Raw genomic sequence first — 144,179 nt, 5'->3', positions numbered from 1 at the left:
TGGATCTCAGAATCTTATGGAAGTGAATGTTGAAAACTAAATATAAATGAATAATTTAAAAAATCTGCTGGAGAAGGAAATGGCAAAATACTCCAGCATCTTTGCCAAGAAAACCTCAAATAAGGTCACAAAAAGTCAGACATGACTGAAAAATGGCTAAACATATAACATTTACCCACCAAATTTAAAGTCCAAAATTCTTTTGAGTTGGCATCTGGTTTCTCAGGGTTTCCCTACTAGGCTGGTGGTAACAACTGGACTGAAATTGTGGTTCCAAAGTCACCAAGGCTTGGGCTCCTGGGTCCAGGGATCTTACTGATGACACCTAGACAAATGAAATAGACCCAAAGCCCAATTAATTGAGTGATTAATAGATGTTTGTCAAATTGAATTGCTCTGAGAGGCAGTCTCCAGAATGAAGTAGGTGATCATCCTGTTGTCTGCCTCATGAGGAAGTAGATTCCCTTTTCATTGGATGCTTTCAAGTGAAGGCTAGATGATCAGTGTTGGTGATGTTACAGAGCTAACTCCTGGTCAGATACAGTTTGGGCTAAATACCCTTCTAATAATGTTGGAAGGTCCCTTACAATAGTGTAATTCTATGAAATCTTCTAATCTACACTTTTCATTTTAATAATATCTTACATTTGCAGATAACTGGCTATGGTTTGTAGAATGCTTTGCATGCATAGATAGATGAAGAAATGGTGACTGACAGATGAAGAAGCTCGCCCAACTTGCTAGTTAGCCAATTCCTATTAGAACCACAACAGGACCCTCCCCAGGACATCCCATATGAGGATGACTTTTATTTATGCTCATACCTAGACAGGGAAACTCACTCAGTGTCCCCTCAGGGAACTCTCCAGCCTGACTTGAACGTAGTTTAGCACTCTAATTTAAGAAGATGAATGAAATTCTTCCTCCTGCCAATCTTTCTACTTGGCTAAGTTGTTTTTTATACAATCATGCTGCTATTTAGTCATTTTTTCTCCTAGTAATGAGCCATAACACTGACTGCAGAGAAAGGGGGCAGCTAGTTGGTGAAGTGGGTAGACTGAGGGACCTGATGTCAGGAAGACATCTTCATGAGATCAAATCTGGCCTCAGACACTTAACTAGCTATGTGACCCTAGGCAAGTCACTTCACCTTGTTTGCCTCAGTTACACATCGGTAAAATGAGATGGTGAAGCAAATGCCAAACCACTCCAGTATCTTTGCCAAGAAAACCCCAAATGGGATCATGAAGATTAGGATATGACTGAAATGACTGAAAAATAACAACATAGGGAAAGAAACTAAGAAGTGCCTTTAGAGAGTCAAATGTAAAGGACTGACCTAGCCTAGATGCCACAGTTTGAGTTTCCTCATTCTGTATTTCTATACAGCTTATCCTGCCCTTTAAACTGAATAGATTGATAAATTATTACCATGCTAGACTGTAAAAATGCATAGAATAAGGGAGGAAATAGATGCATAGAGCTGAGGTTTCCTAAGCAACTCTATGATAACTAATCACACCAGGAAGGGCTTTGGTTGATGAAGAAAAAACAATTTTAGGTTTCCAAGGGATAGCATAAAATTGCAAGGATAAAGCATTTAAAACTCATGGGAAAAATACTCTACTGGTGACATGATTTGGTTTTAATCTTTGGACCTGCAAGGATGTAATCGGCTAGGAAGATGAAAAAGCCAAGCCCTGGGAGACAGCATATATTCTTCAGAAACAAAATCTGATAATTGTCATGCATTTGCACACACCAATGTACCAGAGAAATTGAATGGTGAGTTCCTCTGGGGAAGATTTTTGTATATAATCAGTTGCTTTGATTCTTCCCAATGTACTAAAGAAGCTTATGAAATAGATCCCTAAAATCATCATTGTACCAGAGATCTTAATGGCTATTTTAAGACCGAAAGCATCCTGATATATGCAAAGAAATTTTGTCGTCTTAAAGCAAACAGAGGGGTGGAAAAATCCAGTGCTCAGAATTAGAGCCACCCACAGCCAGGTGTAGTAGAATAAGCATTGAACTAGCCTGAAGACCTGGACTACAGTGCTGGGCTCTGCCACTTTATTAGCTATATGACTTTGGGAAGTCATTTCACATATTCACATCTCAGTTTCCTTATCTAAGGAGTGTAGACAATAATCTGTTCTATGAAACATGAAGGGTTTTTCAAGCCAGTTTAGCTAAAATTTATTAAACAACTGCTTTGTGTAAAGTGTGCTAGGTGCCTTATAAAGACAGAGACACAAAACCTAGTCCCATCTCTCATCCCAAGAGCTCTCAGTATGCTGTGAGGATGGTCAGGAACAGCTGAAGGTCCACTTAGATGTATAGGACAACAAAAGGGTTAAGAGTGGGATTAACACATCTTGGGCCACAGTAAGTCTAGCTAAGCATTCTGGGTGGCAGAGTTGATTCTATAGACCCTAGACAGTGGAAACAAGGTCTTCAATGAGCATATGGAGCTGATGGGTCAGTCCTGCTGTACAGCTTTAAGAGATGACTCCATCATGATGTGCTGACAGTGTCCTTATAGTCAGTACTGGTGAAGGAGGAAGTTGAGAACAAGGGGCATTGTCTGGGATAGAGAGATGACCAATTGGTTCTGAAAATGGAATGGAGATCAATATTGCAGTATCTGACATCACTATTTTCTGGTTACATAAGGGTGGGCACTGGGACATTAATGTCTGTGTGACATTGTTGCTCATCAAATAAGCATTTATTAATCTCTTACTATGTGCAGGCACTGTGCTAAGAACTAGCTATGTAGATAAAACGTGATACACAGACAATACATAGACATGTAGAAAAATATATAGATAAAATGTGATAAATAGATAATACATAGATACACAGTTCTAATAGTTCTTTGCCTCCAGGAGCTTATACTCTAATGCTGGGAACAACATACACATAACTAAGTGTAATGTGTGATGTATGATGTGGTGTGTGTGTGTGTGTGTGTGTGTGTGTGTAAGGGGAGTGGCCACCTATACTGTAGTGCCTTAGTCCTCTTATATAGGATATGCGGACACACTTACTGGACTGTTTTGTTTTGTCTTTGTATTACCAGGGTCAAGCATAGTGTCTTGCACGTAGACATTTAACATGTGTTTGTTTGATGGGATTATCAGCTCCTTGAATTCCTTGACCATTTTTCTTTCATTCTTTGTTTGTTTGTTTGTTTGTTTGTTTGTTTGTTTGTTTCTTTCTTTCTTCTATTCTTTGCAACACTTAGCACTTGTTAAATAATACATGGTTTGGAATCAATGACTTCTTAGGTTCTCAACTCTGTGAATCTCTGATCCTACTCTATAGTAAGAATTCTAAAAATATTTTTTGATTGATTGTAATTGAAGAATCCATTCTATCCTGACCTGATTCCCAACTCTCCATCCCAACCCCATATTTTCAGGTGTACTAATTATTGGGAATCCTTTCCTTATGTCAAATCTAAATGTTCTGCCCTCTAGGGTCAAGCAGAACAAGTACAATTTCCTTTTCTACAAGATAGTTCTTTAAATACTTGAAAACAGGAATTCTTTACCTCCTAAATCTTCACCTCTCCAGATAAAAAACCCAGTTCCACCAACTAATTCTTATCTGACATGCAATCAAGTAGGGCTGTGTTGGAAGCACTTGAAACAACTCACAAAAGCTCATTTAACAACAACAAAAAAGGCTGATTGTTGAATTTTCAGTGTGAAAATTTATACCTCAGAAATTTGCAAATTTGTAATTCAGGGTTTGATTTATTATTTTGTTGATTGTCAAGTCTTGAGAAGATGATGAAGAAAATGTTAATAATGTAGATTAAATGTAAAAGTATGTCAAGTGTATATCTCCCCAATCCCCCAGAGTCAATAGTTAAAACATTTACTAGTGCGCTGCTATCTAAAGCTCTTTCATTATTCTGGTTGACCTCTTCTTGACTTTCTAATTCATCAATACCATTTTTGAATGGTGGTGCTCCAAACTGAACACAGTACAGCTAATGTCCAACGAGTATGGAGGGAAGATCACTTCTCTTTTCCTGGGCACAAGGCCTCTCTGACCACATTCACTTTCTTAGATGTTTTATCACATTTTTGACTCACATTGAACTTGTAGGCTATTAAAGCCCACACAACTCTGTGAAGTAAGTAGTGTGAATATCATTATCCCTATTCACAGATAAGGAAACAGGGTCAGAAGTGGAGTTCCTTGAATATCAAAGATTTTAGTCAGAGCCAGAAGCGAGCCACTGTTTCTTGACTTTAAGTACATAATTCAAATGAATAAATGGTATAAATGGCCTAGGGGTGCTGGGTATCATGCTGGGCCTAGTACTCTCTACTTCTAACAAATTGAAGATCACCGAATGCTAGACTTTGAAGGGACCTTATTGATCTAGTCTATCAACTTATTTTGCAATTGAGAAAACTGAGGCCCAGAGAGACTTACCCAAAGTCAAGTAGCATATTGAGTATGAGAGGAAGGGTTCTTTCACTGCAAAACTAATGCTTTTTTGGGAAGGATCTGATCAATTCATTTAAACTAAGAGATTAATAGCTGATTATCCACTTAAATAACTCCATGCAGACATCAGGAGGCATGGTATGGCTGAAATGTGTACTTATTCTATTCTATTGAGTCCACTGGGGCATTGAATTGAGGAGGAGTGCCCTGCTGATGGAGAACAAAGTCTGGAAAGAAGAGGAGCACCGAGGAAGACATATTCCTGGTGCTTAGCAAGAGTGACCTCCCCTCTGCTCCTCCTCCCTCCTGTGTTTTGGGGCTGTGGTAATGACTCTCATTCCTACCCCTAATAAATAACTGAACTCACTAGAAGAAACCGCCCCAAGAGGCTGTTTTAGGAAAAGTAGAGGAAAAAAAAATATAGGTCCTTGGTCTTGACCTAGTGAAAAATAGGGGAATTGGTGGTGGTTAACTATTTAAGTGTTCAACTAGACCAAACAACCCTCAGTTTGGGGCTAAGGCCATTATTAGGTTTGCAGGGGGAAATTCAAAGCTTAGGTTTCCTTTCTCCGTGTCATATTGCCCTGAGCAGAGAAAAATTATAAGACCTGTCATAGAGGGTAACTAGCCTGTGATAAAATTAAGGTAAAGGAAAAGGCAAGAACATTAAGATTGGGTTAAGATTTGGGTAATTTTTGCCCCTTTGCTTTGACTTGTCTACTCAGGGAAGAGAGAAAAGGAATAAGCATTTATTAAATGCTTACTATATGCCAGGCACTGGGCTCAGTGCTTTCTACCAATATTATTTCACTTGAGCCTCAGAACCCTATAAGACAAGTACTTTATTATTTCCATTTTTCAGTTGAGAAAATTAAGGCAAATAGAGATTAAATGATTTGCCCAGGGTCGCACAGATAGTAAGTGTCTGAGGCCGGATTTGGAGTAAGGTCTTCCTGATTCCAGAAGCAGTGCTCTATATATCTCGCAACCAGCTGCCTCTAGGGAAAAGGTGTGTAGGTGCAGGTGTGAGGGTGGTGGTAGTGGGTGGGGACAGCATAAAAAACTTCCATTGTTAATCTTGAATTTTATGGGTTGTTGCAAATTACAATGGGGGGAGAAATTGGGCTTCAATACACTGAATTTCATGTTTTTCCTTGTGGTAGATGTCTTGGATATAACCACCATGGATAATCAAACTGGAGATTGAAATATGGAATTATTTGGATTCTTGCTTCCAAAATGAACTCTCTTTTGCTGGCTGGTTTTGCATTTAAAATGTGGCTGAGCTTGGCTTTATGACAGAGCCTCTCTCACATTTTTAATGAGTATCTAAACAGCAGAGTCAAAACTGCAGGAATTTCTGAGATTTCTATCTGTGAGTTTTGGCCTTGAGAGCTTGGCAATGGGGAGCCTTCCCCATCTGCCTAACAATCTAGTCTTGGAATCCTGTAGTGTGTGTTAAGGAAGGAAATTGAACAGATTCAGAATTAAAATAAAAATTAATGAGGCAGGGATGTAGTGGAAAGGAGTGCTGGTTGGGGGCTCAGAGGAGACCTAGGTTCATGTTCTGTATCCAGTAGTTACTAGCAATGTGATTCCAAGCATGTTACTTGACCTCTTGAGCCTTGGTGTCCTCAACCATAGTTTGTAGTGCCTACTTCACAGAGTTATTGCAAGGAATGAGTGAGATCATATAGGCAAAGTGCCTTAAAGAACCTACGTCATTGAGTATGGTTTGCTTCCCACTTCTCCTACTTAGAGGGCTATTTCTGTAATTGTTAACATATCATCTGTAAGCCTGACTCAGTCCCCTGCTAACTGAGTCCACAAAATAGCAGAACTAAGACAAGGGGTAATGACCACCCCACATGAGAACATTACTTAATATTGTAGAACTGGGGAGACTTCAAATGATTTTCAAGTTTAATTTCAAATATGCTGGCATCCTTATGCAGATTTTGAGAAGGCAGTTGGTATCCTATTGGACTAGATACCTTGGGGAATTAGAAAGCATATCAGATTTCTCATTTTAACTCTGAATGTAACCTAAATGGAATGCCTTTCTCTCCACAATGTTTAGCACACTGTCTGGCATAGAGTATAACTTAATAACAATAAGAGTTAGTATTTATACAGAATTTTAAGGTGTGTAAAAGTACTTTCAGAATATTAATTCATTTTAGCCTCATTGCAACTCTGGGAGGTAAGTGCTATTATTATCCACATTTTACAAGTGAGGAAACTGAGGCAAACAGAGATTTAAGTGACTCATCCAGGGTCACACAGCTAATAAGTATCAGGTCAGATTTGAACTCAGGTCTTCCAGAATCCAGAGTATTTTGAGTGGGGCATGTCTAATGTTCAATCAGGTGGTTGAATAAGATCAGTGGGAAAGATTGGGAATGTGGTCTGATGAACGGAGCCTGAAAAGATGACAAGGATTCCAAGAGGTAGGTGTCAGGAGGGAGTATATCCTAGGCTTAGGAAATGGCTTGTGTGAGTGTGCAGAATGTGGAGAGGGAATGCAGAATTCAGGGAACTCAGCAGCAATTATAATATAGTCATTGGTTATAATATGTCAGCAGCAGATTTGAAAGATGTCCACTGGTTTAAGTAGAGCACAATATGAGGCAACAGTATGATATGGCACCCAAAAAACCTGCCAATTGGATATTGGACTGTGTTAAGAGACTTATAGCTTCTAGGAATAAGCAGGTGATAGTCCTGCTCTCCTCTGTCCTGGGGGATGATCTCAAGAGTATAGCGTTCAGTTCTGGGTGCCAAGTTTTGGGAGGGACGTCGATAAGCTGGGAGATCATCCAGAGGAAAGACAATCAAAATGATGAAGGGCCTTGACTCCATATACCATATGAGAATGGGTTTAAAGAACTGTGAAGATTTAATCCATAGAAAACAAGACTTGGGGGAGAAATGACAGCTGTCTTTAAGTATTTAAAAAACTGTCATGAGAAAAATGCATTAAACTTCTTTGTTTTGAACCGATAGAGACAAAAGTAGGAGCAGGGCATGAAGTTGTTAAGAAGGCAAATTCAGGCTGAAGTCAAGAAGAACATTCTAACAAGTAGAACTCCACCAAATGGAATGGGCTGCCATGGGAGGGTGTGGATTTTCCTTTATTGCAGGTCCTTAAGCAGAGACTGGATGACTTCCCATCAGGCATTTTGTGCTGAGGATTATTTTTCAGGTATCATTTGGGTTTGAAATTCCTTCCCACTGTAATGAAAACAAATGATTTGTTATAAGGGATGGTTCTCTGGGAGGGGAAAGAAGACAGGAAATTTAGAGGATGTAAAAACAAAATCTATTAATAAAAAATTAAAAAAGAAAAACAAATGCGACAATTGCTGCTGTTAAAGATTTTAGTAGAGGCAGCACTCAGTTTATGAATCAGATTGGGGAGTAAAAGAATAGCCTTAACATTCAAATCAATATAATAGCTTTTCTTCGTAAAGCTTATTGGATTGTCATATCAACACAATAAGGTAGACAAGGCTCAGTTTATCATTTATCTCCATTGTTACTGGGAAAGAAACTGAAGTACAATATCAACATAAGGCAGAGAGGACTCAGCTCTATTTCCATTTTTACTGGGAAAGAAACCGAGGCACAATAATAAGGCAGATAGGGCTCAGATATAATTTATCTCCATTTTTACTGGAAGGAAACTGAGGCATAAAAAGGCTAAATGACTTTCCCAAAGTTACATTGCTCATAAGCTTCAGAAGGAAGACTAAGGCCCAGCTCTTTAACTCTTCTTAGTCAAATGCCACTATTCCATCCTGATTCTCCATGACATCACACAGCTGAGCAAACAGGTGTTGGAAAAAAAAACCCAAAAGAAACCAGAACGGTGAGCCTCTGTTTGGCATATAGCATACAATGCATATGTATAACCGATTTACTCTTACTTACACTAATTAGCAGATTGTAACACAAATCAGACTTGGACTTCTCAGAGCATGCAATCAGATTTCATTAATCAAAGTGGGCAAACAATATACTCTAGGAGGAAGCTATCACCTTATGTTTTAGAGGTTCTGATAGGCTTCTTTCTTCCTGGATTCAACAAGACCATGTGTCTCCCTCAAGGTGGTCATCTGGCAAGACCCCAAAGTCTCCATCAATAAATGAATACTGACTGCTCTTGAGTTAACACAAACTTGCTCAAATCTCCAGTGTGGAGAACACAGGAGCTGGCCTTAGTTGAGCCCTAGGAAGAGACTGAAGGCTTGGGACCACAGAATGGCTTTTTATACTCTTAACCACAGGTGTTCCTAAATTGTTTGATGGGTAGTTTTCTTCAAAATTACTGACAAAGTTGTTAATAAGTTTTCATTAGTATGTCGAATCAAAGGGTCCGTATGTGTTTGTTAATTGTTTACACATTGTTGCTTACTACATCATACCATACAAGTATTTATCTTCTTTTTGAAAAACAACTTAAAGAAAAAGAATGTACTCAAAACAGATCAATTACAAAACGGAGGTTTTGAAACAAAACAGAATCAGTTACGCTAAGCTAACAAATTTATTCCTACTATCTTATTAAGGTACTACATTTAGGGCATTAAAGTGTGTTTGCTGCAGAGTAGACCTTGGATTCCTCCCCCAGTATTCATTCACTACTCCTAGTTGCACTGGAAGGTAAGGATCATTTGCCCTCTCATGTCTGAGATTCTGGGCATTAGTCAATCTCTTAATCCCTTTTTCATGTTAACTGGAAAGGAATATATGTCCACATTGCCACCCGAAGCAAGGCCTTTCTTGGTGCAGGCAGTAAATCAGGAATGGCAGGAGCATTGATCACCATAGCCTCCCCAGATAGAAACTAATTATTTGCTTCCAGTTCCAGCCTCAACAAAAATGGTTTGTTGGAGCCGATTACCTCTCAGGAAAATGAACAAATAAACAATGGGTATATGTGTGTAAGTACATGCACATGTCAATATTTGTCTCCAAGTGTACATGTGTAATCTCTGCATGTATATATAATCATATGTATATGTGTATATATTAGTGTATGTGTGTACTTGCCTTTGTGACTTTGTGCCTTTATGTCTTTGTGTGTTTTCCTTTTTTCCACCTCTATCTAAGCTTTATTGTCCCCCTGGTGGTAGTGCAATGCTCAAGCCCGAGTTACAAGACATGAGGTTAGGGACCTGTTCTGTCATTTTTCCTCTCCGTGTCTGAATTTCTGTACAATGGAGAGGGAGGTTTTGAATCAAATGATCTTTGCAGTCTCTTTCATCTTTAAACAGCCTTTCAGACAGTAGATATTTTCTCTGCACCATTTAGCTGGCAGTCTGCAGATGCTATCAAAGATGCTCTGGATGGCAAAAACTTAACAAAACACTTTATTACTGCAGGAAGTTAGCAAAACCACCTGCAGATTGTCATCATTCACTGCAGGTTTCTCAGCTCATTGGTAGAATATTTTTGCAACCTGGAAATGTGGTTCCAGGGCATAATAAAGCATAAATACATCAATCAATAAACATTGATTAAGTGCCTACTATGTGCCAGGCACTGAGCTAAGCTCTGGATATTTTTCCACATTAATGAGAATGTATAAAGCCACAATAATTAGCTCCCATCCCAATCACATTTTGTACTCTCCAGTGCCTGTGGAAGAATATCTTCTATTTGGATAGCATTGTGTAGTTTTCAAAATGCTTTTATAGCTTTGTGCTCACCCACGTGCTGTTATCTTCATTTTTCGGGTGAAGAAACCAAGGTTCAGAGAAGCAACCCTTATAACAACTGCTGGATAAACAGGTATTAAAAATAAGGAAAACAAACTCACACTTGCATTGTTAATGGAAATAATTTATTTTTAAAAAATAATATTTTATTTTCCCCAATTAAACACTAAAACAATTTTTAACATTCTTTAAGTTTTTTTTTTTGAGTTCCAAATTCTCTCCCTCCATACATCCCCTTTACCCTCCCTTAGATTGTAAGCAATCTGATACAGGTTATATATGTGCAACCATGTAAGACACATTTCCATATTAGCCATTTTGTGGAAGAAAACTCAAGTGAAAAATAGTATACTTCATCTGCATTGAGACTCCGTTGTAAGTTCTTTTTCTGGAGGTGGAGAGTATTTTTTATCATGAATCCTTTAGGATTGTCTTGGATCATTGTATTGCTGAGAATAGCTAAGTCATTCACAATCATTCATTGTACAGACTTGCTGTGACTGAGTACAATGTTCTCCTGGTTTTGCTCACTTCACTATCAGTTATGTAAGTCTTTCGGGTTTTTCTGAAATCATCCTGCTCATCAACTGAATGTAATTTCTGCATGGCTCAATTGTAGGAAATAACAAGAAATGAAATGTCACAACTTTCTGTTGTCTGCAGCTGTAGAAATTTTTTTTGGGGAAAGCCAGACAAAGAGCAGAGAATTTAGGAGGAGAGACAATGGAATATGATCTTTGTCTTGAAGTTTTAAGTCTTTAAATTAACACCCTCTGCTCAGGAGAAAACAACGATCCAGAGATAAAAGGGCAAGGGAGGGACACAGGGTACAGAGATAATCTCTCAATAAGCAGCTATTAAATGACTATTGTGTGCAAAACGCTGTGCTAGATAGTAAAGGAGATAGAAACTTTACACAAGATATAGTCTCTGACCTCTTGTTGCTTACAGTCTAGTTTGAAAATTAGACAATGACAAGAATTGCTACAATATAGTGATAATATAATTATATTTTGAATTATATGTATGGGACATTATAACAATATGGTGATTATATAATAATCACAATAATAATTGTGATTTTACACGATATATGTATATTGGAGAGTTTCAGTGTATGGTGGTAAGGTAGGGGTTAGTCTTACCAACCTTTTATCTAGGAAGGGGTAGGAAGTTAGAGAACAAAACCAACTACAGATTGTCATGATGTACCACAAGTTGTAGAGTCTACTCAGTAGTAGAGTCCTTATGAAACCTGGCAATGTGGCTCCAGGGCACAATAAATCATAAATCCATTAATCAATCAATAAACATTGAGTAAGTGTCTACAGCCAGGCATTGTGCTAAGTGCTAGATATTTCCTACACAAACAAGAAATAATAAAGCCAGGGTAATTAGCTCCATCCCAGTAACAGGGGAGTCGATGAAGACTTCCTAGGGGAGGTAGCATTTGACTGGGCTTTAAAGGATGGAAAGGAAGTCAATAGACCAAATTAGAAAGAAGGAGGCACAGCTAGTCAGCTAAGTGGATAGAGCATCAGTCCTGGAGTCAGGAGGACTTGAGTTCAAATCCTATCTCAGACACTTAATAGCTGTGTGGCCCTGGGCAAGTCACTTAACCCATCTGTGTCTAAAAACCCTCAGAAAACAAAATTAGGAAGAAGGATATGGCAGAGGGAACAAACACTGTGGTATGAAGAAAGAGTACAGTACATATATGGGGGCAGAAAGAGTTACCAGAGAAAGCTTAAATGGAACATGGAAGACTACTGAAATGACTCATATAGGTTGCAAAAGGGGACTGTACTAAGGTGTTGGTAGTGGGAATAGAGAAAAGAGGATGAATACAAGAAGGGTGCAAGAAATGGAATCAACAGAACTTATTAAACAGTTCGATTTTAGAAATGAAGTAAAGGAACAAGTCAAATTCTCCAGCAAATAGCTCCTATAATCATCCCTCCTCTCTAATTTTCAATCTTTTCCTCTCTACTGGTTCCTTCTCTATTGCCCACCAACATGTCAAAGTTTCTCCAATTTTTAAAAAGTCCTCCCTATGCCCAACCATTTCCTCAACTATCATCTTAAATATTTCTAGAAAAACTTGTCTTTATTTGTTGTCTCCACTTCCTCTCTTCTTTCTCCCGTTTAATTCCTTTGCAGTCTAGTTTCCAACCTAATCATTAAACTAAAATTACCCTCTCCAAAGTTATCAGTGATCTCCAAACTGCTAAATGTGATGATCTTTTAAAAAATTCTCATCCTTCTTTACCTATCAGCATTTGATTCTGAGGCCACCAACTTTGGGTTTTCATGACTCCGTGCTGTTTTTCTTCTTTTCTTACCTGGCTTGCCACACCTTCTTCATCCCCTTTGCTAGATCAAGATCCATAGTCTGCACCCTACTGGTGTGTGTCCCTCTGGGCTCTCTTTTGGGTCCTCTTCTCATTTCTCTTTGAAATCCCTCACTTGGAACTCTCATGGGTCAATTTTATCATCTCTATGAAGATAACTCTAAGACTTCTATGTCCAACTCTAGTTTCTCTCCTGAGCTCTAGTCCTACATTGTTAGAGGTGTCATGGTCTAGTGGGAACCTCACTAGCCCTTAAGGCAGAGGACCTGGGATTAAATCCCATCTCAGTCACTTACTCAGTCACTCAGACACTTAGCACCTGTATGACTTTGGGCAAGTGATGTCACCTCTCTGGTTCTCAGTTTCCTCCTATCTAGAATGAGGGGATTAGGCTTGATGACTTTGAAGGTCCCTTCTAGCTCTAAATCTTGGATACTATGATCACTTGCCTATTGGTCATTGTAAACTGGAGTGCCATAGCATCTCAGACTTAACAGTCTAAAACAGATATCATTATTCCCCTCCCACAACCAGCCTTATAATCTATTTTTCTTTTGGAGGTACCACCATTTTTCCAGTCATCCAAGTTTGCAACTTCAATATCACCTTTGACTTTTCCCTCTTCTTCACCTCATATATCAAAGACATTGTCAAGTCTTAATGATTCTACGCTGAAAACATCTCTTGCATCCACACCCTTTTCTCTACGTCCACAGCCATTATTCTAGTTTAAGCCTGCATATTATAGTGGACAGAGTGCTGGATTTGGAGTCAGGAAGAAGTGAGCTCAAATCTTGCCTCTGACACTTAAAAGTTGTGTAGTCCTGGAAAAGTCACTTAATATTTCAGCTCCAGTTTCCTTATCTATAAAATGGGAATTATAGTAGAATCTACCTCACAGGGTTATTTATATGGTTCCATGAGATAACAAGTGAAAAAGGGGTTTGCAAACCTGAAAGTGCATACAATGGTAGCTATTATTTAAGGCAGCTAGGTTACATGATGGATTAAAGTGGTGGATTAGGAATAAGGAAAATTGGGGTTCAAATCCTGTTCCAGAAACTTATTAGCTGTGTGACTTTGGGCAAATCATTTATTTAACTTCTCTCAGGCTCAGTTTCCTTGTAAGAGGAATACTAGTCATACCTATCTGACAGGGTTGTTGTGAGAAGCAAATGAGATAACAAATAAAAAAGTGATTCATAAACCCTAAAGGGCTATATAAATGCTAGTAATTATTATTACCTCTAACTTTTAGATTCCCTAGCTTCTTTTCACCCAAGTATCATCTTCTGTGTGAAGCCTTTTCTATTTGCAGCTCCTAGCAACATCTTCATTTACCTTGTATTTATATACATATGTATTTATACATAACATGTATGTAGTATATACACACATGTTTATATATGTATACTATACATACACACATACATCTATGTGCTTGTGTTTTTGTGTGTTGTGTCCCCTGATAAAATGTGAGGTCAGGAACTATTTCATTTTTTGTCTTTGTAGCACCCAGCACCCAGCATCCATCATAGTGTCTAACGTATAGCAGGCACTTAATAAATGTTTCTTGGTTGATTGATAACTCCAAAGCTTATCAGTATGGAATATGCAGTTAATTGTGGTACTACAGAGAGAAATGATGATGTTAGAAGGAGAAATACATTAAAGGAGAAAGAAAACAAGCTTAATTTCAGGTGCTGGTGGGACACTAGGTGGTAATGTTTTATAGGCAGTGGGATCTGGATCTCAGGAGAGATATGAAGGCTGAAATTCCAAATTATGAGAGCCATCCCCAAATAGAATGGCCTGTGTTTATATGCAATGGGATGCTTTTTACTGCAGGTTTTCAAACAAAGAGCAGTTGACCATTTTCTGGGGTACATGTTCCTGGGGATTTTTGTTCAGATATAGGCTGGATTAGATGGTCACCTCTGAGATTCCTTTTAATTTGGGGATTTTGCATTTCTAAAGTCTGTAGTCTCTCAGTCATCTGTCTCAACTCCAGAAAACAGAATTAGAACCCATGCATTGAAGTTTCATCATGAACCATTCTTCAGAGATGAAATCCATGTGAGCTCCTTAAGGGCAAGGATTTTTTGGGGGAACTTTCTTTGTATTCTCAGCACTTAGCACAGTGCCTGGCCCATAGTAGGCACTCAGTAAATGTTTTTTAATTGGCATTTTCATGTCATTTTATTAATAATGTTGCCTGATTTTTTTCAGCATGTTGTACAATTTAGTCTGTGTGTGTACGCACCTGTGACATAGTGGACAGAGGACCTTGCAGGCAGGAAGGCCTGGGTGTAAGTGTTGCTTCTGACACATAACAACTTAACTTCTCAGTTATAAGTTGTAGATGAGTTGCTTATTTGTATATATGGACAAAATTTCTACACCTGAATGAAATCACAGATTTCTGCTAAAATGCTGACTCTTGTACTAACTAATTTACATCTATTACTTGTGTTCTGATGGCAGTCTAAGCTCTTTAGCTATAGGGCCTGTGTTTGATCCACATTTTTTTTCCTATTATTTGATCTGTGCCTTTAGAAGATGCTCAGCAAATAGTCATTAATCATTTCATTTGAGGTAGAAAAGCATTGTGGATAAGAGCTTCTGAAATGTGAATTGTTAACTTTAGGGCATTAGATGGCACTGTAAGAGAGGTTTAAAGACATGAAGCTATGATTCCGTCCTCTACTCATGTGCAAGGCAAACAGGTCTTTTAAATTTAGCATCTAACTCCTCTCCCTGCCTCCTCCCAAAGTGTTGTTGAGCTTATTTTATGGGATTTGGTGGAATCTGCTAATTTGAGTAATAGAATGGAGGGATATTTGAATAAATAAGTCACAGTAAAGTCTATGCATTTCTCAGAATTATCTTCCTGAGATTAAAATAAGCTTTACTATTTACTGAAATGCCAACAGATCTTTCTGAAACCTTTCCAAGGGGAAAATAGGCAGGTCACTCTTATTTAACTGTGCAGGCAACACTTAATTACAGCATTTAGAAAGTGCCCCTAAATGATCCTATGATTCATGGGAACTATTGTTTAGTAGGAGAGAGGTCCACCTTCTTTCTGTCATCTGAGTATCAACAGAAGGAAATGGAAAATGTTTAACCTGGAGAAGAAGAGACTGGAGGTGAGAGAACTACTTATTGCTGTCTTCAGATGTCTGAAGGACTGCCATGTTTGTTCTATTTGGACCCAGAGGGCAAAATCAGAAGCAATAGGTGGAAGTCCCAAAGAGGCAAATTTAGGTTTGAAGTCAGGAAAAATTTACTAATGATTGGAATTGTCCAAAAAGGGAACATGCTGCCTCAGGAGGTGATGGTTTCTCTCTCAGTGGAAGTTTTCACAGAGATTCTAGATGATCACTTATTGTTGTGTGGAGATTCTTTTCCTGGTACAGGTTGGACTATAATGATGCTGAGGTCCCATCTAGGTCTGAGATTCTATAATTCTGTGCCCAGGGCTCAAACATGGAGTCCAGCAGCAAATCCTACCCTCCTTCCTCAAGGCTTCAGCCACTTTAAGAGAGTTGAAACTTTATCTTTGCAGGATCATAGAAGAAGCCCCATATCTTGCTAATTATTTTGCTGTTGGTCAATTCTCTGTCCACTTTTCTTTAGAGTATTTACTCTGGGAACACCTACTTTTAGCTTGTCTTTGTTGGATCTGGTCTTCTAACAATCTCAAATTCTGCAGTGTCTGGTGATTAGCCCCAGCATTTCAAATGTTATGCTTGTTTTAGGCTCTGGTCCATGGACCTGTGTACTTGTCCAAGTGAGACAAGTCCTACCTACCATATCCCCCCTAGAGAGGAGTTCCTGCTCTCTAGAGAGTGTGGGGTTCTACTGGTCTATATGATTTTGTGGGGATATGGATGAATCCCAGTGTCTTAGGAAATTAAGTGGAAAGAAATCCTAAAGGCCCAAATCAGGGAAATGACTTACTTGTCTAGGAATACATAGGCTTTGAGTAGAAGAACTGAGATTTAAACCTCAACTTCTGACTCCAAATGCAATGTTCTTTCTACCATATGTACAATGAGATGCAGATGGTGGCTCCTGAGGTGTTCAAGATACTAGAGTTGGAGGCCTTGATGAATATTGACCACAGGGGTTCTTAAACTGGGGTCCATGAACTCATTTTTATTGATGTATTTTTTTCAGTATCACCATAGTTTATCCTAACATCCTTCACCCTACACCTCCCAGAGAGCCATCTCACTTAGTCTTTTTTAAAGATTAAAAAAATAGAGGAAAAATCAATACAACTGATCAATATATTAAAAAAGTCTGAAAATACATGAGATGTGTAACATCTGTGGACCTCTCACTTCCATGAAGGGGTGTGTTGGGAGTGATCTCATATATTTTCTTAAGTCAAGCTTAGTCTTAACAATTTTGCTATATTCACTTCTGATCTGTATGTATGTGTGTGGGTAGTGGTGGCTGTCCCCATTTACATTGTCGTCGTCATTGTGTGTATAGTTTTCTTGGCTCTGCTTTACAACAGTTCATATAGGTCTTTCCATGCTTCTCTATATTTGTCACATTCATCCATGAACTTGTTTTAAAAATATGTTGATAATTGTATTTTAGTATAATTGTTTCCCTTTGAAATCCTATGTGTTTTATTTTATTCATTCAAACATATTATTCTGTGAAATCCATAGGCTACACCACACTGAAAAGGGGTCTCCTACCTGTCCAACTAACCCCTGCTCTTAGAGGTACTTACCTGAATCTCAAGATTCTGAGTTTTTTTTTTTCTCCAAATTTACCAGGAGAGCAATCAGTGCTGGTAAGTGAGGGGCCCTAAATTATTTATGACAGAATTTCATAATGCTATGAGGCTGACTAATTATTTCCTTTATCCCTGTGTCTCTGTGTAAATGCCTTACAAGCCACACTTTTATAAAAACCACTTTACCAGTTATTTGTATAAGAGGTATGAGTGTGCTGTCTTGTCTATGGAGTGTGTGTCCGCATAGGTTTGTCTAAATGTGGCTCTTAGCAGGGCATGAATAGATATTTCTAGAATCTCTTCCATCCACCCTTCTCCCTGAGAGACTTGGATTCCTTCCAGTAGAGGAGCAGGAAATTGAGTCAGAGGCTAGTCACTCTTCTCTACTCAGAGAGGAGGCACTGGGCAAGAGTCATACATATCTACCTCCTTAATTTTTTAATCTAGGGAAAATAATTCTTAGGTTCATGCTGTATTCCCTATCACTATTTTTTAATGGGGAAGGACTATCTCAAGCTGCACATCCAAGACTTGACTCCTTTCCCATCAAAAGCCAGTTTCACAATGAACACATGTAGGAATAAAACATTCATCCAAGCTGATAGCAACAAAAATCAGAGAAGACATAGAGGTGACTTATCAGCAGACAACCACAAAGTAAATGAGCCCTTCTATTGGGAGCAAAATATCTTAGCTCAACTAAGAGATATTTCAAATATCACTCAAGGGGAAATTTCCTGAAGTCTCTAGAGTGGTAAAGCAGGAGATAGAGACATGATTTAGGTGCCAACTCCTCTACATGTCAACTTCTTCCCAGATTCTTTCTCTCTGTTCTAGGACCCAAAAAGAGTCTGGAATGATGTGTCTTCTCTCTTAAAGCTGGTAGCCAGAAAAGGAGTATCTCTATTCTTCCAAACTATTATCAGCTCTGCCCACCCCTCACTCAGACATGGAGTGTTTAGTTGACATGTCTACTCAGTAACTCTTCTATTTTCCCTAGGTTGTGTTGATCAAGGCTGCCCATGTTGCCTGGGTGATATAATTTTTTTCTTAAGACACAGCTGAAAAATTACATCTGGAGTCCTCCTAATATTAGGAATCATCCTAACTCATAGTATAATTTGCTGTGGGTCCCACATTCTATTAGCTATGGAACTATGTTTCAAACCTGCTTTTGTTCCTTTATGTTTGACCCTCCTTTCAACTGACAACAGTAATGAAAGTGCTACTAGTGCTCCTCACGTCTTCTATTCTTGACCAGAACCACACGATTCCTAAAAATATATCACCAATTTCCTATTAGGTATTTCAAACTGGATATCCCAGAGACATCTTAAAACTTAATATTTCTACAACTTGACTCCTTATTCCCCTCCTCCCCAAACCCTTTCCTCTTTCAAATGTCCTTAATTTTGTTGGAAGTACTATCATCCTTCCAGGGTCCAAAGTTCATAACTTCAGTAGTATCCTTGACTTCCCATTCTCTCTCACTTCACATATCCAATTAGTTGCCAAATTTTGCTGTTTCTAACTTCATAACATCTCTCTTATCTAACCTTTTCTCTCCACTCACACAGTTACCACCTTAGTTCAAGTTCTCATCACCTCTTGCCTAGATTATTGTAGCAGCTTCCTAATTGATTGGACAGAAGTCTGTCACTGCTCAAATCCTTCCTACACACTGCTGCCAAAGTAATTTTCCTTAAGTGCAGATTTGACCTGTGATTCCCTTACTCAATCAACCCTAGTGGCTTCCTATCATCCTTAGGTAAAATATAAATGCATCTGTTTATCTTTCAAATTCCTAAACAACCTGGCCCCACCCAACCTCTTCAGACTCTTTGGAAAGAGGAGATGGCATGTCATTAGGGATGGAGTAACTAACATTCCTCCTTCCACACTCTTCCATTCAGCTAACTGTCCTTCTTTCCCTTTGATACTTCTTCCCACAACACTCCATCTCCCATAATTTTGCCTTTGCACTGACTATCTCTCGTGCCTGGAGTGCATTTATTCATTATCTGTGCCTTGCAGAGTCCCTCTCTTCTATAAGATCTGATGCAAAAACCACCTTCTGCATGAAGCCTTTCTGAATTCCTTACCTAACTGCTTGTTACCTCCTTTCCGTAATACCATATTTTATTACTCTCTGTGTGTGTATTATATGAACATATTTATTAACTTCATACTTATGCTGAACTTATTTTTATATGTGCTTTTTGTCCCTCCTAATGGAATGAAAGCTTATTGTAAGTAGGGATCATTTCATAGAACTTGAATCCCCAGTGTCTAGCATAATATCAGGCACATCATAGGTACTTCGTAAATACTTAATGATTGATTGATTGATTCTGCCTGTATTTTTGCATTGGCTGGAATTCATTCCCTCCTTACCTTCATCTATCAGAATCCTCAGACTCCTTCAAAACTATTCCTAAGTGTTGACTCCTACGTGAGGTCCTTTCTGATCTCTCATACTGTTGCAGCCTACTTCTCCTATCCAAATTACCTTGTATTTATTTAATATAGAATTTGTATCTACATATGGGGAAATATTGGTTACTGCAATTGACTATAAGCTTCTTGAGGTTAGAGAACCCTAGTATCCTATGACTCCAGTACCTAGCAAATAGTAAGCACTGATATATGTGTGTTGATTTATTGATAAGTAACTTCTGGCAGTATCACCTCTCCCAATATAAATCACCAAGAGTAGGAAGAAACTGTTAGGCTCGACAAGTCTGGTTTTTTTTTTTGCTTTTTTTGCTGATGCAGTCGGGGTTTAGTGACTCACCCAGGGTCACACAGCTAGTACATGTCAAGTGTCTGAGGCCAGATTTGAGCTCAGGTCCTCCTGACTCCAAGGCTGGAGCTCTATCCATTGTGCCACCTAGCTGCCTCTGGTTTGACAGGTCTTAAGAGGCTCTCCATACCCCTGAACAAGACTAGAATTACACTTTGATTAGTGCAACTTAAGATCAAGTTAGTTTTTGGCTTCAGTGTTATAGTATTGTCTAATATTGTTATATTGGCCTCAATGTTATAATATTAGCTAATGTTGAATTTGCAGTTCATTAAAATGTTGAGGTTTTTTTTTAACATACATTTTTTTTTTTAGCAGATGCTGATTTCCATTATTATTTTCACTGATGCTGGGATCTGAGAAGCTGAGTCCCTCTTCTTGTGACTTCATGACAGGCTGAAGGACCTCTTCAGTCACACTGGGCTATTTCTTTCTGAGTCTAATGATATAATGGTATTGGCAGCACTTTTGACAACACTTTGTGCTTTGGCTTGAAAAAGAACATCCAGATGCCATCACAATGAGTGTTTGTCCTTAAAAAGAGGATTGAATTAATAAAAATGCTTGAAGTAGAAAACATTATCTCTTAGGAGTGAGAGAAGAAACATCATGAAACAGGCTAGCAAGTTTATTGGAGCTTTGTCAAAATGACACTTTGTCAAAATGATGTGGATTTTTATTTCTCCATTCCTGGTTTGTCAGAAGCCATGTTTCAAACAAAAAACAGGGATATTAGTAGACTCAACAACAATAAGGGAAATAAAAAGGAAATACTATAAGCCAAAGAGGATATGGAGAAGTGGTTAAAGAGACAATTTCATTTGTTGAACTCAGTGGTGGTTTTCAATGTTGTCAGGGCTAATAAAATTAGTGTGGCATATTCTTACTACCTCTTCTTGTATAGGGCCAACTATTTCTTCTAGATCTGAAAGTCATGCATTTGTGGAATGGATTTTGGACAAAACTTTAATTTTCAGAGTTTTGGAAGTTGGAGTCAAGTCCTTTTACTTCTATAGCTAAAATGATGCTCGAATTTGTGTCTGCCTTCCTATTGTCATTGACATCACTAGTTCAGGCCCTTAGTCCTTTTTGCATGGATTATTGCAGTAGCATCTTAATTGATCTCCTTGACTATTCTCATTCCATTCTGTAGAGTACCAGATTAATTTTCCTAAAATAAAACTCTATTCATCTCATTCCCTTGTTTAAAAATCATTAATGTCTCCCTATTATATACTAAAGTCCAAATTTCTTTACCTTGTGTATCAAGGTTGAATTGGCTTATGGGAGCCATTCCATGGAAACTTCTCAGAGCTTCTAGGTTCAGTCTGATTAAGTGCATGGATCTGCTTCTAGCCATTAGTAACCCTGGGATGAAAGAAGTTGGCATAACATGGCAGATCCTGAGGGATCCCCTACTTGATCTCATGGCAGCAGGAGGAGGGGAATGGTGCTATGTCACTTAAAATAACAGACCACTTCTGGCTTGCTCTCTTGGCTTCAATTCTTTCATGTGGCAAGCAATATCTTTTTTGCTTTCATTCTCCAGTGCAAGGGGGTGAGGAGTGGTTGGGGAAGAAGCAGTGTTCTTTTCCCTATCCCAAGTCTGCTCCCATGTAGAACATAAACTTGACTAGAATAGTTTACCCTTGGAGTCCTATTAGCCTTTTCTGCTTTGTGTTTCCTTTCCTGAGCATTCTCAAGGTTTACTTGTCCAAGTTTGGAGGTAATCTTCTGAGTATGAGAAATCCAGAGGTCCTAGGTCCAGTGAGAAGAGGGTCCAATAGGAAGAGCAGTCGGCTATGTCAGGGACAAGAATGGAAAGACCTTCTGTATCAGAGAGGATGGACACTAATCACAGGACTGCCCAACTTGTCTCTCTTACCTGAAATTAGGACCTGGAGTTATTCAGACAGTGCTGAATCCAGATGAAATGAAAACAGTCAAGTTAGCAGTCCTACTAACTATTTTATGTTCTGATGAATTTTAAATTTTAAGCTCCAAATGGGTAGGTGAGCTAGAAATCATATAAGATCATTGCCTGTCCAAATAATTTGCATATCACTGTAGAAAGTATTGTTAATGGGATGATTTGAGAGTACTTAGAAAGGTAAACAGATGATTATTGAGAACTAATATGGCTTCATCAAGAACAGATAATGGCAGACCAACCTTACTTTCTCTTTATGTGTCTACAGCATCAGGGAAATGCCATAGAAACATAGAATATCTGAATCTGAGGAAAGTATTTGACGAAATGCCTCATGCTATCCTTGTGTATACAATGTTAAGATATGGACTAGATAATATCACAACTAAGTGGATTTAGAAGTGGCGAAATGACTGAACCCAAAGATTAGTTACTTGTGGGTCTATGTCAACTTAGAGTGAAGGCTAGAGTGGAGTCCCCCAAAGAGCTATCCTTGGCCTGGAGAGATTAGGGTTGTAGATGTTGAACTGGAGGGAATCTTGGAGTCCATTTTGTTCGTTCTCTAATTTTACTGATGAGATCTCTGATGCCATGGGATATTAAGTGACTTGGCCAAGAATACATAAGTAGCACAGCATTAAATAGCCTTTTTCTTTCCTCTAGCCAAATCTGCCTCTGTGGAATTTCTACCTTTTTTTTTTAAAAGTTTTGCCTCCTAAGGTAAGGTAAATTAAGTCTAATTCTCTTTTTTGACAGACCTTCAAATACCTAAATGTAGTTGCTTTGTTCCTTGAGAATCTTTTATTCTACAGGATTAACAACCCCAATTCCATCCTCCAGTCCTTTTATGGCATGGTTTTCAATTCCTTTAGCAACCTGGTTGCCTTCCTTTAAGCACTCTGGTTGTTTGGTTGATGCCTTTCCTAAAATGTGGCATCCATAACTAACTGAACGCAATTCACCATATGTGGCCTAACCAGGGATTAATCTTGCGGGACTATAAACTTCCTGTTCCTGGGCATTAAGCCTCTCTTAATGTGATCTAAGGTTACATTAGCTATCTTGGTTGCCATGTAACAACACACATGAACTGCTGTCTGAAAATGGCTCTTTTGGCCAACATATATAAAGTTGACTTTTAAGCCCACGTGTAGGATTTTACATTTATTCCTGTTAAATTTCACTCTATCAAATTTGACCTAGAATGCAATCCAGGGTCTTTTTGGATTCAGATGTTGTAGTACTAGATGTTAAATATCCCTCTCAGTTCTGTGGTATGTGCAACTATCAAAAATGGGCCAATTATATCTTCATGTAAATTACTGATAGATCCTGACTCTAGTGTGAGACAACTTTGTGTTCATATCCCACCTCTGATAATAATTGTGTTGATAATAGGTGTTGAATTGAATCAAACGTGTCACTACTGGAAGAACTATGTTTTCATTACTACCAGAAAGAAGCTGTAATTTCAAGAGTGGAATATCTAATAGCAATAAGTTGTCCTCAATTCCATTTTTCATATCTTTGGAGGCAGGGTTGAAAACAGCTGCCATTTTCCAATGTATTTTGGAATGGAGCTGTTTCTTTTTTTATTATTTTCTAAAGTAGATTCTGTTCTTTATAAAAATTGTTTTCACTTAAAGCTAGAGGTGAGAAAAGACTTCCTGAAATTGCTTACTTGAGGGCTATTTCCTGTTCAATGGCTGCTTTAAGTTATGTCAAAGGCCTTTAATTTGCAAAGCATATGTGAAAAGCAATAGAAGTTGATTTTTTGGGATAAAGATCAAAGGATTCACCCTACTGAAATAACGAATGAAAGAGGTGATTTTCTTTTTTCACTCATTTCTTCTCCTGCATACATTGATTTTTCTTAAGCTTAAGCCTGGAACAATTTTGTATGCTATAACTAATAATATTGTTTTAAGCAGATCTAATTAAATTTCCCCAAACAACCTAATTCTGAAAAAGAAGTTCAGAGATAATCACAAACATCATGTTTAATTGATATATAGTCCTTTACAAAGTACTTTCTCCATTAGCATCATCCCTTTTGTCTTTTGTTCCAGTCTTTGTCAACACTGAAGCCTCTAGTTGTACCCTTGTTCTCATTTCCTAGCTGAGAAAGGTATTATTATTTCCACTTTAAAGATAAAGAAGCACGTTCAGATAGATGAGGTCACTTGCCCAAGGTTGCACAGTTAGTTACTGGCCAGTCTAAGAATAGAAGTTAGATCTCCTAAACTTCTTAGTTTACAGCATTTTCATAGACTCATATAATTTTAGCTGGAAGGGACTTTTGAAATCATCAGTTTCAATCCTCTATTTTTACAAATGAAGAAAGTAAAGCCCATGATTAAACATCAAAATTAGTATGTTATATCACTGAATACATAATCATAGTAACTGACATCCTCCCCACAATGTTAGGTGATTATTTATTTTTCAAGTTAAAAGGTTTTAAAATACAAGATATACACAATGCATTATATTCACAGAATTATTCTACTGTAATAAACATAAATACACAAGGCCCCTTTTATAAGGGAAAAATCATTCCACTCTCATTAAAGACCAAGAAAAACATTCAAAAGGACAATATGTTCAGGAAGTCAAGGTGGTAGAGTAGAGGCAATAACCCAGGCAAATATTCCCAACATTCCCTTTCAAACAACTTTAAAATGATTCTTCATATGGAATTCTGGAGCGGCAGAGCCAACAAAAGGTCAAAGTAAGACATTTTTCCAACTAAGGCAATTAGGTGGTCAGTAGGAGAAGTTTGTGATAATAGCTTGAGGGCCAGTCTGGAGCACATGCAGCAGCAACACCACCAGTGGACTTTGAACGTGCCGTACCAGTGGCAACAGCAGCTTCAGGAGTTCTCAGCCCACAGATAGTAAAAGAGTCAGATAACTGGTCAGAAAGAGATTACAGGGGATACTTTGCTGGCACTGGGTGTAGGGCTTGGTGCTGTTTGGCCACTCTATTGCCCACATGAAATTCTGAGTTGCAGTACTGGGTCACAGTTACAGGGTGGAAAGGAGTGCTGGTGCTTGTGGTTGCAGGGGAACAGAGGTCCTTCCTGGCTAAAGACCAGAGCACAGTCCAACAGAGTAGTGACCACACCTCTCCCTGGATCACACCACCTTAGAATAACCAAAAAACTTGCAGGCTCGCAGAACTAGCTCTAAAAACAGCACCACAATTAAGTCTGAAGCTTAAGACAGTGCTTTTCCAACCCAAGACGAGCAGAGCCCAACTTTAACATAAAGTTCAAAGTCAAAAAATAAGCTGGAAAAAGGAGCAAACAACAACAACAAAAAGAACTTGACTATAAAAAGCTACTTGGGCAGAGAAGTGACAGAGAAGACCGAGACACAAACTCAGAAGACAACAATATAAAAACAGCTATGACCAAAGTCTCGAAGAAAAAGTGCTAATTGGACACAAGTCCAACAAGAGTTCCTGGAAGAGTTAAAGAAAGAGACAAGAGTGGTAGAGGAAAAATTGGGAAAAGAAATGAGAGTAAAGCAAGGAAATTATGAAAAGAAAATTAACAGCTTGTTAAAAGAGGCACAAAATGTGCTGAAGAAAATACTACCTGAAAAACATAACTAGCCTAATGGTAAAAGATGCATGAAAATTCACTGAAGAAAAAAAAAATTCCTTAAAAAGCAGAATTGGCCAAATGAAAAGGAGACACAAAACTTCACTGAAGAAAATAATTCCTTAAAAATTAGAATCAGGCAAATAGAAGCTTGAGGCACTAAGAAACAATCAAAGTTAAAAGAATGGAAAAAAATGGAAGAGAATGTGAAATATCTCATCAGAAAACTAGCTGATGTGGAAAATAGGTTGAGGAAAAATAAGGTAAGAATTGTTGATCTGGCTCAGAGTTTCCCAAATATATTTGGCCTACTGACCCCCTTTAAAAAATTACTCACTGCCCCCCCTAAAAAAACTACTTTCTTTAACCCTTTAACAGCTTTTTTTTTTAAATTGCATCATTTCAAAAATGAAATATTTTTTAAAGTGATGCATCTTAAATTTAATAATTTATTGTAAATTTGTGGATTTTTATCCTGCATTGAAATTTTGATGATGCAATATTGTGTCATGTAACCATATAGTATTATATCGTAAGCAAGTCATTACATGCACATATTCCTGCCAATGCATGCTGGACTTTCTGACCATGCACGACATGCTAGCCTGCCAGCACTTACTTGTTAAGATCTGTCAGCAGACTTGACCATTGATTAGTTATAACTTACATTTTGTGTATTTATTTGGAAAATAATATAATCACTATGACTTTAACTCTGTTATACAACAGGTGAAATATGTATGAATGGTTTTGCAAAATTTTCTTCTCTTCTTTCCTTATGCTTCCACCACCTCCTTATTTTCATTCAAAGTCCCCCAAATGCACAGGAGGTTACTACTATCCCTGTGGATAGTTCCAGCATCCGCTGGGCATGGTATCACTCACCTTGGGAACCTATGGACTCTAACTGAAAGCCATGATAAAAAAAAATAGCCTAAACATCATATACAGGAAAACTGCCCCAATTTCTTAGGTCCTGAGGGCAAATAGAAATTAAAAGAATCCACTGATGGCCTCTTTTTTATATTTATTTATTTATTTTTAGTTTTCAACATTCACTTTTGTAAGATTCTGAGTTTTAAATTTTCTTCACCTTCCTCTCTCCAAGATGGCATGCAATCTGATATAGGCCACACATGTACAATCATATTAAACATATTTCCACATTAGTTGTATTGTAAAGAAGAATTAGAACCAAAGGGAAAAACCATGAGAAAGGAAAAAACAAAAACAAAACAAAACAAAAAGGAAAAATAGTGTGTTTTGATCTGCATTCAGACTCCATAGTTCTTTCTCTGGATGTGGATAGCATTTTCCATCATGAGTCTTTTGGAACTGTCTTAGATCATTGCATTGCTGAGAAGAGCTAAATCTATCAAAGTTGGTCATTGCAAAATGTTGCTGTTACTGTGTACAATATTTTCTTTGTTTTACTCACTTCATTCATCACATTGATCACCTCTTGAAAGAGATCCCAATGTGAAAATCCAATATGAAAGCCAAATCCCAAAGCTCCTAGGATAAGGAGGAAATATTGCAAACAGCCAGAACAAAGCAATTCAAATATGGAATCACAGGATCACACAAAATTTAGGAGCTTCCATGTTAAAGGAGCAGAGGGCTTATAATAGATAATATTCCAGAAGGCAAGGGAATTGGATTATAACCAAAAATAGCTAGTCAGCAAAACTGAATATACTAATTCAGGGAGAAAAATGGATTTTAAATGAAATAGAGAACTTTCAAGCATTCCTGATGAAAAGGTCAAAGCTGAATAGAAAATTTGACATTCAAACACATGACTCAGAGAAGCATAGAAAGTAAACATGAAAGAGAAATCATAAAAAATGAAATGAAGTTAAATTGTTTATATTCCTATGTGGGAAGGTGAAATTCCTAAGAACCTTATCATTATTCAGGCAGTTAGAAGGATTCTAAATAGAGAACATGGGTGTTAGTTACATTGCATAGTTACAATTATGTTGGGATGATCTAAAAAAATGAGGTGAGAAGAGAAATGTACTAGAGAGAGGAAGGGAAAAGGAGAATGGGGAAAATTATCTCATCAATAAAAGGTACACAAGGAAGATTTTTACTGGGGAGGGGAAAATGGCAGGGGTGGCAGGCAATGCTTGAACCTTACGTTGAAATTGGTTCAAAGAGGGAAGAATACACATACATACATACACACATACACACATACACACATACACACAAACATACATTCAGTTGGGCATAGAAATCTGTCTTATCCAACAGGGAAATGGGAGAGGAAGGGGTTAAAAGAAAGGGGGGATGATAAAAAAAGAGGATGGATTAAGAAAGGCAGTGGTCAGAAGCAAAATATATATATATATATATAATATATATATATATATATATATATATATATATATATATATATAAAAGACAGGGTAAAAAGAGAGAGAAAACATAAGAAGAAAATAGGATGGAAGGAAATACACAGTAATCATAACTGTGAATGTGAATGGGATGAACTCAGCCATAAAATGGAAATGTATAGAGAATGAATTAGAAACCAGAATCCAAAAATATGTTGTTTATAAGAGACACGCTTGAAACAGAAAGCCCACACAAAGAGTTAAAATAAGGGGTTGGAGCAGACTTTGTTAGGCTTTAGCTAAAGCAAAAAAAAAAAGGGAGAGGTAGCAATCATGATCTCAGACAAAATAAAAGCAAAAATAGGCCCAAGTAATAGAGATAATCAAGAAAACTACACTTTGCTAAAATGTACAATAGACAATAAAGTAATAACAAAACATTTTACGGCAAATTTTCTGATAAGGATCTCATTTCTCATATATGTAGGGAACTGAGTAAAATTTATAAAAGATAAAAGTCATTCCCAATTGATAAATAGTCAAGGGATATGAATAGGCAGTTTTCAGAAGAAGAAATCAAAGCTGTCGATAGTCTTACGAAAAAGAGCTCTAAGTCACTATTGATTAGAGAAATGCAAATTAAAACAACTCTGAGGTATTACTTCATACCTATGAGAAATAACAAATGCTGCAGGTGACCAGGAACATAGGTGTGCTAATGATCTATTGGAGTCCTGAACTGGTCCAACCATTCTGGAGAATGATTTAGAACTATTCCCAAAGGGCTATGAAATGGCACATATCCTTTGACAAGGCAACACCGCTCCAAGGTCTGCACTCCAAGTAGATCAAAGAAACAGGAAAAGGACCTATATATACAAAATATTTATAGCAGCCCTTTTTGTATTGGCAAAGCATTGGAAATTGAAAGGTTGCTGATTGAATGGGAAATGGCTAAACAAGTTGTAGCGTATGATTGTGATGGAACACTATGATGCTATAAGAAATGATGAGAAGGATAGCTTCTGAAAAATGTGGGAAGATGTGTATGAACTGATGCAAAGTGAAATGAGCAAAACCAGGAGATCACTGTACAAAATGACAGCAATATCATAGTAATGATTGAATGTGAAAGAATTAGCTACTCTGGTCAATACAATGATTGAAGACAATTTGGAAAGATTTATAATGAAAATTGCTATCTACCTCTGAATAAATTACTGATTAACTCTAAGTGCAGATTGAATTACAATTTTTTTCACTTTTTCACTTTTCTTTTCTGTGACATGGCTAACACAGAAAGGTTTTGCATGATTTCACATATATAATAGTTATAATATTGCTTGTTTTCTCGGTGGGTAGGATAGAGACTGGTGGGAGGGAGAGAATTTGGATCTCAAAATTAAAAAAAACCGTCAAAAATAAATAAATAATAAACTAAAAAGACATTAACAAAAAAAAAAAAAGAAAAAAGAAAACCAACAAAAGGACTAGGCATGATTAGAACCCTTGGCAGAAGTAAGGAAGACCTGAGCTGAAATTGGCTCAGACACTCACCAGCTGTGTGACCTTGGGCAAGTCTCTTAACCACTGTCTGCTTCAGTTTCCTCATCTTTAAAATGAGGAAAATAATAGTTCCTACCTCTTAGGGTTGTTGGGAGGGAAAAAACAAAGAGACGGTATTTGTGAAGCATTTTGAAAATTTTAAAGCACTATATAAATGCTAGCTATTTTTATTACTGTTATGTATATGTCTACATGTACATCTATATATATATGCACATATATGTATATAGAGTTGTATATCTATATTTCATTTGATCCTTACAACAACTCTGTGAGGTAAGTACTGAGGGTACAGTATGGCACAGCAGAAAGAATACAGGACCTAAACTCAGGATTCCAGAATTCATTTGACAAAATTTCTCATACTGTCTTCACAGACAAGATAGAGAGGTGTGGGGTAGATGATAGCATAAATCAGTGGATTTAGAACTAGCTTAATGACTAGACTTAAAGAGATGGCATTAATGGCTTGAGATCAACTTAGAGGGGTGTCTCTAAGGGAAGGCCACAGACTCATCCTACTCCCTATGCTATTTAATATTCTCATCAGTGAATTAGATGATGCCATTGGAGATATGCTTATCATATTTGTAGGTGACAAGAAGTTAGAAGGAACAATTAATACAACATGAGGCTGTTGGTGGTAGAGAGAGTACTGAGGGTCCAATATTGCCTTTGATGCCTATTACCTCTGGGATTTGAGAATGGGGAGGGGGAGTCACTTAGCCATCCAGGCCCTCAGTCTTTTCATTTGCAAAATTAAAATGCTTGGACTAGATAAACTCTGAGGTTTCCTCCAGCTCTAGATCTAAGATGTTGTACTCCTATAGAATGGAAAAATCAGGATACAACTTGATCTTAGAGCATTGGACTGAATCAAATAAGATAAAATTTAATATACAAATGTAAATCTCAACACGTGGCTTGAGGAAATCAACTTCACAAGTACAAAATGGGAGAAAAACGGATAAGCAAATCTTCTACTGGAAGATAAAAAGCTGTGGGTTTAAGATTATAGTATCAATTGGAGTCAATAGGGTGCTTGGAAGCCAAAATGGATAACATGATCTTAGACTGCAATAAAAGAAGCAGAGTGTCCAAAATGAGTCAGATAATGGTTCTGTAATGCTCTTCCAGCTCAGACTACACCTGGCGTGTTGTGTTTACTTTTGGACATCATGTGAAGGAAATAGATATACTGGAATGGGTTCAAAGGGGAACCACTAGGGTGAATGAATTGGAGAATATAGACATATGAAAATCATGGAAAGGAGGTGAGGATGTTTAACTTGGAGAAGACTGTGGGGGCCATAAAAGCTACCTACAAATAATTTAAAAGTTACCATGTAGAAGAGTGTCTAGCCTTGTTCTGATTTGCCCCAGAGAGTAGAATCAGGAATAATGAGTAAAAGTTGCAGAGAGAAAGATTTTGGCTTGATGTCAGGACAAACTTTTTACAAACTTGCTACCAATGGGAACTACCCCTAATTGAATATTGGCAAGTATTGGGTTTCCCCTTTTCTAAAGAGTTGGAAGCAAGTTCTGATGACCGTTTGTTGACTATATTATAGAGGGGATTTTTGTTTGATATAGATAGACTAAATGTCCCTGACTTTCCTTTTACCTTTGAAGTTATATGATTTTGAGAAATTTGGGTTCTAATATTATGTGGTCTTAGAAAATCACATCTTGTCTCTGGTCCTCAGTTTTCTATAAAAGGAGGATGCAGCCTATGGCCAAGAACCAAGATCTGGATTTATACAGACCAGTTTTAATTTTGCTGAGACTTTCCACAAATCGCTCTTTGGGTCATGTCCCCATCAAATGGGTATCTTGATAAAAGAGACCAAGTGAGATGATAGATTAATTAAAAACAAAAGGAATTTAATGAAATGGAATAGCATGCCAATAACAGAGAAGTGAATCAGGTAATTAACATCCTTGGCATTCATTTCTAAATGACCTCTATCTCTCCAGCACCCCCCACCCCCAGTCTCCTGGAAATAATAGTCCCAGCTCTGAATTAACTTTACTATTTCTCCAATACAATAGTGACACATATAAATTCACTCATAGAAAACTGTTAAGGAAACCACCTTGTTCAAGTATGGGTTAGACTACGGGTGCTTCAACTTTTTGTTTGTTTGTTTTTGCTTTGCATTTTGGAGCCCTTTGGAAGTCTTATGAAAAGAGTGGACTCCTTAAGAAGAGTGTTTTTAAAAGCATAAAATAAATCATATAGGATCATAAGGGAAGCTAATTATATTGAAATATAACTATCAAAATATTAAAAACAAAAACAAATTCACACACCCCGAGTTATAGAATTCTGCTTAAGTCCATATGGCCACTGAGACCTCTTACATCTCTGGGATTCTGTGATTATTTGAAACGTAATGTAGATCTGTGAAGTTTAGGCTTCTTATTTCTGCTTAGATATCTCCCTTTTTCAACTGATCCTTCACACAGCTGCCAAATTAATTGACCTGAGGAAGAAGTCTGAACAGGGCATTGTTTTCTGAGTTGTTTTTCAGTCATGTCTGACTCTTTGTGACCCCACTTTGGATTTTCTTGGCAAAGATACTGGAGTAGTTTGCCATTTCCTCTTCCTTCACAGATAAGGAAACTGAGGCAAACAGAGTTAAGTGACTTGCCCAGGATGATACAGCTAGTAAGTGTCTGAGGCCAGGTTTGAACTCAGGAAGATGAGAGTTCCTGATTCCAGGCCAGTGCTTTATGCACTGTGCCACCTGGTTGTCCTGACTGTGACATTCCTTTACACAAAAGTCCACAGGGCACAACCAGCAATGAGTACAAGTTGGAAAGAGGCAGATTTTGGCTTATGGTAAAGAAAAGCCTCTTATTAATTAGAGCTGCCCCAAAGTAGAATCATCTGTTAAGGGAAGTAGTTAATTGGCCCTCACTGTATATCTTTTAAGTGGAGGCCATACTGTGTCAGGATACTAAAGAGTTTTAAGTGTTCTAGAATGGTCTCTGAATTCTCTTCCAGCACTGGCCTTTTTCATTGTTATAGTTCTAGGTTTGTAGTGGAAAAAAAGAGATGGTACATAGAATCAAGAGTTCAGAATCCAGTTCTACTACTAGCTTTGTAACTACAGGCAAATCAATCCACTCATCTCTGAAGCCTCATTATCCCCATCTGTAAAATGAGGAGAGTTGGACCAATAATCTCTAAGATCTTTCTAAGCTTTATGATTCTACATGTAGTTTTAAAAGCATTCCTGTTGTTTACTTTCATGTAGAATATTTAATAGCCTGAGAAAAAGTACTTTGTGATTTTTATGGCTCTAAACAAAAAGAAGAAAAAATAAACTTCTCAAAATTTGGCCGTGGAATGAAGTAACAAACATGAAAAATATGGAATTAGCTCAGAAAGCTAGGGAGTTTTGTAAGAACCTGATTTAATGAGCTCAAATGACTGGCTTCATCTCATAGTATTTTCCCCAAGATGCTAATGCTTTAGATCTCTCTGTAAATGTTATGCGTGGCTCTGTCACTAGCTGGATATTTGTGTTCAGATGATATACCAATATGTGTTTCCTCCCAAATTTAATGTGATTCTATTTTAGTTATGCTCTCCTTTGAGACAGGTATTGCCAAATATTCATAGGAATATGACATCTTGTTATGCAAGAAAAATAGTCAACGCATCAAAAGTATAGAAGAAGAAAAACAGTTAAGGGCCATTTCTCAGACTGTGACATTCATTAGGAATATTCTGAGTCTAGCAGCTAGGGAATTATGCCTCTGAAGAACCTGAGAAAAGGCAAGACTATTTAATGTTGTTTCCACCTTTGTCATTACCAGAAAGGTCAGAAATGAGCTCCAGTAACTCTCGGGACAGACAGCACCTGAAACAGGTGAACAAGAAATTGCGGCATAAGATAGAAGTATTCCAACATTGTTTGGAGAAACCATATGTGTTCCAGTCTGCTGGGTCTTTAAGGAACTTTGGGAATGAGGTAGAATTCTCATGGAGTCCCTAGTGAGGATCTTAGACCATTTGCAGAAGGCTATGCAGGTACCTCGAGTTTAGGTATTCTTGTGTATTCTTATGAAAGGGAGAAAAAGGATAAGCCCGTTTCCCAGAGAGACTTAAGATTTCAGTTATACCACAGAAGAAAGGACCAGATCATATCGACAAGAATCAATTTGCAAGTACTTAGGAGATCACAGGATATTGGGTAAAAAACAAAATGTTTAGGAGGAATCAATAACATCAGAGAAAGCTATTTTCCATCTTTGACAGGCCAGGGATAGAAATACAAGACATATTGCAACTAGATACACACACACACACACGCACACATGCACACACACACACATATATTTATATGGATTTAGTTTGTTTTTAATTTATGGAATAATATAAGCATTTCTATAACAATATAATAAAAATATGATAGCAATTCAATTTGGGCTCTGGTGAGTTTTTGATTCTTTTTTATTCAAGTTCTTCAAATGCTTGATTCAATATACACATACATCTGTATGTATGTATGTAAGTATGTCAAATATAATTTACACATGTGTGACTCATCATATTCACAAATATTTTACCTATATTATTTATTTTGAGGTTCATAATATGCTTTGTGAGGTAGCTGCTGTAAGTATCATTATTTCTATTTTATAAATGAGGAAATTGAGGTGCTGAGAGAAAAAGAGACTTTTCCAAGTTCATATAGCTAATAAGTAGCTGAGTTAGGATTGAAATTATAGCCCTAAATCTAGGGCTGTTTCTACTACATTAAATTAAATCTTCTTCTAGACTATCATGCTGCCTGAAATGTCTGACTATGGTGTCCAACTTATGTGTTTTCTGACTTTCCCTTACTTCTATATCTTGTGTTCCATTTGCTTAAGTCTCCCTGCTAGGTGTGTGAAAATTTAGTATGATGAACTTATTTGTGTCAGGGCTTTAGTAGCTGGTGATGACTTGATGAAGACATTGGAAAACATGGATCAAGAAAAGGAATGAGAAAGGCCAAAGACTGGTGGACCATACAAAGTCTCACACGGATATAAAATGAGTACTTTCTTTGAGAAAAGAATCATCAGTAGGAATTGAACATGATAAGTTCCAAATAACACCACAATAGATAAAATTGTATTTTAATGGACAAAAAATAATTCTTTACCAATATGGGAATCATTCCTGAGTCAGTGTATTATTGGACCACCAGCTTGTTAGAGCAAAGATCTAATTTTTACAAAACTAGAGGAAAGGATAAAAAAAGTGAGAAGATAAGACATACAATTTGAAACAACTCAATCCTGAGCTATTCAAACAAGCTGTTGATAATGAAAAATGGCAATGGGAAGAAGAAAGGATATAGACAAGGATTTTAATGCTTTCATATAGAAGTTCAAGAGATATAAATCAATTATCATAACGACTAACTAAGCCTAAAAATTTCCTAGCCAGCAAACACCTGATTTACTTGACAAGAAAGGAGAAATGAAAACCAAAGGCAATATTCACTTAGCGTATAAATTTGTTAGTTAAATCTTACGGAGAAAGATGATGAAAGATTTTTTTTCTCAAAACAGAGTAACAGGAGAAGGTAAAAACAATTTATAGAAAGCTTGGTGACTGATCCAAAGCAGAAAAGACATCCTGAGGACATTTATGAATGAAAATGAAAGAACATATCAGAAGAAAAAGAGGAAAATATCTACAAACATTTTTCTAACATACCTTTCCATCCACCACCATAGATAATAGAGTCACTGTACTTGGTTGGATTTTAACTTCACAGTCTTAGATGTACTTCCAGAGAAGGCAGAAATACTACTAAAAGAATGTCTGAGGAAAGGAACCAAATTAGACAATGTGTACATAAGGTACATCTAGGCTGGAGGTGACATAAGTGTGAGGAGCTTGAGCAGGGGTGGGGAATCTGTGGCCTTCTAGGTCCTTGGGTGCGAACTTTCAACTGAGTCCAAGTTTTACTGAACAAATTCTTTTATTAAGGGGATTTGTTTTATGAAGTTTGGATTCAGTCAAAGGGCCACACTTGAGGACCTAGAGGGCCATGTGTGGCCTTGAGGTTGAAGGTCCTCCACCCCTGGCTCTTGAGTGATCAGTTCACAAGATCTGAGATAGAGGAAGTTACCAAAGGTATGGGAACAATAATAACAGTAATAACAACAGAAAGACTTAGACCTTATTACTGTACCAAAAAGGTGATGTAGAGAACATCAAGTACCGACCTACATATTTTCTTTCCCATTTATGCAAATTTTATGATGAAAATCATCTATATGTATAATGGGCATCGGATCTTCAACTAAGGTATAGGTGGGGAACAGTCAGGTTTTTGTTAGTGAAGTTCTACAGTAGATTACATATTTACTATATTATAATTAAGTGCGTGATATACTTATTTTTTGTTGATTATTAAAAGAAAACATTTGATTTGGTAATGCGAAATGCTTAAAGGCTCTCATCCAACATGATGTCTCTCATCTATAAATCAAAATTATTAGAGTCTTTGAGAGATGTAATGGAGGTGATAGGGAGTCAAAGGAGTTTTTCACTAGCATTCCCCCATGCCTGGAATTCTCTCCCTATTCATCTCTATTTCCTGGTCTTTCTGGCTTCCTTCATTTCCCAGCTAAACTCCTACCTTCTACAAGGAAACTTTGTAGATCCTCCTTAATTCTAGCATCTTCCCTTTGCTGATTATTTCCAATTAATCTTATTTATATCTTGTTTGTGCATAGCTGTTTGCATGTTTTATCCCCCATTAGACTGTGAGCACCTTGGGAGCAGGGATCATTTTTTCACCTTTGTATCTTAATCATTAGGTAGAGTGTCCAACACATAGTAAACTCTTAATAAATATTTGTTGACCGTCTGAGGTAGAGATAAGGAGTAAGTCATGGGATTTAAGGAGGCTGGAGATTTAGGTGGTTAGGGAATTAAAGAGGATATTAATGTTAATATTGAAGTCCCTTAGTATAAAGGCAAGGAAAAATTTTGATTAAATGGACTTCAAAGGAGGAGAGATTTCTGAGTGGTGGAAGTAAAGGGAGAGTGTGGAAGTGGCATTAGGGATCAAGGAATATTCTGACTCCTGATCTATGATCAATGTGTTGAAGTATGTGGGAGAAGGGATATGGCCAGTGCTAGGGAGCATAGTCAGGGGTGAAGTGTCATTGGGTGGGGAGAGCTGAGTCTTTGTTTTGACTAGTATTTGAAAAGATTCTGAAAGGGAGTAAAGGGAATTTGGTTATTATGGAATGGAATTCCAGAGGGCACAGTGGAATATGTAGGCAGATTCCCCACTAAAAGTGGGGCATAAGTGTCATAGGGTTGAGGACTATGGAGATGAGAGAATGGGAGATTGGGGTTGGGAATACTATTCTACCTGGTTGGTAATTGGTAATCCCTGTATTAACAGGGATAGGGAGAGAAATAGGAGGGGAGAGAATGCTAAGCATATGGGCAGTAGTAGGTGACAGATTCATAGTGAAACTCACAGTCTTTAAGTGGGTTTTGGGCTCTGCCCTTGCCTTGGTTGCCTCTCCTCTCCCTGCCTAGCTGCTCTTCCAAGATGGCTAATTTAGGCTGCAGGGTGGCTGGGAGTGGTTGCTTTAATAATAGCTTAAATTTCTATTTGCACTTTATATCCCCCCGCAATTACCATGTATTTATTTTGTGTATATATATATATGTATATATGTACATACAAGATATTGTGTTTGTGTGTGTATGCTTTGACCATGTCAATTATATACGCAACCACATGGGTCAGTCCCTTAATAGGGAAGAAGTGTACAAAATTGTATGTCCAAAGTCTTGACTCTCTTCTCACCAAATGCCATACAAAAAGACCTTGCAAAACAACTGGGAAACAAATCCATTTATTCAAGTCAATAGCAAACAGAAATTAGAGAACTTCTATAGATGGGAACATAACAGACACTACACAGAATGAATGAAATCTCCCTTTAGGAACAAGATATCTCAGTTCATCCCAAGGAAAATTGTCCCAGATCTCACTCAAGTAGATATTCTCCAAAGTTTCTAGTGTGTTAAGTTGGGGATAGGTACCCGATTAAGACATTAGTTCCTCTACATGTCAACTTCTTCCCACAGAATCTCTCTCTTTCCCTTCAGAGACCTCTCCCTGAAGAGAATCTGGAATCATATGTCTTCTTTCTCCAAGCTGGAAGCTGGAAGCCCAGGATCCTTCTTCTTCCAATCTCTTGTCAACTCCACCTCTAATGCAGGCATGAATACTGAACACTGAACACTCCACTAATGAGGAGAATTTTATTCCAGTAAGCCTGAGTGCCTGGTTACACATTTTCTCCCTTGAAAGTATGTAAGCTCTTTGAAGGTAGGGACAGCTTCATTTTTGTCTTTGTAACCTTGGTGCCTAAAACAGTGCCTGGCACAGATTAGGGTTAAATTATGTTTGTTTGATTGATTGGCTTCTTGACATGTTTCATGTCAATTAGTCCTTAAAACAACTTTGTGAAGTAGGTGGTATAGGTTCAACTATCCCCGTGTTATAGATGAACAAACTGAATCTCTGAGAGGTCAAGAGACTTAACCAAAGTCCCTTGTTCCAATTCAGCTTAGCCTAGTGCCTGAAACATAGTAGGTGCTTAATAAATATTTATTGAATTGAACTGAAATGATCCATCCACTGCACTGGAAGTGTCAACTACTCCCAAGGGCCCCACTTAACCAGAGTAAACTATGATTGGGAAATATTTAACAAAATAAACAAAAATATAACAGAACATAGATAATATTATTAATATGTCTTTTTTCTAAATCAATATGTGTCTTGCATGGGCCAATATGTATGGGTTAGTGGTTGTCCTTTCTATTTGGGTTTGATACTACTGCACTACACCATATCACCTCAAGAATTATCCATAAAAATTGACTATCTTATTGAATACACCACTAAGGGACACCATAGTTTTTACCATTTTAAAGAAAGAATCAGATTGCTGTTTTCCTCTGGTATGGCTTGAATTCAAGAGGGTGGAAGATCTTTAGTTTTTACATCCTTAGTACTCTGATTGGTCAAGTCAAATATAGCTCATTTAAACTGGTTGTTCAGGAGGTGACTCCTTAATAAAGACTTATATTTAGCAAAGTAAAGTTATTGCAGGGACACATTGGAGCAGGCATCAATGAGCAACCAGGAAATACCATGGAGTGGCAACCCAAATAGCAAGGCATTGGCCCTGGCCCTAGATCCCCAATTGCTAGGGGATAAGGTAGACCCTATGAATAATCAATCATGAGTGTGTGATAGCAGTTTTGATTAGTATTCCAGTTCTGAGTGACTGAATTTCCTGCTTCCTACTCCCCACCCCCAGCTCCATGGAAAGGTTTTTATAACCTCAGATGATGGATTAAAGGTATTGACATGGATGGGATTTTTCAGTTAGGTTGGTGCCCATAGGATAGAAGAATGTAGCTGAGCTTTGGACCCTGGATTTGGGGTTTAATCATTATTTTGAGATGAAATCTTTTCTTTCTTGACTCACAAAAAGACATTCACAAAATTGGGAAGCACGATCCACTCCTTTTACTAGCTAGGTGGGGCACTTCAGGTGTGAAACGTTGCATATGCCCCCCAACATGGCTAATCTGCTTTTTTTATTTTACTTCCTGGTTATAGGGGAAGACTCACTGGGAGATGGGGCTAGGGGAATCAAGAATAGTCAATAGAGGAATAGTCAAGAATGACTATGACATTAAAACCAGAGGAATAAATAAAAAAAGTTAAAAAATATAAGTGAGTGAGTGCAGGCATTAGCTGGGGAAAGCTATGTATACAACAATATCTATCTCTACTTAAGAAAGTCATTTCCTAAGAGAAGCCAATTCTTAGTGTACCAAGTATATTCTCTCAGCTGATTATCCCAGATTTAAGCTCCTATATCTCCCTGTCAGAGTTAGAGGGTCTCTTCTCCAATGTCATCAGCTCATACACCCCATTCTAGGTGTGCCCCCTCACTGTCAGCCACCTGTGACTAGTACCTCAGCTCAATTTAACCATTTATTATTAATTAGCTTTTACAAAATACTTCAAAAACACAGTGAGAACAAAAACATTAGTGTTCTCTAATACCTTGGGGATACACTCTCCTCTCTACCACTTTGGTCTGTGGGGAAATATGAACCTAGATTTAGTGGTCCCACTATTAGCACTCGTCCCACCAAATTCATGTCCAAATTCAACACAGCTACTGAATGAGTCTCAGTTACCAGCAGAGCTGATGTGGGTCACTAAGGTCACTGCTTATTCCTTAAGTCATCAGTGTTAGGCTGGCTGCAAAGTCCAATGTAGGCTCAACTCCTGAAGTCTTGGACTTCCCAGACTCCTAGACCTCAAGTTATTTGCTCTCCTACCTTTAAAAATTTGCGAGGTTGTAGCCTTCAATCCCTTCACCTAAAACAAAAGAATAAACATGGACTTAGGCAAAGAACTGATGACACATTTTGGTCTTGGATGGGGAAGAAGTCCAAGACCTTTAAAACATTGTTTCTCACTGGACATTTGATATTAGGAAGAAATCAGATGAAATGATGAATGTAAATGAAAATAAGAAGCTGATGCTAAGGCCTTTTGAGGGCATCCCTGGGTCTGGTTACACAATTATAGTCAATCAAAGAGACTGCCATTCACCATGTGATTAGCAGAACAGGGCTAGGCATAGAATGCCTGTGCATAAATCAAAATCTCCCTAAGGCAATTCCATTATATGTCATCCTAACTCTCCCAGAAGCAGACTGTCCAGCCTTTTCTAACATGGGGAATTGAATCAGCCATCATGACGATATGCGGTGTGCAGACTCATAGGGACTGGGCTTATTGGCCAACTTCCTGTTATGCTCAGAAATAAAACTTTAAGCAGAAAAGGAAGAGTTAAGACTCCCACACAGAAGGCAAATAGATTCAGTATAGGATTTGGACTCTTCAAACTGCTTTATGAACCAAATAATATAATTGCTGTCTACCATAACAATTTCAGCCTACTCTCAGGAAAATAAGATATAATTTTAGACTATTGCTTTAATAAGTCATATGTTCTTCTTTTTGTTAAATGTGCTAGCATATCAATATGTATGTGTGCGTATTGGAAAAAATTAGATTACAGTTTTCTTTTGGATTTATTACTTACTCTTTAAATATAATTTTTATAGATTTTTTTTGATCTACAATGTGTAATAGAGCGCTGTTTTCTGTTTTTCTTAAGTAAGCATTGGAATTTAAGGCAAATATTTTAAGAAAGTAATAACCTTTCCCTATTCTCTTGCTGAGAATTTTTTCTCCCTACTTGATGCCTAACAGATGTCATTGTGGAGGGCAATATGGATCTGGAAAACTTTTTACCTTCATCTTTTTTTTAGGGAGTGAGTGGAATTGATCTATATTCACTGAGGGCCTGCTCTTGAAGCATTGATACCTTTACCCTCCTCTCACCTGGGGGAGAAAAAAAAAACACAACAAAAGTTTTTTTTGTTGTGAAGTACCTATCAGCTTGGAGATGAGTTATCTTATACAGTTTGTGTCTAGAACAAGGATGCCAATTCCATGCAACTTCCTTTCCCTGAGAAGCTAAGAAACTTAAAAAAACAAAGTATACAAAAAATTCTTGAAATTCTCTGAGGCCCTAGACAATATTTTCACTGCCAAGCCAAGAGAATGGTCTCCCAGCCAGTTAAATTTGATATAATCAATTATCCGTAGTGTCTTCCTACTTATTCTGTTCTTTAGAACAAAACCTCAATTTAGGACATAATTTATTAGATCTTATCTTTATAATAATAATAGCTATAATTTATACAGAGTTTCAATGTTTGCCAAATTCTTTACAAATACCTTATTTTATCCTCACAACCCTGGGAGGTAGTTACTAATATTATCACCTTCTTAGAGATGAGGAAATCGAGGCAGTCATAAGTTAAGTGACTTGCTTAGAGAAATAAAAGGCAGCTAGGTAGCACAGTGGATAGAGCACCAGGTCTGGAGTCAGGAGGATTCAAATATGGCCTCAGACACTTATTAGCCGTATGATCCTGGACAAGTCACTTAACCCTGTTTGCCTCAGTTTCTTTATTTGCAAAATGAGCTGAAGAAGGAAATGGGAAACTGCTCCATTATCTTTGCCCCAAAAAACTCAAATGCATTCATGAAGAGTTGGATGCAACTGAAACAATTTAACAACAGCAGAGAAGCAAAAAGTTTCCATCTCCTACAAGGCTTAGAATTGTTCTCTTGGAAAGTGTTCTCCATCTGCTGTTGCTGCTACTGATACTACTACTCTTTCTCACCATTTTTTTTAGAAATATAGCTTTTATTTTTACTTTTTTTCAATTAATAACCATTTATTTTCTCTCTCCTTCCCCCACTGGGAGAAAGAAAAAAAAGACAAAGAATCCTTATAACAAATATACAGTTGAGCAAAACAACTTTCTTCATTGGCCATGCTCAAAAATATTATCTCTGATTCTGCCTCTTGGATTCATGACCATTCTGTTGGGAGGTATGTGTTATGATTCATCATTGGTGCTCTGGAATTGATTTGTCAATCCAATCAGCATTCCTAAGGTTTTCCAAGTTTTTTGTCTTTATAATATCACTTTATACATTCATTTTTCTTCTAGTTCTGCTCACTTCACTCTTCATTAGTCCATATAGCTGTCCCTGAAATCATCTTATGACATAATAACATTCCTTTATTCATCTACAAGGATTTGTTCAGCCATCCCCTAGTTAATGGGCACTCCCTTGGTTTCCAGTTCTTTGCCACTAGAAAACTATTTCAGCTTTCTTAATTCTCCAAAAAGATTTTTATAAACTGTTACTTGGGAAAACTCTTCCTTCCAGTTCTCATCCCTTAGTAGACACATCCTCTCCAGAGTCACGAAGTTCATTCCCCATAGTTGTTAATGACACAGTATGGCTTTGAAGGGGACTTCTGGAAGTTGATCCCTCACCCCCAACTCTGGGGTGTGACCTTCAATCACGAAGGCCATCTTCTGGTAACAACCCCCAGCTGGTCATCTACCCAGACTGCCAGTCTGCAAATTTCCTGGGGTCAGAGGGCACAAGCAATGGGCCATTCTTGTACCCTCAGTGGGTCACAGTGGATCCAGAAGGACACATCATAGTTGCTGACCTGAGGAACCATTGGGTACAGATATTTGAATCCAATGGCAGTTTCATTTGCAAATTTAGTGTTCAAGAAAGTGGCTTTGGCCAAATGGACTGCCCCTTGGGCATTGCTGTCACTGTAGATGGCATGATTGTTATGGGCGATTTCTGAAACAATTGAATCCTCATCTTTTAACAGAAAGTGTTGGCTTTGTTGTAGTTCTTGCAGTTGTTTTTTTGGGCAGGGTGTGGTTTTTTCTATTTTGAATTTCAAAGAAGAAACTGTCTCGGGAAATTTTCTTTTCCTTATTAGCAGAACAAGGTAGCCTTGTTCTCTGGAATGACTCTTTCAAACTGTTGTTTTAAAAAACTCACCTCCACTAAATAGAGCTGCCCATTCCACAGCTCTTTCCATGGTCATATTTGCTTCAATGATTTTTTATTCCATTGGTAAAGGTACTCACAACGTTGGCTAGTAGTTAGAACAATTATTATTCTCAATTTACAAAGAGGAAACTGAAGCTCAGAGAGCTTAGATCACATTAGATCATAGATAGGATGATAGTTTTAGAGTGAGAAGAGATCTTAAAAGTGATATCTTCTCCCTCTATACTATTTTTCTTGGTGATCTCATCATCTTTCATTGATTCAGTTATTATCTCTGTGTGGGTGAATCTCAAATCTATTTATACAGCCCTAATATCTCTCCTGAAATCCAGTCATTCATCTCAAAATGCCTATTAGATATCAGGAATTGGATGTCTTACAGATATCTTGTTAAACTTAATCTGTCCAAAACTGAAATAATTATCTTTTCCCCAAAACCTCTTCCTAACTTCCTATGACTATTGAGGATGCTATTATCCTCTCAGTCACCTAGGCTTGAAATCTAGGTGTCATTAATTACCAAGTCCCATTGATTCTTCTTTTATAGCATCTCTCAAAAATGCTCTCTTCTCTCCTTTGACATGGGCACCACCTTGATGTAGATCTTCATCTCCTCACACTTGGATTATTGCAATAGCCATCAGTTTGCTTTCCCTGTCTCAAGTCTCCAGTCATTCACCACTTATTTGCCAAAAGTGGTGTCCCTAAAATGTGAGTCTGGCCATATTATCTCCCAGTTCACCTAGACAGCTAGATGGAAAAGTGGCCAGAATGCTATACTTGGAGTCAGGAAGACATGAGTTCAAACACTAGCTGTGGGACTTTAAACGTCTCTTCATATCTCCGAGCCTCAGTTTCCTCATCTACAAAACTGGGATACCAATAGAAACTACATCCCAGATTTGTTGTAAGAATACAATGAGATAATATTTGTAAAGTGCTTCTTGAATCTTAAAGTGCTATATAAATCCTACTGTTATTATTCACTAGCTTCCTATCACTTTTAGTATTAAGTATAAAATCCTCTAAATGGATTTTAAAGCCCTTTATAAGCTTTACTTTTCTGGTCTTCTTGTATATCCCTCCTTTCCAAGTACTATACAATCTACTGACACTGACCTCTGCTGTTCTTCACACAAAAACCTTTATCTCCTAACTCCGTGCATTTTCACTGGTTCCCCCCGCCATGTCTGGAATGCTCTCCCTCCTTGTCTCTGCTTCCTGGCTTCCTTGGATTCTCAGCTAAAATCTCACCTCTTGCAATAAGCTTTTCCTGATGCCACTGAATTATAATTCCTTTGCTCTAAGATTGTCTCCATTTTATCCTGTATATACCTTGTTTGTGCATAATACTTTGCTTGTTGCCTCCCCCATTAGAGTGGAAGTTCCTTGAGGTCAGGGACTATTTTTGCCTTCCTTTGCATTCTCAGGACTTAGTACAGTGCCTGGCATATAGTAAGTGCTTAATAAGTACTTATTGATTTGACTTGGCTTGATTTAGTTCAGCCTCCTCAGTTTACAAATACGTAACCCCGGATTCAAACTTCTGCTTGAGTAGGATAAGAATGCTGAAACCTTAACTTGAAATCCTGATAGTTGCCATCTTGGAGGGATGGCACTCCCTTTGAGGCCTTTGAGCCCTTTGAGCCCTTGGACTGTCATGAGGTTAGATGTGGGAGGAGCAGGTGAGCAGACTTTGGTCATATCTAGGAGTTCAGATGAATCACTCTTCTGTGATAGAGCAGTGTGAAAGATGGAGCAGAGTGGAGAGAAGTGTTAACTATTGCTGAGTGATGGAGGTAAACTGCAGGTCCCTGCTGACATATTGTGGTGTGGATTCCTGGAAAAGGGAATAAGCATAGTAGACTAGCTTCAGAAACAGAATGGAGCATAGTTCTTGGATGCAACTTGATGGTTTCAACCACCCCTTTAAGAACTGCAGAAAAGGAGGCAGCTAGGTTATGCAACAGATAGATCACCAGCCCTGAAGTCAGGAGGACCTGAGTTCAAATCTGGCCTCAAACACATAACACACTAGCTGTGTGACTCTGGGCAAGTCACTGAACCCCCAATTGCCCTCATTAAAAAAAAATTGCAGACAAGCAGTGAAGAGTTTTATTCTTTCCAATTCCCCTGCTCTGTCTGCGCCTATTTGGTAACATACACTTAAATGTGATTCCTGCCCCCCCCTTTTCCTTAAATAGTTTCTATTTCTTGATTTTATTTCATGTAAAAATTCATAATTGATCATGAATGCTTTGTGCTGCATGTTTATATATTTATCCTCCGTTGGGTAAGTAAAATGGTGGGATGTTAGGAGCTAGCTAAAAATATAAAAATTTAACCAGATCATGATCTGTTCAAAAACATTAGGGAATGTTCACTTTTACTCTGGATCTAGAGCTGTTATGTGTGAGATGGTCTTGTAGTGCTGAGAAAAGAGAAAGAAACTCATGTGTACTTGGACAAGTTCACTTCTGGGCCAAAGTGAGCCATTATTGTAACAAGATTAGGTGACTTGGATCCTAGGTTTTCCTATGAGCCTCCTATTTCTGAGTGGGGGGAGGGGGATAGATTAGAACCAATGGGAAGATTATGCTCTTAGCTGCCTAGTAGAAGGAGAAAGTATGGTCTGGAGGGAATCAGCTCTTCATCAAAGTTCCCTGGGAAGGAGTTAAAAAAATGTGCCCAAAGGCAGCTAGGTGGGAAGTGGATAGAGCTAGGGCCTTAGAGTCAGCAGCACCTGAGCTCAAATCCGAGGTCAGGCACTCGACACTTAGTAGCTGCGAGACCCAGGGCAAATCATTTGACCCTGATTCCTTCACCAAAAAGCAAAAAAAAAAAAAAAGTGCCCAGCCAAACTTTGCTCCAAAGAGACAGATAAGGAAACTGAGGTCCAGAGAGTTTACCACATAGGTAAGATGACAGAGACTGGATTTGTATCACTGTTCTCTGTTCCCAGATCTACCACTTCTCCTACTGTATTATGTTTCCTCCTGATGCAACTAAGAAGTAAGGAATCTAAGCTTTTAACTCAGGTCTCTTCATCAATCAATCAGAATTTATTATGCCGTGTGATATCAAATTAGATTAATTTGGTGAAGGGCTTTGCAAACTTTAAAGTTCTATGTAAATATTAATAATATTATTGTTATTTTCAGTGTTACAAAATTCAGTGTATTTCCATTATATATTACATTGCTTTCACTAGTAATTACCTTAGCCTTGTGTTTTTTCTGTATAAACTAATGTAAACCCTCCCCTCTCTCCTTCTTTAGTGGATTTATATCTGTTTGTTCAGAGTAGCCAGACATCTCTATTTTTTCCCTGTTACGTGTTTCGGGCTCGCAGATCTCACTTCCATTTGAAGATGAATAATGATGACTATTTAAGGATATGTGGTTTGAAGAGACCAAAAAGCCAGAGTTTCAGAGAAGAGTTGGCTGTCAGCACACTCAAGAACTACATTTGCTCTAAAATATTAGTTATCTCTCCTATCTGGTTGGCATGCATTTAATTCTAACATTATCTGAAGGCTGCTGAATAAACTCCAGATAAGATCTAGGATCTAATTCTGACTTGGCTATTTACTAGCTGTGTAGCCTTGGACAAGTCACAATCTCCAGGCTTCATTTTCTTCAGTTCTTCATCAACCTGAAAGGGGTGGACGAAATGGCCTCTGAGATCCCTTTTAGTGCAGAATCCATGTCCTATGATTCTCCGATCTTCTGTAAAAAGCTGATGCACAGCTGAGTGTTCTATTCCTGCCATCACCCCTCCTGACTCCTCTACCTCCTGTGTTTTACTTTCCTTTAGACAGTCAAGAACAATTCTAAGTTTAAGCATGCTATTTTTTTTTTCAGCCAGAGACAAGGTTTATTAAAGATCTGCCGTATTAGCCAGACTCTTAAGGAATCTGAGCATCTGTGAGCTATTGGCCAGATTGTAAAAATCTGAGTTTTTGGCTAGAGTCTTAAGAATCTGAGCCTATTGTTTTCAAAGTATATTTCTCTTCCTTATAAGTTTGTGTTGGAGTCACTAAGGAGGCAGCCCTGATGCCCAAAGCTTGCCTTATGTGTTTAGTGGATTTGGTCTTTGATTTTAGGTCTTAAAGAATTAACTGGGCTAATAGGGTTTGAAGTAGCCTGGGCTTAAACAGGACAGAGACTCCAGGTCAGTCATTTAATCTTTCTAAGCCTCATTTTCTTAATTATTAAAAGAAGGGACTGGACCAAGGGAATCTGTGGTTTAAGTTTGAATTCAATCAAAAGGCCACACCTAAGGATTTAGGCCACATGTGGCCTTAAGGCCACAGGTTCCCTGTTCCTAGACTGAACCCTACAGCTTATGTGATCTTTTTTCAAACTCCAAACTTATGATCCTATGATCTTAAGAAATACAAAAAAGGGCCTAAGAATCATTACAGCAAAAGGAAAATAATGTGGGTTTGTCTTGTGGGATAATAACTAAGAGCTAAACGTTGTTCTGTATTGTTATACACACAATACTAAGAAGACTGGAAGAAGGACCCTAGAAGGTGGGATGGACACCTGTTGAAGGTTTATGTAAGAACATAGACTAGAGTCACACAAATTGAGAGGGCATTGCTGACTTGCTGTTGCTGGAGGGAGTACCCATGTTGATGGGACCATTGATTTCTCATGGCAGGGCATGGGGAAGGGAATGAGTGTGATGGCCAGAGGAAAGCAGCAAAGCACCGAAGGAAAGGGGAAGGTAGGGAGCAGAGGGGATAGGAGAGAAAAGCTAGAGAATTGGAATGCAGGGTAAGGGGAGCCCCAAAACAGATGCCATCTGTTTTGTGATTTTGCTGAGGGCCTGATCATTCTGAAATCCAACTCACTATCGAGAGAAATGATAATAGTTACATTTTACCAAGTGATTTCTTTACCAAAATTTGGTAAAAAAAAGTGAGGCTAGCCAGGTGGCACAGCAGATAGAACTTTGGGCCTGGAGTCAAGAAGATCTGAGTTCAAATCTATCCTTAGATACCAGCAGTATGACCCTGGGCAACTTACTTCTGCCTCAATTTCCTCTTCAGTGCCTGGAACTTAACGTTTTTATACTCATTTTTGGAAAGGAGAAGCATGAGATTCAGAGCAGGTAAGTGGCATATTTAGCATCATACAGCTAGTCAGATAGTATAGCTCAGTAGTATCAGACTCAAATAGAAGCATGGGCCACTAAACCATATATAAAGATACCCATGGACCCCACATTGATATGGAAATCTATATTCTATTGTATTTAATTTATATTATTAATTATTTCCCAATAACATTTTAATACAGTTCAGGGGCACTGGGAGTGCTAGCTGCTGCAATGGTCATCAGTTTGACGCTGCTAGTAAAGTGGAGAGGCACTGGACTTGGAGTCAGGAAGACCTTGGGTTCAAATCCCACCTCAGAATATCCTAGCTGTATGATGGTGGGCTAATCATTTAACATCTCTGTGCCTCAGTTTCCTCAGCTGCAAAATAAGAAATTGGGCCTGATAGCAACTAAAATCTCTTCTAACTCTAAATGTATGACACAAGAACACAAATAGTAAGTACTCTTTCTATCATACTATGTTTCTTCCCTTGCGTAGGTTTTGTAGTTGCTCAATGAACCTCTGGAAAACTTAGTGACTCCCCTACGGAGATCTTTTCTTCCTTCCCTGCATCCATCATCAAAATTCATGGGATAGGTTCACTTGGGGGCCATGGACTGGAAGAAAGTTCTTGGAAAAAGTTAGTTATGGTTCTTGATATTCTGTTTTTAATTTGTTTTTCCTTTCTCTACTTTTAGGCATGGACAACTAAAATTCAGTGTAGCTAGTGCTTTTTGGTTGTCAAAGTGGGGTCCCCAGTGCATTTCACAACTTGAAAATTTAAGCCAAACTCACAGTCATCTAATCTACTGCCGAGATGTAACTAACTGCTTAATACAATACCGAAGAGCTTGCTGAAAATGCAATGGGATTGCCACTCAGTGGTATGCCATTGCTCTGAATGGAATTAGGAACCAGAAAAGCAGAGTTTACCCAGTCTGACTGACTCCATCTGAGTCTCTCTTTCCAGATATCCAAATCATGCTGCTACTGTTGTGGTTATTCCAGTCATAACCACATGGACAAGCAAATAAATTATGGTCATTAAGACTGCTTAAAAATAAACCCAAACAAAAACAAACCACCAGATATATTTATAGGCACAAAACATGAATATTACATCTTTATAGATCTTTAAAAATGGCTCACTTTTTTTTTTCAGCTCTGTTGTCTCTTTTTCTCCTCAGGAGACTTGTGAGATAATTGGATGTTTTTTTTTTTCTTTTTTGGTGAGGCAGTCAGGGTTAAGTGACTTGCCCAGAGTCACACAGCTAGTAAGTGTCAAGTGTCTGAGGCTGGATTTAGCTTAGGTCCTCTAGACCCTAAGGCCAGAGCTCTATCTACTGTGCTACCTAGCTGCCCCTGGGCTGCTTTTGCTAGTTCTGTTTTACAGGCAATAATTGGAAGCCCAGAGACTAATGGGACTTGGCCAAAAGTCACAGATGTAGTCAGCATCAAAACTGGACAAGAACTCAGGCCTTTTGACTTTTAGGCCAGAAGTGGAGGTAGCATTGTGTCAAAATAGAGTAATTCTTCACTCCAGCTCTGTAACAAATCTGCTATGGGACTATGGACAAGTTACTCTACCTCTCTGGGCCTTAATCTTCATCTGTCAAATGAAGGGGGTTGACCAGATGATGCCTAAGATCCCTTCCAGTTCCAAAAGCTTATGTTATGCTAGATGATACAATATCTACAGTGTGCGACACACTCAGGAAGACCCAATTTTTGATCCTGACTCAGTACTTAGTAGCTGTTTGACCCTGGACAAGTCACTTTTTCAGCATCGGTTTCTCCTCATCTCCTCATCATACAGTGAAGGCTGTACCCCACATGTAGCTTGGGGGTATCATTGTATGTCTCAAAGGGAGGCAGACTAGACATTTCTAGACTCTTCTCATCATCCTCCAAAGAAGACTTTAATTCCTGTCAGGAGGGAGAAGGAGGAGGTTGAGGACAGAAGCTCTGCAGCTCTGCTCTCCTCAGAGAGTCTATGTGCTCCCTTAAATCTATTAGTCTAGAGGGCATTGTTTTCAGGTTCAATCTAAACTTCTGATCACTGTTCCTTAATTGGGGGAAGTAGGACCCCAAGCTTTACATCCAAGGCTTTATTCCTTTTCCATCAAATACTAGTTCCACAATGAACAAACCTAGTAGGTAACAAAGAAGCTTATTTATCTAATTCAGTAGTAAAACAGAAATCAGAGAAAGTATACATAGGAGAATATATACCAGACAATACAGAGTGAAGGAGCTCTGGGCCAGCTTCCATTGGGAGCAAGGTAAGTTGGCTCATCTGAGAGAGAGTCCCAGAATTCGCCCCGGGGAGAAGTTCCCCAAAGTCTCTAGTGTAGCAAGCTGGGCTAGAGGCATGATGGAGACTGTATTCTTTTTATGTTGGCTCAATATTGATCAGTAGCATGACATGGCAACCAAAATAAGCCAATATGTTTTTAAGGTGAATTAATAGAAGTTTACCGTTCAGAATGAGGGGAGTGATTGTGTTCCTGTACTCTGCCCCAATCTGTCTACAACTGAGGTGTTGTGGTGAGTTCTGGACATCTTTTTTTTATTTTTGGAAGAAAATTACTTTAATCAGAAGTTATTTCTGAAACCAGGTAAAGGATTGCCCATTGACAAAATAAGTAAATTTTATAAAGCACAAGACTTAGGAGTCATTAAAGCTATATGGGGGGAGTGTTATTTAGTATTGTAATTTTGGTTGACCTGCCTAAAGTCTTAATGTGTTGAATTTCATATCTTGTATTTGATTCTTTTTCAATATGAAATCATCTGTTAGAAAACTAGCTTAATTAGTTCATTTATTAATGTAACAATATATGATAGTGCTCTAGAAGCACTATCATAAGTGTCTACCAATCCAGAAATTCAATGTGATGAGTCCATACTTTTATATATAGCGACTTACATTCAATTTATAGTTTTAGAAATTTTGGGTAAATGGAAAATGGAAAAAACAATCACCAAATATTCCTGAGAGCTGCATACACATTTCTTTCCCTTTAAAACCCCTGATTTAACCTCCAGTTAAGAGATTGCTTTGCTTATGACTAACTCCTTACCCTCTTATTTCCACTCTCCCTCCTGATTCTATGTCTGGCATACTGTATTTCTGCACCCAATTGCATGTGTATTCTTCCATCCTTTGACCAGTTTAGATGAAACTGAGGTTCACATGTCACTCCCTCCTTCTACCCTTTATTCCTCATACAAACTTTGTAGTTTTCAACTTGTATACTGATCATGTGAGAAAATTTTCTCCCCCTCTTCCTCTCCTTTCCCCCTAAGTACATTACTCTCTCTCTCTCTCTCTCTCTCTCTCTCTCTCTCTCTCTCTCTCTCTCTCTCTCTCTCTCTCTCTCTCTCTCTCTCCCTCTCTCCTCTCTCTCTCTCTCTTCTTTCTTCTTTTGTGATGATAAAAAATAACAAAACTACTCTCAGACCCACTGTCTGGAGATATATTTTAGGAAGGATATTACCAAATTTGAGTGTATCCAGAAGAAAGTGATCAGGATGGTGAGGAAACCAGAAACTATGCCAGAAGAGGACAGGTTCAAGGAACTGGGGATACTTATCCCATACAAGAAAGACTTAACTGCAAGGGGAGGGTGAATCCTTATAGTTTTCTTCAAGTATTTAAAGGGATATTATGGGAAGATAAACTGAGCTTCTGCTTACTTCCAGAAGCCAGAACTCAGAAAAATGGGTGGAAAGCAGGCAGATATTGGTTCAATACCAAGAAAAATTCCCAGCAAGTCTAACTGCCCCATAATGGAATGGACTTCTTTGGGACATACTGTGTTTCCTATTACCTTATAATCTTCAATCAAATGGCCACTTGTTAAGATTGTTATAAAAGGGATTCTTGTTTAGACATGAGATGAACTAGATGATACCTGAGGCCCCTCATTCCACTGAAGTAATTAATATATTCCATGTCCTAATATTTTATATTGCAAAGGCCCTTCTAGTTTCAACATTCTATGCTTTTGTGAGATTATGTAGAGAGTTTATATAGCATAATGGATAAAGAGTAGGCTATAGAGCTGGAAGCCCTAGGTTCAAGTCTCAACTCTGACACATACTGGCTATGTGACCCTAGGTAAGTCGTTTAATGTCCAAATGCCCTCGGTGACTCTATAATACTATGAGTTGGAGAGAAAGGGGCTAACTTTCATTCATAGAGGGAGTTTCCTTACCTGGTAGTTCCTTATATCAGTGAAATCAAAGCTCTAGTCTTTAACCTTATCCTTATATCTAGCCTTGTTGTAGTGGAAGGGACCATGGTACTTGGGATAATGACATTGTCAGGAGTTGAGTTAGACATTCCTTCTGACAGACAGTTCTGGCCTAGTCTCATTGTTTCCCATGTCACCCTAAACTAGAATAAGGGTGCTGAGCACTCTGACTCTGCACATCCAAATTGGATTGCAATTTCTCTTCATTTGCCCACAGATGTTACAAATGGTCTCTTTTGAATTCCCTTGGCACTCAATGTGCACAGCCTGGGCTTTTAACATTTTCACAACCTGGTGATTTTTCTTTTTAAATTTAGGGTTGGCATTTCCCCAGTATGAAGTCTGAACTTTATAAGGTATTATTTTTAGGCCTCTAATTTTGGAGATGGAAGAACCACTCTTATTTGTAGGTAAATTTCTCTCTCTCCTCCAATTCATCCTTCCCACTATAGCCAAATTAATCTTCCTAATGTACTGCTGTAATCACATCATTCTTTCACTTTAAACTTCCATTGCCCACTGAGCAAGTTGAGGCTCCTTAACCTGGCATTCAAGACCCTTATTCATTCATCCTGATTCCATACTACCTTATAAGTTCATAAAGCTTTCTGTTCTTAGAGGCAGTTTGGCCTAGTGGATAGCATGCTGGTCTTGTAGTCAGGAAATCTTGGTTTCAGACCTTGCCTCTGATGCTTACTAGCTATGAGATTACTAATTTATCTGAGCCCAAGTTTATCTGAAAAATGAAAATAATAATGCCTGTAGACTATGCCTCACATGATTGTGGTAATGGTCAAACTAGGTTATATAAATCAAATTTTAAAGTGCCATATAAATGAGTTATATTATATTGTTGTTTGATCATTTTGAACTCTTTGTGACCACATTTAGGGTTTTCTTGGCAAAGATACTAGAGTGGTTTGCCATTTCTCTCTCCAGCTCATATTACAGATGAAGAAATTGAGGCAAACAGTGTTAAATGATTTGCCCAGGGTCATATAGCTAGGAAGTGTCTGAAGTCAGATTTGAACTCAGGGAGATGAGTCTTCCTGACTCCAGGGCCAACATTCTGTCTACTGTGCCATCTAGCTTTTCCTAATTTGTTGAGAAACAATATGAAATAGTGAAAATAGTGTTAGCTTCAAAGCTAGAGGGAACAGGGTACAGATTCTGGTCCCCATACATACTGGCTGTGTGACACAGAGCAAGTTTTAATCTCTCAGAGTTCTAGACCAGTGGTATCAAACTCAAATAGAGATAGTAACCACTAAAACATGTATAGGAATCCCTGTGGGTCGTACATTGACTTAGAAAACCATACAATAACATTATGTTCTATTGTATTTTTATTTATTGTTAAATATTTCCCAATTATATTTTAATCTGTTTGGGCATGTTTCAGGCTATGATTGGTTGCATGTTTGACATCTATTCAAGACAACTCTATAATTATTTAATTTTTCTCTAAAATCTTTAAGGCTTTAAGCCCCTAACGTTTCAGAGAAGTTGTTAACCTACACTGGTAGTAGGGCATTTCTCACCTGGGAGTTCCCTAGACCAGGGAGATCCTTCAGGTTTTCCTCACCTATTCTAAGCTCTAGTCAAAGTGAAAAAGACTAGAAGATGTCCCAACTTTTTTTTTAATTTGCAGACCTTTGCTCACATCTCCCTTGTGCATTTAATGTCCTTCCTTAACCTTTGACTTGCAGTTTCATAAATCTTTGAAGGTCCAACTCAAATCAACTTCTTCATGATACCTTTCATGATCTGCTGCCACTCCCACAGTGATCTTTCCCTCATCTAATCTCATAGCACCTTGTTATTCTTCTCTTATGTATTTATCCTGTAAATAGATTTAGTATTTAGAGCTCCAATGATCTTAGAGATCATCTCATTTAATCTTATTTTGGGGCAGCTAGGTGGTGCAGTGGACAGAGCACCAGGCCTGGAGTCAGGAAGACCTGAGTTCAATTCTGGCCTCAGCCACTTATTAATTATGAGACCTTGGGTAAGTCACTTAACTCCTATTTGCCTTGGTTCCTCATCTGTAAAATGGGGATACACTAAAGAAGGAAATAGCAAACCACTCTAGTATTTTTGCCAAGAAAACCTTGTGGACAAAGTCAATGGAGTCATGTAGAGTTGGACATAACTGAACAATAATCTCATTTTGCAGATGAAGAGCAAAAGACCCACAAAGATGAAATAAGTTGCCAAAGGCCACAATCTGGTAAATTGGAAAAATGAGCCCTCAAACCTATACCTTCCAATTCCAAACTTAGTACTAGTTCCACTGTGATAATAATAGCAAGCATTTATATAACACTTAATGTATACTGTCTCATCTGATTCTCACAATTGCTCTAGGAGGTAGGTATCATTATTATCCTCATTTTGCAGATAAGAAACTGAAGCAGAAAGAAGTTAAGTGACTTGCCCAGGGTTATATAGCTAGAAAGTGTCTGAGGCAGGATTTGAACTCAAATCTTCTTGACCCAAGTCTAGACCTCTATCTATGGTGCTGCTCACTGTGCCACTGAGCTGTCTATGCCAGGCTATGTTGTTTCTCTAACTAGAAGTATTTTCTTTTCTTTTTTAAACAGTCAAGTGTATACTTTTTAGTTGTATTAAGTGAACATTAATGGAGCTTTTTTAAAAACCAGAATAAACCTTCCTCACCATGGGTAAAAGGAGAGGTAATAAAATTCTATTCCATTCAGTTTAATTCAACAAGCATTTATTAAGTTCGTTCTGTGGTTGGGGCACTGTGTTAGGTGATGGAATACTTAAATGCTACCAAAGCACTCTTCATCTGAGGTTCTCAGGGTAAATTGTACTATTTAAATTCATATCCTATTAATACTTAAAAAGTCCTTACAGATCATCTAGACCAGTGGTTCTGGAAATATGGTCCTCAGAACTGTGGGGCTCTCCAAGATTTCTTCAGGTAGTGCTGGAGGTCTAAACTATTTTCTTCTTCTTCATCATCATCATCATCATCATCATCATCATCATCATCATCATCATCAGATAATTTAACTTCCAACATGGTAAGTTTCAAAAGAGATATAACACACATACAAAAGTTCTTGGGGGAGGTGCTTGATACTTTTTTTGAGCAAAAGGGTCCTGAGACCATAAAGTTTGAGAACAACTGATCTAGTTTAAACCTATCCTTAACTGACTTATGATTGCATTAATTTTCTCTCTCTGTTATATATGATAGATTTGTCCTTTGAATACTGGTGTCTTTACAAAACAATGTACCAACAGTTAACATTTTTGCAGTATTTAGAGGTTACAAGCTACTTTCCATATATCATCTCATTTTGTCCTCACAACAGTGCTTGAAGGAAGTACAAATATTATTATTTCTGTTTTACAGATGAGAATACTGAGGCTCAGAGGGGTGAAGCGATTTTCCCAAAATCATACAACAATGATTTTGGCACAGGAACCCAGAATACCTGACTCCAGGAACAATGCTCATTTCCTTCATGACTCTACCTGGTAATATAAGTGCATTAATTTTGAATAAAAGTTTTTATTTTTGTATTCTCTGGTTTTATGGAATGTATTTCTGCCATGTGGCAGAATTTCTGCTTTGTCCTGATTTCACCTTTATAGAAATGTAGTTATTTATCATAATATTTTGGGCACAACCATCAGCAGTTAGATTTCCTGTTTGGAACAAACACTGGGGAAAGTTTTTTTTTTTCCTAATGGTGTTGCTATGTCAAGGCTGAAACAATTCCAGAGCCTTCTGTGAAATCTCACTTGGAAGCTAAATTCTCTAAACTGTCACATTCCATCACTTTTCTCAGCTCTGTGAATTTTGCAACTGCCTTCAGTCAAAAGCAATAGAGTTCTGACCTATACTTCCAATAACTGGCTGCAAAAGAGGCCAAGATTCTTCTGGCTGCCTTGGGTCAGGACCCTGTGTGTCTTGACCTGAATTTTTAATGTTTTAACTCATCTTGTTCTTCTGACTTCTTTTGGCCACCAGTCTTTATATGTGTGAGAAACACTCAAGGAAACTTTGTTTCTGAAAGCTCATCCTACTAATAAACTGAGGATGTTTTTGGTACAGGCCTGTCTTTGGTGAAAAGGATAAGAATTAGGAAACTTACTACGTTCAAGACAGAGAAGCAGCACATTGCAACGGAGAGAGAACTGGCCTCAGAATCAGGATGACTTAGGTTCATGTCTCCCCTCTGGTAAGTACTGGCTCTCTGACCATGGCAAAGCCCATATAAGTCTCTGAGTGTGAGTTTCTTCATCACTAAGTGATAATAATATCTAATTCATGGAGTTGTTGTGATGATCAGATGGGATAATACATGGAAAGTGCTTTCACATATCTTCTTATCAGCAAAAGTTGTTGAGTTGTTTCAGTCGTGTCTGATTCTCCATGACTCCATTTGGAGTTTTATTGGCAGAGATACTGTAGTGGTTTGTAATTTCCTTCTCCAGCTACATCCAGTACAGATTAGGAAACTGAGGCAAACAGGGTTAAGTGACTTGCTTAGAGGGACACAGCTAGTAAATGTATGAGGTCAGATTTGAACTCATGAAGATGAGTCTTCCTGATTCCAAGCCCCCTCTATCCACTGAACCACTTGATTGACCTTTTATAAACCTTAAAGCAATATAAATGCTAATTATTATTATTCCTTCCTATGAGATTGGATTATTAGTTCTATTTTTATACATTGTGGAAACTGAGAAGTTTTTAGAGAAATTAAATGTCTTGACTAGAGCCTATAACAAGCAGGTATCTCAGGATGGATTTGAAATCAAGGCTTCCTGCCTCCAACTTGAACACTCTAGTCCATCCTACTGTGCTGCTTCTCAAAACCACACTCAACATAGGACCCTCAAAGAGATTATATTCTATTAGAAAATAAGTAGAAGAAGGTATATACAGGAAAGAATAATACTTATTCATAGAAACTGAAGTGGACGATTAGGAAATGCAAGAAAAATGAGGCTCTAGGAAAATTTGAGATCATAAGAATAGGAGGTAGGAGTGGAGTGAGGTAAAGACACCCTAGGTCTCAGCTCCAGACAAAATTCTGAAATAGATTGTTGCTGTCCTGTTGAGTTTGTCCAGAGTTTTGCCTCATTGTGCTCCAGCGACCACACAGAGCAAGCCCCAGAATTGGAGGAGTAAGTAGCGATGAATGCTGTGGTCAAAGTTATCCTCTAATAGAGGCTCCTCTGAATGATGTCAACTGAGTCTAGTATCTATTTCTCTTCTCCAGAGAGAGGTACACAGCCATGGTCATTGGAGTGACATAGATTATGTGCTTTTATTCTTTTAACCCCCTGGCCCTTTTATACTCTGTTTTGATCTCTTTGTAAGCCTTTTTCTCCTTTCCCACAAGCCTGACCTCAGACATCAAGTCCTGGGCCTGTGGAATACTGCACTGACCAGTCCTGTATGGTGGATTCAGAGTTAGAGGTTCTGGGTTCAATTCTGTCACTACATCTTTCTGGGACTCAATTTCTTCATCTGTAATATAAGAGGAGTTGGGCTAGATAACTTCTAAGTTTGATTACACTCCAAATCTATTACCCTCTGCTAGAATTCTATGGTCTTTGGCCTGGTATGTCCCTCCCCATTGCCTACTTTACAGTTCACTGGCACTCAGGAAGACCAAATAGGGCAGAGCATGGCCCCATTCTCCCAAGAGCAATGAGTCATATTTTCCAAAAGGTAAATTCAGAAAAAAACTTCACAACAATTAGTGTTATCCTAAAGTGGAATGTGCTGCCTTAGGAAATAATAGCTCCACATCATTCTAAACCTTTAAGCAAAGAATGGATGACCACTTGTTGGGCATACTGCTGAAAGAATTCTTTCCCCCCTCCCATTTATATATTGAAGAGTATGAAGGATTCTTAACCTTTTTAAAATTTTGTGTCATGGAAGTTTTGGTGGTCTGGTGAAGCCTATGGACCTTTTCTCAAAAAAAAATGCTTTCAAATAATTGAAGGAAATGTTAAATTTCAGCTATAGTGAAAATAAGGGTGTACTTGTTTTCTCATCCAAATTGGTGGACCTACTGAAATCTCTCCCAGGATCCCTTGAACTAGATGATCACTGAGACCCTTTTCAACTTTGAGTGGTGGCAGTATCAGAGGAGAGAAGGGGGAAGTAGTCAGCATTTCAAAAGTGAAATCTATAGGCCTTGGCAACAGCTTGGATATTGAGGGTGAGAGATAGTGCAGCATTCTCTACAGTAACCAGGAAGGTAGTAATGGGGTGGGTTTCAGGGGAAAAGTAATAAGTTTTGTTTTAAACACATTAAATAACACACGTATTATTACAAAGGAAACTAATTATATTGATATATAGTCTATAGACAGGAAGATGGGATAGCTTAGTGGATAGAGCACTGGACTTAGAATCAGAAAGATTCATCTTCATGAATTCAAATCCAGCCTCAGACACTTACAAGCCATGTGACCCTGGGCAAGTCACTTAATATTTACCTAAGTTCCTCATTCGTAAAATAAGCTGCAGAAGGAAATAGCAAAACACTGCAGTATCTTCGCCAAGAAAACCCCAAATAAAGTCGCAAAGAATTTGACATGACTGAAACAACTCAACAACAAGAAGACAGGAAAGACAACTGAAAAGACTCAACAAAAACAACAAGATTTAGAGAGATTATGGGTCTCAGAAGCTCCTGAGTTCAACCCCACAAGCACCACTAGAATTAAAAGAGATGGGAAAGACTTCCTGTAGAGTATATAATTTTAGTTGGGACTTGAAGGAAGCCAGAGAAGCCAATAGGTGGAGATGAGGAGGGAGAGCATTTCAGGAGTGTGGGATAGCCAAAGAAAATTCCTCAAGCCAAGAGATGGAGCATCTTGTTCATTGAACAACATGGAGGTCAGTGCCACTGGATTGAACAGTATGTCTTGAGTAATGTGTAAGAAAACTGGAAAAGAAGGGCTAGATTATAAAGGACTTTGAATGCTAAACAGAGGATTTTGCGTTTGATCCTGATTATATACATTTCTATTGGTGGCAAAGTTATAAATATTGCAAGGGGGTGTCTTTGTGTGGATCAAAGTGAAGTGAAATAAACATCTCTAGCCTCTTCTCCCCCTCTACCCCCTACTCTTCTCCAAGGAAAACTTTAATTCCTACCCAGAGGAGGAGCAAGAGGTTGGAGCCCATGCTTGGTCACTCTGCTCTCCTCAGAGAGACAGGGTACAGGCTAGAGTCTATTTGTTCCTTAAATGCTATTAGTTTAGGGGATGTGGTTTTCAGGTTCAAGATAATTTCTGATCCCTATTTGATTAATGGAGGGAAAAGGGGGCCACATGCTTTATATCTAAGGCTCGACTCCTTTCACACCAAATTCCAATTCCACAATGAACGTATGTAGCAATTATCAGAGAAACCCATTTATCCAATTCAATCACAAAATAGAAATCAGAAAAACTATACATAGAAGAACATATACATATACACACACATACATACATACATACATATACATACATACATACATATGCATACATACATACAGCAATCTATATATCTATATCTATATCTATATCTATATCTATATCTATATCTATATCTATATCTATATCTATATCTATATCTATATCTATATCTATATCTATCTCTCTATCTCTCTATCTATCTATATCAATAGAGTCAAGGATTCCTCCCACTGAGATTGAAATAACTCAGCTCAAACAAGAGAGAGTCCCAGAGCTCACCCAAGGAGAAATGCCCTGGTGTTTCTCATGCAACAAATTGGGTTGTATCAATAGGCTTTGGGACTCATATTACAAATGTTTGACTGATTAAAGCAATTTCATAGCAGCAATGAGCATGAACAATATTTCAAGATATGTGGAACAAATGCAATGTGATATGAAAATATCTCTAATTTCTATTGGTAACAAAGTCACAAATACTGCTAATACTAATGTGGGTTTTTGTTTACATTTAAAATGGAAGGAAATGGTAAATTTCAGTTATAGATTAGTGAAATCAAATTCAAGTTCATAGACTTCATGAAATCCATTTCCAGACCCAAGTTGAGAATCCCTGACTTAAAGCATTGGAATGTTTATCACCTATGATATTTTAATAAATATTAAAATCTCAAGTGTATAAAATGCTGGTAGTGGAGTTTTGATGTCATTAGGGCCTCTCCAGATCTCCTACACAGTTTATAGTTAAGAGATGGGTGGTAGAAGGGCCTATCTTCTTCTATCTCCTGCCAGTATAGCTGTTCTGATGGGGGAGAGCTGTAGGACACAATCTGTCCTCCACCTAGTTCCTGCCAGTATGGGAAAGTTCCTCAAAGAGTCATGGGACTGAGGGGAGGGCTTCTTAACATAGAGATATAGAAGGATCCTCTTGATCCAGAATGAGGTTTCAAAAAGAGTTGTATGACCTAGATCTTCCTTAATGCTAGTGCCTTCCCTCTGTTGATTATCTCCAATTTACATTGTCTTGGTTGCACATAGTTGTTTGCATATTTTTCTCCCCAATTAGACTATGAGCTCCTTGAGAGTAGGAACTATGTTTTACCTTTCTTTATAACCCCAAAGCTTAACGTAGTGTTTGTTATATAGTAGGCACTAAAATGCTTATTAACTGACCGACCTGCTGATAGCAGAGGTAGCTTTCCTCTACTTAATAGGGTCATATTTCGCCTGGCAGAGTTCCTCCTTCCTTTCTAAAAAATAACAGAAATTTTATAATTTATTAAGGTGTGAATGACTACAGGTAGCTGAAATTGATATACCTCCTAGTGGGATTTGCATTCTAAGAGCAGGCAAACCTTAAACAAAAGGGTTAAAATTCTCATGCTTCTGATTCCAGTCCTCAGTCAGGGAGTGAGGGAAGAATCTCCTCGTGGAATAAAGCCAGATCTTGTTTATAGGTTTAAAAAGCTTAAGCTTGATTCTTCTCTCCTGGCTTTTCAGAGTTTGTGCCTTCATGAACCACAGTGCCCATGAGAATCATGAAACTCAACATTCTGACAGTAGTGTCACTCCAAGGAAGATTTCCCTCTGTAATCTTACAGCCACCCAGCAAAGACTGAGTTAAAATGTGTTAAATCTGGGGAAAACGAAACAGAAACCAAAACCTCACAGTCACCTGGTCTAGCCATTTATCTTATAGAAAAGACCTAAGACAAAAAGAAGTGAGATGAGTGGTCTACAGTTACGAAAAAATTTGTCACAGATCTGGGATAGAAATTTAGTGCCCAGACTATCAGTTAGTTCACTGTGCCACAGCTGCCCTGTTACTGTTGGATGAGTTTTCCACACAATCAGTTATTCTATTGGCCACTGGTGTGGATCTTAGTTATATAACTCTCCTGGGGCAAAAGCTTCTACATGGTCTGGTATTAGGAGTGCTATAGAATGGCTTCTTGCAGTGTGAAGAAAGTACCCTCTGAGGTCCTGTCCAACTCTGGTTTCAATAAATGTGTTGTTTACATCCTTTAAGACAATGGTTTTTCAGTTTTCATTTTCCTGCAGTAACAATCCCTTTGGTTATAAACAGTGCTCATTCCTTCCTTCAGAGGCCAACATTCTCCTTTGCTGAGTTTAGTGCAGAGAAGTGCTTTGGTTATTGTGTGCTCCTGTTTGGTAGTTCTTCCTTCATTATCTGCCTCAGCTCCTGCAGGGTAATTGTCCTTGTATATCACTGCTGCTCATGAAAATACATGTGACCAGTCATTGTCTGAGTGAGAAGAGATGCCTAGGCACCCTGCTGTCAGGATTTACTTCTTACGTATTGCAACCTAATAAGAGACAGTAGGAGAAATTTGGTTGGGAGTTATAATCATTGGAGAGAGGAAGCTTCAAGGAGTGTGACCCATATAGCAGAGAGAAGGGCTGGTTATGCACTGCCCCTTGGAGCCCATCAGTTACGACAAAGGCAAACTTCATGAAGACTTTACAAATAGAAAAAGTAGGACTTCCAGTAACTAGGAATTCTGAGTTACCCCTTTGCCTATACAGTCAATCCTCAACATTCACACATTTAATTTTCATGATTTCAAGTGTTCCCATGATTTTATTAGTAACCTCATTTTCACTTTTGTGGTAGCAACCTTACACATTTCTGGCACAATGCAAACAAGCGTGTGAAGTATCCTAGGAGGCACTCCACTGGTCTAGTTCACCCTATCATTCTAAAAAGCTCCCTGTGCATTCTTTGTATATTTTCATTGTTTGCCTTTAAAACTCAAGTTTTGGTTGCAATTGTGCCCCAAAAACATAGTGCAAGTGCTTTGGGCTCTAAGCCCAAGCTTGCAAAGTCAGTGATTTGGCTTAATGAGAAATAAAGGTGTTAGATAAATTTTGTGCCAAAATGTCTGCAGTTACTGTCAGCTGCTTGTTTGGTGTTAATGCCTTGATGATTCCCTAGATACAGTACAATGCCCTTACACCTCCACCTAACCCAGTGGAAGGTAATATGCAGGTTAAAAAAGTTTTAGTTTTAAGAATTTTATTTGCTGTGCAATGTTTATAGTATTGTAGATTTCATGTGTTATAATAAAAAGTGAATATTGTCTGAAATCATTGTTTTTTTTTTTAAATAGAGATGTTACCACAAAAAGTCGCAGAATTCTAGGGAGTTACTTGCAAGAAAAAATGTTTTGCATATTACCAATTTTATTTTGTGTACTGCATTTTATGGGTTATTTCATGGTTACTGTGTTAGGAAAAGTGAATATTGTCAGAATTAATGTTTTGTTATAAAGAATTCTGTGGAGAAAAGTGTATTTTCGGCACTCTAGTGAAAGATTATAAAGGTTATGCAAAGGTTATGTCCCATGCCTGGAATGCCCTCCCTCTAATACTTCTATCTCTTAGAATATCTTGTTTTCTTTAAAACTCAGCTGAAAGACCATCTTCTATGTGAAGTATTTCCCGATCTCCTCCAATTGCTAATGTCGAACCTCTGAAATTACCTTGTCTATTTATTTTGTATATTGTTTGCATATACTTTTATCTATGTCTATAGCAAGAAAATCAATTTGACCCACACTCCAAATCACTCTATTAATTTGCTTGACCCTCCAACTCTTCTGTGTACATTTCCTTGTCATGCTTATTACCATTTTCTTATTAAGTCTTCCTCTTTGGGTTCTTTCTCCATAACATGTAATTCTTCTTAATCCTCCTTATTCCCTTTAAAGCCTTCTTAATTTCCCTTGATTTTGCTCCTTCTCTTCAACCTATCACAGCACCCCACCCAGATGAAAAACCTGGACAAGTATCTGAACCGAGATTACAAATTACCTTTCAAATCATCCTCAATTTCTCCCAAATTTCTACAAATTTAAGTTCTAATTCTGGCCTTCAGGAACTGTACAAACCCCTCCAAATAATCCACATATTTTCCTTTTCCTTCTTTTTTTGGGTTCAATTCCTTCTCTCTTTTCTCCAACTCCTCCTACAACCTTTCATGAAAGTAAAAAAATAGATTCCCTCTCCCACAACCTTCTCCCAGGATAGCTGCTAGTAGAATTTGCAGTCAGTCTTTAAGAAATAGTCTTCTCTTCCAACCTAGTCACTTCCATCTTTGTGTCCCCATCAATATTTGGAACATAGTAGACACTTTAAAAATGGTCCTTGAATTGAATTGAACATCATAGGCAACCTGACTCTTCCTTCTCCCTCAATATCCACTTAGTTGACAGATCTTTTTTATTCAGATTCCACATCTCTTGCCTTACATTTCCATCTACAAAGCCAATACACTAGTAGAAGCTATCATCACCTCTTGCTGGAACTATTCCAATAACCTCCTAATTGGCCTCTTCACTTCCTATCTCTTTCCAATCCATTTTTTTGTTTCTTTTTTTTAAATATTATTTTTCAGTTGTCAAACATTTATTTTTTTCCCCCTCCTTTGGAAAAAAAAAACAAAACCCATGTCACAACTGAGCATAATCAAACAAAACAGATTTTCATATTGGCCATGTCTAAAAAATGTATCTCATTCTGAATATTAGTCCATCACCTCTCTGTCAGAAGGTGGGCATCCTTCTTTGTCAATGTTGCTCTGGAATTGATCATAACATCGATGAGAGTTCTTTTTAAGTCCTTCAAAATATTTCATTTTTACATTATTAATGCTATGATATAAATTGTTGTTCTGGGTCTGTTCACTTCACTCTGTGTCAGTTCATATGAATCCTCCATGTTTATCTGAAACCATTTCATTATTTCTTATAGCACAATAGTATTCTATTATATTCACATATCATAATTTGATGGGCATCCTCTTAGCTTCCAGCTCTTTACCACTACAACAAGAGTTACTATAAATATTTTTGTATCTATAAGACCTTTCCTTTCTGATCTCTTTATGTGATCTTTTTAAAGTATGAGCTTGGTAATGGGATCCTTGAATCAAAGGGTATAGATAGTTTAGAAGCATTTGGAGACATAGTTCCACATCACTTTCCAAAATGACTGGACCAATGTGTAAATCTACCAACAATGTATCAATGGGCCCATTTTCCTACAATCTTTCTAACATTTGTCATTTTCCACTTTTTGGGATCAGTTTTGCCAGTCTGATGAGTGTAAAGTAAAACTTTAGGGATTCTTCAATGTGCATTTCTCTATTAGTTATTTGGAGCATTTTTTCCCATATCACTGTTGATAGCTTGGATTTATTTCCTTGAAAACTATATTCTTTGATCACGTATCAGTTGGTGAACCAATTTATCAATGGTCAAATTAATTATTCTTATAAATTTAAATGGGCGCCTTACATATCTTAGATATGACACCTTTATTAGAAAAACTTGCTACAAATACTTTTCCATAGTCAACTATTTATCTTCTAATCTTAGCTCTATTTAATTTGTTTGTGCAAGAACTTTAAATTTTTTATGTAATCAAAATTGTACATTTGATCTTTTGTGATCATTTCTATCTTGTTTGTTCATGAACTCTTTATACATATATTGACATAGTTATTTTTTCCTTGTTCCTATCATTTGTTTATCATATGACTATTTATACCTAGGTCTTATTTCCATTTGGAGCCTGTATTGGTATATGATGTGAAGTATTGGTCTAAGCCTAATTTCTCTCAGATTGCTATCAAGTTTTCTAAGCAGTTTTTGTCATATAGTGAGTTCTTGTCTCAGTAGCTGTGTTTAAATACTGTGTTACTGTATTCATTTAAGTACTACGTTATTGTATTAATTTGTTTCTACGTCTTGCGTACCTAATCTATTCTATTGATAATCTGTTTTTTTAAAAAGTACTACCAAATTGTTTTGTTAAGGATGGCTTTGTAGTATATTTTAAGACCTTGTACTGCTAGGGCACATTACTTTGTACTCCCCCCCCCCCCATTATTTACCTTGAGACTGTTGATCTCTTTTCAAATTCTTTAAAGTAATCCTCTGGAAAATTTATTGTCATGATACTGAATAATTAAATTCATTTAGGTAGTATTGCCATTCCAATGGCTTGACTTACCCAGAAGCAATTAATATTTCTTTAATTATTTATCTCTGTGAAGTGTTTTTAAGTTGTATTAGTTGTTATGTGTAGTAGTAGCAGGGACATTGGGCATACTTCCTTTGCCCTGGATTTTATTGGAAAAGATTCCAGTTTATCTCCATTACATATAATGCTGATTCTTAGTTTTAGATATATACCATTCATTACGCTAAGAAACTGATAATTCATTCCTATGTTTTCTAGTGTTTTTTTTTTAACAGAAATGGATATTGTATTTTTTCAAAAGCTTTTTCTGTTATCACTGATATAATTTTTGTTTTTCTTGCTATTAACATGGTCAATTATTTTTATAATTTTTCAATAATAAAATTTTAATATTAAATCAGAATTTTTAATATAAGTCCAACCTGGTCATATTGTAAAATTCTGTGATATGTTGCTGTCATTTCATTGCTGTTCGGTTTAAAATTTTTGCACCAATATTCATCAGGGATATTCATCTGTAGTTTTCTTTTTCTGATTTGGCTTTCACTGGTTTAAGTATCAAATTCATATTTGTATTGTAGAAGACATTTGGTTTATTATTTTAGCAAAAATGTTTTTACAATATTGGGATTGTTTTTTGAATGTTTGATAGAATTTGCTTGTAAATATATCTGATACATATGCATATATATATATATATATACATATATATTCTTTTGGAATTCATTTATGGGTTGGTCAATTTCTTTTTGTGAGATTGAGTTGTTTTAATTCTTTAATTTTTGTCCTAGGAATCTAGATATTTTTATCAATATATATTTCATTGAAGTTATTTATGTTGTCATATAGTTGGTCAAAGTAATTTCTAATTATGTCCTTTATTTCTCCTTCATTTGTTGTTCTTCTTAATTTTGTTATTGGTAATTTAGTTTTCCTCTTTTTTTTCTTTTTCATCAAATTAGCTAATGGTTTATCTATTTTTTTAAAATCTCCTAGTCTTATTTATTAGTTCCACATATATATTTTGCTTTTAATTTTGTTAATCTCTTCCTTGATTTATACATTTTCTATTTTGGAGGCAGCTAGGTGGCACAGTGGATAGAGCACCAGCCCTGAAGTCAGGAGGACCTGAGTTTAAATCTGGCCTCAGACCAAACACTTGACACTTAGACAAGTCACCTAACCCCAAGTGCCTAAAAAAAATAATAAAAATAAATTTCTGTTTTGGTGCCCTATTTGTTGATTGATTATTTCACTTTCATTGATGTGTGTGTGTGTTTTGGGGTGGGGGTTGGGGTGAAAGATGTTGTGTCTATGTTCTACTTTCTTTTGACCAGTTTCTGTCTATTATGTTTCAGGCATTGTGCTAAGCACTGAGAATACAGAAAGAGGTAATAGATGGTCCCCCATCCTCAAGGATCTCAAAATCTAATGGAGGAGAAATTCAAACAAATATGTTTGAATATATGCACATAGGCTATACGCACAAAAAATAGGAAATAAAAGAGGACAGGCACTAGAATTATGAGGTATTGGGAAAGGCTTGCTATAGAAGATTTAATTTTAGTTGGGACTTGAAGGAAGCCAAGAAAGCTAAAAAGTGGAGAGGAGGAGGGAGATCACTCCAGTCATGGGCAAAAGTCAGAGAAAATGCCAGGATATGGAAGGTGAGCGTCCTGTTTAAGGAACAGGAAGGAGGCCAGTACATTGGATCAAAGAGTGCATTGCAAGGAAGACAAGAAGAGTGGAGCGCTAAGTTGTGAAGTGCTTTGAACATCAAATAGAGGATTTTGTATTTGATTCCGGAGTTGGTAGGGAGCCACTGGAGTTTATTGAGTATGGAGGTGACATGGCTGGACCTGACTTCAGGATAATCACTATAACTGCTTTGTGGAGGGTGGATTAGAGTAGGGCAGCACTTGAAGTAGGTACTTGCACGCCCTGATTATGTGAGATAAGTTCCCTCTCCTTTTCCCCCCACTTTTCCCCTTGTGCAACCTCTTCCCCCAGTCCTTTCTTTTCTTTCTTTTTTTTTTAATCAAAATAGAGCAAAGCCACTCCCAGGCCTTATGTCTCGTTTGACTCCTTTGATGACCCCAGATGACATGGAGCTCTGAAAGGTCACTTGTACCATCCCTTCCCTCATTATAATACAAACAGTTCACCCTTATAAAACGTCTTCTGATTGTTCTCTTGTATTTATCTTTTTATATTTCTCTCAGCTCCTATGTTTGTATTCCACACTTTCTACTCAGCTTCGGCCTTCACATCAAGAATACTTTAAAGTCCTCTATTTCCTTGAAGGTACAATTTTCTCCTGTAGGATTATACATACATGCTTAGTTATGCTGGGAATGATATTCATGGCTGTAAGTTCACATGTTTTCCTTTTGGAATATTGCGTCCTATTCTTTAGACTGGTTGTTGCTTAATCTTTTGTGATCCTAATTTTGGAACTTGATACTCAAACTCTTGCTTTCTGGCCCTTCACAATATTTTTTCTTTAATCTGAAGGCTTTGGATTTGGACTATGATGTCATGGTAGTTTTCATTTTGGGATTTCTTTTTGGAAGTTTCTTTCTAGTTTCACTTTGTTCTCTTGTTTTAGTATGTCTGGGCAGTTTTTCTTTATGATTTCTTGAAATATGTTACTTTCAAATAGTCTAGTGATTCTTAAGTTACTGCTTCTTGATCTGTTTTCCAGGTCAATTATCTTTCATGTGAAATACCTTATATTTTTTCAATATTTTGACCTTTTAAAATATATATACATACATAAATATGTACACACACACATATATACACACACACATATGCTTTTATAGAGCCAACTTCTATTTGGTCTGTTTTAATTTTTTTTTTTCTGCCAAAGACAAGGTTTATTAGAATATTCGTCATATTGGGCAGACTCTTAAGGAATATGAACTGTACCTAAATTGTAAGAATCTGAGCAGTGGCTAGATTGCAAGAATCTGAGCAGTGGCTAGATTATAAGAATCTCAGCAGTGGCTAAATTTTAAGAATCTAAACCGGTCTGTTTTAATTTTCAGGGAGTCTTTTACTTGGGTAAGTTGTTGTATCTTCTGTTAATAAATTATTTTTTTTAAGTCTTTCTTTTATAGTTCTCATTTCTTTTTTACTTTTTTGTCCAGCTTTCTCATTTAATTTATAATATAATTTTTAACTACTTAAAAATTAAAAAAAACTCAAATACTTTCTTCTAGGAGTTCTAATTAATCTTGTGGCCAATCTGTGTTCTTTGAAGATTTGCTTGCAGATATTTTGGTGTTATTTTCTTCTTTTGGTTTCATGTCTTGGACATCCCTGGGATCTTTACCTATTTTTATTTGTTTGCTTGTTTACTCATTCTTTTAGCCTTACTTTCTATATTAGGGCTTTGTGTTAGTGCTAGGCTCTGGGCACTTCTGGTGGCACTGTGGTGACCTTATATGATTCTGGCTTGTCTTATATGATATCTTATTGATGGTGCCAGAATCACAATCCCCTCATCTGTTCCCAGGGGATTGGCTCTGAGATCCACTTTCTTTGTTTAGAGTGAAAGATCCATGGCCCTCTTCTATATGTTCTTCTGGTTTAAAACAATTGTAAGAAGGCCTCCTGTTGTTGGGCCAGATTTGAGATCTCTTCTGGTTTAGAGGACAGCATCATAGCCTTCTTTCACTCCTGAGAGAATAGGCTCCCAACCATGCTCTACAGATGCTGTACTGGTTGTTTGCCTGTAGGTCAAATACGTGATTTTGTGCTGAAAAGATCACCCATTGTGGTTTCCCTTTTGATGTCTGACTACCATTTAGGACAATACTCAACTGAGATTGACTTTGGAGTGATTATTGTGAGGAGCTAGGCTGCACTACTCTGTCATCTTGTCAGTTCTGATAAATTATCTCATTTCCCAACCATTGTCTATTTATATACCAAATTAATATTCCTGTATCACAGATCTGACCAAATCGTTACTCTACTCAAAAACTCTCAAAGGCTTCAAATTTTCAAAAATTTCTTTCCTCTCATATAAAAATATAAATTCTTCAACACGAAATTTAAATCCGTCTACAATATGCTCCCATCTACTTTTCAGACATTTCATATTACTTATCTTCACAGCTTTTACATTTCACACAAACTGGCCTACTGAGAATTCCCTGAACTTGACATGCCATCTCTCATCACTGTTCCTTTTCAAAGACTTTTGCCTATACTAATAGCTAATATTTATATAGCACTTACTATGTGCATTTTATTCTCACAGCAACCCTAGGAGATAAGGGGTATTATTATCCATATTTTACAGATGAGGAAACTGAGGCAAACAGAGATTGTGCGATTTGCCCAGGGTCACACAACTAGTAAGTATCTAAGGCCAGATTTGAACTCAGGAAGATGAGTCTTCCTGACTCTAGGCCCAGCATTCTATTCACTCTACCAGCTAGCTTCCCTAAATATCCATAAGTTACATTAACCATTTCTATGGCATTGCATATAAATTTCCTTATTCTGGTGCCTTTTTAAAAATAATCTCTGGACACACTCATATTAGGAAAGACATTTAAGGTAGTTCCTGATATGCCACTCCAAATCACCAAACATTTATTAAGTGTCTATTAAACACCAAGGATGGTGCCAGGCATTGAGGATACAAAGATGGAAGCCAAAAAAACCCTTCCTTAAAGAGCTTATAATACTTATGTATGGTTTGACTGCAGAGCAGGCAAAGCACAGCAGGATTCTCACCTCTTTTCTCCTGGACATTATCTCTCTTTTAATGCAGCCAGAGAGTATATTAGCTTTTTTGGCTGCCAAACAACAGTACTGGATGTAGCTTTTTTAAAAGCTTTATTCAGGGAGAATTGTGCATCTTGCTAGACTGGATACACTCTGGAGGTCTTCTTCTCTGCAGTGGTGGACCAACCCTGAAGAGCAATTCCTTATACTGGCTGCTGGGACCTGAGGAAGAGCTATGATTGGGGATTCCTGCCTTTTGGGAGCCATGGCAAAGAACATCACTTGAAGCTACCTTCAGGGAAGTGATACAGATCTGCAGCTAATCGAGGGTCATAAGGCAGGTGCCACTAGATATGGCTTGCTGGGAGCTACTCAGAACTGCAGGAAGAGACACTTGGCTGTCAGGGAAGCATTATGTTGCCATGACTATACATTACTGAGACTCTATACAAATCTTTGGGAAATGGCCATTCTCTGAGGGCATCTATTTTCACAGATTATAGAATCATAGATTTAGAGCTAGAAGAGTTATTAGAGATTATGAAGTATAGTATCCATATTTTACAGAGGAGGAAACTGAGCCTCAGAGAGATTAAATGGCTTTCTGATGGCCACATAAGTGGTAGCATTAGAGCAGAGATTTGACTTTAGGTCCTCTGAGTCAACATTGAGTTTCTTTTTTACTTTTACCATGTGGTTAGTTTTATTTTGTCATGTGACAAATATGACAAATGTAATAATTTTCTTTTTTTCCTTTTGTTTTGGGTTAAATCATAAACAAATGCATATATTTCAGTAGATGAAGGATGAAAGAGATGGTTGTATATGAACATGTGGACAGTTACAAAATTTGTTTCCCATGACTTTTCAATAAAACTTTATTCTATGGAATGTGTGCTTGTAAATGGAGCTGTTCTTAATATGCTGAATATACTCAGTATGGGGGAATACCATGCTTACCTCCTATTGGTTATGCATTAAAATAAATTTTATTCATGCCTTCTGTTATCATATCTCAGTCCTTTTTGGAAATACACTCCTCTCCTCTCCTCCAAGTTGAAGTCTTCCTTATGTAGCACTCTTTCCAGAGACCAGAGAGAATGTTAAAGGTTTGGGAGATAGACAAATGAGGATATTTAGTCTGGGCTGCCTTCCAGCCTGGATTGCCTTTGGGAGAGTGACAAAATTCCCCACTAGGAGGGAGAGAAGATGGAAGCTTTGACCTTGAGAAGGGTGGAGAATGGCAAAGGATAAAGCCAAGACATCATTTTAGCCTGGGTCCTTAAGCTAAACTTTTCCAGCATGGTTTGAATAATGAACCAAATGACCTACATCTCTCTGTGAGTGGGAGGCAAGGAAGAGGCTGAGAGCTGGGGATGTTGCTGTACAGAACATAGATGGTGCAAAGTCTATACGTGTAGGAAAAGATTTTTTGTATATGTGTGTGTGTGAGTCTGACTTTAGAGATTCTCTTCTGTGCTCTTCTGGGAGCAGGCTCTCATCCTCTACTTCCCTGCTCCCATTTACTCTCTTCCTTCATGTCTCCCAGCCTCAACAGGGAGCAGGATGAAGGGGAAGAGAGCTATACTGTTTCTTTTCCCCCACTGGTTGCTGTAGGAGCATCTAGCCCCTTTAATATTGTTATTTCTTTATGCAGTATTTCTTGGTATTTTTGTTTGTTTGTTTGAATTATGTTAAAAACAAAAACAAAATAGCTATCTAATCTGTTCCAATTCTAATTACTTGAATGCATGTGGAATCATTGTAAACAAAGGAAGGAAGCCAAGGGGAGGGGAGATCTAAATTACTGAGATTTTGAAAATACACTTTCAATGTGCCAGTGCATCTGGTGGAGAGTTCAAGAGCCACACATTTAATAGAGAGAAGAGCTTAGTATGTTGTCTGGGAAAATGGCCCTTGGTAAAAATGGAGCCAGTATAAACTACCAGGGTGACCGTGGTACAGGCAGCCATTCTGTACATTGGGTTTGAAAGGGAAGCCATGGCCAAGAAGAGGAGAGAAGGGAAGCTGCATGGATTCTACACAAATGGAGGGGGAACTAGGTCTTCAGGGGGGCTCAGTGGACAACCTGGCCTCTGATATTTGACAGTGACACCTGAGGGTTAAACTTGTAACAAAGAAAAGCAATCAAGCAGAATCAACTTTGACCTTGTTGACAATATATATGTGTGTGTATATATATATATACACACACATATATATATATATACATATATATATATATATATGCACATACACACACACATATATATATATGTAGAGTATCCCACCCAAGTAATATAATACTCTACTTTGCATCTGCTGCTCTATCCAGTTTCAACTTAATGGAAAAAAGATGCTCTGCTAGGATAAGCTAATCACTTATAATATATAATATATATAATGATATATAATGACATACAATAATATATAATATATATAATTCACCACCGTACTGCTAACCCAATGATTGACACCATTTCCCTCAGCCTCTCATCTTCCTAATTGGAGAGCTGGAGGGCAGACTTCTCCTTCTAATGCCTTCCTTTGTAGAGGGCAGACACTGGACTCAGCTCACTCAGCTTTGCTTCTGTTGCTCTGCTTGGCTTCAACTCCATGGAACAAGATGCCCCAGACCAGGCACCCCTTGTTATCTCATCTCCATCCTTCTTTATGTCTCCCCCTTTAGAGTGTAAGCTCCTTGAGGGCATGAATTATCTTCTCTTTTTATTAATGTATCCCCAGCACTTAGCACAGTGCCTGGCACATAGTAGACTCTTAATAAATGTTGATTGGATTAGATAATAACTATTTTATTTACATGTTTATTTTATATAGTTCTTTATGGTTTGCAAAGTATGTGTATTATTTGAACCTTATAACAACTCTCTGAGGTAGTCAGTATTGTTACTCTTATTTTACAAGCAAGGAACTGAGGCAGATAAAGAAAGGTCAATTGATTTGCCCAGGAACTGACGCTGGATTTGAACTCAGGATTTCCTGCATTCAGGCTCAGCACACCATGCACTGAACCACTTTCTTGTCTCTACATGAGCATCCTTCCTGTGAAATCATAGAGTTTTCCCTTTGTAATAACCTCACTTAGTAGCAGATAAGTCCTAAAGAACAATTAATAAGGGAATTGTAATACAGCATGATAGAAAAGCAATTTTAGGTATCATCAAATGCAAATTTTCAAAATAACGTTTTATGACCCCAGATAACTTTGCCTTTTTTTCTGTCACCCTAGAGCCTTACTTCTGTAAGGACAGCAGGTAGTCGACTCACTTAATTCCTATTCTAAATTACATTAATAGATAATTATTCTACAGAGTAAATACTCTGGCTTCTTGACTGCTATCTCAGAGTAGTGTACTGTGGAAAGCAATGCTTCTTCATCTGTTAGATTTTAGATAATTAGGAAATCTTACGGTTAATTAGAATCTGAAATTGCAGCTTTATTATGCATCAAAATAATCTTCCTAAAATGAAGTTTTCAAGGTCTCAGAAGGATCAATCAGTTCCTTGGTATATTCGACCCCAAACATTGTGTAAGTGTGTGTGTGTGTGTGTGTGTGTGTGTGTGTGTGTGTGTGTGTGTGTGTGTATGTTTGTTGGGGAGGAGCTGTATCAAGCTCCAAGGATGCAGAGAAAACTATCAGAGACTGTCCATAGTGCTTTGTGAGGTGAAGGGTTAATCTGGTCTTTTACAAAATCCAGCAGAGGTAGTATCTGATAAGAGACCCTGGTACAACCTGCTAGGGAAGGTGATGAAGATAGATGGGGTGGTGTCAGACAACCATAAGGACAATAGTCAGTCAACAAGCATCTATTAAATCTCTATTATGTGCCAGGCACTATGATGAGTTCTGGATATACAAAGAAAGGCAAAAGACAGTCCCTGCTGCCAAGGAACTTATACTCTAATAAGAAAAACAGCATAAAAACCACTACGTCCAAACAAGATAAATACAGGCTAATAGTATCCAATGATACAGGGTGATTTTGCCCAGTGCAAGTAACATGGTGGGAAGTGAAATGTCAGATCCAAGGGGGCAGACCATGGTGCTAGTCAAATAGTAGTCTCTATGGTATAGCAAAAAGGGCCTATATCAGAAAGGGAGGAGATTGAATTCTAGTCCTATTGTAGCCACCGACTAGCCATGTGATCTTCAGCAATTCAGGTCATCTTTCTGCGCCTCAGTGTCTTCAGCAATAATGTGGTTATGTTGTACTAGATTGTGAGTTCCCAGACTTCAAAGGCATCTCAGAGGACATCTAATCTGACATCACACCTAAAGTATCCCCTATATAATATGAAATTATATAAGACCAAAGAGTTAGAAGGGATTTCACAGAAAATCTAGACTAACACATACCTGAAAAGGAATATCTTTTTGCAACATTCTTTGCATAATGAATTGTTGTCTAGCCCATGGTCTCCTATACTACATAAAATAGGTAATTTTTTGAAGCAAAGTGTATAGGATATACATATACATGAATACATACATTAAGTATATATACTCAGTCCTATATATAGGCTGTCCCCCAGATCTTTCTCTTTCCTCTCTCTCTCTATTTCTCTGTCTGTCTCTGTCTGTCCCTGTCTCTCACCTACATATACACACACACAAGCGTATATATATACATACACATGCATATATATGTATATATATGTCTGTGTATGTGTACATGTATATGTGCATTTCAGCATAGAGACATAATTTTGGTAGCCATTCAACAGATTCCCAATTCACTCAATTGTACTGTCATTTAGCTCTCATCCTTTATCGAATCCCCAGAGTTTTATGAGAGATTTTGTCCATTTGCTGAAATCTAGGTGTAACATGACTATGGCATTCCTTTCTTCATCCTGATATCTTTACTTGCAAAATGATCTCTGTTGGCCACCAAATGTGTTAAATCTCTGGAAGCTGGAGTTGTTTTTGGAGCGGTGCTGGGTCAAAAGGAAAGAGAACTTGTGTTCTAGAAAACCAATAGAACATAGCCTATAAGCTGAGTTAACTTTAGAGCTGTTTGGGGCTGGCTTCTCCCATAGGCACATCAGGTCTCTGTAATACTCAGCTCTAACTGCAGTCCCTAACACTGATATTAACACTGAATATTTGTGCAGAGCTTTTGTGGGGTGGGGGTGGGGAAGATACCAGATTACTCTTTTGTTTTTTGAGATGTTCAGTAGCTTATTTTAAAGTCCTTTGAAGGCAAAACATTATAGAGAGGCCTATTTGAGCTCATTTTAAGGGAGAACTTCTTATCAATCAAAGCTACATAAAAATGGACTTAAATACCTTGATAGATAGTGAGTCCCTTATGATGAGGTGTATTTGAGCAGAGGCTGGATGGCCAGTGCCTGGGGATACTCAGACAAGATTCTTGCAATGGCAGTTGGTGGATTGGTCATCTTTAGGGACCTCTTTCATCTTGGAGACTGTGATTTTATGAACTAAATATCTTAATTTGCTCAGTCAGGGTCCTGCCTGAGCAGGAGCAGGGTGGTTGCCTGTTTTGGGGGCTTCATTTGAGGTTTGCTAAAAGATCCAATGTGCCACTAAATAGCTGCCCCCAGAAGAACTTCATGGCCTGAAATTCCTAGCATTGGAATCATTGCTTTGTTCTCAAAAATTCCCTTTTAGAATTTCCATTTGTTGCCCAGGAAGAATATTACATTAGCTCAAATACCCACTTATGTTTAGCCTGTGTTAATTCTAGAATCTGTTCCTTTTCTACTTTCTTGTCAGGAATCTTTCAAATCCGGAAGAATTCCCTGTCCTGAGGCTCTCCTCTCTTGGCTAGACTGCCATTTCAATAGGTGCCCCAAGCATGCTTACTTCACTCTGGGCTTCACTAACTCTCTAGACTTTGTCTCCATCTCTTTGCCAATGGCTTTGTTCCAACTTTATGTGTTGCCTTTCCATCAGAGCATAAGCCCCTTGAGGGTAAGGACTGTCTTGTTTGCTTGTATTTGTATCAGTGTTTCACAGTGTCTGGAGCACAGTGCTTTATTTATCTTTGTTTATCTATAATAGCTAATAATAACTAACATTTGTATAGTACTTTATGGTTTACAGAGTGCTTTACAAATTACATCTCATTTTATGCTTACAACAACACCATGAGACAAGTGCTATTTATGGCATGTTGTTCGTTCATTTTTGTTTTCTTTTTGGTGAGGCAATCAGGGTTAAGTGACTTACAGCAAGTGTCAAGTGTCTGAGGTCAGATTTGAACTCAGGTCCTCCTGACTCCAAGGCCAGAAGCTCTATCTACTGCAGCACCTAGCTGCCCCTGTTTGCTCATTTTCAAAGAAGACCAATGATGTCTTGACTTGCTTGGGGAAGTGGATTTGAATAAGGCAGAGTAGCACAAAGCTGTTAGCTTCATTCTGTCTTCCTCAGTCATTGAAATTCAGTGGCAGAACAGAAGTCAAGATGATGACTAGAGATTCATTGGATGACCTTGATGTCTGATGCCTGACCAAGTTCTATGCACTCCACAGCATCTGCTTCAGTCACTTTCATGGCCATTGGAACAAATTGTTCTGATCCACCCGTTCTACTGGAAAAAGTCTTCACATGCCTGGAGTAGACATCCTTCTAACTTGCCTACAGGTATGGAGCCCACCAGTTACCCTCAACCTGGTTTAGCCCATCTGCTTAGATGGTTTGCTGGGATGTGGCCACTGCACATATTACAGATTCTTGGAGTCACAGGTGAAAGTTGGGTGAAAGTGGATACCAAAGATGGATGAGCAGCCCTGAAAAAGGCTCAGCAAGCCATCATACCAGAGATGCTAGCATTCCCTGAACACCCCATACATCCTGTTGTCCCCATTAAAGTATACCTGATCAGACTTCGTTGTTTTTGGAGCCTGCCTGATTCCGTCCTCCAGCCTGTCAGGTATTGTTTCATCAACAAATTTGAGAAACAGGCCATCTATTCTATTCTATCAATTTGACTCACTATACACCTATCAAGTGTCTGTTATATGCCAGGTGCTGTATTAGAACCTGGGAACAGAAAAATGAAAATGAAACAGACTGTGTCTTCAAGAAGCCCCTTTTACTGGGGGTGGGCACAGATAAGTAAATACAAAATATATACAAATTAGATAAAAAGGGCTTTTCCAGTGTTGGGAGAGAGCTTTATGTTTTCATTGAAGTTATTGATAAAAATGTTAACTAGCACTGGGCCAAAGACAGATGCCTGGAACATTCCACCAGAGATCTCCCTCCAAGTTTACATTGCTTCATGAATTACTTCTTTTGGGGTCTAGTCTTTTAATTTACCTAACATCTAAACTATACCTCTCTACTTTTCCTGCAAGGATGGCATGACAAACTTTGTCTGAGTCTTTGCTGAGATTTGGGTATTCTATAACTATAGCCTTCCCTAGATCTACCTGTCTAATTTTATTAGTTAAAAAAAAAAGCAGTTAAAGTTAGGTTGTCATGAACTTAGGTATCATCCAGTCTGTTCTTTTTTTTTTGGTGAGGCAATTGGAGTTCAGTGACTTGCCCAGGGTCACATAGCTAGTAAGTGTCAAGTGTCTGAGGCCAGATTTGAACTCAGGTCCTCGTCCTGACCCAAAGCCAGAGAATTCTTTCTATTGTGCCACCTAGCTGCCTCTACCAGTCTGTTTTTGACAAAGCTGTGCTGACGTAGTGATCATAACTCCCTTTCTAAATATTCACAAACCATCCCTTTACTTATATGTTCTGTAATTTTCTGCAAATAAAAGTCAAGCTCATTATCCCATGGTCTGAAGACTCTAGTCTTTCCTTTAAAAAACAAAACAAACAGGACCACATCTGTCCATCTCCAAATCCTGTAGCTCCTCTCCAAATCTCCACAGTTATTTTCCCATTTAATAGTATTTTATTTTTTCCAAATTCATGTAAAGTAGTTTTCAACATTCACTTTTATAAGATTTTGAATTCCAAATTTTTTCTCCTTCCTTCTGTCCCCTCTTTCTTCCCCTTCCCCCTCCCCAAGATGGCAAACCATAGTCATGTTGTGAAAGAAGAATCAGAACAAAAGGTAAAAAAAAAACCATGAGAAAGAAAAAAAAAACCAAAAAAGTGAGAGTAGTATGCATTGATCTGTATTCAGACTCCATAGTTGTTTCTCTGTGTGTGGATAGGATTTTCCATCATGAATCCTTTGGAGTTGTCTTAGATCATTGTATTTCTGAGAAGAGCTAAGTCAATTATAGTTGATCGTTGCATAATGTGGCTGTTACTGTGTACAATGTTCTCCTGGTATCTCCACAATTTTACAAAAATCATGGAAAAAGGCTCAGCAAATGCACCTACAGGTTCCCTTAGTATCCCAGGGTGTGGTTTTTTGCTCAGGCTTGTGGACTTAAACACACTGAAGATAGCTAGGTGCTCTCTTAACATCTCCTTCCTTATCTTGGGGTTCAGTTCAATTCTTGGGTCAATTCACAACTGACCACTTTTGTTCTATCTTTTGTAGTCCAAAGACTGGTAAAGAAAACAGAAAGAAAATAATAAATTCTGCTTTTCCTCTGTCATCCATTGTCTTTCCATCTGTCCCAAGCAGCAGTCTTATTCCTCTTTTGATTTTCCATTTTTCCAAAATAACTAAAATGGCCCTTTTTTGTACTTAGTATTTCTTATCAATCTCAGCTAATTCTACCTTCATTTAGCACTTCTGACACTATGATACTGGAACATGTCATCCCCTTGTACCTAACTTCTGTCATACATCTTTGCTTCCTTCTTTTGTACATGACTTTAAAAAAATTTAGGTTAGTTGATGTATCCCTGTGCATCCACTCCAGTTTCTTTAGGCAGATTTCCGTTTTCCTCTTCATTGGAGCTGTTCCATTTTGTGTCTTCAGAATTTCATTACTGAGATTTTCTCATCTCTCTTTAGCTGACTGTCCCTGTAGCATTTTAGGACATGGGATCTTATCTATTGTCCCTCTGTTTTCCCAAAGTCTATGGAGCATGCCAGACTATTCCTGGCCGTCTTCTCCTTTATCACAAATTCATCTTTATCTTTGTAGCAGGGAAGATAGGAGAACTGCTTATTATTTTGGTGGATCTCCCATTCACCAAAAGGATGAGATGCTCCATCCAGTGGATGAAATTACAAGGTGTGGACCTTTATTATATTAGAATACTTCCTATGGAGTTGAACATCATCTCTTGCTAAGTAATATGTGCCTTGTGGGAAGGACGACACATAGGCCCTTCTAATTTGGGCCAACTGAGTAGAACTATCTCCTCTTGATTGAACAAGGCCCAAGAGAACAGTTTTTTTTTTCCGAGGAAACTCCCCATCTGTGACCTAGAGGAGCTCTTAGGAGAGATAGTTCCGTCCAATCATTTTAGATTCTTCTCAAGCACCTTTTCTCCCTTGCATTTCAAGACAGATATTATTTGAGCTGAGGCTTCCTTTAAGAATGGTTAGGATGTCAACAGATTTAGAAGGAGAGACATTCCTTATGGAATGTCATTTGCATAGGTGCAGGAGTAGGAAAACTTGATATGTATTCAAGGGGTAGTTTAATATACTCAATTTGTCTGAAACATAGAGTATGGGGAGGGTAGCCATGAGAAAGTTGGAAGTATAATGTAGCACTTTATTGTGGAGGGCCTTGAAAAAGATTAAGGGATTTAGACTATATTTGGTAAGCATTGAGGAGCCATTGTATCTCCTCCTGAAATTATTATGTCACAGAATAAGTCCTTAATAAATGGTTGTGAAGGGATGCTGGCCATAGGGAAATACTTCCCAACCAGGAAGTGGAAGTAGAAGAAAAGCATATTATGAAATGATAAAACTGTTACAAACACCAGGCACTTGTAGGTACCCTACTTTAATTGTTCATGGATATAGAATTTCAAGTTAACTTGAAATGGTGCTCATTACTAACTTAATCAGGCTACAGATTCTGTAGCCTTGGACCCTTCTCCTCAGCACAACACAGTTACACTTTTCTTAAGCAAACCCCCTGTTTTAGTATTTTGGGGGCTATATTTGCAATCCCCCACACCTTGGCTTTGCTCTGGAGGCTACACTGAGGGAAATGTTCTGGGTAGCCCAAGCAACCAATTCAGCTGCTTTCCAGTACAGGTACCTGGCTCCATTAGGCCAGGGTCCTTATTATCCCCCTTCCTCTCTCTATATCTAATCCCCTATGCCTGGGAAACTACTCTCCAAATACCATGTAATGGGTCTGGGTACAGGGGAGGAGGAATGAATGAGCTTAGTGATAGACAATGCTACGCTGACTCTGGACCTCAGCTCTACCATCACTCATGCCTTCCATTCTGTGTGCAGCTCAGGGCTGTAGAGTAACACAGACCATGACCCTAGACCCTCACCAGTGCATCACTCTGTGCTCACTACAATGAATTCAGCAGAGACAAAAGTCCAGGGCCTCCAAATTACAGCTGCCTTTGTCACACCTCTCTCTCTCTCTCTCTCTCTCTCTCTCTCTCTCTCTCTCTCTCTCTCTCTCTCTTATTTGTGGCCTTCCTCTATTACTTCCTATAGACATTTGGGAGTGCAAGTTAAAGTAAAGACTGAAACTTTCAAAGACACATCTAAGAACAATTATTGCCTTCTGTGACTTAGCTTAGTTATGAGAGCAAGGAGGGCTGAACACAGTCCAACATAATTCACCAGAGGCCATGCAGGAGTTATTATACCTTCTAGAGGCATGATGCATACAAGCATAATCTCATCTAATGTTTCTTTGCATCAGACTTCCTTCCTTCTCCTCCAAATTCTGCTCTTGAAGATTCCCACCATGCCCACACACCTCCTTATTACACATATCAAGCCTTAAGGTGACTATATTTTGAAGTTAGCACCGTCTCCTTTTGGATTCCATCTTCTTTTTATCTTTTGGCACCAGCTATAATTCTTCATTATTTCCTTTTTCCTCCCATCTCTAGTCTATAATAACTCTTAAGGATTTCTATATCCCTTACAAGGTAGGGGTTGGGGAGGGAATGGACAAGCGGTTCTCAAGCCTCTTCTCAAACCTTTAGGTACATTATCAGGATTTGTGTCCTTGAACCTGAGCCAGTTGTGTCCAGGATATCTTGTTCTTCTCAACCTTTAGACAATTTATCCCTTTAGTCACCATAATAGCCTGAAATAGTTTATTATACTTATTAGTTTATTAGATTAGTCTCTAAGAACAAGCTTCCCCACCCTCCTTATATCTTTAGCACCTAGCCTGGTGCCTGGAATACAGTAGGTGGTTAAAAATGTCTGACTGGAAGGAATGTGACACAGGGAAAGCAATTTTTGCAAATTTTGATGGGAAGGGTAAGGAGACAGATGTGTAGTGAGTCTCTGGTTCACTCTCCCAGATGTTCCATATTGATTTCTCTGAGCTGTAAGTCTTGAGGCGGGCCCATAGAGTTTGTTTATTTACTGTTGCTATCAGCCTGAGCCCCACACCAGCTGCATTCCTTGCAGTTTTATGGCCTGTGACTAGCATCCCAGTTTCATTTAACTGTTATTCATAGCAATGGCACCTGCAGGAAGGAATGCCAACAGCAACTAGTCTAAGGGTGTGTGGGGTTGTGAGTAGTTATTTTACCCATGTAGGTCATAAGTCTCCACATGGCTCTGTCTAGATGTGGCTCACAGGGCCCCAAGAACAGATACCCCTAAGGTCTCCTCCTCCTACCTTTCTCCAAGGGAGACTTTTATTGCTGTTGGGAGGCAAAGCAGGAGGTTGGGACCAGAGGCTGGTTACTCTGCTTTCCTTGGGGAGAGATTGTACTAGGCTAGACTTATATCCATCTGCCTTTTAAAACATTGTTCATATACGGGAAAGAATTTTTAGGTTCAAGTTATACTCCTGATCTCTGTCTCTTAATGGGAAAGGAGTTCTGTATCCAAGGCTTGAATCCCTTCCTACCAAATAGCAGTTCCACAATGAACGCACATAACTAATAGCAAACAAAGCCAATTATTTAAATCAATAGTGTAACAGAAATTAGAGAAAGTTTACATAGGAGATTATATACCTGACAACAAGCGAAGTGGAGAAGTTCTTCCTTTGGGAATGAGGTAACTCAGATGAACCAAGAAAGAGTCCCAGAGCTCACCAGAGGGGAAATTCCCTGAAGTCTCTGGGATAGGGACATGATGGAGACTTCCAGATCTTCTCATCTAAGTTTCTTTCTACTTTCAGGGACCTGAAAAGAGTCTAGAATGGTATTCTGTCTTGAATCTGGAAGCCAGAGAATCAGAATCTCTCTCTAGCTCTCATCTTCGCTAATGAGGTGAGAGACCCATATCAATGGGCTTTGAAACTGGAACTACGCTATTGCCTATAGATACCAACATATATCACATAAATGGATAGTACAGTGATAAGAGTGCTAGACCCGAAGTTGAGAAGACTTGAGTTCAAACCTAGCCTCAGACATTTAATGTATGACCTTGGGCAAGTCACTTAACCTCTGTCTACCTCAGTTTCCTCATCTATAGAAAGGGGATAACAATAATACCACTTCTCATGTTTGTTCTGAGGATAAAACAAGATAACATAAAGCACATTATAAATCTTAAAGCACCACGTAAAGATAATTATTATTATCAAACATGAATCTCTTTGGCAGTCTGGTAAAGACTTCTCAGAATGATGATTTTTAAATAGACAATATAAAATATTTAGGATTACAAAGGAAACCAATAATATTGGAATAGTTATCAAATATATATACAAATAAATACACATCCACATATAAATATAAAGTATATATGTAGATTTATATATATATATAGAATATTTAAGTAAATACACATATACATACATACATGTTCCAGGTTATGACCTCCTGGTCTATCCTTCCTAAAATGTGATGCTTATAACTGACTATCCTCCAAAAACAATCTGAGCTTAGAAAAATTGGACTATCATGTCCCTTGCTCTGGAATATTTACACCATGCACATACATATATGTAAATATATGTATAAGCGTATTTATATATACACATATGTGTAACATATGTGTCTATGCATACATGTACATGTTTGTTTTTCTATTTTAAAACAAACTTTGCTTAGTGTCGGTCAGAAGTCTGCTTACAATTTGGCATTCTGAACTCTCATAAAGGCTAGATACATAAAGGCATCCTGCTTTTTCAGAACACCCCCCCCACTCTTCTCTGATTATTCTAACAGCAGACATGTGATGTTTCTGTGTCCCCGGTGAAAGTGCCGTTCAGTGTTTAGGACAGAGATTCAGAGAAGTGTTAGGCATTCAATCTCACACAAACTAAGAAGAAGGTGTGGCCCAGATGTTATGGAACAGACCCCTCCTTAAAAGGCCCTTGTTCTGTCATTTGTTAGGATGATTCATGATGTTCCAGGAACACACAGAATACGAGACATTACAAGGGTATAGTATTAAAGCTCAGGGCCTTGGACAAAACACAGCAAAGCATCTCTGTCGCAGTGCAGCTATTTCAGCCCGAGAGGAGATACCCCATTGTCTAAGCATCCAGGAGGAAGGAGAGGGAAGCAGGGGGTACCATTTTCCTTTATTATTCCTTCATTTGTCTAAATGCAATCCCAAAGAGGTTCCCATTCATTCCTTCCCCACCAAATTTTATGTGCTTAACAATTATAAGAGGTTATGAATAAGCCTTTTTTTTTCTTTCTGACATCAGAATGAGACTATTTTAGTAATGGAAAAGCAGCTCCCTCCCTCAAGTAGGCTTGAAATTTACTTAGGGATGATTTTCTATAAAAATATTCTATTCCTTCTACTATTTTAGTATTTTCACAAAAGTGATGCATGATGGTCATTATGACACAAGATTATACATGCTGACAGGTGCTACCAAGCTAGAAAGGCCTTGAAGATCCTGGTGGTAGGTTGTGTGTCTGTTACCAAAGGACCAGTAAAGCGAAATGCAGAGAACCTCAGACTGTCCATTAGGTAGTTAATTCTATGGCCCTTCTGACTTATGAAACAGATTTCCCCACTTAAATGTGTAAAATGAGATTTATTAAATTTACATTATAGCCTCAAAAGAAAAAAAAAAGGGAACATGGATGTGGAATCAGAAAGACCTGGGTTTAAATGTTCGTATTTTGCTCTTAGAAGCTGTGTGATCACAAATTACTTAAACTCTCTGAGCCTTATAGCCTGGAGAATAGTAGGCACTCAGTGGCTGTTGGCTGATTGATTGATTAGGGCAGGTAGATGGTGGCAGGGCCTAGAGTCAGGAAGACCCAAGTTCAAACCCATCTCAGACATTTGCTAGCTGCGTGATCCCAAGCAAGTCACTTAATCCTGTATGCCTCAGTTTCCTCATCTGTAAAATGATCTGGAGAAGGAAATGGCAAACCATTCCAACATCATTGCCAAGAAAACCCCAGATGGGGTCATGGAGAGTTGGATGTGACAGGAAAGACTGAACGACAAAGACTGGTTGATTACCTTTGGAATTGTAATCTTCCTCAATGAAGGGAGTTCTTCCACTGAAGAAATTCTAGCTCTTTGTCATACTGACGAACTACTACATAGGGTTGTGAGGAAAGTGCTTTGTAAAGAACTATGAATTATTACTATTGATAATGATAATAGCAGATGATGAAAAGCAGCACACGCAGTGGATGGAAGGTTAACCTTGGAGACAGGAAGAACTGGATTTGAGTCCTTTAACAAACAAAGTGATTAACCTGCCCTAGACAACTGTTTAAGGACTTAAGTCACAAATGAGTTGAAGATCTGCATCAGCAGAAGGAGTTTCCCCCAATGGGAATTCCCTACACTTATGAAATCAAATATTGCCAGTCTCAAAGTTCAAGTGGATTGCTTTGTGACATATATGTGTATATATAATATAGAATACACATACATGTATATAATATATGCACATATTATATAGAAACATATTTATCATAATATATAGAAAATATGTATATATAATACATCAAAATCATATAAATATTACAGTTGTTCAATCATTTTAGTCATGTCTGACTCTTGTGACCCCATTTGGTGTTATACTGGCAAAGACACTGGAGTGGTCTGCCATTTTTTTTTCTCTAGCTCATTTTCCAGATGCGGAAAGTAAGGCAAACACAGTTAAATGACTTGTTCAGGGTCACCCAGCTAGTATGGGTCTGAAACCTGATTTGTACTCAGATCTTCTTGACTCCAGACCCAGTGCTCTAACCACTGTACCATCTAGCTGCCCATATACATAAATACATATATGATACATGCATACATAGACACACATATATGTATGTATATATAGGGGCATAGGGTGCTCAGCGCAGGTTAGTACCTCTGGTTGCCAAGCCCTTTTTAGGGCTGTTTTCCACCTTTGATGTTGACCTGATTCACCCACCTCTCCAAGAACCTGTAGCACGTGTAGTGGCCACACCCCAGTAGATCATTTTGGCAGGCAGGCTAAACCAGATGGAGTGTAACTGAGGGGTCTCAAACTATTCAGTGAGTTGGGGGGTGTATGCCCCAAGCCTGTGAAGACATCTCCTTGCAGAATGGGTGGATGAGGACAATTTGTTACAACAGCCATGAAGATAGCTAAAGTAAATGCTGTAGAATTCTAGGAGCCTAGTCAGACATTGAAGACACTAAGGTCATATACTGCATCTAGAGCTGTTGCCAATTGCCTTGACTTTTGTCTTGCCACTGGACTAAATGACCCTTTGAAGAGAGAGTGAGGCTGATGACTTCACACACCTCTGTCTCACTTAAATCCAATTTATGTGTGAGTCAAAAGACGCTCTAAAAATTGTCTGCTTCACCAAATCCTGGCCTGCTTGTCATGGCAGGTGGGAATCCTACCCTGAGGTTGAAACACACAAAAAACCATACAGAAACTTTTGCAAAGATGATTCTACTTACCATCAGTCCATGGAAAATATGCACACTGGTGGACAACACAAAATCCAGTAGACCTGAAAGATGAACAGCTCTTGTTGTGAAACAACTCAGCAGATATTGTATCCAAATAGCAGCCCTAAGTGAAACAAGGTTGGCAAATAAAGGCCAGCTTATTGAAGTTGGAGCTAGATACATTATTTTCTGGAGTGGCGGCAGTGATGAAGAGCACCGTGAAGCTGGCATAGGTTTTGCAATCATAACTAATCTAGGGGGTGGAGCCAAGATGGCAGAGAGAAGCCAGGAAGTTGCCTCAGCTCTCCCTAGTTTCCCTTGGAAACAAAATTAAATCAAGCCTCTAAAAGAATTCTGGAGTGATAGAATCTACAAAAAGACAGAGTGAAACAATTTTTTAGCCCAAGATAACTTAGAAGGACTTCAGGAAAGGTCTGTCTCACTTAGGTAAAAGGAGAGTGGAACTCAGCACAGACAGGGTCCGGGCAAGCCAGGGGGAGACTCAGCCTCAGCACAGATTAGCATCCAAGGCCCTGTGGTCCTGTCTCAGCAGGCCAGCTGTGAGGCATCCAGTACAGCAGGCACACTGCCAGCCCTGGAACCCAGAGCACAACACGCATGACTAGGCTGGGCCACTCTAGCACAGTGGGCAAGCCCCCAGTCCCAGAGGTCCCTGTGCAAAAAAGCAAGTGACCAGGGCCCTGGTACCCAGTGCAAGAGGCTTAGGACAGTTCCCCCTGTGCCCCAGGAGCAGAGCTCAACTTTAAAAATTAGCAAAAGCCAAAAAAACTCTGACTGTAGAAAGCTACTAGGGCAGGGAAGATCCAAACACAAACCCAGAAGAGGACAACAATGTCAAAATGCCTACATGCGAAGCCTCAAAGGGGAAGATGAATTGGTCTCAAGCTTAAAATGTCCTCCTGGAAGAGCTCAAAAAAGATTTTAAAAATCAAATAAGAGGTAGAAGAAAAATTGGGAAAATAAATGAGAGTGATGCAAGAGAATTATGAAAAAAGAGTCAACAGCTTGGAAAAGAAAGCACAAAAATTGACTGAAGAAAACAACTCTTTTAAAAGTAGAATTGGTCAAATGAAAAAGGAGGCACAAAAGCTAAATGGAAAAAAATAATTCCTTAAAAATTAGAATTGGGCAAGTTGAAGCTAGTGACTCTTTGAGATGTCAAAACTAATCTAGTCAACAAGCTTGCATGCTTCCCAAAAATAGTGAATGACAGACTCATGACAATGCAAGAAAATGACAGGAAAGTGCAACACTGCCATCATCAATGCATATTCTCCCATCATGATGAGCCCTGATGTGGCCAAAGAAGAAATTTATGAAGACCTGGAGACCTTTATCATCCATGTACTGAAAAAGGGCAAGCTTATAATTCAGGATGATTTTAACACCAGCATAGGCACAGACTATCAGACAATGCAGGGAGTCATAGGGAGAATGGAGTAGGAAACAGCAACAACAGTGGTCACTTGCTATTGAAGACTTGTGTCTCATGACCTTCTCATTACAAACATGCTCTTCCATTTTTCTAACTGCAATAAAACTTCATGGATGCACCCTTGAAGCAAACATTGACATTTAATAGACTATTTCATTTTAGGAGAAGAGACAGAGAGGATGTGAGAGTGATGAAGGAGATGTGTGATGCAGAGTCTTGGACCAATCATAGACTTGTCCTCTCCAAGCTAAACTTTTGCATTCAACAATAACAGTAGTCCCAAGTCAAGATGACTACCAGAAGACTTAATGTCAACAGGGTAGAGTGCTTCTCTGAAGGTGAATAGTTCATTGTTAACTTGGGGGGAAAGTTGAGCTAACACACATTTGGCAACAGTGGAGGAGAAAAGGAGTAAGCAGCTTTCAGAGATTTCACGTACAGCATTGCATTTACTTATCTGGGTCAGAACAATGGCAAACAACAAGATCAGTTTGAGGAAAATGATAAAGAAATCCAGAAGCTTTTAAATGAAAAATGAGAACCCCATAGGGTTTACCAGCAGGCTAGTTTGTCCATCTCTAAGAAGGCAGCGTTTAACTCCATCAAAAGTGAAAGCCAAGCTTAGAGAGATATAGGATTCTTGGCTTAGTAAAAAAGCAGATGAAATTCAATTTTATGTCGATAGTAACAATCCAAAGTGCTCTTTTGATGCCCTGAAGGCTATTTATAGGCCCCAAACCTATGATACATCTTAATTACTCAGTGCTGATGGAACTACATTGATTAGTGATAAGGACAAGATCCTGTAGAAATGGGCCAGACACTTCCATAATGTTTCAACAGACCATCATCAATCAATACTGAAGCCATTGAACATATCAAGTTCAAGTCAATTCCTCTCTAGCCAAACTTCCAACTGAAGAAGAGGTTTTGAATGTCATTAGGTTTCTTTCATGTGGCAAAGCACCTGGCACTGATTCTATTGCAGCTGATATTTACAAGGCAAGGGGTCCACAGCTCATAAAAATGCTAACTAAAATTTTCCGGGTTATCTGGCAAGAGGAGGTTATTCCTCAGGAGTTCAAGGATTGCCTCTCTTGTCCATCTCTATACAGGAAAGGGAAATAGGTCGTCCAGTGAAAATTACAAGGGAGGGGCTGCTCTCTTAGTCATTGCTGGCAAGATTCTTGCAATGGTCCTTCTTAATAGGCTGATCCTTTACCTGAAAGATGGTTGTCTCCTCGAGAGCCAATGTGACTTCAGAAAGGGCTGAGAAATGGTTAATATGGTATTTGCTGTTCAACAATTTCAGGAGAAATGTCAGAAGCAGAACAGAGGTCTATACACAACATTGATCAATCTGACCAAGGCTTTTGATACTGTCAGCCATGAGGGCTTGTGGAAAATTATGGCAAAATTTAATTGCCTGGAGAAGTTCATTAATACTGTACATCAGTTTCATGACAGTATGCTTGTCTGGGTTCTGGATAATGGATGGTGCTCTTGTGCTTTCCCAATTACCAGCAGAGTGAAGCTGGGCTGTGTGCTTATTTCCATGCTTTTTAGCATGCTGTTTTCTGTGAGGATGAAAATGGCATCAAGGTCAGCTACCACACTGATGGTAAATTATTAAACTTGAAAAGGCTACAAGGCAAGACTAAAGGGGAGGTTTGAGTTGGTGCGCAACTTTTTGTTCTCAGATGATTGTGCATTCAATGCAGCCTCTGAGGCTGAGATGCACTAAAGTACAGATCAATTCACTACTGTTTGTGCTAATTTTTGCCTAACAATTAACACCAAAAAAACCCCAAAAACAAAACAACAACCCACAGGTGCTCCACCAGCTAGCACCACACCATCCATATATTGAACCATCGGTTATAGAAAATGAAGAAATGTTGAGTTCTGTGGTTGTTCACTTACCTTGGCAGTTAAATACATCTATGTGATGTCCACATAGATGATGAAGTTTATGCACACATTGCTAGAACCAGCTCAGTGTTTGGGGGGGGGTATGAAGGAAAGCATGGGAGAGAAGAGGAATTAGACTGCCTACTTAACTGAGGTCTACAGAGTTGTGTTGACCTCATTGTTGTATTTCTGTGAAACATGGACAGTAGACCAGTACCATGCCAGGAAACTGAATAGCTTCCATCTGAATTGTCTTAGGAAGATTCTGAAGATCACCTGGCAAGATAAGGTACCAGATGTTGAGGTCCTTTCTCCAGCTGACCTGCCAAGCATTCAAACTCTACTGCAGAGAGTGCAACTCCAATGGGCTGGCTAAGTCGCCTGAATGCCAAACATATGTTTTCCTTAAAAGACTATTTTGTAAAGAACTCACATAAGGCAACCACTCACATAGAGGTCAGAAGAAGCAATATAAGGTGACTCTCAAGGTCTCTATGAAGAATTTTTGAATCAATTGTGACTTATCGCCAGTCATCCTGAGTTCTGTCCTGCCACTGGGCTTTGTTGACTCTGGAGGAAAGACTGAGGCTGATAACTCTGTACAACTCTGCCTTAGTTGAATCCAATCCACAGTCAAGTCAAGATATCAACCTGCGTGTGATGTCTTTGGTGCTTTTCAAAAACGAAAGACAAACAACAGAAACAGCAGCAATGGTTGTTTCCGCAAAAGCTAAGTTTTGATTTTTGATATGTATTGAATCAACAGGGAAGCTCCCCTTGACATGTCCACTTTGCCTTACCTCCGTTAAAACTGAACTGACTCCTGTTCACAGAATCTTCTAAGTCTGGCTCTCTGACTAAGAATGAGCATAAGAGAAGCCAGTGTACTAATCTGGGCCTAATTCCCAGAAAATCTTTTTCTGTATTGACTGAAATGATGCTTCTGATGCTGTAGGTGTCTCTCTTGCCTCTAAAACTTTCCTGGATGGAATCCTTTCCTGAGCTTAGCCTTTCTCATTCTGGAATCCTTGGTTCCTGAAATAGCATTGTTGCCAGGGACAAGTTGGGTCTCAAAATACTTAAGATAGTTCTATAACGTAGGACCTGAGACTGACGTTATATTCTTAGACTATATGGTACATACTTCTGTACCATGGGGGACAAAGAGTACCATAGGGTACAAAGCACCCTGCTTTCAAATTGAATTTCTTGTTCAGAGAATTTCATATATAACAACAACAACAACAACAACAATAACAGTAATAATAATTCACTATAGGTGACCCCCAGAACTAGGGACACTGGGCAGCTTTAATATTTCCAATAGTAACAATTGCTCAAGTTTACATCATTCTTCAAGGCTTACATAGTATTTTTATCACAACAACCTTACAAAGTAGGAAGGTAGCTAATAGAGAGGCTATCATCCCTATTCTATAGATTAGGAAAATGAGTCCCAGAGATATTAAATTATTTGCCCAGTATTTAATATTAGATTAGAGATTACATATCTAATACTATCTAAGACAGATTAGATTAAGATAGCTAAATAATATCTAAGATAGATTGTATATTAAATAACCTGTCCAATTATTTGTCAATTTGTCACGTGATGAGCAAAGACTCAACTTAGGGCATGTGGGTCTGGGTTTCATTCTTTCTCTGTGATACCTTGCTGTCTCTCATATACCTCTTTGACTTCCTATTACAGTACCTTCCCTATATCTATCTTGTACATACATAGGTCTTTTTATATTGTCATCCCCCTTAAACTGAGGGCAGGGATTGTTCTTGCTTTTCTTTGTATCCTCAGTGCTTAGCATAAGACCTGGCATATGTTCAGTCACTTTTTCAGTCATGTATGACTCTTTGTGACATCATTTGGGATTTTCTTGGCAAAGATCCTGGACTGGTTTACCATTTCCTTCTCTAGCTCATTTTACAGATGAAGAACTGAGGTAATGGAGTTAAGTGACTTGCCCAAGGTCACACAGCTAGTAAGTGCCTGAGGCCAAATTTGAACTCAGGAAAATGAGTCTTCCTGACTCTAGACCTGGCTCTAAACACTGCACCACCTGGCATATGAGGAACTTAATACATTTTTGTGGACTAGGGGTGACTGACTTCAAAAGTATAATCTAAATTTTCATAATTAAATATGCATTTTGAAAGTTTAAAGCTTTGTCCTTTGTTTAAAAGCAAATACGTTTGGTTGTCTGCCGCCTTGTGGATTCCTTGAAGATTAAGGAAGGTGGAAATTTTCCAGATAAAGGCTGCTAGATGAGGCTAGAAGGCAAAACTTGCTAGTACCTATGAGACCCTTGTATGCATCAATCAATGAGTCAATTAATATTTATTAAGAATCTACTATGTGCTAGGCACTGTGCTAAGCACTAGACAAGAGTGTGACAAATTGAGACTGTTCTTTGTTTAAGTTGGCCTGTCTTTTATTCGACAACACTGAGCCGCTTCAAACAGAAATTTGGGTCTTGTTTTCATTAGCTTCCAACATAGACGTATGACCCTGTCAGGGCACTTGTACTGGAGAATGCCAATTATGGACTTTTTTGTGACTTCTGCTTTTGATCTTGTCTCTGTCCTTGGTACTGCCTCTCTCAACTGGCCCTTTCTCAATTGTGAATGAGGGATGGATGAAGAGAACACTGGATTTGATGGGAGGAAATATGTTAAAATTCCATTTCTGCAACCTGGGCAACCTTGGCTAAATCTCTTATTGTCGTTTGCCTGTTTCCTCATCTAAAAATTAGAGGATTAGACTAGGTCATCAATACTGTCACAGGGCTATTGGGAGTTGCATCTTTACATGATCCATTTATGGTGACACATGTGCTCTGCACCCATTGCTAAAGAGTTGTTGTTGACACTTTTGGTCATGTCTGACTCTTCGTGACCCATTTGGGATTTTCCTGGCAAATATACTGAACTGGTTTGCCATTTCCTTCTCCAGCTTATTTTACAGGTGAGGAAACTGATGTAAACGACATTAAGGGTCACACAGCTAGTAAGTGTCTGAGGCCACATTTAAGTTCAGAAAAATGAGGAAATTGAGGCCTTCAGAGGTTTAAGAGGCTTACTCAAGGTCATTTGATTTTCAGCCATTTTTCACTATTGTCTCAGGGTTTTCTTGGCAAAGATACTGAAGTGGTTTGCCCTTTCCTTCTCCAGTTCATTTTCAGATAAAGAAACTAAGGCAAACAGGGTGAAGTGACTTGCCCAAGGTCACACAGCTAGTAAATGCCTGAGGCCAGATTTGAACTCAGGAAGAGTAGTCTTCCTGACTCTAGGCCCAGCACTCTATCCACTGTGCCAACTACCTTCCCAAAGAGTATAAATAACCAAAGGAAATAACTTGAACTAATGCTCAGTCCTATCATCCCTCTTATATTAAGATCTCTTCTAGCTCTAAATTCAATGACCCATTACTTAGCTTCTTGCTTCTGGATACTGGCTTAGCATACTAGGCTTATTCAACTCCAACTGGGCTGGAATGTCTCTGCAACTATTTCTCCTGCTGCCTAAGCAAGGGAGAATTTAATAGGCAGCTGAAATGCCCACCACCAAATAGCAGGGTCAGATGAACAGTGACTGCCTTGGTAAGTGAAACTTAGACAATTTTTTTTTTTATAAATAACCCGTTCCCAACCTTTCTTGAGAAGTGAGGTAGACTGACTTGGGGAAGAGTAGATGACTCTGAGAAGAATCCGGCTTGGGACATATATCTAGATGTAATTAATCTCAGAGGAGGAGGGATTGCTGAATTATGGAAGTGGATGAAGCATCTGGAAATATTAGTGAGGAGGAAGGTTTGTGCTTATTCTTTTCCCTGCCCCAGTGTGTTGCAGAACATGAAAAAAGTCACATACAAGACGTGGGACAGCATCTGGGGATGCAATATTTTTTGGGAAGAGGTTGGTTTCAGGGAGTGCCAGAAGATGGAAGAAGCTCAAAAGGAAAAGGTTTAAGATGAAGAGAAGTTTGCTGATAGAATTAGGGAGTTTCAGAGGGCACAATGGAAGAGGAAGTTGAAGCTGCAGAGGGCCTTGGGAGGGGGGGAGTGATTGGAGAGATGAGAGTAACAGAGAGTGGAATCAAAGTTGATGTTCAAACTATGCTATTTCCAGCAGGGCTAGTAATTGGGAAGATTCAGAAACTGGGGAGCTATGACTTGACTTTGTGGTACAGAGGAAAGAGAACTGATTCTGGAGTCAGAAGACTTGGGTTCAGATTCTGCCTCTGACATTGACTAAATGACCCTGGGTAAGTCATTTCTCCTTGGTTTGCTCATCTACAGAAAAGAGGGAGTTGGATTAGCTGGCTTCAAAGATCTTTTCCAACTCTGCATCTATAATCCTATAATGATCCATATCCTCAGCACATTGGACATGGACTCTGGATTTGGTGCTTTTCAGTTCCATGCCCTGTCATTAGCAGAGACCTCCAACTGCATCTGGATATAGGTGGTTCATCACTCGTAGAACAGAAGGAATGGACTCAGTGGCAGGTACCAGAAAGGAGAAGCCTGCTGTTGCAATTCTGTCCAGACATCCATGACTTTGAATTTTTCTGTTCTAGTTTCTGGTAGCTGATGCATGCTATCTGGACAGATTTTGTCCAAAATACCTCTCTCTGGCTGTCATTTCTGATCATTTCAGCTTGCCTAGTCACCCTCTTGTTCCTCAAAAGGTAGCCAAAGCCAGAGAGCAATGTGCTCTAGAGGGAGGGGGAAAAGAATAAGAAGAGACTCATATAAACAACAGCAAAAATGACAATAACAATAATAGTAATAGAAATTGGCTTCAAGAAATTGGGATTTCTTTAGCGTAGTCACTCCCTCCACTGATGCAGATCTCAGCCCTTCATGTGTTAATGGAAAGTGTGGTGCAATTATTCTGGGCCAGGCCTGACTCAGTCTAATCCAGTGGTTGAGGCTTGAGATTGGAATGAAATGAGACACTTGTAGAAACCATAACTTTTAACAAAAGGAAGCTTACTTAATTAACAATAGCATAGAAAGGATATTCAGCAGAGATACTGTACAGCATTGACTTGGTTGTGCATGGTTCCACATTTTCATTGCAGCTTGTCTACTTAGGAAGATAAGCAGGGTCAGATGGAACAGTGACTGCCCTTGCAAGTGACACTTACACTTTTTTTTTTTAATAAATAACCTCTTTTTCAACCTTTCTTGAGAAGTGAGGTAGACCAACTCACGCATAGCAGTGAGACATCTGTCAAGTCTGAAGAATGCTGACTATTTATGCGATGACCTTTTATGCTTTACTTAGGTGACTGGGAAACCACATTTGTGGTTTGCACAATAGGCTCCTTAACCAATTAAGTTTTGAGGATGTTATCTTTTTATTATTTATTTATTTTTTAAAGCATAGGTCTCCCTATCTTGAACTAGTTAGAAATGCAGGGGCCACTTGTAAGTTTGCTCCACTCTGAGCAGCACTGAGGTTTTTATCTACTCAATTTTCAATCTGGGCCAGTATTCCCTTCCTTTGGTCATCTGATGACCCCCACTACATTAATATTGAATGCAGGGTAGACACTTGCTTTGCTTAGCATGCTGTGGAGCAGAACTCCCCAGAGATCTGCCAGCCTCAGCCTTCCCAGTAGCAAGGATCACAAGCATGCACCACCATATCCAGCCTTTCTTGCCTTTTTAGGGAAAAATTGTCTGTGTCAAACATCTTTCAGCTTTTCTGCCTTGGGTCCCAATCCAATTAAGTAGTAGATGTTGTAGACAATCTGGGTTTAAATCTTAGTTCTTCCACATACTATTTGTCTGACTCTATATATGTTACATGTGATTATATTTATATTATATATTATACTTACTATAATTATAAAGATGAAATATTATTTATAACATTTATTTTAATGCATAATATTTTATTATATATCATATTTATTATGCTATATGTTTTATGTTATATTTATGCCATATGGGCATATTTGCATTATATATAATAATAATAGTTAACATTAATATGAAGATACTATATAGTATCTCTGCTGAATATCCTCTCTATGCTATCATCAATTAATTATATGTCTGTCAGGCACTGTGCTAAGTGCTTTACAATTACTATTCATTTGATCCTTACAACGGCCCTGGAAGGGAGAGCACATTATTATCCCTATGTTATAGATGAGGAAACTGACTCAAAGAGGAGTTAAGTGATTTGAACAGGGTCACACAACTTGTATGTATGTGAGGTAGATTTGAATTCAGGTCTTCTGGACTTCAGGCCAGGTGCTCTATCTAATGTATTACCACCTGATGCAGATTTTTGTGTGCATGTGTATGTATGCATATATATGTATGTATGTATGCATGCATATATACACATATGTATGCATGTGTGTGTATATATATGTATATATATACATATATATATATATGTATATATATACATATATATATATATGTGTGTGTGTGTATATAAATACATGAGGGCCCCTGGGTGGTACAGTGGATAGTGTGTCGGGCCTGGAGTCAGGAAGATACATCTTACTGGCCTCAGACACTAGCTGTATGACCCTGGGCAAGTCACTTAACCCTGTTTTCCTCAGTTCCTCCCGTAAAATGACCTGGAGAAGAAAATGGCAAACCACTCCACTATCTTTGCCAAGAAAAACCCAAATGGGTTCATGAGGAGTCTGACATCACTGAAAATGACTGAACAACAACAACAATAAATATATTGTAAGTAAGTATGGGCACATACTATACATACACATATACTACATGTTTGGGATACTTTGTATATGTAATATAAAATAACATATGTATGTTATGTTAGTCTTCTGTTCTCCCAGTTACTTTTTTGGACAGAGAAGTTAGGATCTATGCAAAGTCACTTAGCCTTTCTGGGCCTCAGTTTCCACATCTGTGAAATGAAAGGTTTGAGTAAAATGGCCTCTAAGATCCTTTCTAGATCTAAACCAGTGATCTTATGGTTATGAGTTGCTGGGGTCAAAAATAATTTAATCAGCTGATGGGTCAATTTCTAATGAAGTCTCTCTGAATTTAGCAAGGCCTGTCATTAGGTCCAGCCCTAGGCTCAAATTTGAAGCCTTTCTAGCTTGGTATAGGACTTGCCAGGGCATGTACTCTTAAGAACCCAGAATCAGAGTAGCACCATGAAGTGTCACCAGCTTAGAATTTAAGAAGAAAAACAAATGTGTTTAGACAACAATAATACAATGCTCCCCCACTTCCCCTGCATAAAGATGTCCATAGATCTCGACAGTTGACCAAGTACTTTCCTCACTACACCTCTGAGATTTAAGTAGTGTTAGGATGACTGTTACCATTTTACTCATGAGAGAACTGTAGCTCAGAGAGAAGCCCAGGGATTTGGCCCAGGTAGAATGTCCACAGCATCATCAATATCCTCATCCTCATTCTTATCCTCGTCATTGCTAACATTTAGATAACACTTACTATTTGCCAGGCGCTGTGCTAAGCACTTTACAAATATTACTTCATTTGATCCTCACAATAACTCCGGGAGGTAGATACTATTATTACCCCCATTTTAAAGATGGGAAGCTGAGGCAGGGAGAGGCTAAGTAAATCGTCCAGGTTCACACAGCTAGTAAGCGTCTAAGGGTAGATTTGAACCCAGATCCTCTTGACTTTAGGCCCAGTGCTGTATCTGTTGGGCTACCTAGTTGCTCAATTGGTTTATTGATGTTTGGTTCAATTCGTTTTTGCCTACACACCTCAGTTACCCCTAGACTTCAACTGAAACCCACTTAACTACCACATTTTCAAAAGCCTGAGCTATGCTCTGTCTGTTTTAAGATTCCTGAACTTTCTTTCTGAAAAGAGAAACAAAACAGCTCTCACCCATCTGTTTTGGGGACTGTACGAGTTACAGGGACCTTTTGAATAGAAATCTCAGTGCAGTATATTTCATGTTGTGTGTGTGTGTGTGTGTGTGTGTGTGTGTGTGTGTGTGTGTGTGTGTAATTCTTCTGGGTTAGGCAGCATTTTTGTTCTTTTTAAAATTCTAGCATTAGATCAAAAAACAGCCCACACTCTGGGGACTTAATAACAATGTACTGTCTACCTTTTTAGCCATTAACTCAAACTTCTTTGGTAATCCAGAGAATGAGGGATTTCATCATAGGTTTAAGAGTCTACAGGACTCACTTTGTTGCTGTTCAGTCATTTCAGTTGTGTCTGACTTTCTGTGACCGCATTTGAGGTTTTCTTGGCAAAGATATCAGAATGATTTGCCATTTTCTTCTCCAGCTCATTTTACAAATGAGGAAACTGAGGCAAACAGTGTCACACAGCTGGTAAGTGTCTGAGGCCAGATTTGAACTTAGGAAGATGAGTCTTCCTGACTCCAAGCCCCTCACTTTTATCCACTGTACCACCTAGCAGCCCTACAGGACTCATTTTACATGTTGGTTAAAGAGCCAGTTACCTACCACAGGAATGTGACTCTCCTCCCTTGACCATAAGGATTTTCTCTCCTAGTTTACCACCCCAAATTCCCATTGTTAGCATGGAGTTTGGGGTGTAATTTTCCTCAATGGAGAGACAAGCCACATTATTTATATAGTGCATTAAAGCTTACAGAGTATTTCACACACATTATCTCATTTAAGGATCACAACAACACTGTGAAGTATGTATTCCCATTTTACAGATAGGGAAGCAGACATTCAGCAAAGTTAAATGACTTACTTGCTCATGGTCTCACAGCCAATTGTTTGGAGCTGTATATTTGTCTGGATGTCCTTTACACATTTCAAACTCTATGTGATCAAAACAGGATTTTTATTTCTTTTCCTCCCAAATCTATCCCTTATTCTCAACTCCACTATTTCTGCACAGGGCACTGCCATCTTTTTCAGTCACCCACATTTGTCACTTTGGTGTCATTCTTAACCCTTTCTCCCTCCACATAAACAATCAGTTCCCAAGTCTTGTCCCTTCTTTTTCCACAGAATCTCGTGGATACATCCCCTTCTTTCTACTTACACAGCCACCATCTTAGCTCAGGGCCCCATCTCTTCTTGTCTCAAGCTTGCAATAGCCTCTTAATTGCTCTCCTTGCCTCAAGTCTCTCCCTACTTCAATCCATCCGCTATGAAGTTGACCAAGTGATTTTCCCAAAGAACAAGTTTAATCATTTTCTTCTTTGCAGTAAGCTATGTACCAGGTACTGTACTAAGTACTGGGGATACAAAGGAAGACAATGGTCCCTGCTCTCGAGAAGCTCACAGTCTAATAATGGGATCAAATTCCTCTGGCATTGAAAGCTCTTCATAACCTAGTCCCAGCCTACCTTTTCAAATTTATTGTCTATTATTTCCCTTTATAAACATTATGGTTCAATTAAACTGACCTTTTCATTGTTCCTCATAAACACTCTCCTATGGAGGGTATGTTAGGAGCAAGACCTAGGCTAGCTTTTCTTTACAAGCTATCGAAACTACATGAGTCTCAACTGGCTTACAGGAGTAAGGTCCAGGCAGTTGAGGTCACTTCTTGGTGGCCCAAGTACAAAAAGCCCGGACACAAGGAATCAGGGTCTTCTCTTCCAGGGTTCTTATAGGAAGACTAGTGTGGTCAATATAGAAGCAGTGAAGCCACGCCATCTGAATCAATGCTGTATCTTTGCTGAATATTCTTTCTCTTCTCTATGGATAAGTAAATCTCCTTTTGTTGACTGCTAAATGGGCTACAAGCATCTCATTTTGTTCCAGTCTTAACTAAACTTCCAGATCACCCTAAAGCTTATCATTTCATGGTGGTAGGTTTAATTTCATTCTCGCCCTTTTGTGTAAGTTGTATCTCTCCCTCTTGAATTGTTTCATTTCACAGAACTAGGATCTCAGGGGATCAGACCTGGCTATATATGCCCCAGAAAAATTATAATAGCTAGCATTTATATAGTACTTTAAGATTTTCAAAGTGCTTTAAAAATCTTATCTCATTTTGTCCTTACAACAGCCCTGGGAGATAGGTGCTATTATTATCTTCTTATTTCAGATGAAGAAAACGAGGCAGGCAGAGGTCAAGTAACTTGAACAATGTCATACAACTCGTAAGTATCTGAGCCAGAATTTGAATTCAGGTTTTCCTGCTTCTGAGTCCAGGGTTCTATCTACTCTATTACCTAGCTGCCTAAGAGTAGGGGGTCCCTGAGGAACTTGCACTAGTCTTGACTGTCTTACTCCAGTGGGACTAAGGTTCAGGCAGTTGAGGTTACTTCTGGTATCCTTATACAGTAGTCTCACAGATACATCTGTGGTTTGTATGAGTAGACTGGCAAGAGAATGGAGAAAGCATGAACTCAGACATAGCTTTTGATTTTCTGCCATCACTCAAGGAACCACCTGTGATGAGATCTTGTCCCCAGGCTTGTTGATTAGCACGTTCCTGATAGGTCTCTACTGAGATGTTTTCCTCCTTCATGTTGAGGACATAATAGCAGGTAGAATGTGGCAACTAACAGCTTCCATACTTCAAAAGAACTTTGATTTGTTTGGTGTGGATACCCTCTTCACCAACGCAGATTTTGACCTTTTTTTTTTTTTTTACCTTAGAGTATTGTTTTCTTGAATGGTTGTGATTTTTCCTCCTAAAATTTCTCCTATTGGATACTTTATCATAAGCTTGTGTAGTATAGGTTTATCTTAGAGGCTGCATGGCAAGGTAGATCAAAAACTGGGCTTGTGATCAAATCCTGCCTCATGCACTTATAAGTAGTGAGACCCTGGGCAAATCAATTTCTCTGAGTTTTTTCATCTGTAGGATATAGGGTCTGGACTTGTGATTTTATTATTTTAGGTAACTACTTCTTCCTTCCCTTCTGAATGGACTAATTATAGCTAATTATTTGACCATGAAGAAAATACTGACAATTATGTCCAGGATTCTAGCCCTATAGAGGGTCTGTCCTGACAATAACTCACTATAGGGCCTTATGTTTAGTAAGTGTGTTCTCAACAGCAGCCATGAAATTATACTAGCAATATTAGCCTTCTTGCTGTTTTGTGCACATGCTACTCCATCTTCCAATTCTCTCACTGCTTGGAATACTTTCCCTCTTTAACAAAGCCTCCTGGCTTCCTTTAAGATTCAGCTCAAATTCTACCTTCTGCAACAGGCTTTTCCTGGTTCCTCACAACGCTTATATCTTCCTCTGAAATTATCCCTCATTTCCATATATCTTGTATGTACAAAGTTGTTTGCAGTTGTCTTAGAATGTAAGTTCTTTAAAGGCAGGCAGGCACTTTATTTTTGCATTTCTTTGTAGCCTAAGCCCTCAGCACAGTTCTTGGCTGTGCTATATTAAGCTATTTTAAACACTTAATAAATGCTTAATGAATGCTAGTTGACTAATAATATAAGGCAACAAAAGTAACATTATTACCATTTCATAGATGAAGAAACTGAGGTTCAGAGGACTTATCCAAGTCCAAAAAGACGAATTATGTTGGAGCCTTGATTAGAACCCAGGACTCTTGGCTCTAAGTCCAGTGATCTTTGCAATCTCTCATGCTGCCTCTCACAAAAATATTTGAGAGTCTCAAATAGGAATGTGATAAGTAGGTTGAAGACTGAATCTCTCATGAAAATAGAGGCCAATAACTTTTCCAGAGTTGAGTTTTACAAACTTAAATTTATCCATACTTTCCCCACCTGGGAAATGAAAGTGCTGCCCTATAGTTAAGACCTCTTCCTTCTCTGGTAATCTGTTGCTGTCATTGTTTCTTCTTCCTTTTGAAAAGGACCAATGACATCACAATGTTGAGGTAAAGCAGCAGATAATGTGTGATGTCTTGACTTGTTCATGAACTGGATTTAAGTGAGGCAGAGTTTAACAAAGCCATCATTCTCACTCTCTCTTCCAGAGTCATCAAAGTCAAGTAGCAGGACGAAAATTAAGATGACTGGCCAACAGCCCGGGGTTCAGGGATGACTGTGGCATCTTCGATGTCTGACCAAGCTCTGAGCGCTCCACAGTACCTGTTTCAGCTGCCTTCATACCCATTGGAACAAATTGTTGCCATCCACCCATTTCACCAGGGGAAGTCTTCACATGCTTGGAATAAGCACCCCCCTCACTCCCCAACAGTCTATTCGAGGCCTGTCAATTACCTTCAACCTGGTTTAGCCCACCTGCAGATATGGTTTTGGGTGGGGCCATTGGGTATGCTATAGCTTCTTGGAGCCACAGGTGAGGGTTGGGTGAAGGTGGATATCAAAAGTGGATGAGCAGCCCTGAAAAAGGTTCGACAAGCCCACATGCCAAAGGTGCCAGTCGTCCCTGAAGACCCCATATGCCCCTGTACTACCTTTGGTTTCTCCTTTTTATATATTGCTAAGTCTGAGGATTAAATTCAGATCACAGATGGACAATAGAGATGAAAATCCTTCAAAAAGCTTAGCATGGGGCAGGGCAGTTGGGGGAGCAAGATAGAAAATGGATGATATAAAGAGGACTGAATTAGACTCTTGCCCTGAAAAGTGTGATCCCATTCTTCATTTAATAGTCTACCCAAGGCCCATGGGAAATGTTTTGGTCACTAGAGGGCACTCACATTGTGACACAAGCATGAATCATAACACATTCTCTCAAATTGATCTGCATTACTGCTAAGACCGCATACACAGACAATGCCATGGCTTCTGCAGAAGCAGTGACTCTCACTAATATTTTGGGAGTGGATGGGGCTGAGAAATAGTTCTGTTGAATCAACCATCATCAACACAGAGATATTATTGATGGTATTCCTGATGGGGGTTCAATTCTACCACCCTCCCCTCACCTTCCCATTTTACAAGTGACATTCAGAGATGTCAAGTGACATACATGTAGAAGATATTATTACTAGGATTCACGTTCAGATACTCTCACTATAAATCTAGTGATCTTTATGCCACAGACTACAATCTTAGTTTTTCAATGTTTGGAGTGTCCAGCTTTGGAAGCCTGGTATTGTCACCTTAACCTGACTTCTGGCTCAGTTATCATAAAGTGCCAGAGAGAGGGAGGGCATGGATCAACGGACTCATCTGTTAGTTAACCTTTTGCTCCTATTCCCTTGTGTCTTCTATGTTCCAGGTACTTTATTGGAAATAAAAAGACAAAAACATGGGACAATCTCTGCTCAGAAAGAACTTACACTGGTACAACATGAATGTACATAAAGCAGATTTGTTTATATTCTATAAAGAAAACACATTCCTGTATGTGTAGGCAGAATATTCACAGAATCAATATAAAATAGAGGCAGCTGGATGGTGCAGTGGATAGAGTGCTGGCCCTGGAGTCAGGAAGACTCGTCTCTGTGAGTTCATATCCCGCCTCACACACTTACTAGCTATATGACCTGGGCAAGTCACTTCAACCTGTTTGCCTCAGTTCCTCAGCTATAAAATAAGCTGAAGAAAAATATGACAGACCACTCCAGTATCTCTGTCAAGAAAACCCTAAAAGGGGTCATGGAGAGTTGAATGCACTGAAATGGTTCAACAACAACAAATTCAAAATAAATCTAAGATAATTAACTACAAAGCATTTAGGGAGGGAGGTAAGGAGGGCAGGCTTTAGTAGTTGTGGGAAAGGATTAGGAAAGGATTCATGTGGAAAGTGGTGGTGCCTAAATTGCATTTTGAAGGAAGAGAGGGAGTCTATGAGATAAAAGATGAAGAAAGAGTAGATTCTGGGCATGGGGGATGGCCAGCACAAACGTTATGGCGACTGAAGACAGAGTGCCATATATGAAGAATGCAGAAAAAGCCAGTTTAACTGGATAATGGAGTTTTAGAAGGGAAATAATATATAATGAGGCCAAAAAGATAAATGGAAGATGGATTTTAATGGGCTTTCAAAGCAAAATAGATGAGTTTATATATGATCTAAAAGTTCAGAGATCATGGACCTCAGAGGACATGTAGCCAAACCCCTAAATTTATAGATGAAAAAACTGAAACCTAAGAATGTTAAATGATTTTCCTTAAGAAGTAAGCCTAAAGAATAAGCTTTGAACTCAGGGCTTTGACTTCAGAACTACTACCTTTTCCATCCTACTATCCTAAAAGAGGAATGAAATAGATGTTTTGTTGTTGTTTTGTTTTAGTAGGGGACTGATTGGGTCAGACTCTTACTTTAAGAACATCAGCTTGGCTGCTAGATGGCTGATGTGATATGAGGCCTTGAACTAAGATGGCAGTTATGTGATTAGGGAGATGAGATCAGGTGAAAGAGATATTATAGAAGCAGAAACAGAAAGATTTGGTAATGTAAATTTGGTAATTACTGAGAGGATAAGATAAGGTAATACCTATGAAGTGCTCTGTAAACCTTGAAGCACTACATGGATGTTAGCTATTGTTTTTTTATTATTAAGTGTGAATTTCCTCCAATACTCTGTGTTGGGTCCTAGTCTTCTCTTCTATTTCTACACTCTTTCTCTTGAGATCTCATCAGCTATTGCTAATTTGATTATCATTTCTATACAAATGACCACCAAATCAGTATATTCAGCCCTAATATTTCTTCTGTATTCCTGTCTAGCTTCACTAAATGCCTATTGGAAATCTTGATCTCAGCAGTCCATTGGTATTTCACACTCAATATATCTAAAACACAGCTCCTATTTCCCTGAAGCTCATCCTTTCTCTAATCTCCTCTCTTTTTAATTTTTTTTTTTTGCGAGGCATTTGGGGTTAAGTGACTTGCCCAGAGCCACACAGCTAGTAAGCGTTATGTGTCTAAGGCTGGAACTGAACTCAGGTCTTCCTGATTCCAGGGCCGATGCTCTATCCACTGCACCACTTAGCTGCCCCTCCCCTCTTTTTGTTAACAAAATTGTCATACTCCCATCATCTAAATGACAAATGGAATAAGGGAGGGTAAAGAGTCAGGATTGATACTGAGATTATAATCCTTGGAGACTGAATGTTTGTGACTGACAGAAATAAGTTAGTTTTGTAGAGGTTCCTGTTTTGCAGAAGAGTTAAGAGTTCTGTTTTGGACGTATTAAGTTTGCAACGTCCCCAAGACATCTGGCAGTTAGTAATGTGGGGTTAGAGAGACTAGGGTTAGATATATAGATGTGGGAATCAATTGCATTTGTTGTTGTTCAGCCGTTTGAGTTGTGTCCGATATTGTGACCCCATTTGGGGTTTTCTTGGAGTGGCTTGTCATTACCTTCTCCAGCTCATTTTACAGATGAAAAAACTGAGGCAAACAGTGTTAAGTGACTTGTCCAGGGTCACACAGCTAGTATGTGTCTGATAGGGTGGAATATGAACTCAAGGCTTTCTGACTCTAGGTTTGGTGCACTGCTGTTGCATCCCTTAGTTGCCTAAAAGGAGATAAGATGTATAATCACCTATGTTTCTATCTCTCCTTCTGCCTCATTCTTCCAAAACCCATTTCTTCATCCTTCCCTCAAGCTCCAGGAACTCTTCCATTCCCTAGTTTCCAGGTAACTATTTTTCCAAAATCAAGTGTCTATCACAGTCCCCAGAGTGGCCATTGCAATCCTTCTCTCTCAAGCCACCCACACTACCCCCTGTGCACTTCCTCTCAGCAGAGAAGCTTGTTTCCTATCTTTCTGAGAAAACAGAGGACATACATCATGAACCCCCTCTTCTCTCCTTTTCAATACCACAAATCTCTCTATATCACTGTCTTTTCTCTTTTTTGGTGTAGCATCCAAGGAAGAGTTACCAATTCTTTCTATCCAGCCAATCTTCAACTTATACTTTTAATTCCATCCTCTCCTATTTTTTCTGGGTACGCTTCTCCTCAATCATTTCCTGTATTATTCTCTCATCTTCAGTATTTCCTTGTCCACCACCTCCTTCTCTGTTGCCAAAAAATATGTCCACACTCTCCCATCCTTAAAAAACAAACAAAAAGCAACTTCACTTGGCCTTGCTGTGTCCTTTTACTTTCAGCCTAGGTCTCCTCTCCCTTTCACAACCATACCCTGAGAGGGTCATCCATACTCATTGCCTTCATTTCTCATTTCTCAAACCTTTTCAATCTCCCTTCTGACCCCATCACTAAACTAAAACTGCTTTCTCCAGGGTTATTAACAATTTTGTATCCACTAAATCCAATGGCCTTTTCTCATTCCTCATCCTGCTTATTGTTTGTTGTTCAGTCATTTCCAATTGTGTCTCACTCTTCATGACCCCATTTGGGATTTTCTTGGCAAAGACACTGGAGTGGTTTGCCATTTCCTTTTCCAGTTCATTTTACAAGTGAGGAAACTGAGGCAAACAGGGTGAAGTGACTTGCCCAGGGTTACACAGCTAGTAAGTATAGTCTTCCTGACTTCAGGCCTAGCACTCTATCCATTATGCTACCTAGCTGCCCTACACTCTGTTTGACCTCCCTTCAACTTTTGATGTTGTTGACCACTCCTCCTGGGTATTCTTTCTTCCTTTGGGTTCTGAGACACTGCTCAGTCTTTGTTTTCCTTCTAACTGATAGCCTCTTCTTCTTCTTCTTCTTCTTCTTCTTCTTCTTCTTCTTCTTTTCTTCTTCTTCTTCTTCTTCTTCTTCTTCTTCTTCTTCTTCTTCTTCCTCCTCCTCCTTTTTGCTGAGGCAGCTAGTTGGCCAGTGATTAGAATGCTAGAGCTCAACTCAAGGAAACCTGAGTTCCAATCCAACCTTAGATACTTATGAGCTGTGTGACTCTGGGTGTATCTCTTAACCACTGTTTGCCTCAGTTCCCTCATCTACAAAATTATGATAATAACTCTTCCTTCTCAAGTTAGGGTGATGATGCAGTGAATTGGGCCTGGAATTAGTATCCTAAGTTCAAATCCAGCCTCATATTTAAAATGATCTGGAGAAGGAAATGGCAAACCACTGCAGTATCTTTGCCAAGAAAACCTCAAATGAGGTCATGAAAAGTTGGACACAACTGAAACAATTGGAACAACAACAAATTCCAAGGTTGCTGGGAGGAGGATAAGATGAGATAATACCTATGAAGTGCTCTGTAAACATTAAAGTGCTACATAATGCTAGCTATTGTTTTTTAATTATTAGTATTAAATGTGGGTTTCTTCCAATACTCTGTCATGGGTTCTAGTCTTCTATTTCTACAATCTCTGTCTTTTTTTTTTTTTTTTTTGCTTTTTGGCTGGGCAGTGGGGTTAACTGACTTACCCAGGGTCACACAGCTAGTAAATGTCAAGTGCCTAAGGCCAGATTTGAACTCAGGTCCTCCTGACTCCAAGGCTGCATCTCTATCCATGCACCACCTAGCTGCTCCTACACTCTCTGTCTCGAGATCTCATCAGCTATTGCTAATTTGATTATCGTTTCTACACAGATGACCACCAAATCCACATATCCAGCTCTAATATTTCTTATGCATTCCTGTCTAGCTTCACCAAATGCCTGTTATAAACCTTGATCTTGGCATCCCAATGGCATCTCACACTCAACATGTCCAAAAGACAACTCCTATTTCCCCCCAAGGCTTATTCTTCCTCCAATCTCCCCTTTTTGTTAACAAAATTGTCATACTCCCATCATATAGCATCATTACAAGTTACATTCTTGACTCTTTACTCCCCCTTTACTTCTCCACATATAATTACTTTCAGAGTCTTGTTAATTCTGTGTCCCCAACATCTGTCATATCTATCTTTTTCTCTTTAACCACATGATAACTTCCCTAATTAAATCCTAATCACCTCTCCCATGGACTTATTGCAAGGTCACCTAATGGTTCTTCTTGCTGCCGGTTTCTTCTGTCTCTAATCTTTTCTCCCTAGAGTTGCCAAATTCTGACCATGTCACTCCTCTGCTCAGTAGTCTTCTGTGCCTCCCTATTTCTAAAATATAAATTGCTCAATCTGAAATTTAATTCCTTCACAATACTGCTAACCTTTTCTGACATTTCTTATTATTCTTCTTCAACAAGTATTTTCTAGCCAAACTGAAATACACAACTGTTGTTTGAACTTAACATGTCACTCTTTTCACCATGAATTTGTACAGTTAATTGCCTGTCAGTTTGGAATAATACTCACCTGCATTTATTTAATGCTTTAAGGTCTGCAAAACATTTTATTAACGTTGTCTCATTGTATCCCCACAACAATCCTGGAAGTCAGTGCTATATTAAAATAGAAGACGAAATTGGGACAGATATTAAGTGACTTGCCCAGGGTCACATAGGTAGCAAGTATCTGAAATAGGATTTGAACTCAGATATTCCTCACTTGAGGGCCAGTAAGTACTGTATCCATTGTGCTACCTCTTCCTCTTAAATTTCCTCACTCCTTTTAAGGTTTAGTTCAGATGCCTGTGTGTGAAACCTTCCCTGATCCTCACAGGTGAGAGTATGCCTTTCCATTTGAAATCACTTTGTATTTATCTATATAGATGTTGTATCTTCCAATTAGGATGTAAGTTTCTGATAGCTGAGACTATCTAAAATTTTTCTTCATATTCCCAGTGCACATTGCTTTGCACACAACAGGTACTTAACAAATATTTGTTAAACTGAATCAAATTATAACCTGCTACTAGCTAAGATTGAAAAGGTAGAGTGGTGACAGATTATGAAAGGCCTTGAGTATCAGACAGAAGAAAATGAAACTTGCTTCAAAGGCAATAGGGAGCAACTGAAAAATTTTGAGCAAAGGTGTGATGTGACTAGACCCATGTATAATAAGAAGTGCTTTGAAGCTTATGGCCTAAGGCAAATTTCCATTTTTCCCTTTGGGTGTGGGATTTAGAGTGACCCACGGTTGGTGAGAAAAATTCAGTAGTCATTATCTGTCTAACTATTTGCTGCGGTGGTAGAAAACTGCTAGAAAGCTATCTCCAGGAGTTTGAATGAGACTTGGGTGTGGGAAAAGGGACATTCTACCCATACAGAAAGATAACATATAAAAGTATTGTTTCTGTTCAGTCATTCAGTTGTGTCTGACTCTCCATGATCCCCTGGACCATAGCACGGCAGGCCCTTTTGTCCCCCAGTATCTCCTGAAGTCTGTTCAAGCTCACATTCATTGCTTCCTAACAACAACAACAACAAAAAACCACTCAAAGACCAGAGATGGGGCTACACTTAAAAACTATTAGCATAAAATCTATACAATGGTGACCTTGCCCCCTAATTTTGGCAATATTATTGGATGTTTTGTAAGCATTTAGAAGAGGAAACAATGAGAGTGAAAAATCAGCAAAGCTTCATCAAGCATATGTCATGCCAGACTGACCCATTTACTTTGTTAGGAATGCTGCAGATGTAATTAGTCAGTCAATAAACATTTATGAATTACCTACTATGTGCCAGGCACTGTTCTAAGGACTAGGATACAAAGAAAGATGAGAACAAGAAAACAACAACAACAAGAGCTCACAGTCTAGTGATGCAGAAGTACCCAAAACAGCCCCTCATGTTATCCTTCTGTGGATATAGACATGGGTGGGCCAGATGATCACACATAAGGCATATCACTGATTTGAATAAAGCTGTTGAAAGGGTGCTTGGAAAGTTTATAGACGAAACCATTGTAAGGATAACCAACAAGTTGTACGACAGTCAGAATAAAAAAAAATTACTTCATCAGGCTAGAATGATGAGATGAGCACAGAATAAGATGAGATTTAATGAGAATAATTCTCTTGTCTGCCTGATATTTCTCTATCTTTTCTGGAAGATGAGTGTCCAATATTGTATCAAACCTTGTATTAAAAATGGAGATAAACTATATCTTCAGCATTCCCCTACTCCACTACTTTAGTAATAGTGTCAAAAAGGGGAAATGAGAACAATCTGCTATGACCTGTCCTTGCTGAAGCCGTGGGATCTTTGTGATCACTGCTTCCCTTTCTAGATATTATCTAACCATCCCTTTAATAATTAATTTTCAGACTTTTTGCCAGAAATTGAAATCTAACCTCTTCTTTCATTTGAAAATCAGTGCATTTGTACTTCTCTTGTTCAGTAATATTTCTCCCATTTTCTCTAATTTTTCAAACATCAGCAACCACATCTGCTAGCGCTTTCATTAGCCAAGGGTATAGTTAGTTGAATCAGTTGATGTGAATGAATCAAGAGCAGATAATTACTCACTTTTTCTTCTTTTGGGTAATCAACTCTCTATTAACCATTTTTATTCTGTATTTTGTACTCTAAAAGTCATTCAACTTTGCAGAAAATAAAAGTGAAACAAAAAGTGAATTGTTGAGTTTCCTCTGTCATCAGTTATTATTATTGTCTCATTCTCACACAGTGAGGTTATCACTGCTTTTTTCCTCCTTATTACACCACCATCGTTAAAAGCCCCTCTCTTTGGCAGTCTCAGTTCATGCTAAGGATTTAGCACTCCTGTCACTCTGCTTGTAGCACCGGGTCACACTTTTTTCATGCTTCTTTGGGGGATTTTTGGTGGACTCAATGATTTCTGAGAACCCTTCCAACTACATCTTTCTGTGATTCTGTTATCTTCCCGTTTCCACTTTCTGTCCATTTAAAAATTTTTAAATCTTCATTTGTTGTTGTGTTTTCTGTGTATCAACACTGATTTCTTCAGTCAACTTATTTTTCTTTTTCATCAGAATTATTTCTCTTTGTGGATTCTGAATTTCATTCTTAAGAGTTTTTATCTCTCCTGGTCTTTCTTCCCTTACAGAATATAGGTCAAGAAATCCTACTTATCCTTCCTTTGAACTCTTTGAAATCTATTTTCCCCAATTCTACAGTGCATATAAGCTTTCTGTTCATTCTCTTATCACACAATTTAGGAGGAGGTGTAGTTACCTCTCCCAATATTCCCATCATTTTGACCTTAGCAACTTTGTTGTTGTTCAGTCATTTCAATCATGTCAGACTCTTTGTGATCCCATTTGGAGTTTTCTTGGCAAAGATATTGAGTGGTTTGCCATTTCCCTCTCCATCTTATTTGACAAGTGAGAAAACTGAGGCAAACAGGGTGAAATGACTTGCCCAGGGCCACATAGTGAGCATCTGAGGCCAGATTTGAAACCAAGTCTTTGTGACTCCAAACCCAGTGGTTTGTCCATTACACCACCTAGCTGGCCCAACATTATCAAGTACTTGCTGTTTATTAATAAGAATAAAACCTATGAAAATTTTTTTTCTTTTTGGCTCTTCTACCTTTCGAAGTGTTATTAGGTGTGAATTTGTGTCAAATGGGTTGGATTTGATCATATCTATGCTCTTTTTCAGTTTTAAATCCATGATCCTATATTATGTGCTTGATAATGTGTTTACTGACTTAAATTGAATTTTTTTGTGTTTAGATACATATATTGTTCTCCAGCTAGTTTCTCTGTCTCTCTCTTGTATATAATACATTCTGTTTTTATATATTATTCTATGTGTAGATAGTTGCTACGGGTCACTGTGTATGTATATATGTATATTCTGTCATTCTGCTTAAGTAAAATCCATTAATTCATATATTAAATATATATGAATATATTCGGTGTATATATACATATATGTATACACACATGCCTATATACATACATATACATATAAACATGTGTACATGTGTGTATATATTTATATGTCACCACCATGAGTTTCCCTATCCTAATTGGACTAGACATTGTTGCACATGACAGATACAGACCAAATATGAAATTGGCTTGGGTGTGTGCATCTTGGTTTGAGGGAGTGGGTCTTGGGAACTGACAAATGATCACTTCAGCAAGCAATTAGGACCAAATATTGCTGTATTTGTAGACATTTCTTGTTCTAGTGACACTGTAAGAAAGGCAGGCTAGAAAGAATTGTAAATCACTCAACTTTGACTTTGGCTCAATTAGTGAATCCTCCAATTGGACAAACCTAATACTTATATCAGCATTAAACATCCCAAGTCATAGGGGTGGGTATGTATCTAATGAAGCTTCAAACCCTGTGTATCTTTTCCTGATTTCTATTATCAAATCACCTGAAAACTGTGGTAAGCACCAGGTGATAAATCTCACTCTCCACTAAACTCTGAAAACATGTGGTCAGCTGGACTGATACAGTTGGGGGCAGTTCTATACTCAACTCTTAGGATCCTAGCATTTAAACCTGGATCGAGCCCTTGAGATCAATCTCCTTCATTTTAAAGATAAGGTTGAAAATAAGATGGTGAAGTGACTTGCCTAAGGTCATATAATAAACCCTTTAAGAGGGTTTAAATGAGGACATTTGATTCTAATGTCAGTGGTTTCCCCACTACATCTTTTTGCTTTACTTTTCTCTGAGTTATATAAGGGTCACAGAAGGGTTCAAACATTTGCATGAGGTGCATGATGGTTCTAAAAATCTGCTTGAAATCTTTTTGGGATATTTTATCTTTGGGGGATTCTGGACAAGCTTTATGGGAAGGGAAAGATTCTTTTGTCATTATTAAAATTTTACTCTTCAACTTTTCAATTCTAGTTTCTGAAAAAGTTATTGTGGGTAGAGAGAAGGAATAGGAAGGCAGGATCAAGGAAAGTGGCATGTTTCATAAAATATCTTTTCCCTTAGGCAAAATAGTTTTGACAGCCACAAAATTAATGGTGTTTTCCCTCTGTATAAGAAATACTTGTAATTTCCAAAGCAATTTGGTTTTTCATTGCTGGGACACTAGGTATCACTTTTAAATATTGCTCTGAATAAAATTTAATTGAAAATATAATCAAACTGAGAAATTGGATGACAGATAAGGGTCATGTTATTAACATAATGTTTGTTTTACCTTCAACTGTGGAAGGCTCTGCAGTTCACTTAGAAGGAGGCTGGCCCCAGCTCTCGTCCCATCAGTCACTGTCACCTGGCAGCAACAACTCACATCTTCCTACACACTATAGTTGTTTAAAGGTCACCTGTCAAAGAACCAAATAGCAATACCTTTTGGAAAAAGCACAGGAATAGATGTCCCTTGTGTTTTCTTTTCAGACACCTCGCCCCCTGCAAGCTGTGCTCAAAGTGTCTGTCAGAGAGATGGGCCACCCAGCTGCCTCCAGTTATAGAAGTCCAGGCAGTGAAATGAACACCTGTGACAGTATTGACTCTAACTTTACTTTATTTACTCCAAAATTCATAAAACATTTATTAAACACCTATTGTATATAAAGCACTCTGTTAGGCAATGAGGTAGGTAACAGGGTTTAGAGAATTAATACTAATAGCTGGCATGTATATATTTTTGGTTTGCAAAGTGCTTTGCAATAATTATCTATTCTCACAATAATCCTGGAAGGTAGGTGCTATTATTATCTCTGTTTTACAGTTGAAGAAACTGAGGTAAATTGAGGTTATGGGTTGCGCCCTGGGTCACACTGCTAGTAAGTGTCTGAGGTAGAATTTGAAATCAGGTCTTCCTGACTCCAAGTCCAGCACCCTATCTACTATGCCTCCTGGCTGTGTGATAAGGCACAGTCTCTGTCTTCACTGATATTATAATCTAGGAGGTAGATGAGACAATATACAAATAAGCATAATACACAAAGGCTCTGGGGAATAAAAACACAAAGTCTTACGTGGAGTCTGAGGGGAAAGATCATTATTGACAAGGAAGAGCAATGTAGGCTCCATGGAAGAGGTTGGATTTGATTTTGCCTTTAAAAGATTGGTAGGAAGTCAATAGATGAGGGGGAAAGACACGTAACAACTAGAGAATTTTGTTAACAAAAGTGTTATGGCAGAAAATCATAGGGGAAAGCCAGGGCCAGAATGTGAGCCAGTTTTACTGAATCATAGAGTTTGTATACGGAAGAATATGAGTTGAGCCTTAGAAAGACTGCAAACAGATTGGTGAGGGTCTTGGGTGCCAGGCAAAGGGGTGTGAACTATATCTGGGAAGTAATAGAGAGCCACTGGAGATTTCTGAGAAGAGGAGTGACATTACCACACTTATAGCTAACTAAGGAAGATTAGATTGACAATAGTATGAAGGATAAACTGTGTATGGAATAGAATTCAATGAAGGCGAGAAGACTTTTTAGATAAATCCTGCAATAGTCCATGCAGATGGTGATGAGGCTGTGTATTCAGGTAATGACAGTGGAAATAAATAGTTGGGAATGAATGAAAAACATATTATTGTGTTAGAATCAAAAGTATTTGGCAATGGTTGGATCTGGACTATGCCTGTTAGTAGAAATGTTGCATGATAGAAAAAGGATTAGACTCATTCTGATTCTCCTGTGCTTTAACTTCATTGAATGGAAGCTAGAGGGAGACATTTTGATGAAGAGAAAGGCCATTCAAGAAAAGGATATTTGTAGTTCATCTAGTATGGTAGAAAGAGCGCTGGATTTGGAGCCAGGGGATAGGTTCAAATTTGACCTTTATAGCCTCTAATGTGACCTTGAGTGGGCAGCTAGGTCAGTGGATAGAATGCCAGGCCTTGCAGTCAGGAAGACTCATCTTTCTGAGTTCAAATCTTTCTTCAGATACTTACTAGCTGTGTGACCTTGGGCAAGTTACTTCACCCTATTTGACTCAGTTTCCTCCTTTGAAAATGAGCTGGAGAAGGAAATGGCAACCCACTTCAGCACCTTTGCCAAGAAAACTCCAAATGGGGTCATGAAGAGTCAGATAAGACTGAAAAATGATTGAAAACCAAATGACCTTGAGTGAGCCACTTAAACCTCTGTAGATGTGAATTTCTTCACCTGTAAGATGAGGAAGAATGACTAGATGGATTCTAAGATCCCTTCCAGAAATGGCTATAATCTCATGGCTTAGATGAGTGTATTGCACATATTAGGGATTTAACAAATACCTATTAAATGTTATTGGGTAAATGGAGAATTCCCAAACAATGGAAGATTTTGAAAAATGATTTTTTTTTTCCCATAGGGAAGCCTTGAGTTCTTCATCATAAAAGGTATTCAAGTGATGTTTCATAAGGTTAGAGCTCGAAGGGACATTATAAATCATTATCTACCTTATTTTACTGGAAGGTTTTGAACTCTGGTCATCTGTTTCTAAGGCTGACATGCTTTCCACTGTACCATGTTACTTGGCTATGGATTAGACTAAGTAATCTTTAGAGTTTGATCAACCCTATGCATCTCTGATACCTTTTCAGAGAAATTCAAACAACTTTGATTTCTGACTGAATTTAGACAATCCTTTCCTAACCTCACTCAGGACTTCATGCCTACAGAATATATTTTATCACTCAATTACTTTTAGATTAGCACTTGATTATATACTGGATCATTTTGTTCTCTAATTGCTCATCTGTCAGATGAAGAGGTTAAACTAGGTGGTCTTGAAAGCCCCTTCAACTCTGATGTTCTATTATTCTGTTTCAGGTATATATCTTATATTTCCAATTAAGTCATGAGCTCTTAGAGGAGAGGGACTTAATCTTATACTTTTGTATTCCCCACATCACTTCAATAAAACTAGACATGTAAGATGTCTTTAGTTAAATATTTGTGATTTTTAGCAGTTTGTCTGTTCTCCATAAAATTATATTTTGATGTTGCTGTACTTTAATACAGTCCTCAATGAATCCTGAATCTCAAGGGTTCAAAGGGACTATGGTAGCTAATTAGTCTTAAGCCAGAAAAAAATTCTGTCAATAATAATAGCAATAGCTAGCATTTATACATTTCTTTTAGGTCTGCAAAACATCTTACATATCTCATTTTATCCTCACAACAACCCTTGGAGATAGGTGCTATTATTACCTTTATTGTATAGATTGGGAAACAGAGTTTAAGTGATTTTCCCAAGGTCATGCAGAGTGTATTTTGGGGCTGGGTTTTAACTCAGGTCTCCCTAGTACAATGTCTGGTGCTCTCTCTACCATGCTACCTAGATGCCTTTACAACATAGGCAAAGAATGGCCATCTAGTTGCTGCTTGGAGATCCCCAGTGAGAGAGGCACCATCTTAACTCTTCAGGAAGTCCATTCTGCTTTGGTATGGCTCTAATTGTTAGGAAAATTCTCCTGACATCAGGCTGAAACTTTCTTTTTCCTAACTCCAACACATTGTCCTACTTCTGCCTTCTGGAGTGCAGCAGAAAGAGTTTAATTGTCCTTCCTCTTAACAGCTGTTCAAATTCTTGAAAAGAGTTAAATGATCAAAGGATATGAACAGGCAGTTTTTCAATGAAATCAAAACTATATATAGTCACATAAAAATGCTCTAATTCATTATTGATTAGAGAAATGCAAATTAAAACAACTTTGTGATATCATCTCACACCTATCAGATTGGCTAAAATGATAGAAGGGGAAAATGACAAATGTTGGAGAGGATGTGAAAAAGTTGGAACATTAATACACTGTTGGTGAAACTGTGAACTGATCCAACCATTTTGTAGAGCAATCTGGAATGCCCAGAGTATAAACCTGTGAGTACCCTTTTGACCCAGCAATACCACTATTAGGTCTGGTTTCCAAGGTAATCAAAAAAGGGAAAAGAACTTTTATGTTTTAAAATATTTATAGTAGCTTTCTTTGTGGTGTCAAAGAACTGAGAATTTAGGGGATGCCCATCAATTGGAGAATGGCTAAACAAGTTGTGGTACGTGATCAAGACAGAAGTACTGTAAGAAATAATGAGTTGGTTAATTTTAGAAAAAAATATGGAAAATCTTGCATGAAGTCATGGAATAATGAAAAATAATGAAAAGTGAAACAAGCAGAACCAAGAGAACATTGTATATAGCAACAGCAATATTGTTTGAAGAATAATTGTGAACAAACAAGTTATTCTGAGTATTATAAATACTCAGATGAACTACAAAGGACCTCTGAAGGAAGATGCTAACCACTTCCAGAGAAAGAACTAACAAAAAGAAGTATGTATAGCATGGTTTTATATATATTTATAAATCTGCGTCAAATGGTGGCTTTCTCTAGCATGGGGTGGGGAGGGAGGGAGATAGCTCAGAACCTAAGATGTAACAAAAAATAAATTAAATAAAAAAGAGTATTCATGTCTAATATGCTTTTTCTTCTCTGAGTTAAGCATTCATAGTTCCTTTAACTGTTCATCATGTGGCATGAACATGAAAGCTTTTCCCATATTGGTTGCCCTCCTCTGGATGTTCTTTAGCTCATCAATGTCTCCATAAATGTGGTTCTCAGAATGGAACACAATTTTGCAGATGTGGTTGGATCAGGCAGAATATATCGTAACCACAATCTGAATATTTCTGGAAGTTATGCCTTTCTTTTTAGGTACTACTTATACTGTTTACTTATATTGAGCTTGGAGTCTACTAAATCCCCTGGGTCTTTTCCCCACAGAAAACCACTTTTTAGGTATATTTTCTCCATTATGTAGTTGTGAAGTTGGTTTTTTTGGATGCAAGTGTAAGGCTTTATATATATATATATATATATTTCCATTAAATTTCATATTATTTAATTTGTCCCAATCTTCTAGTCTATTAACCAACCAACCAGTCACTAAACATTTACTGTTATCACTGCATTCCCAACATTGTATTTGGCACATGAGGTTTGAAGACAAAATTGAAATAGTTTTTCCCTTCAAAGAGCCTATATTCTCTTGGGGAGGCATCTACATAAAGAAGTAAACATGCATATGCAAAGCTAAGAACAGTTCTCACCTCCACCTGTCTGTGCTTCCTTTGGATATCTCTAACTACCTAATCCTATCCCTGGAAACATTATCATTGGGAAATCTCATTATTCTCCAAGATCAATCACTCTTGTACTCACATCTCTTCAGCACTCTCTGCCCCTCTGACTGGAGGACAGAGCCATGAACTCTAAAACCTCCATTAAAGGAGAGGGTCCAGGACAGCCATCTCCTCATTTCTCTCCCTGATCCCCCAGATATTTCTTTTGCCCTTTCCACCTTCCCCTCCCCCCCCAGTATTTTGTCTTCCCTATTAGATTATAAGCTTCTTGAGGATAAGGGTGATCTTTCTTTTTTTTTTTAAATTTCTTTTTATTTTATTTTATTTTATTTTAATTTTTTTTCCATATGCTTTTGAGTTGAAAATTTTTCTCCCTTTTTCTCCCCCCCACCCTCCCCAAGACGGCGCACAATCTGACATAGGTTTTACATTTACATACCCATTAAACATATTTTCACATTAGTTAAGTTGTAAGTAAAAATTAAAACCAATATGAGGAACCATCAGAAAGATGAAACAAGCAGCAGTCATCAAAACTGCTTGGTACTGGCTAAGAAATAGGGAGGTGGATCAGTGGAATAGGTTAAATATGCAAGACACAGTAGTCAGTGACTATAGTAATCTATTATTTGATAAACCCAAAGTCCCCAGCTTCTGGGATAAGAACCCACTCTTTGAAAAAAACTGCTGGGAAAACTGGAAAAGAGTATGGCAGAAACTAGGCATAGACCCAAATCTCACACCATATACCAAAATAAAGTCAAAATGGGTTCAGGACTTAGATATAAAGGCTGATACCATAAGTAAACTGGGAGAACAAGGAATAGTTTACCTATCAGATCTATGGAGAACAGAAGAATTCATGACCAAACAGGAGATAGAGAACATTCTGAAATGCAAAATGGATAATTTTGATTACATTAAATTGAAAAGTTTTTGCACAAACAAAGCCAATGCAACTAAGATTAGAAGGAAGGTAGAAAATTGGGAAAGAATTTTTACAACCAGTCTTTCTGATAAGGCCTCATTTCTAAAATATATAGAGAATTAAGACAAATTTATAAGAACACAAGCCATTCCCCAATTGATAAATGGAAAGGATATGAACAGACAGTTCTCAGATGAAGAAATTAAAGCCATCTATAGTCATATGAAAAAATGCTCTAAATCATTATTGATTAGAGAAATGCAAATCAAAACAACTCTGAGGTACCACATCACACCTATCAGATTGGCCAACATGACAAAACAGGAACATGATAAATGTTGGAGAGGATGTGGGAAAATTGGAACGCTAATACATTGTTGGTGGAGTTGTGAAATGATCCAACCATTTTGGAGAACAATTTGGAACTGTGCTCAAAGGGCTACAAAAATGTGCATACCCTTTGATCCAGCAATAGCACTTCTAGGGTATATCCCAAAGAGATCAAACAAATGGGAAAAGGACCCACATGTACAAAAATATTCATAGCAGCTCTTTTGTGGTGGCAAAGAATTGGAAATTGAGAGGATGCATCAATTGGGGAATGGCTGAGCAAGTTGTGGTATATGAATGTAATGGAATACTATTGTGCTATAAGAAATGATGAACAGGCTGACTTCAGAAAAACCTGGGAAGACTTATATGGTCTGATGCTGAGTGAAGTGAGCAGAACCAAGAGGACTTTGTACACAATAGCAGCCACGTTATGCAATGACTAAGAATGTTAAACTGAACCCTTCTCAGCATTGTGAGGATCTGGGACATCTCCAGAGGCCTCGGGAAGGAAAATGCTGTCCACATCCAAAGAAAGAACTATGGAAGTTGAATTGCTCTCACTTATTTTTACCTTCAGTTGAGTTTTGTTTCATCTTTCTGATGGTTCCTCCTATTGGTTTTAATTTTTACTTACAACTTCACTAATGTGAAAATATGTTTAATGGGTATGTAAATGTAAAGCCCATGTCAGATTGTGTGCCGTCTTGGGGAGGGTGGTGGGGGGGGGAGAAAAAGGGAGAAAAAATTTTCAACTCAAAAGCATATGGAAAAAAAAAATTTTAAAAAATAAATAAAAATTAAAAAAAAAAGAAAAGAAAGATGAAACAAAACTCAACAGAAGGTAAAAATAAGTGAGAGTGATTCAACTTCCATAGTTCTTTCTTTGGATGTGGACAGCATTTTCCTTCCCCGAGGCCTCTGGAGATGTCCCAGATCCTCACAATGCTGAGAAGGGTTCAGTTTAACATTCTTAGTCATTGCATAACGTGGCTGCTATTGTGTACAAAGTCCTCTTGGTTCTGCTCACTTCACTCAGCATCAGACCATATAAGTCTTCCCAGGTTTTTCTGAAGTCAGCCTGTTCATCATTCCTTATAGCACAATAGTATTCCATTACATTCATATACCACAACTTGCTCAGCCATTCCCCAATTGATGAGCATCCTCTCAATTTCCAATTCTTTGCCACCACAAAAGGAGCTGCTATGAATATTTTTGTACATGTGGGTCCTTTTCCCATTTGTTTGATTTCTTTGGGATATACCTCTAGAAGTGCTATTGCTGGATCAAAGGGTATGCACATTTTTGTAGCCCTTTGGGCACAGTTCCAAATTGTTCTCCAAAATGGTTGGATCATTTCACAACTCCACCAACAACGTATTAGCATTCCAATTTTCCCACATCCTCTCCAACATTTATCATGTTCCTGTTTTGTCATGTTGGCCAATCTGATAGGTGTGATGTGGTACCTCAGAGTTGTTTTGATTTGCATTTCTCTAATCAATAATGATTTAGAGCATTTTTTCATATGATTATAGATGGCTTTAATTTCATCTGAGAACTGTCTGTTCATATCCTTTTTCTATTTATCAATTGGGGAATGGCTTGTGTTCTTATAAATTTGTCTTAATTCTCTATATATTTTAGAAATGAGGCCTTTATCAGAAAGACTGGTTGTAAAAATTCTTTCCCAATTTTCTACCTTCCTTCTAATCTTAGTTGCATTGGCTTTGTTTGTGCAAAAACTTTTCAATTTAACGTAATATTATTTCATTGTCTATGGTGCCTTTTAGCAGGATGTACTTTCCTTCCTTATCTCTTTTGATTAGATCTATTTCTGCTTTTGCTTTGTCTGAGATCAGGATTGCTACCCCTGCTTTTTTTTTTCAGCTGACGCATAATATATTCTGCTCCAGCCTTTTACCTTTACTATGTATGTGTCACTCTTTTTCAAATGTGTTTCCTGTAAACAACATATTGTAGGATTATGGTTTTTAATCCATTCTGCAATCCATTTCCATTTTATGGGAGAGTTCATCCCATTCACATTCACAGTTATGATTACTATCTGTGTCTTTTTCTCCATCCTTTTTTCCCCCTATTTATGCTTTTCTTTCTCCTTTTTCCTTTCTCCCCTTCACTAGTGTTTTGCTTTTGACCACCACCTCCTTCAGTCCCTTCCCCCTTTTATTATCCCTTTCCCTTTTCTTCCCCTTTAGTCTTACTGCTGCTTCCCTCCCTTCTTTCCCCCTCCCTTTTCTTTCCCCCTCCCTTTTCTTTCCCCTTTTCCCTCCTACTGCCTATAGGGCAAGTTAGATTTCTATACCTAACTGATTATATTATGCCCTTCTTGAGCCTAATCTGATGAGAGTAAGGTTCAAACAATGCTCTCCCCCCCCTTCTTTCCCTCTGCTGTAATAGGATTTTGTGTCTTTTCCTGTAATGTAATTTACCCTTGTCTGCCTCCTCCTTTCTCAGTACTTTTCTAAGATTAGATTGATCCACTTATTTGGATCCATTTAACCCACTTGATTAGATTTTTTTTTATCATTACATCAAAGTCAACTAATATCCACCCTCTTTATGTATACTCCTTTAACAAGGTGTAATAACAATACAGTTCTCAAGGGTTGCAAGTCTCATATTCCCTTGTAGGGGTTTAAACACCCCCCCCTTATTAACAACATATTGTATCCTTCTGTCCCATTTACCTTTTTAAGTCCTTCTTGAGTCCTGTACTTGAAGATCAAATTTTTTGTTGAGCTCTGGTCTTTTTATCAGGAAAGTTTGGAAGTCTCCTATTTCGTTGAATATCCACCTCCTCCCTTGAAAAATGATGCTCATTTTTGCTGGGTAATTGATCCTTGGCTGCATTCCAAGCTCCTTTGCCTTACGGAATATCATGTTCCATGCCCTGTGGTCTTTTAATGTAGAAGCTGCAAGGTCCTGTGTAATCCTGACTGTGGTTCCATGATATTTAAATTCTTTCTTTCTGGCTGCTTGCAGCACCTTCTCTTTCATCTGGTAATTTTGGAATTTTGCTATTATATTTCTTGGCATTGTCAATTTGGGATCTCTTTCAGGTGGTGATCGGTGGATTCTTTCTATGGTTATTTTCCCTTCTGGTTCTAGGACTTCCTGGCAGTTTTCCTTTATGATTTCCTGAAAGATACTGTCCAGGCTCTTTTTTTCATCATGATTTTCAGGTAGTCCAATAATTTTTAAATTGTCTCTCCTGAGTCGATTTTCCAGGTGGTTGTTTTACTGATGAGGTATTTTACATTTTCATCGATTTTTTCATTTTTTTGTTTCTGTTTGACTGATTCTTGCTCTCTCATAGAGACATTAGTTTCCATTTGTCCAATTCTAGTTTTTAACAGATTGTTTTCTTCTGTTAGTTTTTGTACTTCCTTCTTCAACTGGCCAATTGTGTTTTTTAGGGACTTGTTTTCTTCAGTGTACTCTTCTGTTAGTTTTTGTCCTTCCTTCTTCAATTGGCCAATTGTGTTTTTTAGGGACTTGTTTTCTTCAGTGTATTTTTTTTCCAACTGGCCAATTGTATTTTTGAAGGACTCTTTTACCTCTCTCATTTGACTATTAAAATCCTTCTTGAGCTCTTCTAAGAAGGCTTTTTGGGCTTCAGACCAGTTCATATTCCCTTTTGTTGTTGCAGATGTGGGTTTGTTGACAATGTTGTCCTCTTCAGAATTTCTGTCTTGATCTTCACTCTTCTCATAATATGAATCTATGGTACGTTTCTTTTTACTCATGGTGTTTCTTTATTCCCTGGCCTTTAAAGAGATTGAGCTCTCCTGCTGGGGAACAGAGGGTACTGACCCAAGCTTCTTGTGTTGGGAGCCTAGGTCTTGGTCACTGGCTTTGCGTTCTGGGGCCTCTTATGCTGGAATTGGAGGCTGTAGGTTTCTGGCAGCTTACCTTGTGTTGGGCTGGAATCAGCAAGGCTGGAACTTTCAGGCAATTCTAGGTTGCCTGCTTTTCCTTTCCTTTAGCTTTCTTCAGCTCCTTTTAGATGGCTGCTGCAGGTGTTTATCTGCCTGGGGCCCCCTGCAGTGTTGTCTCCCTCGTTTCTGCTAATGCACTGGGAGATTCCTTTGCAGTGGATTGCCGAGACTCCTGGTGGTTTTCTGAGCTGGTTTCCACCGGTTCCCCCCCCTCACTGAGGCACTCGAGGTCCAGGTGTTGGTGTTTGCCTGCTCTACCACCTGGGCTTCAGGATTTCTTCACAATTGGGGCTTCAGGGCTCCTACAGCTCACCTGGTGTTGGGTTGGAATCAGCAAGGTCGGGCTTTAGGAAGCCTTTAGGTTGTTTTCTTCACCTCCTTTCAGATGAATGGCAGGGTACTTATCTGCCTGGGGCCCCTTGTTTTTGCTGAGGCACTGGGAGACCGTTTGCTGGGCTACTGCACTGCTGCTCTTGTCTTTCTTCTAGTTCAGGTGTTCCAGGGTTTTTTTTTCTGGGGTGATATTTTCTGGGTTTTCAGAGGTTGATAGGGGAGAGTGAGAGTGACTACCTTTTTCACTCCGCCATCTTGGCTCTGATCTTTCTTTTTCTTATTTGTATCCTTAGTACAGTGCCTGGAACATAGTAGGCACTTAATAAATATTTATTGAATGATTAAAGATGAGGTAATTTAGAAGATGGGGAGGCAATTTTGGGGAGAATTAGGAAAGACCTCAGATAGGAGGTGGCATTGGAGTCAAGCCTTGAAGGAAGCTAGAGATTCCAAGAGTTAGAGGCAGGGAGGGAGTACATTGTAAGCATGTGAGAGAGCCTGGACAAAGGCAAGGAAATGTGATGGGGACTGTTGCATGTGAGGAAGAGTAAGTAGGTCAGTTTATCTGCACCACAGAGTATGTGAAAGGGAGTACAGGCATACCTTGTTTTATTGTGCTTTGTAGATATCCGTTTTTTTTTTTTAACAAATTAAAGATTTGTGGAAACTCTGTATCCAACAAGTCTATTAGCTCCATTTTTCCTGTAATATGTACTCACATCATGTCACATTTTGATAATTCTTGCAATATTTCAAGCTTTTTCATTATTATTATATCTGTCTTGGTGATTTATAATCAGTGATCTTTGATGATATTATTGTAATTGTTTTGGAGCACCAAGAACTGCACCCATATAAGACAGTGAACTTAATTGATAAATGTGTGTTCTGACTGCTCCACCAATAGGCAGTTCCTCTATCTTTCTTCCCTTCCTCAGGCTATCCTATTCTCTGAGATACAACAATATTGAAATTAGGCCAGTTAATAACCTTACAATGGCCTTTAAGTGTTCAAGTGAAAGGAAGAGTCAATCTATGGGGCAAACTTCATTGTTGTCTTATTTTAAGAAATTGACATAGCTACCTCAATCTTCAGCAACCACCCCCCTTATCAGCTAGCAGTCATCAACACTGAGGCAAGACCTTCCACCAACAAAAAGATTACAACTTACTGAAGGCTCAGATGATGGTTAGTATTTTTTAATTAAGATATGTACATTTTTGACATGATACTATTGCTCACTTAATAGACTATAGCATAAATATAACTTTTATATGCACTGAGACACCAAAAATCAGTGTGACTCACTTTATTGTTATATTCACTTTATTGTAGTGGTCTGAAATTGAACCTGCCATATCTCCAAGGTATAAGTATAATGTGTAATAAGCCTTGGAAAGCTGTTGTTGTTGATGTTGTTTGTCCTTCATTCTTGAGAACAACCAATGACATCATGAGGGTGATTCCTTGACTTGTGCATCAACTGGATTTAAGTGAGATAGAACTACTCAAAGTTATCAGCTTCGCTCTCTTCTCTAGTCACCAACGTCCAGTGGCAAGACAGAATTCTAGATGACTGGTAATGGCCAGGGATGCTGTGGATGAGCTTGGCCTTTCTAAATTAAAGTCTTTTCCAGACCTTAGTCATTCAAAGGGTGCTGCCTAGAAAAGTACATTGGAGGAGGTTATGAAAGGCTTTAAATATTAGACAAATGTTTTTGAATCTTGACTATGACATCCAATGTGTTCGCTGTTTCTCTTGGTATGTGCCATTTGAAAATTTAGTAAGCGTGCCATTTATGCCTTCATCCAAGATATTAATAAAGATATTAAAGAGCACAGATGCCCACAACATTACAAGGGAGACCTACTCTCAAGCTGACATTAAGCTACTAATGAAAATCCGTTCAACCAGGTCTGAATATGCCTAATGATATTGTAATCTGGAGGCAACTGGGTGGCTTAGTGGATAGACCACTGGTCTCAGATTCAGGAAGACCTGAGTTCAAATCTGACTTCAAGCACTTATTAGCTATGTGACCCTGGGTGAGTCACTTAATCTTTGTTTGCCTTAATCCAGTGGAAAAGAAAATGGCAAACCATGCCAGTATCTTCGCTAAGAAAACTCCACAGACAGTATTTGCATGCTATGGTCCATGGGGTCACGAAGAGTTAGACAGGACTGAATGCACAATAATGACAAATGTAATCTAGCCAATATCCAATCTTTTCTACAAGAATAACATAAGATATTAAAACAAACATCTTGCTAAAATCTAAGTAAACCAAAGCTAAAGGATCCTTCTAATAGTTTAATAATTCTTTTAAGAAAGGAAAAGTTTATTATAATGACTTTTTGTTTTGATGAAGTCACTCTGACTCTTTCTTTTCTAAATTTTCTTCTTCTTGTTGTTGAGTCATTTTCAGTCGTGTCCAACTTTTTCCATGACCCAGTTTTGGGGTTTTCTTGGCAAAGATACTGTAATTGTTTGCCATTTCCTTCTCTAGATCATTTTACAGGTGAGGAAACTGAGGCAAACAGGGTTAAATGACTTGCCCAGGGTCATACAGCTAGTAAGTGTTTGGGGCCAGATTTGAATTCACAGAAATGCATCTTCCTGACTCCAGGCCCAGAACTCTATCCACTGTGCTATCTAGCAGCCCATATATTTACTTACCTTAACATTAATTATGTATTTTTAATTTTTTTTTTCAGGAAGCAAAGTAAAATTCTTTGGCCTTTAGTCTGTAGTTGGAATTTTCTCTTTTTTGATAATGGAAACATTTCCCCTCCTCTTAATCTGCTGTACCTTTCCTGTTTCCCATGATCTTTCAAGGACCAAGGACAGAGGCCCAGTAATCATCCCATCATTCTTTCATTACCCAGTAATATAGTTCATCTGGACCAAATGACAATTCCTTAAAGAAAACTCACTGTTTTCTTATTATTTTATTACTATCTTTGATATCATCTTCCTATTAGCCATATTTCTTTGGTTCTTTTCAGTCCAAAGAGTTCTTGCGGCTTAAAAAAATCATAACCTGGGGCTATTTGCTTCAGACATTGTCTGTCTCTGAATAGGAATCTCTACAGCAATATTTCTGGCAAATTGTCATCCAGCCTCTATTTGAAGACCTTCAGTGGTGCATCTCATTACCTTTTGAGTTAACCTATTCCCATTTTTGGACAGCTCTAATTGTCAGGAATATTTTTTCCTCTCCTCAGTTCTAACTTTGTCTCTTTATTATACTGCTTACAATTTTGTCCTCTAGGGTTAAACAGAATAATCCCAATTCTCCTTTCATTCAATAATTCTTGTCATACTTGAAGACAACAATTGGAAACCCTTTGCTTCTAATGTCATCTCTTTTCCAGAATAAATATCCTTCAACTGACTCCCAATAGAATATATGCTTCTTGAGGGTAAGGACTTCTTTTTTTTTTATTTCCCTGTGATGGGGGTGTGCATGGCAGTCCAATTTTTGGCAAAGATACTTCCCGTACCTGAGAGGCACATAGATGGCACAGAGAACACAGTGCTGTGCCTGGAGTCAAGAAGACCTGAATTCACATCTGACCTGTAATCCTGACTGCAGGAAAGGCTCAGGCTGGCAGATCACTTCAGCTCAGAAATTCTTAGCTGCAGTGGGCTAAGTTGATCAGGTGTCTATATGAACTCTGGTATCAATATGGTCTGGGGGTGACCAGATTGCCTAAGATGGGCTAAGCCAGCCAAGGCCAGAAGTAGAACAGATTAAAGTTCTGGGCTATTCAGTAGTGGGATTGGGCCCATGAGTAGTGCAACTGTATTTCCAATCTGTCCTGCTAGGGACACCTAGCTGTAAAACAACATATACAATTTGATTACCTGGTGATCAGTGTAGCACATAGACTGCCCATTTGTTAGCCCTTTCTCATCCACTAGCAATATGTCATAGCCTTTTTACACCTGTCATCTGGCCTCCATTGCCCTTTAATTTACTCATAATTTTTTATTCTTCAGAGATTGTAGTGTTCTTATGAATCACAAGGAAAATAGTAGGGTCAGAAGTATATTAATTTTTTGAATTGGTTTTTATTTTATTAAGAACATCAAAAGAATTCACGGTTGATTGATCTTTTAAACAAGAATAACATGAGGTATATAATCAAATGCATTGTTAAAAATGGATAAAACGTATCTATAACATTCTTCTAATCTACAATTTAAAAATAATAATCCACTCTGCTCTCTTCCTCCTATTCAAGTTCTGGTCTAGTTCGTTGTCCATATTCAATATCTGACCAAGATGCATATATTGTGAGAGACCAGCTCTGTTGTCTGACCATTCAGCTGTGGGTCATAGATTGGATAGTAGGTATTCTTCATCAAATAAGATTTTGTTTTTCCTTTGTGGATCATTAGTTTAGACTATTTTAAGTGACTATGAATCTCATTTAGGAGACTATAGAATTCCAGGGCTTGATGCAATAACCATAATGTCTTTTGTAAAATTAAATATCTAGCAGCACTTCTTAAACTATGGGTCATGACCCCATATGGGGTCACATAACTGAATGTGGGAGTTGCAAAAAATTTGGCCACAGTAAAAGGTTTCTGAACATGAAATGACCAAAAATTAATTTAAAAGCAAATGCATAATGAATCCTAGATGTTTCTGGTAGCTCTCGCCTTTGTTGTACTATACAATTTCACTTCAGCTTTGGTTCCCAACACAAAGCATGCGCACTTTGCACTGTGCATGCCCTCGGGCCACACAAAGCCAACAAATGCTGCCAGAAAGCACAAATGGCTCACAAGTGGAAAAAGTTTAAGAAGCCCTGAAGAGGACCTTACCTCCATCAGCTATAGAGAATTCCTCTTCCATTCAGAATCTTGACTGGCACAGCCTCCCTGATGGTGGCAAAACCTTTGTCAAGCAGACGTTTCTCCATTTTATATGTGCCTTAATGGATACCAGTAATCAGCAGATGATTGAACAAAATTATCTTTATTGTTTCATTTATGAACTAATCTGCTATGATTTTAACATATTTATAGGAGAAATCTTTGTGGAGAAGAGTCTTCAAGGTTGAATTTTGCTCCATTGAATTAAATGCTTTTCTTTTCAACAAGTAAATAATGAGATTTGATGCATCTTTCAGTAAGTTTCATGACAGTAAAGATATAGTTTACCGTACAACAAGAGAAGGGAATACACATTTATATATTATGTGCCAGGCACTGTGCTAAGTGCTTTATACAAATATTTTCACATTTGATCCACATAACAACAACCCTGAGAGTCACGTGCTATTAATAACCCTATTTTACAGTTGAGGAAATTTAGACAGAGATTAAGTGACTTGCCTGATATTGCACAGCTAGTAACTCTAGGCCCAGTGACCTATCCCCAGCTAGTAACTCAAGTCTTCCTGAATCTAGGCCCAGTGACCTATCCACTAGCTAGTACCACCAGCTACCTCAATAAGATTGTTGGTGAAAACTTGCCTGTTCTCTTTTCCAATTTTTGGCAAAGATACTTCCCGTACCTGAGAGGCATATAGATGGCACAGAGAATACAATGCTGTGCCTGGAGTCAAGAAGACCTGAATTCACATCTGGCTTCAGATACTAGCTGTGTGAATGTGGGTAAACCACTTAATATCTGTTTGCCTTAGTTTCTTCAAATGTAAAATGGGACTAATAATAGCACGTGCCTCTCAGGGTTATTGTGAGGATCAAATGTGATATTTATAATGCACTTAGTACAGCATATGGCACATAGTAGGTGCTATATAAATGCTTTTTCCCTTCCATTATCTTCTGTTTTCTTTCCTCCCTTTCCCTTGCCCAGAGGTTGGTAGCTTATTCTCATAAATATTTGGTAGAGATGGAAAAAGTAGGCATATGTGTTGGTAGTTATTGATGTCCTCTTGATGGCATTTTCGTAATAGTAATGGCATCACTAATTTTTAAATTGTATCTTCTCTTCCAGAAATCTCGAGTTCCTCAGTGCCTTCAAAACTATATTGCCTCCAGTGAAGACCTTCTCTCAGTAGAATTAATTTGTCCTAGCTACTCTTCCCATTTTTATCTTCTTAAGTGCCATTTCTACTTCTTCTTTCGACACAGCAAGATCTGAGATGTTGAAGTACAAATGTGGTGGCTCTATTCTTTACTGATGAAAGTACTTTGTTACAGAAATATTGATAGATCTTTTCCCTTTTTTGCCTGGATGTTGTCCTCCTTATATTTTCTTCTTGAAATGCTCTTAGGATGATCTAGCTTAATTAGGTCTCATTTCAGGCTTTCTGCAACCTTGTTTTGCCCTCTACTGTTTCTTGCATTTTTATGAGATATTACTGTTTATAATCTTCCACGATCCCTCCTCTATAAAGTTTTGCAAATGAGTTTATGTTTTGAATTATTGTTGTTCTTTATTATTCTAAATTGGTGTTGATTTTTATCTTTGCTCTAAGAAGTTGATGGTCAGACTGTACAGAGACTGCAAATTTAGAAATGATTCCCACCTTGGTTACTAGTAGCTTTTTGTCTGTTAAGATATAATCAATTCAATTTTCTCGGTATTTAATTTATATTGTTTGGCATTTTCTAGGGCCAGTGCTTTCTAATTTCTCCTAGAAGAAAGCATTCATGATATATAGGCGTAAGTTCAAATAGTGTTAAAATTTTGAAAACATTTTTCCTTGCAGTAATTCTGTGCAAATATAGTACAAGTATGTTTGCATAGAATATACATACATAATATTGATTCATATATGCACGCATATGTGTATAAATTATAGATTTTTATATAATAAGATATATCTATATATGCATTTATTTCCATATGTGTGTGAGTGTATATATGAATATGTATGTATGTGTATATCTATATCCTGCGATTTCATCAGTATATGGAACTACCAGGAGAGAAACTCTCTTTAACAATGCAGATCAGCATCTCCTCTGCAACTTATAGTCCTACAGAGTTGCTTGTGCACTGTTAAACCTATTAATGACTTATGTAGGATCACAAAGCCAACATGTGTAAGATGTAAAATTTGAAACCAGGACTCCTTAACTCTGATGTGAGCTCCCTACCTGCTTGCCAACTGGCCTAGTAATAATTCACTAAGGCTAGACATAGCATAGCAGATGCTAATATTTATTGGTATAGGGAATTTCCTTGCCAGGAATTCCCTTAAGTAATGAAATCATAAACCTGGTGTATATGTACTTATATATGTGCATGCATGCATATATATGCACACATGTATAGATATGTGAAAGAGAAAGAGTGAGTGAAAAACAGAGGGGGGGGAGAGATAGATCTTTTGACACTGGGTTTTGCCCTATTATGTTTCATTTGATAATTTTGAATATTCCAGAAAGACACCCTATCGGGGTGACAAAAATATCTCCTCTACTAGCCTTTACATGGTCTCTAAAAGTACATTAGTAGATCTCCATTTATTTGAATTAAAGCTTTGGTATCTCCAAGTATCTACTTTAAAAACTGTAAATGCCCTTGGGTTAAATACTAATTTTTAATGAGTCAACATCTTTTTTTTGGTGAGAATTTATTTAGGCAGCTAGGTGGTGCAGTGGATGGAGCTCTGGACTTGGAGTCAGATAGACTTGAGTTTGAATCCTGCATCAGACATAGCTGTGTCATACTAGTCAAGCCATTCTATTTCTCTGCCTCTATTTCCTCATCTGTAAAATGTGAGTGCTGGACTCAATGGTCTTTAAGGACCTTTATATCTCCTAAATCTATTTGTCCTATGTATGTCAGCTGAGAGGGAATGAAAACTTGAAGAGGCAGGTTTTGACATTCCTATTAAGGGAAAATTACAAAATTATGGAATCTGAGACATGGAAGGGACTTCAGTGCTGACTTAGTCTAACTTGTACCCAGACAAAAATGTCTTCTATAACATACCTATTAAGTAGATGTTCATTCTCTGCTTGAAGACTTACAGTTATCTATGGGGGAACCCTTTATATCCTCAAGTATCTTCATATGGTATGGTCTTCTGGCCATTCACCATGCTGATACATCACTCTTCTGTACACGCTCCAGTTTGTAAATGTCATTCCTAAAATATGACTTCCAGATCTGAATTAAGTACCCCACGCGTATACTCATCAGGGCAGAGTAACCGAGGACTACCATCTCCCTCATTCTAGATACACCACCTGTAATAATTCAACTTAGCTAGATAGTTTGAAAGACATTCTTAATCTGAATCTGTGGACTTGTTTTTATTAAAAATGTTTTGATAGCTATATTTCAGTATAGTTGTTTTTCTTATAATTCTATGTGTTTCATTTTATGCATTTAAAAACATGATTCTGTGAAGGGGCCATGGGTTTCACCCAAAGAAGAGTCCAAAAAAAAAAAAAGATTAAGAATTTGTGCTCTAGAGGATGATGGGGAGAAGGAATACTGCTGCTGAGAGTAAACTTGATTTACATATCACAGGGATGGCACTGGGATGTGAAGGCACTGAACTCTTGTGGGGAGGGAGTGTCCTAGGGAGCTGGGGAGGAGAGAATCTCTGCTGGGGAAGATGAAGGCCGTCAAAGACCATCTCCGCCCACTTTCCAATTGGCAGAGTGTCCGTTAGAGAGGTGTTATTCTCTCCAAACCAATTTGAAAACAGCAGCACCCACACTTCATGGAAGTGTGTAGGAGTGCAATTCCTAAACACTCCTCCCTGCTGAGCCCCAGTGCTATTCACAGTTTTCCCACTGCAGTGTTTAAGTCCTAGCTTCTCACTCTGATAAATGAGTCACACTGGGGGAGCTCCACAGTACAGTCAGCAGAGGAAGAAAAGCACTAGGGGGAGGGAAGGTGAAGCCTTTACCATTTTCATTTTTAGGATGAAATCATAGTGGCTATTAGCAAATGGGGGAAAACTTACCCACCTTATAGGTTTGGCTAAGTTTAAAGAGCTATTGATAAGAAGGCATTCAGTCTCCTCAAAGCCACCTGCAAGGAATCCTGAAGACAGCTTATTGCTGTCTCCAGGGAAGGTCCCAATTCTCCTTGGTTTTAAGTTTGCTACCTGGAGCCTTTAGCTCATCATAGGATCCTAAGATCATAGATTTAGAGATGGGAGAGGCCTAAGGCCTTGGAGGCCACTGGGGCCAACCCTCTCATTTTTCAGATGAAAAAACCGAGTAACTTGGCCAGGATCACACAGTTAGGAAGTATCTAAGGTAGAATTTCAACTAGGTCTGTCCTGCTGCCAAATCCAGGGCTTCATCCACTATGCCTGGCATCTCTAGACTCTGAGTTTTAGGCTCTGTCACCCAAAAGGAATTATGAAGGGCCATTTCTCTGTGTTTTTATTCAGTAGTGTCTGACTTTTTGTGATTTCTTTTGGGGTTTTCTTGGCAAAGATACTGGAGTGGTTTGCCATTTCCTTTTCAAGCTCATTTTATAAATGAGCAAAGTGAGGCAAACATGGTTAAATGACTTGCCCAGCGTCACACAGTTAGTAAGTGTCAGAGGCCACATTTGAACTTGTGAAGATGAGTCTTTCTGGACTCCAGACCCAGCACTCTATCCATTGTGCCACCTAGCTGCCCTCCCTCAGTGTAGGATAATGAAAAGAATGTAGTTTTCCAAGCTAAGAGGCCTAAGTTCTAGTCACAATTCTGCCATAAACTAGCTGGGTGACCTTGGGACAACTCATTGAACTTTTCTGGGTCTCAGTTTCTTCACCTATAAGTTGAGGAAAAAGTCCATAACTGTACTATCTATAAGGTCTCTTATTAGATTGTAAGCTCCTCGAAGGCAAGGACTGTCTGTACCTGGCACATAGTATGTGTTTTCATAAATGTTTATTGGTTGATTGACCTTACATATTTGTTTTTTTTAAAAAGGCATTATATTTTAAAGGCCTTTCCAGATGTAATCTTGTGGAGTTTCGTGAAGCATGCAATTAAAAACTGAATGGTGTGGTTAAGTCTACAGATGTAGGAATTCTACTACATGAAGGCTAAAGCTAGAGGCAAAGTACTGTAGCAGAAAGATCACTGGGTTTGGTGGAAGGATACCTTGGTTCAAATCCCAGTTACACTTCTAATTAATCATGTGATCTAGGGCAAGACACTTGATATCTCTAATCTAAAGTTTCCCCATCTATAAAACAAGATATTTTTCACCTCATTTGGTTATTGTTGTCCTCATATGGCATTAATTTGAGTGCCTCCACCATCTTGGTTCTATTTTTGTAGATAAATTTAACTTACCAATATTTTCCCCAAAATATGGAGCAATGTTAGTCACAATGCTCTAGTTGTCATCTGCCTAAGGTAGGATACAATAGGATAAATGCTCCCCTCAATCTGGACAATATGCCTCTCTAAATAGCTGAAGATTGTATTAAATTTTTTTAGCTATCACATGAAAGTTGCAATTCACTAAAACCTTCAATTATTCTTAGACAAATTGATATCTAGGCTTAACTTGCCCATTTTACACTTGTAAAGTTAATTTTTTGAGCCTAAGTAAGCATAAGATTTTGACTTCATTTCTATTAAATGTCAGTTCTTTTCATGTCCCAATGCTCTAGATTGTCACAATATTTTCAAATAGTGAATGTCACTCAATGTATTTATTAGCTATTTCTTCCAGCTTTGTGTCATCTGCAAACTCATTAAATATGCTATGTATGCTTTTATTGAAGTCATTGACAAAAAAATGTTAAATATCACTGGGCCACACACATATCCCTTAGGCATTTAAACAGAGATCTTCATCCAACTTGAACTTGAACCATTGATGACTATACTTTTGTTCTGGCCATTCAACCAACTAAAAATCTACTTAACTGTACTAGTATCTAGTATTGTGGTTCTTGAACTTGTGTTTGGTCTCAGGAACTCTTCATACACTTTAAAATTACTCAAGACCCACAAAGAACTTTTTATGTGGGTTATAGCTATCAATATTTAGCATATTAGAAATTAAAATATCTTAGTATTATTATATTAGGAGTACCCAGACCACTCTTCAAGACTTGCTGGTCTAGTATATATCTCTTGAATTTTTCCACAAAAATTCAATGAAAGGCTATCCCAGTTTTTTACTAATATCTAGGTAAGCTATGAGGCAGTGAGGTGGTTCAATGGATAAAGTGCTAGGCTTGGAGTCAGAAAGACCTGATTTCAAATCTGGCCTCAGATACTCACTAGCTTTGTGACCCATGGCAAGTCACTTAACCCCTGTTTTCCTCTAGAGAAGGAAATGGCAAACCACTCCAGTGTTCTTGCCAAGAAAACCCCTAAATGGGGTCATAAAAAAATTGGACACGATTGAATGATTGTAGAACAAAGTAAACTGTAACTTCAAGTACCTTGTCAAGAAGGCAAGGTGGTCAGTTTTGGCAAGATGTTTTGTTGCTGAAATCAAGCTGGCTCTTCGTGATCACTGCTTCCTTTTCTGTTTGTTCATTAACCATTCTTTTAATAATGCATTCTAGAATTTTGCTAGGTGTTCAAGTCATGCTTACCAGCTAATGGTTGGCAGACTCCATTCTCCTTCCTTTTGCATAAATCAGAACAAATCTCCCCTTTGGGTCCTGTAGCACTTCTTTTCTTGATTTTTTTTTCTGGGTAATTTAACCATTTTATTAATAAGACCAGCAAGTTATTAGTAAAAGGGTGGTCATTGGGCAGTCTCTTATAGACTGAAGACCTTGATGATTTTTTTTTCAAGGATTACTGATAGTATCTCAGTTATTAGAGTTGCCAGTTCTTTCAGTACGGATTTTTTAAAAAATCTTATAGTATTATAGAAATATGTTATCATAATCATCAGGGAAGGCTTACTGGAAGAATGTGGGATGAAGATGACATAGGATTTTGATAATTGTGCTTTGACATTAAAGCAAAGAACACACATTGGCAACTCATAGTTTTCTAATGCATTTCATAGGTGTTGTCTGGGCCACATGCAGAGCTTACAGTAACAGGATGAGAACAATTCTAGGAAAAGTCATTTACTTCCACTAGGGGAAGAAAGAAATAGATGGGTAGACATTAACTGAAATATTTTTACGCATTAAGTCAATTTCTGGAGAAAATGGAATCCGGATGAACTGGCACCTTTAAGTTTATTTGACGTTCACTTTTCTTTCATGGTTCTCAAGCAATTTTACCAGTAGAAATTGCTGCTCAGTATTGAGGCCTGTTATTGCCAGATAAACAAAACCTCTTTGGCCTTAGAGAGGGAGGGAGAGGGAAAAGGGAAGGGCAGGAAATGCTTTTTAAGTACAAATGGGTTTGAAGTTCAGTCTCTGACTTGTCTATATCTAGAAGACTTTCAGTGTGTGTCTGCACAGGATAGAGAATTAAATTAGGAATAGAAAAAAAAGGAGCCAACTACAACAAAATCCCAAACAAGTGCTTTAGGCCCTATCTATGTTCCTCTTATCACGATTCCTCTCTGTCTTAGCCTCAGACTACATGAGCCAGGAACAAACCCTTGATCTACCTACGTGTCTCCTAGACTAACTATGCTCATGGGGTTTTGTTACTGGACAATGTCATTCGCAGAAGGGGACAAGGAAGGCCTGCGGGTTCAGTCAGTCACGTGGGTTCTTCTAACTGTGCTGTTTCTCAGCCTACTTCTTTTTGAACTTTGACCCCAACTTCAGGATCCTGGTGGAGACTTTGGGACCTTGACTTTGGTACTCTTGGAGTCTGGGCTTAATCATTGTCTCTGCGCCTGGGCATTGTATGTTCCAGTTAAACTAGACTCATCACTGACTTCCTAGTTTGTTATCTCTCATCTCCATTCATTTGCTCACAGAATCACAGAGTTGGAAGGGACCTGAGAAGATACCTAGGTCCAACTCATACCTGGAAAAAAACACACTTGACTGAGATGGGATAGACTCAAAATTCAGCAGCCATATATTTGAACACGGCCAATGTGGCAATTCATTTGGCCTGACTATACATATTTTTACATGGGTTTTGCATTTCTTCTTTTTTCAGTGAGGGAAGGGAAATAGTAAGAGAAAATAAATTTTGTTAATTAAAAATAAAAGTTTAAAGTAGTTATGCAGCCTCTGCTTGATGATATCAAATAAAGATCCAATAGTTTCCACAGCAGCCCATTCCATTTTTGTATAGTTTTAATTTTTATGAAATTTTTTCCTTACCTCAAGTTTAAATTTGCTTTTTGCAACTTCTACCTAAGGCTCCTGGTTCTGCCCTGGGGCCAAGTAGAAAAAGTCTAGTCTTTGTTCCATATTGCAGCCTTTTACATATTGGAAGATAGTTACCATGTTCCCCTATAAGTCTTTTCTTCTTTAGGCTAAATGTCTTCACTTTCTTCAATAAATCCTCTTATGTCAAGAATTTGAGACTCCTCTCCTGCCTGCCCTCATTTGTACCATCACCAACTTATTGATGTCTTTCCTAAAATGTGTTGCCTGAAACTGAATATAAAATTCTAGATATGATCTGACTGAGGCAGAGTATAGTAACACTAGTCAACTATCTAGTCTTGGATAGTGCAGTCTATAATTGGCTATTAATTTTTTTAAAAAAACTTCAGTATTACCCTATTCACTTGTATTGAGCTTTCAGTCCACTAAAACCTCCAGTTTTTTCAAATGAATTGTGACCGTCTACCCTCTTGTATTTTGTATTTATGAAAGTATTTTTCTTTTTGGAAATCAAATGAAAACTTTGCATTTATCCCCATTATATTTTTTTGTTTCATGAGTGGGCCCTGAAAATGGCAAGCAGCCAATAACATCACAAAAAATGAAATGTTACATTTTAATGGACAGTAAATCACTTGTTCCAGATGTGAAAGTATTCCTGTATCAGTCAGATGACAGTTTTTTTAGAACAAAGATAAAAATTAGTACAAAATCATAACAAAGAAAAGTGAGAAAAACATTGGTATGCTATTTAAACAGTCCAAACTTGACCTACTGACAAGTTACTAATGATAAAAAATGGCATCCAGACAGAAGAAATAACATAGATCCTGATTGCAATAATTTCATACAGCAGTTGCACCAGAATAAATTGATTACAATTGTGGAGTGGTTGAACAAATTATGGCCTTTTAATGTATTGAGCTACTATTGTGCCCCAACAAATTTTGGAAGGGATATTTTCACAGAAACCTGGGGATCCTTGTATGAACTGATACAGAGTGAAGTGAGCAGAACCAGGAAAATAATTTGTAACAATCAATCAATATTTATTAAATGTGTAGTACGTACCAGGCGCTGCACTAAGCATGGGAGATACACACACACACACACACACACACACACACACACACGCATGCACACAAGCAAAAGACAATATCTGATCTCAAAAAGTGAGCAACTTTGTAAGACTTAAGAATGCTGATCAATACAATGACCAATTATGATTGGAGAGGGATTCTGATAAAGTATGCTAACCACCTCCTGAAAGAGAGATGATGGATTCAATGACACTCTTCCCATCTCTGCCCTGTCTCTTTTACCCCAGGACTCACCATATTAATGCACAATTAAGTTTGGACACTCATTTGCCTTAGACCACATAAGCCCAGAACTCCTCAGCTCAAGAAAGCCTTCCAAACAGCAGGAATTACAAGCATGCAACACCAATCTCGGCTATGAATTTGTTTAAAGGGTTTCTCCCCTCCATCTCTGCCACACTCACCCTTCTAATTGGGGAGAGAGGCTAGGAGATGGGAGGGAGAGAAAATGAATGTTTGACAATTGAAATAAAAAGAATTTCTTTATAAATGAAAAGAAAAAAGAAGAAAACAGAAGAATCTAAAAAAGTGCCTTAGCTAACATTTACCTGCCAAGGTAAATATGGCAGCCAAGAGCAACGCCAGTTTAAAAGACAATCTTGTTTGTAAAATCTTATGATGAGGAATGGTGAATAATTATGAGTAGTACTGCTTCACGAAAGAGAGAAATAGTTCTAATAAAGCCAATTTAAAGAAAGCTTGGAGAAAGATCCAACTAAGTATTCATCCTGAGAACATGTGGGGATGAATCTGGAAAGCAGACAACAAATAAGCAAAGATGGAAAAGACCTACAAAGATATTTTTATTAATTTTTTTTCATTTCACTTGAGCCTCTCAGTCACCTGGGTTCACCACTTCAGTGTTATCTTTGACTTCCCTCTCACTTGCTCCACATATTTAATCAGTCAACTAAAATTGTCATTTCTACCCTCAAAATGAGGTAATTAGGTAGAGAAATGGATAGAGCACAGTGCCTGGAATAAGGAAGACTTGAGTTCAAATCCAGCCTCAAACTCTTCCTAATTGTGTGACTCTGGGTTAGTCATTTCATTTTTCTCTGCCTCAGTTTCCATGATTGTAAAATGGTAATAATTACCTCCCAGGGTTGTTGTGAGGATGAAATGAGATAACATTTGGAAAGTGCTTAAATTAGCACTGGCACATAGTAGGTGCTTAATGAATGCTGGTTACCTTCCCCTTCCCATTTCTGTCCCCTTTCTTCTACTTACCTAGCCACCACCTTAGCTTAAAGCCCTGGTCATCTCTTGACTTAATTATTTCAATAGCTTACTAAAGTCTCCCTGTGTTGGACTTTCCCTACTCTAATACATTCTCTCCTCAGCTACCAAAGTGATTTCCTAAATCATAAATCATCCTGGCCACCCAACAAACTCCTGTGTCTTCTGATCATCTCTAGCATCAAATGCAAAGTTCTCAGTTGGAATTTCAAGCACTTTATAACCTGGCCCCCTTTCCATTCTTTTATACATTACTCCCCTCCATTTGTTCTAATCCAGCGACAGTGCCTACTTTCTGTTACTCGGACATGACACTCACCTTCTATGTGTATGCCTTTGCACCAAGTATTGTCCATCCCTAAAATGCCTTTCTTCTTCACTTCCACCTCTTGGTCTCTCTGGCTTCCTTCAAGGCTCAGCTCACATCCCACCTTATGTACGAAGCCTTCTCCAGTCCATTCAGCTGCTATGGCCTTCCATTCACCCTCTCTATATCCTGCATGTATCCAGTATTTACATTTACATGTTATTTACCCCACTGGAGTGTAAACTATTGGGGAGGAAGGACCATGTTTTTACCTTTCTTTATTTTCTAGCAATACAGTTCTGGGCACATAGTAAGCTCTTAATAAATGCCCTTTGATTGACTTTCTAGGAAAGTGTAGTCATTTGGACTCTATCACAATCTTGGTAGTAATTATAGAAAGGCAGAAATGGCACTAGATAAATAGATAAAATAATTTAACAAGGGCTTACTATCTGCTAGGCACTGTGCAAAGCACTGGAGATACACATATAAGCAAGACAGTCCTTGCCCTCAAGGAGACTACATTCTAATGGGGAAAGATAATATACAAAGACCAGAAAAGCCAGTGGCTGAGTAAGAGAGTACCTTCAAGGCAAGTTACCAGCATGGAAAAGGTAAGAAAGTGTGGCTGAGGTGTGCACTCGGATAAGATGAGGTTGTAAAATCTTACCTATCAGAGCAAAAGGTGTTCCAGTGAGTGATGGGTAAGAGGTGGGGGTGCCCAAGTAAAGAAGGCATGGCGAGCCCAGGATGGGAAGTAGTGGTGACCCATAGGGCCCAGTTAAAATGAAGCAAAAGCTCACCTATCAGAAAGGAGGGACTCTTTTCACTGAAGAAAATCAAGACAAGAAAACACTAAATAGACCAAGTTTGCATAAAAGAGATCCATACTAGGAGTGACATAATTATGAAAGTATTAGAAGATTGACAAAGCAGCTAGAGGTGGGAAGATAACAAAGTCAAGAGAAAAAGAAGCAAAACAAAACCTCTGACCTTATTACAACCTCAAAAAGTGATGAAGAAATCACCATCAACTTATAAAGCTATGATGATAATACATGCATTCAATGAAAGGATCCTTGATGGATGTATTAATAGGGAATGGCAGTTTTTCCACAAGATTTTGCAATAGATCAAGATGTTGCCATCATGCAATTGACTGAAAGATGAAGAGCATACAAGATCCCACCACATTCATTGTTTGTTGGCTGTGGGCTGCTTTTAATTTGGCAGAACAAAATAACACTGCAAAGTTCCTTTCTAACAAGGTCTCTTCCATATAAGCATCAAAATTATGTGAGATTTTTGTAAAAGTCTAACAATAGCAAAAACTTCCTGGTTTTCTCCTATTGTTTCTTCTAATATCTCTTCCCTTTCCCCTTCTCCAGTTTGGTACTTCTGTTGTTGGGTATTTAATTTTAGGCCTTAGGTCTACTCTTATTTGAATTAAAATACAGGTAATTCCCCTCTCCCCTATGTCTTTCTAATTCATTTATGATGCGACTTTTTATATCTAGGTCACATATTCACTTGGAGGTGACATTTGTATAGGGTGTGAGGTGTTGGTCTAAATCTTATTTCTTACATATTGCTATCCAATTTTGCTAGCATTTTTGTCAGATATTAGGTTTTTATCTGAGTAGCTGGGGTCTTGTGTTTATCAAATCCTAGGATATTAGATATGTTTAGTTCTTTATAGTGTGTACTTAATCTGTTCCACTGATCTCTATTTCTTAACCAGTACAATACTGTTTTAATAATAACTGTTTTGTAGTATAGTTTGAGATCTGGCATTGCTAGGTACCCCTTCGTTTTCATTATTTCTCTTGAGATTTTTGACCTTGTTTTCCTCCATATAAATTTTATTACATTTTTGTAGCTCTATACAATAGTCTTTTGGTAGTTTGATTGATATGGCATTGAATAAGTAAATTAATTTAGGTAGTATAGCCATTTTTATTATATTGGCTTATCCTACTCATAAGCAATTGATATTTTAAAAATTATTTAGATCTATCTTTATTTTTGCAAACAGTTTGTAATTATATTTATTTATTTCTTATATATCTTGGAAGGAAGATTTCCAAGTATCTCATACATTGTATAGTAATTTAAAATAGAATTTCTCTATCTCTTCCTTCTGGGCTTTATTGGTATTATATAGAAATGCTAATGATTTTTTGGATTTATTGTGCATCCTGTAAATTTGCTAATGTCATTATTTCAATTAATTTTTGCTGACTCTTTTGGGTTAAGTATATACCATCATATCCTCTGCAAAAAGTGGTAATTTGGTTTCTTTTTTACCTATAGCTATTCCCTCATTTTCATTTTCTTATCTTATTGGTATAGCCAATATTTTGGGTATTATGTCAGATAGAAGTGATGACAGTGGATATCATTGTTTTACCCTTGAATTTATTGGAAAGGATTCTTATTTATTACTATTACAAATAATGGTAACTTTTGGTTTTAGATATATACAACTTATCATTTTGAAGAAAAGTCAATAAAACTATACTCCTATATTTTTAGTGTCTTTTTTAGACATCAGTGGCTGTATTTTGTCTAAATCTTTTTCTGCATCTATTGTTATAAACATATGCTTTTGTTGATTTTTAAAATTAATTTGGTTAATTATGTTTATAGTTGTCCTAATATTAAACTAACTCTGCATTTCTTATGCAAGTCCATTATTGTCATAGTACATAAACTTTGTTATGCCTATGGATAGGAGAAAAGTTCATGACCAAACAAGAAATAGAGATCATAGAAAATGAATAATTTTAATGACATGAAATTAAAATTTTTTGTACAAAGAAATCTGATAAAATTAAGGTTAAATGGTAAATAATTATGTGAGAATTGTTTTGCATATGAAGTTTCTCTGGTAAATGTCTCATTTCTAAGACATATAAGGAATCAAATTTATAAGAAAAAAGAGCCATTCCCCAACTGATAAATGGTTTAAGGATGTAAACAGACAATTCTCAAGGGAAAAAAATCCAGGTTATATATAGCCATATGAAGATATGGTTCAAATTACTACTAATTAGAGAAATTCAAATTAAATCAATTTTCAGCTTTATTGATTACAGCTGATCTTGCCTGATCCCAGGGCTGTGAATTACCTGAGGGTGATTGAAACCAGTTGAAAGAGAACTATGGAAACCAGTTAAAAAAGAAAAAAAAAAGGATCCCATTCTGACTAGATGTTATCCATACAGAGCCTCCCCCAGGCTTCTCTATGGATTTTTTGGCTGTTATACAAAACAACTTGTGTAACAGCTTCTTGAGGCTATGCCTCCCAAGAGACTCCCTTCTTGTTGAAATGTATGTAACCTTGCTCCTTTCTGCCCTTCTTGGGCACTCCTGCACGCTGGATTGCAATTCCATTGCTTTGGGACCCTAGTTTGCAAAGATGACAAAAAAAGAAAATAACAAATGTTGGAGGGAATGTGGAAAAGTGGGCACATTGATGTACTTTGGTGGAGCTCTCTGAATGGCTAAAACCATATTGGAAAGCAATTTGGAATTATTCACAAATAAGTTATTAAAAATGAACTCCCTTTGACCCAGCTATATCCCTGCTAATTTTTTGCCCAAAAGGGATGAAAGAAATAGGAAAATATCCTCTATGTACAAAAATATTTATAGCAGCTTTTTCATGGTGGCAAAAACCTAAACTAAAGAGATGCGCATCAGTTAAGGATTGAAGATGTTATGGTTTATGAATATGACGAAGTTCTATTGTATAAAAAGAGGAGACAGCTAATTTAAAAAAAGATACATAGAAAGATTTTGTGAACTGATGCAGAGCAAATCAAATAAAAACAGAAGAATAATGTATCCTATAATATCAAGCTATAAAATGAACAGCTTTCATTATGTTTATAAACTAATGAAGAAAAAAATGAGCAAAACCAGCAGAAAAATTATGTGATAAAAGCATTGTAAAAACAAAACTTTGATATCAGGAAGACCTATTATATAAAAAGTGTTTACAAATTTTTTGGGGAATATGAAGGCTTTCTTTTATTACCAATCTTCTTGGGGTTACATGCTTAACTAGCAGTAGAATTTATATCAAGAATATGGTTATTTTATTTGCTTTATTAGCATGGTACCAAATTGATTTTCAGACTGGTTGGACCAATTCAGTTTTTGAGTAGAGTATTTTAATACTCCTTATTTTTTAAATTTAATTTTATCTTTTTCATCTATCACCTATTTACATTTTTTCTCTTCCTCCCCCTCTTCCCCATTATGAAAAAAAAAGTGTTAAAAGAAATCTATGTGGGGGCCTTGCCCTGATCAATCAGGTAAACTCAGAAAAGAAAAGTAAAAATATTTTATTAGTGTACAAAGGCAGCAAGTAGGTGAGTGAAAGGCAAGTATTTCAAACCTAGCCCTGGGGAGTGGGTGGATGTGTGGAATGGTTTATTGACAGGAGTAAACAACTTCCATGAAACTACAAAAGTGTGCTGTATGAAACATGTACAAAAGTACATGTCAGATGAGGACCTCCCATGTATTTTCGGACCTCCATCTCCTGCAGGCTGGCTGTATCCAAAGTCCAGGTTTTAAACATGGGGTCCCTCAGGCTGACTTTGCACAACCACACCCCTATATTTAAGGAAGACTGTTGCATGTGATTGATTCTTGTGCAATTTACAAAATATACTGTCACCAACGTTAATGAAATTGGGATTTGGATAGGTCTGGAAAATTTTGGGAGTCATTTTCATGAATGGTTTAAGTAGAGATTGCAGAGAAATTGATAGAAGAGAACTTATTTAGTTAACAAAATAAGTCTACAATTGCAGAAGTAACGTGCAAGAGTTGGGTGATGAATGACTAAAGTGAAATTTCTTATTATCTGGAAATGCCAGTTATGGTATATTTCTATTAGTGAAGGGAATGCAATTCCCCTTCTCTAACTTCTGTTGCTGCAGTCACACAAGAAGAGGTTTTAATGTATTAACTGGGGTAGCACCATGTGATCCCTTAATGAGCTGTAAACATATACAAGGAACAAACAGTGGGATTAGTTGAGCAAACAAATTAACCTAGGGGTTTTAAATATCTAAATGCTGAATGAATTTCAGAAGTAGGAGAGTGGGAAAGATCAAAGCTTCCAAGGGCGTGCTTAATATTTGCCAAGCAGCTTGTTTCCTTCTTGACTCCATTTGGATCTCAGAGAGG

At 38.1% G+C, this 144,179-nt stretch overlaps 1 long non-coding RNA gene across 1 annotated transcript; it reads left to right on the top strand.

Annotated features, from left to right (window-relative positions):
* The first annotated feature begins 56,312 nt into the window (after positions 1-56,312).
* LOC144457035 (uncharacterized) lies at positions 56,313-106,473 on the top strand. The gene is made up of 3 exons (XR_013486339.1): positions 56,313-56,686; positions 77,206-77,317; positions 101,869-106,473. It is a non-coding gene; the product is annotated as an uncharacterized LOC144457035 (long non-coding RNA).
* Positions 106,474-144,179: the final 37,706 nt, after the last annotated feature.

The sequence above is a fragment of the Phascolarctos cinereus genome, unplaced genomic scaffold, assembly GCF_003287225.1.
Source record: "Phascolarctos cinereus isolate Bilbo 61053 unplaced genomic scaffold, phaCin_HiC Scaffold_4;HRSCAF=312, whole genome shotgun sequence".
NCBI classification, from domain to species: domain Eukaryota; kingdom Metazoa; phylum Chordata; class Mammalia; order Diprotodontia; family Phascolarctidae; genus Phascolarctos; species Phascolarctos cinereus.
This window is presented reverse-complemented; position numbering and strand designations above follow the sequence as displayed.